At 44.3% G+C, this 144,179-nt stretch overlaps 1 protein-coding gene across 3 annotated transcripts; it reads right to left on the bottom strand.

Annotated features, from left to right (window-relative positions):
* Nucleotides 1–32,662: 32,662 nt before the first annotated feature.
* Nucleotides 32,663–109,149, bottom strand: TMEM67 (transmembrane protein 67). 3 transcript variants are annotated; one of them, XM_077493034.1, is made up of 28 exons: nucleotides 108,852–109,148; nucleotides 99,130–99,215; nucleotides 96,003–96,093; nucleotides 94,424–94,523; nucleotides 94,271–94,340; nucleotides 90,186–90,263; nucleotides 90,042–90,104; nucleotides 88,745–88,899; nucleotides 82,353–82,461; nucleotides 77,207–77,299; nucleotides 74,591–74,656; nucleotides 73,102–73,258; nucleotides 70,381–70,504; nucleotides 69,301–69,406; nucleotides 64,517–64,573; nucleotides 64,342–64,440; nucleotides 64,110–64,208; nucleotides 63,194–63,280; nucleotides 53,794–53,890; nucleotides 52,073–52,206; nucleotides 49,669–49,809; nucleotides 49,498–49,578; nucleotides 47,393–47,509; nucleotides 43,772–43,888; nucleotides 43,581–43,685; nucleotides 41,067–41,169; nucleotides 39,121–39,263; nucleotides 32,663–36,208 (listed from the first exon to the last, which is right to left on the bottom strand). In XM_077493034.1, exons 1-28 carry the CDS (start codon nucleotides 109,090–109,092, stop codon nucleotides 36,128–36,130), a joined length of 3,000 nt encoding a protein of 999 aa, XP_077349160.1. In that variant the 5' UTR covers nucleotides 109,093–109,148; the 3' UTR covers nucleotides 32,663–36,127. The 3 variants fall into 3 exon arrangements, with proteins under 3 accessions (XP_077349160.1, XP_077349161.1, XP_077349162.1); XM_077493035.1 differs by lacking the exon at nucleotides 47,393–47,509 and having other exon boundaries at nucleotides 108,852–109,149; XM_077493036.1 differs by lacking the exon at nucleotides 96,003–96,093 and having other exon boundaries at nucleotides 108,852–109,147.
* Nucleotides 109,150–144,179: the final 35,030 nt, after the last annotated feature.

The raw sequence follows: 144,179 nt of genomic DNA, 5'->3' as shown, positions 1-144,179 counted from the left end.
CTCTGAAAGTCTTGAAAAAAGGATATCAAAAGTATATAAAATTTTGATACGCGATACAGAGTATGAATACCCTCTATATTTAGGTAAGTGGGAAAGGGAGATAGGGCCTCTAAGTAATGATGAACATAGAAATAAGATTATAAGGCAAACTTCTTCGGTGGCCAAGGATACACAAACAAGAGAAATGTCTTACAAACTATTAGCAAGGTGGTATATAACTCCACAAAAAGGGAATAAGATAAATGGTGAGAACCCCTCAACATGCTGGAGAGACTGCCCGGTATTGGGAACTTTTTCACATTTGTGGTGGGATTGTCCTAAAATACAGACCTTCTGGGAAAAAATAATTGAAGCTAGCTTTAAAGTAACAGGAGTAAGGATCAGGAAGAGCCCATGGGTTTGCCTGTTTCACGACTCAGAGGAGGGGGAGAGGCAATATGGGAACTCCCTGGTCCCCTGTCTATTGAATTCAGCGAAGGCTTTAATACCACAAAGATGGAAAACTCAGGGCTCTCCATCAATGAAAGAGTGGGTAGAAAGAATAGAAAGAATAAGAAACATTGAGGAGATAATATATAAGACAGAGGAAATAGAGGAGAGATACTATAACAGGTGGCAGCAATGGCTGCAATTCAGAGAAACTGAAAATTATTTGAGGTTACTTGAATGTTAGAGGATATAAAGAAGGAAGGAGCGAGTGAGAAACGGGTAGAAGGACAACGGAAGCCCTCGCGGGCTGTAAGTTGTCCTGGGGGGAGGGGAGGGGGGAGGGAAATAGGTGTAAAGTAATCAATGAATATAAAGAATTGTTGTTGTATAGATTGTATTTTTTGTAATACTGGAAAAATTTTGTTTGAAAATAAAGAATAAAAAAAAAAAGAGAGTCCACAGAGTTCCCTTACACTGTAAGGGGGGGCTCTGCAGACTCTTATGTAAGGGCGAACTCCGGGGACTCTAACATAAGGGATGCTCTGAGAACCCTGATTTCAGGATGAACACTGAGAACTCCAATGTAAGGAGAGGACTTTGATGTAAGGGAAACACTGTGGCCTCTGGTGTAAAGGGGAACTCTGATGTAAGGGGTGCTCTGGTTTACCTTTGTGTACTCACTCAGAGACAGAAGAGAGAAGGGGGGAGACTTCAGTCACAGACAGGTATGGATGGTGAGCAGAGGCGTAACTAGAAACCTCAGGGCCCCGGTGCAAGAAATCAGGAAGGGCCCCCCCCCGAAAAGCATGATTTTGATACTATATTTTTTTTCCACTGTACAACAAAGTAAAACATTTCTGTGCAGCCTGTGTCCCGAGTGGAACTTGTGTCACCAGTGCAGTGGTGGCCGTGGAGAGGGGTGGTGGTACTGGAGGTGGGTGGCGGTGGTGGTACTGGAGGGGGATGGTGGTCCTGGAGAGGGGTGGTGGTGGTACTGGAGGTGGGTGGTAGTGGTACTGGAGGGAATAGTGGTCCCGGAGAGGGGTGGTGGTGGTACTGGAGGGGGATGGTGGTCCTGGAGAGGGGTGGCGGTGGTACTGGAGGTGGGTGGCGGTGGGACTGGAGGTGGGTGGCAGTGGTGGTACTGAAGGGGGGGTGGTGGTACTGGAGAGGGGTGGCGGTCCTGGAGAGGGGTGGCGGTACTGGAGAGGGGTGGCGGTGGTACTGGAGGTGGGTGGCGATGGTACTGGAGCGGCATGGTGGTTCTGGAGGTGGGTGGTGGTACTGGAGAGGCATGGTGGTCCTGGAGAGGGGTGGCGGTACTGGAGAGGGGTGGCGGTGGTACTGGAGGTGGGTGGCAATGGTACTGGAGCGGCATGGTGGTTCTGGAGGTGGGTGGTGGTACTAGAGAGGCATGGTGGTCCTGGAGAGGGGTGGCGGTGGTACTGGAGGTGGGTGGCGATGGTACTGGAGCGGCATGGTGGTTCTGGAGGTGGGTGGTGGTACTGGAGAGGCATGGTGGTCCTGGAGAGGGGTGGCGGTACTGGAGAGGGGTGGCGGTGGTACTGGAGGTGGGTGGCAATGGTACTGGAGCGGCATGGTGGTTCTGGAGGTGGGTGGTGGTACTAGAGAGGCATGGTGGTCCTGGAGAGGGGTGGCGGTGGTACTGGAGGTGGGTGGCATGGTGGTGGTACTGGAGAGGGGGTGGCGGTGGTACTGGAGGTGGGTGGCACGGGGGTGGTGGTCCTGGAGGTGGGTGGCACGGGGGTGGTGGTACTGGAGGAGGGGTGGCGGTGGTACTGGACATCAGGATCCCCAGATACCCCCCCTTACTTTAGGGTCCCTAGACAGTCACCCCCCTTAAAGAGGTTTCTCTGTACCTTGCTGGACTCTGCTGTGCACCTTGGCCCCCAGCAGATCTCTGTACCCCCCCCCCCCACCTGGGGGGAGGCAGCGATCAGCAGCTCTATGATGTTGATGGACGGCGGGATCTTCCTGAGTCTACACACACACACTGGAGAGGGGTCAGCATGGCTGTGAGTGGAGAGCATGTCTCATGTAAACAGCAGCACAGAGACACCGGGACTTGGGAGTGAAGTTTCGTCCGCTCTCGCAAAGCACACAGCTGATCCTGCTCCCCCTTCGGCCCCCCCCTCCCCTCCTCTCCTCTCTCCTGTGTTCTCTGCGGGAAATGTGAGCTTGTTCGCTTCACACCTGAATGCCCGCAGAGAGCAGAGAACACACGAGAGAGGAGGGGAGGGGGGCCGAAGGGGGAGCAGGATCAGCTGTGTGCTTTGCGAGAGCGGACGAAACTTCACTCCCAAGTCCCGGTGTCTCTGTGCTGCTGTTTACATGAGACACGCTCTCCACTCACAGCCCTGTGGATAGCAACCACGCCGGGGCCCCCCCACAGTGATGGAATTCCAGGGCCCAGTCGCAACTGCGACTGTTGCGACCCTGATAATTCCGCCACTGATGGTGAGCTCATTCAGCCCTTGACAGTCAGCACCCCTCATCCAGATGTATCTGAGGCTACTGGACTTCAAATTTCCCACCCCCACTTTCCTTTCCTTTTCTGAGCCACAGTGCCAGGGATTGGAGTGTGGGCAGACACAGAGGGGTAGGGGTGGGTGGAAGAGGTGCAGATCGAGCCCTCTCTCCTTTCCAGTCTGTGTGTGTGTGGGGGGGGGGGGGGAGGGAATGGTAGTGCTGGCTTTGGGCAGTGTAAAAGAGAGTGTAACACACACTCTCGGCTTACAAAACTGCAGCCGGTAACCCTGCTGGGAAGCCATAGTCCAGTCTGAATAATATGTTGGGGTTTCAGGTGGTCTGAAACCCGGAGGCATGATTCCAAACCGGAACTGTCCAGGTGAATCCCAGACAGGTGGTAACCCTATTACCATCCCTGGTACCGATTAAAAAACAAAACAAAAAAAAACACTTTAAACTTCAACTTTAAAGTGTTTCTAAATCCAAAACCAAAAATGTAATATCCACTTGCCGAGCAAGTACTGTAGTTTCACTGATACAGTGCGGGCCGGCTGCGCAGAATTATGTATATATAGCCGATTTAGCATTTCCGTGTATGGCGTACGCGCGCACCCGCCCACTTGGCTATGCTGTCACTGGCTTCAGCACATGCCGATCAGTGGTTCCTGGCCAATGATTTATGACCAGCACCTACCAATCATCAGAGCGAGTGACCATAGAGAGCTTTGTGTATGCAAACATCTAAGGACTGTAAACTGCAATATATGACATTTTTGTACTTGGTTTAGTAACCTTTTCCTCTATGCACCGTGAGGCACACATGTATGGTGTGATCTGAGCATACAGAAAATAATTGCTTTCTGTGTCCCCCTGCATTGAGCCTGGTCCTTATACTTGGTACACAATCCCAGGCCCTTTTTAGGTTAAATCTATAGTGACAGAAATATGAAGCTTCTGTTTCTGTTTCAACCTGCTGCTAAAAATACTAGTTTCCTGTCTGTCTCTGGCTTCAGTTTTGGTGTTATTGAGAATAAAGCCGGCCAGACATGGATTGAAATTTGGCCAGTTCAGCAGGGCGCAGCTGAATTTTGATGCATGTACAGGCGGGTCGCACAAAAGGTGATCTACTGATTGTCTTCTGTACAAACTGCCCTGTTGCAAAATTTCCACTTGATCAGAACTGCTGGCTATAGCCTGCAGCTTTCATTGGTGTATTCTAATGGTGGGGAGGCCTTCCAGCTGTCAGAATACAAAAGGTTTAGCGGGGAGGATTCATTCAATGTGGATGGCGGAATCAAGTCTTTTTTTTTTTCATGCAACCTGCTGGTTGAACGAAAATAAAAGGAATCATCTGTGGGTTGCCTAAGTCTGCAGATTAGAATATCCGGACTCCTGACATACCTGTTCCAGGTCAGTGCTTACTAAACTACTGATGCCACTGAGACCATATGATAACCAAGAGATGGTAATGATGCCAGGCTCTATATTCCTATAGTCATGTCTTTTAACCAGTTACTGACCACCCTATAGCACTTTTACTGCTTCAGGCTGGCCACACTGATATTTATATATTTATGTGATCCTGCACTTCCAGGTATCAATCGCAAGTGCGTGCCGCTGGTTGTTCTACACAGAGGGATCTGATGAGCAGGTCCAGTGGACCCGATGTCCACCAGCACCCCGCTGATCATTCTGTATACAGGCAGAATGGTCATATGCTTATGTAAACAAGGCAGATCACTGTCCTGTCAGTAAGGAAGGCATTGATCCTGCGTTCTTGCAAAGCAGGGACACACATTTTTGCCTTCCTCTAGTAAAAGCACCTCCCAACAGTAGTAAAACACCAGCTAGTCACAAGTTATCCCTTTAATCATCCCTGATGTTAAAGAGGAAGTAAACTCTGATGTGTTTACTTCCTCTTTGTCTCCCTGCAAAGGTAAAGCACAATGGACTACTATGCATCGCATAGTAGCCCATTATGTGTTCCCTTACCTAAAACAGGAGCCAGCTTTGGCACTGGTATCGCTGCTTTGGCACTGTGAGTGGCCGGAGCAGCGATGATGTCACTCCCACGCATGCTCACGGGAGCCGCTGCTAACGGCATATCACCGTTAGCAGTGGCATGCTCAGTACCTGTCTTTTTGAAAATATCTCCTAAACTGTGTAGGTTTAGGAGATATTTCATGGACCTACAGGTAAGCCTTAATCTAGGCTTACATGTAGGTCAAAATGGTCTGTAAGGGTTAAGACCACTTTAACCCCCTTTCCAGCCAGTGTCATTCGTATAGTGACAGTGCATATTATTAGCACTGATTCCTGTAATAATGTCATTGGTCCCCAAAAAAGTGTCAAAAGTGTCAGTTAGTGTCCAATTCATCTGCTGCAAAAAAAATTTGTATAAATATATCCCATAATTTGTAGAAGCTATAACTTTTGCGCAAACCAATCAATATACGCTTATTGGGATTTTTTTTACCCAAAAATATGTAGCAGAATGCATATTGGCCTAAATTTATGAAGACATTTGATTTTTTAAGTTTTTATTGGATATGTTTTATAGCAGAAAGAAAAAAAAAAAAATTATATATATTTTTATTATTATTTTTTTTTCAAAATTGTTGTCCTTTTTTGTTTATAGCCCAAAAAATAAAAACCGCAGAGGTGATCAAATACCACCAAAAGAAAGCTCTATTTGTGGGATAAGGGGACATACATTTTATTTGGGCACAGCGTGGCACGACTTGTGCAATTATCAGTTAAAGTAATGCAGTGCCGTATCGCAAAAAATGGTCTGGTCAGGAAGGGGGATAAATCATCTGGAGTTGAATTCGCCTATAGTGATCAGTGATGTGATGAGGTCTTTGTGTGCTCAAGTAATGTCAATCTCACAATCTGTCAGGCTGTTCTGTGTTTTTCATGGCAGCCCAGCAGACTCTACAGTCATGACTGATGAACCCTAACTAACAGGAGCGAGAGAGGATCATTACTGAATAAACACTCCATGATCAAAGTAAATTTCTCCTTCGCTGCATCTGTAAGTGCTTCTGTAAAATGAACTGACTTGTCCAGTTGGGAACATTAAATTATGTTTTATAATTCAAAGAGCAAGAGCAGAAACACCACTCTGTGCAGCGAGGGGAAAAATGGTGTTATTCCTAAAGTTCCCAGGCGATTTGTTTTGCATTCTGTTTCTAACAAGGTGGTCTATAGAAACCAGAGTTCTTGTATCTCTTTTACTGACAGGAGAACAAACAAAGGACTTACTACTGATCACGTCATGTTTTTACCGCCCCCAACCGCTCCCTGTGCAGTTACAAAAGCAATGGACACAGGCCATGGCCGCAATGCTTCACATCTCAGCACAGCTAAAGCCCCATACACACTATCAGATTTTCTGCTGATTTTTTCCTTCAGATTTACCAAAACCATGTAATATGAGGTCAAACCTTAGGAGTTTCAATTTGTATGCAATCAGACAAGCCCTTGCACTAAATGGTTTTGGTAAATCTGAAGACAGAAATCAGCAGAAAATCTGATAGTGTGTATGGGGCTTAAAATTATCTCACCAACATGACCCGTTTAACTGAATTAGGCCATGCAGCACAGTGAGAGAAATATTAGTAAGCCCTGGTGCCAACCAAAATTAACAATATGCTAAAAAAAATTTGAAGCTGCCCCTTTTAGGGAATAAACCACCTCTGAAAAGCAAACCAGTGAAAAGCAAGGCACTAGCACATATGTGATAAGTAAAAAAAGGATAAAAAACAATGCAAATATACTCCTCCTATAAGTGCTCCACCACAAAGTGTACAAAATACACACTTACCAACAGCATCTATGATATGAGCCTTTGGTGTCATAGGGTACCAACCTTTTGCGCAGTGTTTTCACAATGTTCCACCTTAACCACTTCCCGACCCGCGGACTTGATCGCTGCGGGGATACCCACGATCGTCTCACAGGGAGGCTGAACGGGGAGATGCCGATGTAAACAGCATCTTCCCGTTCTGCCTAGCAACAAGTGACACTGATCTCTGCTCCAATCACAGTGTTCACTAACACACAGCCCAGCCCCCTACAGTTAGTAACACGCCCGTAGGACACACTTAACCCCTTCAGTGCTACCCTCTGGTTAACCCCTTCACTGCTAGTGTCATATACTCAGGAATCAGTGCATTTGTATAGCACTGATTGCTGTATAAATGACAATGGTCCTAAAAATATGTCAAAAATGTCCGATGTGTCTGCCATAATGTCGCAGTCACAATATTAATCGCTGATCGCCGCCATTACTAGTAAAAAAAATTATTAATAAAAATGCCATAAAACTATCCCCTATTTTGTAAGCGCTATACATTTTGCGCAAACCAATCAATAATCGCTTATTGTTTTTTTTTTTCTTTTTTACCAAAAATATGTAGAAGAATATGTATCGGCCTAAACTGAGGAAAACAAAATTTAGTGTGTCACATACGCATATATAACTGGTGCTTACTTAATGTGAAGTTTCTCATGTATTTACTATTAAGTCCTTGTTGGAATGTATATTTTTATAAAATTGAAAATATTAATGTATGGTTATGTGCAATAATATGTAAATATATGACTATTCGAATTTATACAAACCCGTTTTTTACCAAAATGTATTTTTCTGCTTCCGTGTGCCTCATAGAAAAGTCCCGCCCGTTGCTCCCCCCTTTTTTTCTAAATATTTAACCCGGGATGGAGGAGGGGATTTGAACGGCCCCTACTACCTCATTTAAAGTCCCAAATATTGTTGCTCTTTTTCTTAATCATTTAATTAGGGATGGAGGCACACGGCCGCATTAACAATTTATTCCTCCTTTCTAATTTTAATTTACTCTATTGTTAATTTTGATTGTTTTTGTATACCAATAATCAATTGGATACTATAATCCCCCCCCCCTTTTTTTTTCTTGTTAGTTAGATCATTTCCGTTTTTTGCGTGCGATTGGTGGCATCGGACGTTGTCTGTCTCATGGCTGCGCTCTTCTTTGTTATGTCCCGGGGTTGCGACACGCACTGGGGTACCCCCCCCGTTCTAAATGAGGGCGGGCGGGTTCTCCTCCACTGCGCGTCGACATAATGTTTCCAGTGCCGGATATTTGGCGTCCTTGTGGCGCACTTATACTGGTCGCCGGGTTTTCCATCTCCGACAATTGGTGGGCTCGGTCTGACGCTCGTGGCTGTCTAGCCTGGTTGGCATGGCAGGCAGCTGTTGGCGCCTCCCTTGCCCCTTTTGGATGTCGAGTTCGTGAAGTTGGGGGTAAGTCTATGGCAGCGCCCCCTGCATGAGTTTTCCCCCCTCTGTAGGTTCCCATACCCAGGTCTTTTTTTAACCACTTGCTTACTGGGCACTTAAACCCCCCTCCTGCCCAGACCAATTTTCAGCTTTCAGCGCTGATGCATTTTGAATGACAATTGCGCGGACATACAACACTGTACCCAAATAAAATTTTTATCAATTTTTTCCCACAAATAGAGCTTTCTTTTGGTGGTATTTAATTACAGCTGGGAGTTTTATTTTTTGCTAAACAAACAAAAAAAGATACAAAATAAAAAAAAAATTAAAAATCATGTTTAATAGTTTGTTATAAAATTTTGCAAACAGGTCATTTTTCTCCTTCATTGAAATGCGCTGATGAGGCGGCACTGGTGGGCACTGATAGGCGGCACTGGTGGGCACTGATAGGCTGCACTGGTGGGCACTAATAGGCACAGATAAGGTGGCACCGATAGGCACAGATAAGGCAGTACTGATGGGCACAGATAAGGTGGCACTGATGGACAAAGATGGGCACTGATAGGTGGCACTGATAGGTGGCACTGATGGGTGGCACGGATGGGTGGCACTTAGGGGCACTGATAGGTACCACTGATAGATGGGACTGATGGGCACTGATAAGTGGCACTGATAGGTGGCACTGCTGGGCACTGATGGGCGGCACTGATGGGCACTGGTAGATGACACTGATGGGCACGGATATGTGGCACTGAGGTGCAGCATTGTTGTTGAGGCAGATTGTGGGCACTGATAGGTGGCACTGTGGGTACTGATGTATGGCACTGTGGGCACTGATGTATGGCACTGTGGGCACTGATGTATGGCACTGATGTATGGCACTAGGGGCACTAATGGGTGGCACTGCTGGGTGGCACTTTTAATAATAACTGGCTGGTACTGGCAGGGGGCAGGTGGGCACTGATAAGTTTGCCGTGATCAGGACTGATGTCCCGATCACAACCGCCAGTGATCGGCCTTTTTTTACTTTCCTCGCGCTGTCAGCGCGAGGAGGAAAAATAGCCGATTACCGGCTCTGTATTGTCACATGATCAGCTGTCATTGGCTGACAGCTGATCACATGGTAAGGGGTCGGGATCGACCCCTTGCTCGGATCCGTGATCAGGCGAGTCTCATAGACTCGCCGATCACAGAGCGCGCCTCAGGGGGCGCGCAGGCCGCTCGTCCGCGGGATGACGTCAATAGACGTAGTCCCAGCAAAGCAGGTCCGTGCTGTTGCCGTCATTCGGCTATAGCGCGAATCTCTAGTGGTTAATCACTCCTTTATGCAATCACATGTATTATGGTTTCCTTACCTCCATCCACGTATTCTTAGGTTCTCACACATTTGCATCTCCTTTTCCTATTTTTTTGTTCAAGATTTAATCCCCCCCCCCTTTTTTTTTTTACATTTTTTCCACCACTTGATTTTGTTTTATGATTCTTTACTTCTCAAGTCTTTCCATTTTTCACTTCTTTCACTATTTTTCCTGCTTTTCAACTTTTTCTTGCACTCTTCACCTTTTTTCCCTTTTTCCTTTTCTCAGTATTATACTTCACTCTCACATTCACTTGTTACACTCAGATTTTTTGACTGTTTTATTTTTTAGATATCCCTTCATTATGAGCCACTCCATCTTCAACACTGAATTTGTGTCACATTCTACACTTTGACCTGCTTGGGGTGTCATTTGTGCTTTTTGGGTGTCGCTTGGGTTTTGCCCCCTCAACCCTGGTCTATGACATTTTTGGCTGGCCTGTCTACCAATGTGCCGCACCACCTCTGCGCAGGTATATATGTAAGTTTATGGGTCAAGTGTACATATGTTTTTTTCATATTGTATATTTGTCCACTTTTTCCTAGACCATCCCAAATATGGTTGTTATCTCTATTCATAGGTTACCATCACGGTCTTGCTCCTGACGAGTGACAAAAAGGTCACGAAATGCGTAGAGCTGTCAACTTCCGTGTTGTGTACACAATTTTTAACAAAGAATGGACGTTCCTTTTTAATTTATCCCTTTTTTTGTTTTTATTTTTCCTAAGTGACACTTTAGTGTGTCACATACCCATATATAACTGGTGCTTACTGAATGTGAAGTTTCTCATGTATTTACTATTAAGTCCTTGTTGGAATGTATATTTTGATAAAATTGAAAATATTAATGTATGGTTATGTGCAATAATATGTAAATATATGCCTATTCAAATATATTAAAACCCGTTTTTTACCTAAATTTATTTTTCTGCTTCTGTGTGCCTCATACAAAGTCCTGAACGTTGCTCCCCCCTTTTTTTCTAAATGAGGAAAAAAAATGTTTTTTTTTATATGTTTTTGGCAAAAAGTAAAAAATAATGCGTTTTTTTTAAAATTGTCGCTCTATTTTTGTTTATAGCGCAAAAAATAAAAACCGCAGGGGTGATCAAATACCACCAAAAGAAAGCTCTATTTGTGGGAAAAAAAGGACGACAGTTTTGTTTGGGAGCCATAATGCATGACCGCGCAATAGTCAGTTAAAGCGACGCAGTGCCAAATCGCAAAAAGTGGTCTGGTCTTAAGCCAGCAAAATGGTCCAGTCTGAAAGTGGTTAAAGTGGTTGTAAACCCTTTACAACCATGTTTCACTACAGATAAGCCTATAATAAAAGTCTTACCGGTAGCTACCGTGGATGTCTCCTAAACCTGCACGGTTTAGGAGATATGCCCTGTATCAGCATGTGCCAACGTCAATGGCACATGTGCACTGACGTGCTGTTACCGGCAGCTCCCGCACACCCCGAAATAACTCCTGGAGCGATGTCGCCGGGCACAGCAGTGTGCGGGGACTTCTGTGGGGACTTCGATCTAAGGTGAGCATTTCATAATGAGCTAGTATGCTATGCATACTAGCTCATTATGCCTTTGTCTTGCAGGTTTTTTTTTTTGTGGGTTTACAGCCACTTTATGAATGGTATATGGGAAACTACCACCAGCTGATCTTCTCAAACATCAATGACTGAGACCCAGAAAGAGATAATAATCCAGGATAGTGTGATATTTTTTTATGAAAAGTCAAAACAAGGATTAAAAATATAAATTTACCACTCACATTTAAAGGTGCTATGGTCAGCACCAACACAACCAGCCTGTTCAATAATCCTGCACGTCACTCGATCCTAGCCGGCGTGCGTTCCAAGCGGCCTAATGTTCAAACCAGATCAAAAAACTTAAATGATGTCACATATGGTGGAAGCGCAACCTCAATGCATTTCGCTTGTCAGCTGGGATTGAGCGGTGTGCAGGATAATCAAAGAGGCTGGTTGTGTTTGGTTCTGACTATAGCACCTTTAAATGTGAGTGGCAAGTGTATCATTTTAATCCTTCTTTTGACTTTTAATAAAACTATATCACACTATCTTGGATTATTATCTCTTCCTGGGTCTTGGTTATTGAGAGCCTACGTTTCCACACCCTCCACAGCTCAGTGCTCCAGTGAGCACTGGAGGGGCAGAGCAAAGAGTTGGTGACTTATAGCCACCCCCATCTGCTCAGAGTGGATGGGAGAACTAAGTGATCAGCGATCTTTGATTGCTCAGTTTTCAGTGCAGAGCTGTTAGGGACAGATGCTGTATTCACCTACATGAGTATAAATGCTTTTTTTGAAACCCCAAACTTCATATCTTCATTAATGCATTCATAATATGCAGCAATACTATAATAAAAAAAGATGTGCCTTCTTATTAAAAAAACAGCCATTGGGATCCGGTCAAGTAGCTTTGGTTAGACTGAGATAATATCTTCAGTCTGCTGCAGGCAGAAGGCAGCATTTGCTTAGTCTCTATTCCCCCAGTGATGAGACTGCTGCACTGTAATTTTCTAGCAAGTCACAAAGTAAGAGGCTGCAGTAGAGGCTGATTAGTGTAACACGTTTGTGAACAATTGCTCTGCACTAGATAGGATGTACACAATTGTGTCATCTCTTAACCAGCATCACCGTCCAGGAAATAGATACTGACGCTGGATGATTCCTAAACAAAGATGGTGCCATCCCATTGCTATGCCTTATTATAGGCTTACCTGTAGTGAAACGTGGTTGTAAAGGGTTTACAACCACTTTAAGGTGGAACATTGTGAAAACACCACGCAAAAAGGATGGCACTCTATGACACCAAAGGTGCATATCATAGATGCTGTTGGTAAGCTGTTGGCTGGGACTCAGTGATGTCATTCATGCACATGTATACAAGAATCACATTGTCACAGCACAGAGTGGTGCCGTAATTGCACGCTGAGCTAGCTGTGCATGTGTAGCTTAGTGTTCACAATCACTGACAGGCAAGGAAAAGGTTTTATAATAGAAGGACACATATATGAGAGTCTGCAGGGCTGCACACCCCAAAGAACTACAAAAATTGAACAGTTTCCCCAGGGGGCTTTTTGGCAGCAAAACATATGCATTGTGAAAAATTCATTTAATTAAAATCTTTTATTGTATCAAAAAGTAGATTCAAATTCACAATGAGTTTAAAATATGAGCTCTGGTTATTGACATATTAACAACAACATGACCATCATTCCAGGTAAAAATTGCACTGTGGACGCAGTTTACATCACATTATAACATCGTTATCTACATGAATACCCAACTCAATTCAACCCCTGCAGTCAGTCTTCTTCAGGGGGATTGTTTTCTGGAAAAATTTATCAAGAACATTTCTTATTTAGAAAAACATTAAACATTTCATTTTATGCAAAACATGTCTCCATTTATGTGGTGATATATTTACCAATCGGAAGATGAAGAGGTAAAAATATATCCTAAAACCAGAGGTAATAAAGGAGAGATTGAATTCAGTGATCTTGAGATCTCCGTGAATTTTTTAAATTTTTTAGGAAAAGGTTTTATGACAGAGAAGTCCATAAAAAAAGAAAGAAAGAAAGAAAATGGGACTTTACGTGAGCCAAGTCAATGTGTATACTACTGCATAGAATATTAAATCTATCTGCTTTGGTTTAGTGTCTCAATTCCATATTATGCAGAGATTTAATATTCTATGCGGTAGTATACACATTGACATGGCTCATGTAAAGTCTTTCTTTCTTTTTTATGAAATACGTAGGGATTTAGGCATGTCACTGTGTCATGTCAATGTTTTAACATAGGTCTGACGAGTCACTTTTATCTTTATTTGACAGAGAAGTCCAATAGGGTCTATTCTCATAAAAATGCTACCTGTCAGCTTTTTTTTCTTTTTAGGTTTAGTTATACTTTAAGGCATTGTCAGGGGAAGCACCAAACGTGCGCCATTTAGGAGATATTTACTGTATACTGCGCCGATGATGTCATCAATGCATGCACTCGGAAGGAACAGCCGCCTGCGCCATTTCTTCAGAAGTCGTAACCGGGGGCCCCTGCGCATATGCAGAGCAAGTGATGTCACGTGGCTCTGGCCAGTCACACAGCCGGAGATCGCGGCCCCGGAAAGAAGACGGGCGGAGATGGATGCGGCTTCCAGCAGGGACGACGCAGGCTTCATTTGCAGGTAAGTGTCACATAATGTGCTACTTTGCAAGGAAGACATAAAATGGAAAAAAATAGGAAGAGTTTACTTCCTCTTTAAGAAAATAAATTATCATCAAAAATTAAAAAAACAAGTTTTTCAATCGATCCCTAAAATTCCACTTTACCAGAACTTGCTCTATTAAAGCTGGCCATTGATCTTTATCCTTGGTAACAAGAATTTTTTATGTTGTGTCCTTGTTATTCAAAACTTACAGTAATCAAGTGGAAACTCACACTACTTCCCACACTGTATGAAATTACTGATATTTGAAATGTCTATGTATTTTATGAGCACATGTTAGCTATTAAAGTGGTTGTAAACTCACCACTTTCACTGTAGCTCATTACAATCTACATAGTACCGGCAGCTGAACGCTGCCTGTGAAATTTTACTTACTCTTACTGTTTCTTCATAATCCGTCCTGCAATCTGTAGTGACGTCACCGGTGCATGCGCAGTCTGTAGCTTCTTTAACGGCACACTATGTATGCTATTTCACTGACTTCATCATACTGGGCTATTTTCTTACATTGAGAACGGTACAGAGGAAGCCTCGCGATACTGTGCCCTCCTCCTCTCCTTCTTGTTACTCCCCTTGTGACTGTATAAGTTGTAAATAATAATAATAATGTAAACGCACATTCAGTGTTTCTAAGCTAGCAATCTGCCAGTCTGTACGCATGTGCGTGCCTACGCAAGCACCAACATACAAGGTGTGTCTAAAAAGTTTGGTGAATGGTACCAGAAAACAAACAAAACAGAAGATACAAACAAATTACCTTTATTGACCTTCAAAATAATCGCCATCCTTCACACACTTTTGGCAACATTCAAAGGCCTCTTTAGGAATCGATCTCAGAACAGCTGTCACACATTCTTGGCGTCAGGTCACCTTGAGGCGAGGTGACAGATGCACACCGTAGGGATCAGGAGTGCAGCGCAAGGTTGTGGACCCTACGGCTGACTGCTGCGGACGGGAGACAGGTCCCACCGGGGTTAGAGCGTAAGATTCCCTGGGGCGTGGAGTCTAAGAGTCAGCAGGTGTTCATCAGAGCCTCGAGTGGTGAGGATGGACTTGGCTGCAACTGGCTCCAGGTCGCGACCCCCAGGGTCCCCCAGCTCACACCCACAGTAGGCAACAGGAGGATAGGGATGGTGAAGGACAAAGCCAAGGTCGGAGCCACAAGCAGACAAGAATAGTCGGGGACACGCCAAAAAGTCAGGATCACAGGCAAACAGGGATAGTCAACAGACACGCCAAAGTCGGTAACGGAAAACAGTAGAAGAGCACACGGCAGGTAACAGGAAGCTAACACACAAAGGAAAACACAATGGTTGATCAGCACTGATGGCCTGCAGTGCACAGGTTAATATAGGGCTCCCTGATAGGGCCTGGGGTGGAGCCATGCTTAGAGGAGAGGTTTTAAAAACCACCAGGTGGAAGTGGATGGCCTCTTAGTCTGAACACATGAGGGGAGGTAAGCAAACACAGGAAGATCACTGCATAACCATGACACTTGGATTTCTGCTGACATTGTCTTGACCTTGGACTTTTTCAGGCGGCTCTTTTTGTGTCGCGGGGAAGACAGTGAATGCCATTTCATCGATTGCTGCTTGGATTCCAAATCAAACTGGTAGCACCAGGTCTCATCTCTTGTGACGATGGTTTGCAGAAAGGATGGATCTTGGTCACACATGGTAATGAAATCTCCAGAAGATTTCCATCCATTTTGCTTTCTGTTCGTCCGTCAGCTTGTGCGGCACAAATTGGTAACAGATCTTCTGCTTACTCAAATCTTCTTGGACGATGGTGCTCACCGTGTCCTTGCTAAAGCCCAAGTTTTCTGCCATCAGTCATAGAGTCAGTCACCGATCTTGTGCCAGCATTTGTTGCACTCGCTCGATCGTGTCTTGGGTTCTGCTTGTTGACAGCCGACCCAAACGTGGCTCGTCCTCAGTCATTTCCTTCCCGTTGCGAAAGCATTTCAACCAGCTGTAAACACATTTTCTGCTACGACTTCCATCTCGTACACTTTCATCAATATTTCATGCGTCTCCGTTGTCCCCAATTTGTACGCTACGTGGCGCTTCTTGACATGTCTCCGGTTGGCCATGTGCATGCGTGCGCCCCTGGCCCATGTTGCCGTTGCAATATCGGACCATTCACCAAACTTTTTTGACTCGCCTCATATACTCGTGTGTAGCTGCACCCAGTATTTGATTCTATAGGTGGCCATAAACAGAAGCTGTGGCTTCCAAATGGAGAAAATGTAGACCCCCAGGCATCTGTGTACATGGGGCCTAAAAACTGACCTGACTTTAGAGTTTTTGTGATCTTTAAGGAGATGTGAGAATCAGGGTTTGCGTGTTTTAAACCTCTTTAAAGACAGAACATGGGGCACATCATACTAAATGTGAGTTATGTGCCTTATGCTGATTTTTATATATTTGTAATGGCTACTGCTTGTTACTGCAAGTGAATATTGTTGTTAAATTTTAAGTTTAGCCTAAATTACAAACATAAAAATCGGCATATGGGGCAGAGGAACTTACATTTAGTATGATGTGTCCCTTGTACTGATTTTTTTTGCTTTAGCAGAAATCTTCTTCTTTCCTAACCCCCTGTGTCTGCGGCTGTAATGTTCCAGTATGACAGAGAATCTCTGAGTGGGAGATGGGTGGGTGATTAATAACGATACCCCCTCCATTCAGATAGCCTACATCCAAGAACAGCCCTCTTCCCTATTCTGGAATGAGAAACAAAAGACTTGAAACCACGTATTAAAGAGGAAGTAAACCCTGATGAGTTTACTTCCTCTTTCATTCCCTGCAAAGGCAAAGCATAATGGACTACTATGCATCGCATAGTAGGCCATTATGTGTCACTTACCTGACACAGGAGCCAGCGAAGTCGCCGCTGTCCCCTGTAGTCCGCCGCATCCATCTTGTTGGTGGGGTCTCGCAGCTCCACCGCTGTCATTCGGCGAAGCCGCGATGACGTCACTCCCACGCATGCGCACGGGAGTCGACATGCGCGGCAGCTCCATTCTTGGAAATGCCGCGCTCAGTGCGCCTGCACGCCGCTGTCTATGGCGCATGCGCCGTAGACAGCGGTGCCCGTTTTCGGGCAAATATCTCCTAAACCATATAGGTTTAGGAGATATTGCTTGGACCTACAGGTAAGCCTTAATCTAGGCTTACCTGTAGGTCAAAGTGATTTGTAAGGGTTTCCAACCACTTTAAGGTGAATATTTGGGGCCTTCTGATTTAGGAATTGCTGCAGTAATCAGCTAGCTGGAGTGGGTGTTTTGTTTGTGGGGGTGGGGCACAGCTTTAATGGCAATATAATGGATCTCTCACTGTTATATACCCTACGTAATTTGGCAAATGTACCTTTAATAGTGCGCTATAAAATGTTTAGATGGAAAAGAAGCATGTATGTATTTGTTGATCTAGTGTATTTGAACACTTTACTTGTAAATTAATTGGTTTTGCATGTGTATTTCATGGTAAAATCCATGATGTGCTTTTTAGGTTCCTGTAAGATTGATTTTTTTTTCTTTCCAAAAAAGTTTGACAGTATCTGTGACTTGAGCTTTCAGAGCATTTTCATCAGCTATAGGACACTATGAATGAAAACAGCTAAAAAATGGAATTATGCTGCCACCTGCTGTTGTGAGAGGGCATAACACCACTGACTGAATGCACTAGAGGTAATGTGGGTAGCTAGTTACCTAAAACTATTTGCAGGCATTATCCACAAGTTTACATACTTTCCTTCAAATCTTTTTCTGTTAATTTTTTTATTCAGGATTTCGAATTTTTAAATAACATAGAAAGAGTGAATATACAATTCAAGGTATTGACTGTACACAGTAGGCTGAGACCGTACATACTGGGCCTAGATAACATACATAATGACAACAGATCAAAAGTCAATGATTACAGCATCAATATTGTACAGAATACAATGCATTCCTTGCATAACAGTAAGGAAGTAAGAGAGGAAGGGAAAAAAAAGGCAGGTAGACTAATGCCTTGTACACACAATGAGATTATTGGACGAATGATTATCTATTTTTTGTTGCATATTAGTCTCATATCGAAAATTAAGAGGTTACAAAAATTCTCGTAAAACAGAATACAACTTGGGAAGTGATGTAATGTGTTGTATTGTAATGTATTTTCGTTTCAGAGCATACGTGGTCTTGATCTTGCATTTTTTTTATTGTACTGATTAAACAAAAATTGTTCGATCTGGTATTGTATGAGAAATATTTTTGTGCTTGTCCCATCGGATATTGTTAGATGAACTGTCATGACCGGCTCTTGAAAGCTGTTTACCAACAATCAGATTATCATACAATCGCACCGAAAATGATTTTTCTCATCCGATTTTCTGATTGCGTGTACTAAGTATAAGTCAGAGAGAGCTGCTCCAGGAAATAAAAAGTAGGAGTACGGCATTATGGATCAAGAGGCGTGCTGTCAAAATCTGTGGGAAGGAATTTACAGTATCTATCTATGGCTGCCAGATCTTAGTACCTTTTAAGGGCTCTTGCTTCAAAACATGAATGCGGACCTCCATGCATTCACATATAGAGATGGCCTTGCGGTTCGCCCGGCGGTCGGTTCGCGGCGAATTTTGCGTGTTTACGATTTACCAAACCGGCGGACTTCTGCCGCTGCTCGCCCGGCGGACATATGCGTTTACATTGTGAAAGAACTTTGACCCATGATGACACATCCATCATGGGTTACAGGACAGCCAATTGAGACATTTCAGCACATGGACAATTGGACATTCCCCCTACCTTATAAATAGACCTGATCTGGCGGCCATTTTACATTCTGTCTTATGTCAGTGTAGGGACAGGACGCTGTGTGGAGCAGGGAGAGATTGTAGTGACACAAATCACTAGCTATTAGGTCCACAAAAGTCCTTTTAAGGACTGGTATAGGTGTAGTACAGTATAGGGTTCGGTGCACTGCTGCTGACTGCTGTGCTGGTGATTGCTGAGTGCACTGCTGAACGATTCTGCAGCTGTCTTTTGTCAGTGTAGGGACAGGACGCTGTTTGGAGCAGGGACAGTCAGTTTAATCACTAGCTATTACTATTAGGTCCACAAAGGTCCTTTTAAGGACTGGTATAGGTGTACAGTATATAGGGTTGTACACGTATAATATACTTTCTTTCAAATATAGAATGCCTATTATACTTGACTGCTGAGCTGAGTGCTGACTGATTCTGCAGCTGTCTTTTATCAGTGTAGGGACTGAGGGACAGTCTACAAATCACTAGCTACTAGGTCCACAAAGGTCCTTTTAAGGACTGGTATAGGTGTACAGTATATAGGGTTGTACACATATAATATACTTTCTTTCAAATATACAAAGTATATTATACTTGACTGCTGACCGATTCTGCAGCTGTCTTTTATCAGTGTAGGGACTGAGGGACAGTTTGGTGTTCTGAGCAGGGACAGTCTGCAAATCACTTGCTACTAGGTCCACAAAGGTCCTTTTATAGGTGTACAGTATATAGGGTTGTACACGTATAATATACTTTCTTTCAAATATAGAAAGTATATTATAGTGCACTGCATGCAGTGCTGCTGACCGATTCTGCAGCTGTCGTTTCTCAGTGTAGGGAGGGACAGTTTGGTTTTTGGAGCCGGGACAGTCTGCAATTCACTAGCTACAAGCTAGGTACTATTAGGTCCACAAAGGTCCTTTTAAGGACTGGTATAGGTGTACTATTTGGTGTGCAGTATATAGTGGTGTAATACACGTATAAAATACTTTCACATATAGAAAGCATAGTATAGTGCATTTCCACTGTACAGCATTGTGACTGCTGAGCGGCTCAGCAGCGATACTACAGAGTGACAAACGCAAATCAAAAAAAAGTATTATAACTGGTGTGATAGACCAGTGGCCCCCAAAAACGACAGATTGAAGCGGGGTGTTATATACCTTCTTCCACATACATATTGCACTTCTCTAGACACTTTTGTCACAGGGTCATTTAAAAAATGACAGGCAGAGGAAGAAGCATGTCCTTCCGCAGGGGTGGTAGGGGTAGGGCAGGAGCAACAGACTTGAGCCAATGTGGCAAATTGCAGAAGGCACGTGCGATTACGTCAAAGGACGCACCAGACTTGGTTGAGTGGCTCACTCAGCCTTACTCTTCTGCACCCTCCTCATCCTCTCGATCTGCACCCTCTTCTTCACTCTCTGCTGTGTGCACCCCGAAAGACACTACCACCAACACCACCATATACCTTCCGCTTGAGTCACAGGAATTATTTTCCAATCCATATCAAGACATTTCCGATGCGCAGCCACTCTTGGCATTGGATCAGGAAGAGGAGGTTGCAACAACCGCCACTGTCATGGTTATGCAGTGATCTTCCTTTGTTTGCTTACCTTCCCTCATGTCTTCAGACTAAGAAGCCAGCCACTTCCACCTGGTGGTTTTTATAACCTCTCCTCTAAGCATGGCTCCACCCCAGGCCCTATCAGGAAGCCCTATATTAACCTGTGCACTGCAGGCCTCAGTGCTGATCAACCATTGTGTATTCTTTGTGTGTTAGCTTCCGCTTTCCTGCCGTGTGCTCTGCTACTGTTGTCCGTTACCGACTTTGGCGTGTCTTGACTATCCTTGTTTGCCTGTGATCCTGACCTTTTGACGTGTACCCGACTATTCTTGTCTGCTTGTCGCCCCGACCTTGGCTTTGTCCCTCATCCCTATCCTCCTGTTGCCTACTGTGGGTGTGAGCTGGGGGACCCTGGGGGTCGCGACCTGGAGCCAGTTGCAGCCAAGTCCATCCTCACCACTGGAGGCTCTGGTGAACACCTGCTGGCTCTTAGACTCCGCGCCCCAGGTAATCTCACGCTCTATCCCCAGTGGGATCTGTCCCCCGTCTGCAGCAGTCAGCCGTAGGGTCCACAACCTTGCGGTGCACTCCGGATCCCTACGGTGTGCACCTGTCACCTCGCCTCAAGGTGACCTGACAGTTTGATCAGCCATGGACCCGGCTGACGTGCCGCTTCCTACAGATGATCCATTGCAGAGCTTAGTTCGGCGACTTGAGACCCAAGAATCGCATCAGACCCAGGTGATGCGATTCCTTCAGGATTTGGCATCCCGTTTTGAACAGGTTTAGGCCTCATTAGGACCCCCAGTTCAACAACCTCAACCGCTATCTGCTGCTGCACCTATCGCATCAGTCGCAGCCACACATTCATTACTACTACCAGCTCTGGTCCGTTTCTCTGGGGACTCCAAGGCTTGCAAGGGGTTCCTTAGCCAGTGCACTATTCATTTTGAACTTCAGCCCCAAAACTTCCTGTCCGATCGGGCAAAAGACGCATATATCATATCCCTCCTGTCCGGCGAGGCGTTAGCTTGGGCCGCCCCTCTGTGGGAAATGAATGATCCAGTGGTTTCTAGCCTGTCTGATTTCTTGAAACTTTTTCGGAATATCTTCGAGGAACCGAGCCGTGTCTCCTCAGCGGCTAGCGCTCTTTTACGTCTTCGTCAAGAGTCCGCGTCTGTGGGACAGTATGCTATTCAGTTCCGTATCCTCACAGCTGAATTGAGCTGGAATAATGAGGCCCTAGTTTCAACCTTTTTACATGGCCTCTCTGATAGAGTGAAGGATGAATTAGCAGGAAGATCCCTTCCTGCTGATCTGGACAGTGTCATCTCCTTGTGTAACCAGATCGATATTCGCTTTCAGGAGAGGGCTCTGGAAAAAAGACGCCAGCACTCCCCATTCTTTAGGCAACCTGAGCCCCCAGTCCCTTCTCTTCATTCCGAGGAGCACCCCCTGCCTACCGAGGAACCTATGCAATTGGGCTGGACTAAGTTATCTCCCGAAGAACGTGCTAGGCACAGAACTCTGGGCCTATGCCTCTATTGTGGGGCCAAAGGTCATTTCCGTGACACTTGTTCTCTTCGTCCGGAAAAACGCTCAGGGCTAATACATCTGGAAGGTGGAGTATTAGACCCTGAAATGTCACCTTCACCTTCTCGTCTTCTCCTTTCTGTGTTGCTTCATGTCGGTGCTTCCTCTCGTTCGGTCTCAGCACATCTGGATTCCGGAGCCGCTGCCAATTTCTTGGATTGGGAAACTGCATCCTCAATGAGACTTACCCTTTTGCCCCTTACAACACCATTGGTGGTCTTGGCAATTGATGGCACGGTTCTTCCAGGGGGCCCTATCCGCTTCCAGACTATTCCTGTTAAGATGTCAGTAGGGAAACTCCACCAGGAGTGGATATCCTTCCTTGTCTTACCTAAGGCTTCATCTCCTATCATATTAGGTCTTCCTTGGTTACGGCTCCATTCTCCACACGTTGACTGGTCTGCTGGACAGATCCTGGCTTGGGGTTCCTCCTGTTCCTCTTCCTGCCTACTCAAGGGTACCCCAAAGGAGAGACTTCCTGTTTCCACCATCCCAGTATCTTCTGCTTTTCCTGCTGTATATAGCGATCCCTGCGATACGTCCTGCAATAGTCGGACTGGTGCACTCTCTGGGTTATGTGGTACTCTGGATGAGGAGCCCACCTATGAACCTGAGTCGATCATTCACTCCAGTTCGCATAACCATTTACCTTTGCCTGTCCCTAATCTCCCTTGGACGCACAGCCAGGCTAACTTGTCTGCAAGTTCCAGAGTCGCTATGCCTTGTGATGCGATTGAGATGGTCGCTACATCTGACAATACTATTCATTCGGCCTCTGCACCACTTATGCCAGTCCAGCCTATGCCCAATGAGCTTCCTGCTTCTTGTTCAGGACCTTCTGTGACCCAGCCTCACCCTACTGCTACTATATCCGTTCAAACCCATTTAAGAGGCTCAATCCATCCTTTGAATAGAATACCTCATTCGGCCAGGAGGGGTTTTCAATCTTTTTCTCAGGGTACTCTGCATTCTGTTTCTGTTTCAGCTACCCAGCTTTACTCTTGTGACATGTCACTTTCTATCCAACCTGACCCCAGGGATCCACTGACCTCTGCCCAGTCTGGTGGTCTGGTTATGGATGCCCAACTCATCTTTAAGGGTCTGGGGGACCCTGCTCAGACTCCTAAACTTCTCATGCCCTTACCCATTCCTAAAAAGCCTTTAGTTCTCAAGTCCCCTCGTCCTCTCCCTACCTCTGTTTCGGTCTCTGAGGATAATCTAAAATACGAGGTTAGTCAAGTTTTGGATTCCCGGCTCCGTAAAGGCATTCTTCAATACCTCGTACTTTGGAAAGGGTTGGGTCCTGAGGAGAGGTCTTGGATCACTGCATCTGAGGTCTTTGCTCCCTGTCTGTTAAGGAGGTTCCATCTGGAGTTTCCCTTTAAGCCTGGACCCAGGCAGGGAAGGGGGAGGCCTCGTAAGAGGGAGGGTACTGTCATGGTTATGCAGTGATCTTCCTGTGTTTGCTTACCTTCCCTCATGTCTTCAGACTAAGAAGCCAGCCACTTCCACCTGGTGGTTTTTATAACCTCTCCTCTAAGCATGGCTCCACCCCAGGCCCTATCAGGGAGCCCTATATTAACCTGTGCACTGCAGGCCTCAGTGCTGATCAACCATTGTGTATTCTTTGTGTGTTAGCTTCCGCTTTCCTGCCGTGTGCTCTGCTACTGTTTTCCGTTACCGACTTTGGCGTGTCTTGACTATCCTTGTTTGCCTGTGATCCTGACCTTTTGACGTGTACCCGACTATTCTTGTCTGCTTGTGGCCCCGACCTTGGCTTTGTCCCTCATCCCTATCCTCCTGTTGCCTACTTTGGGTGTGAGCTGGGGGACCCTGGGGGTCGCGACCTGGAGCCAGTTGCAGCCAAGTCCATCCTCACCACTGGAGGCTCTGGTGAACACCTGCTGGCTCTTAGACTCCGCGCCCCAGGGAATCTCACGCTCTATCCCCAGTGGGATCTGTCCCCCGTCTGCAGCAGTCAGCCGTAGGGTCCACAACCTTGCGGTGCACTCCGGATCCCTACGGTGTGCACCTGTCACCTCGCCTCAAGGTGACCTGACAGCCACTCAGCAGTCTGACGACAGTACCCAGATCAGCCCAAGGAGGAGGTTGGTCCCCGCTGTTGCTGCCTACTCCGAGAACTCTAATTATAGCTGTGGGGAAGGTGACGTCAATGATGACGTGTGTAGTGATGTCACGTGGGTGCCCACAAGAGAGGAAGAGGAGGGGAGTTCAAAGGGAGATATGGACCAGCAGATAGGGAGGAGAAGCAGGCAGAACTTAGATTGCACAGGCGGGACAAAGCAGACTGCTAATGTATCAGGAGTGAGGCATCAACCATGTACAGTCACATCTGGTGCACCCAGGACGCAGACACGTGGCTCCGCAGTGTGGGCTTTTTTTAACGTCTGCTGCTGACAATAGTGTTGCCATCTGCAGCCTTTGCAGTCAACGCATAAGTCGCGGTAAGCCCAACACTCACCTAGGGACGACCGCCTTAAGAAGGCACATGAGCTGCCTCCACCGAGCCCAGTGGGAGCAACGGAACCCACAAAGCCACACTCCAGGCTCTCACCATCCAGCCTCGTCTTCTACTTCTCCTTCTCCTCACAATTGTCCTCCACTCCATCTTCCATCATGTCGTCCTCACGTTTTTCTGGAAAAAAGCAGGCTTCCATGGGCCAAATGTTTGAGCGTAAAAAAATGATGATGCCGGATAACCCTCTTGCCCAACGGTTGACGGCTGGCTTGTCAGAACTGATAGCCCGCCAACTACTGCCGTATAAACTGGTGGACTCGGAGGCCTTTCGAAAATTTGTGGCCATTGAAACACCACAATGGAAGGTCCCAGGAAGGAAGTATTTCTCACAGAAGGGCATCCCAGAGCTATATAGCCATGTTCAGCGGCAAGTGAATGTATCTCTGGCACACAGTGTCGGTGCCAAGATACATCTGACCACAGACAAGTGGTCTAGCAAACACGGGCAGGGAAGGTATATAACTTTTACTGCCCACTGGGTGAACCTTCTGACGGTCGTCAAGCATGTAACCCGTGGCACCCATGTAGATTTGGTTTTACCGCCACGGATTGCATGCAGGCCTGGCTCTTCTTCCCCTCCTCCTACCCCATCCTCCTCCCTCTCCTCCTCGGCTGACTCCTCCTTTTCCGCTGCTAGCGTCTCTTCCGCTGCGCCGCCCAAGATCCCCAGATCCTATTTGACATGCCAGGTGAGACGTTGCCATGCTGTGCTGCGTCTGTTGTGCCTGGAAGCCAAGAGCCACACTGGCCCTGCACTCCTTTCAGCTTTGCGCTCACAGGCAGATCGGTGGCTAACACCGCTCATTTTGACAGTTGGCAAAGTGGTGTGTGACAATGGTGCCAATCTGCTTAGCGCATTGAGACAGGGCAAAATTACACACGTGCCATGCACAGCACACATCATGCAGCGATTCGTTGTCCAATACCCTGGGGTCCAGGACATCTTGCGGCAGGCAAGGAAAATCTCGGCCCATTTCAGAAGATCTTACACCTTGCTGACATTCAGCGGCGGCACATTCTGCCGGTCAGACGTCTTATTTGCGATTGCCCGACGCGATGGAACTCAAGCTTCTATATGCTTGATAGGCTGCTCCAGCAGAAACGCGCAGTTAACGACTACCTGTACGAACTCTGCGGCAGAACAGGTTCTGGGAGCTTGTTTTTTTTTCACCACGCCAGTGGCTGCTCATGCGCGACGCATTCAGACTTCTGCGGCCATTTGATGAGATCACCAAACTGGTCAGTCGCATCGTACCTTATGCCTTCTTTATGGAGCGTGCATTGCGTCGCGTCAATAATTAAACCGTGGAGGAGCAGGAGAGCAGGAAGATGAGGAAGTCGCAATGCTGGATGAATTCCCAGGGGGGGGCTACTCTATCTGAGACAAGTCGACAACAGGAGTCTGAAGAGGAGTCAGAGGAGGATGGTGCTGGGGCGGATGAGGAGGAGCAGAAAGAGCATGCTTTAAACCTTTCTGGGATCCCTGTTGTTGTGTGTGGATGGGGAGAGGAGAACGAGGAGGACGACATTATCCTGGATGATGAGCAGGAGCCAGGCCACCACACCGCTTCCAGTTTAGTGCAAATTGGGGCCTTCATGCTCCAGTGGGACCCCCGTATAAAAAGCATAAGGGTCAAGGACCACTACTGGGTGGCAACGTACTTAGACCCCCTGTACAAACACAAAATGGCGGAAATGTTACCACCGTCACAGAGGGCTGTCAGAATGGAGCACTTCCAGGCCTTGCTTCGAGAAATGCTGCATTCTGTTTTTGCGTGCGCTGGCAGAGGAGGAATTCCCACTCCCAGAGAAAGAGTTGCAGGTACCAATCCAACAGCGCCTGCAAGAAGAGGGCGGTTTGAAGATGTGTTGGTGACTTCTGATATGAGGTCATTCTTTCAGCCGACCCATGGACAGGTCTCATCCTGATCCAGCATCAGGGAACGCCTAGCCCGACAGGTGTCCGACGACATCGGGTTAACGACCGATGTGGACGCTCTGAGGAGTGATGAACCCCTGGAATACTGGGTGGGCAGGCTTGACCTCTGGCCAGAGCCTGCCCAATTTGCAATGGAACTGTTGGCTTGCCCCTCGTCCAGTGTCCTGTCTGAAAGGACGTTCAGCGCAGCAGGGGGATTGTGACCGATAAGCGCACTCGCCTAGCTCACGAGAGTATGGACTACCTGACATTTATAAAAATGAATGAGGCATGGATCTCGGAGGAATTCAACCCATGTGACCAGTAGACCATGTATATGCATAACTCTATAAACAATTTATTCAGTAGAGCACACGGACCTTTTTTCTACTTTTGGCTCACTTCCTTGTACAAAAAAAGCACCCCGTACTATATACCTGTATCCTCCTGTTTGAAGAGGTTGAGCGGTGTCATATTTTTGGGTCCCGCAGCGAGTTGCTGCTGTCAGTGCGCTCCATCTCGGTGTTGGTGTCAGTGCTCTCTATCACGGTGCTGGTGTGGTCTCAGTGCTCTCTATCATGGTGCTGGTGTGGTGTCAGTGCCCTCTATCTCGGTACTGGTGTGGTCTCAGTGCTCTCTATCACGGTGCTGGTGTCAGTGCTCTCTATCACGGTGCTGGTGTGGTGTCAGTGTGCTCTCTATCTCAGTGCTGGTGTGGTGTCAGTGCTCTCTATCTTGGTGCTGGTGTGGTCTCAGTGTTCTCTATCTCGGTGCTGGTGTGGTCTCAGTGCTCTCTATCATGGTGCCGGTGTGGTGTCAGTGCCCTCTATCACGGTGCTGGTGTCAGCGCTCTCTATCACGGTGCTGGTGTGGTGTCAGTGCTCTTTATCTCAGTGCTGGTGTGGTGTCAGTGCTCTCTATCTTGGTGCTGGTGTGGTCTCAGTGCCCTCTATCTTGGTGCTGGTGTGGTCTCAGTGCTCTCTATCTCGGTGCTGGTGTGGTGTCAGTGCTCTCTATCTTGGTGCTGGTGTGGTCTCAGTGCCCTCTATCTTGGTGCTGGTGTGGTCTCAGTGCTCTCTATCTCGGTGCTGGTGTGGTGTCAGTGCTCTCTATCTTGGCGCTGGTGTGGTCTCAGTGCTCTCTATCATGGTGCTGGTGTGGTGTCAGTGCTCTCTATCACGGTGCTGGTGTCAGTGCTCTCTATCACGGTGCTGGTGTCAGTGCTCTCTATCTTGGTGCTGGTGTCCGTGCTCTCTATCACGGTGCTGGTGTGGTGTCAGGGCTCTCTATCTCGGTGCTGGTGTGGTGTCAGTGCCCTCTATCTCCGTGCTGGTGTGGTGTCAGTGCTCTCTATCTCAGTGCTGGTGTGGTCTCAGTGCTCTCTATCACGGTGCTGGTGTGGTGTCAGTGCCCTCTATCTCGGTGCTGGTGTGGTCTCAGTGCTCTCTATCACGGTGCTGGTGTCAGTGCTCTATCTCGGTGCTGGTGTCAGTGCTCTCTATCTCGGTGCTGGTGTCAGTGCTCTCTATCTCGGTGCTGGTGTCAGTGCTCTCTATCATGGTGCTGGTGTCAGTGCTCTCTATCACGGTGCTGGTGTCAGTGCTCTCTATCACGGTGCTGGTGTCAGTGCTCTCTATCACGGTGCTGGTGTCAGTGCTCTCCATCACGGTGCTGGTGTCAGTGCTCTCCATCTCGGTGCTGGTGTCAGTGCTCTCTATCTCGGTGCTGGTGTCAGTGCTCTCTATCTCGGTGCTGGTGTCAGTGCTCTCTATCGCGGTGCTGGTGTCAGTGCTCTCTATCGCGGTGCTGGTGTCAGTGCTCTCTATCGCGGTGCTGGTGTCAGTGCTCTCTATCGCGGTGCTGGTGTCAGTGCTCTCTATCGCGGTGCTGGTGTCAGTGCTCTCTATCTCGTGATGGTGTCAGTGCTCTCTATCTCGTGATGGTGTCAGTGCTCAGTCTCTATCGCGGTGCTGGTGTCAGTGTTCTATCTCAGTGCTGGTGTCCGTGAGGGAAATAGCAGCGGAGAAGCCAATCAGCAGGCAGTGCCAGCACCATGGCTGAGGATCAGCACTGGACTGGCACCTCCGGACCACCGCAGTGGAGCCCTGCATAGGTGGGGGTAAGGGCCAGGCAGAGGGAGGGGCTCAAGCACAGGTTGGCACACTGGGACACTGGCACAGGACTGCGCTGCCCTGACTGTGGCACTGATCATCTCCTGCACCCCCTTCATAGCCTGCCCTGACCTTGCCTCTCCTCCATGGCCTTCATGCACCCTTGAATTGTCAAAAATTCACAGATAAAAAAAGAATGCTTGTCGTTGTCGATCCTAAATTCACTTAATACTTTTGTTATGTCAGTGTCCATGTGGTGGGACTATGTGTGCACAGCTAGTAAGTATTTTGAGGCTGAAAATATGACCTGTAGGTTTTTAAGGTTCGCCTGCCATTAAAGTCAATGGGGCCCGCCGCGAACTTTGCGCTGCGCAAACTTTTGGCCACATTCGCGAAACGTCCCGACGGAAGTTCGTCCATCACTATTCACATACATTAAATTGGGCCTTTAAGTGGAGAAAGGTTGCAGACCCTTGCCTTAAAGCATTCTGAAGGATAGCTTGGTACACATTTAGAGATACTTACCATGACCCAGTACCAACAGTAAAGGACTTTCTATAAGGCCTCCAATGTGACAACAGTCATGGAGCAGGGATTAGTGGCCAGATATGGGACTAATCTTCAGGGTCTACAGTGACACCATGTTCAGAATCCCATTTACTGCCATAGGTGTGGAGGCCGAGGGAAAAGACTGGCATGTATGGTAAGATACAGGGTGGGAATTTGACTGTGAGCATGGGGGGGTCTTTCTCACAAATATGTTCAAACTTGGTCAGTTGATCCATGGACGAATGGGAGAATGAGGTGGGGAAAAAGAAGTATTTAAGTTAAAGACAGGCTGGTCTGAATAGATCAAAAACTGCTGATCTACTGTGATTTTCACATACAACCATCTCTAGGGTTTACAGAGAATGTCAGAAAAAAGAGAAAATATCCAGTAAGCGGCAGTGGACGAAAATGCCTTATTCCTGTCAGAGGAGAATGTGCAGAGATGATAGAAAGGCAAAAGTATCTCAAATAACCACTCATTACAACCAAGGTATGCAGATTACCATCTCTGAATGCACAACATATCAAACCTTGAAGCAAATGGGCTACAGCAGAAGAAGACCACACCGGGTGCCACTCCTGTCAGCTAAGAAAACTTTTGGAAACTGAGCCTACAATTCACACAGGCTCACCCAAATTAGACAACAGAAGATTGGAAAAACCTTGCCTGGTCTGATGAGTCTCTATTTCATCTGCAATATTCAGATAGTAGGGTCAGAATTTGGCATAAACTACATGAAAGTATGGATCCACCCTGCCTTGTATCAACGGTTCAGACTGGTGGTGGTGTAATGGTGTGGTGGATATTTTCTTGGTACAATTTGGGCCCCTTAGTACCAATTGAGCATTGTTTAAACGCCATGGCCTACCTGAGTATTGTTGCTGACCATGTCCATCCCTTTATGACTGCAGTGTACCCATCTTCTGATGGCTCCTTCCAGCAGGATAATGCACAATGTCACAAAGCTCCAATCATCTCAAATTGGTTTCTTGAACATGACAATGAGTTCACTGTACTCTAATGTCCTCCACAGTCACCAGATCTCAATCCAATACAGAACCTTTGAGATGTGGTGGAACAGGAGATTTTCATCATGGATGTGCAGCTAACAAATCTGCAGCAAGTGCATGATGGCATCATGTCAAAATGGATCAAAAACTATGAGGAATGTTTCCAACACCTTGTTGAATCTATGATCAGCGACTTAAAGTGGCTTGTGATAGGGTGGCGGGAAATACATGCATACCTCCCAACTGTTCCTGATTTGGAGGGACTGTCCCTGATTTTGAGCAATGTCCCTCTGTTCCTCATTCCTCCTCATTTTGGTCTGATCTAAATAGATGTATATAAAATGCACTTTTTATCTATCTTAAAGTGTTTCCCAGTGATAAACCTTTCATCTGATTTCTAAATTGCTGCATTTGTAAGTTCCAAAAGCCAATATAAAGGAATAGTAATGGTAAAAAAAAAGCACTCCTGGGTTTTACCAATATTGTTTTTTTGTACAATTCTCCTTTAAGGGGGCGTGGCAAAGGGTGTGTCCAATACCTGCATACTTTTGCTGACAGGTGTCCCTCATTCCCATCTCAAAAAGTTGGGAGGTATGAATATGGCACTAACAGACACTATCTGGGAGGGTCATTAACTGACAGGGATGTTGCTAGGGGGACTAATACAGCGATCAGTGATAATACAACTGTACACTGATAATGTACTAATGACACTGGCTGGGAAGGAGTTAACATCTAGGACAATCAAGGGGTTAACTATGTGCCTAACAATATGCAATGTGCGTAATGTGTGCATAATGTGTGCTGCTTCTGTGCTGTGTGTGGCTGTTTCTTTTCTCCTTGTTTTGCAGGGAGAAGAAACAGCCACATTACCGTTCCCTGTACACAGAGTTCTGTGTTTTCATAAACAGAGTGCTGCGTGTGATTGGACACAGCCAATAAGCTGACTTCAGCCAGAATCATTGGCTGAAATCAATTGGCAAACTAATGCTGTGTCCAATCACAGCACAGGTTGGCAGGGGAGCGAATGCGTGCACACGCATGCCGCCAAACCTGGAAAAATCAGCTGATGTACAGGTACATTATCATGCCTGCACCTGCTGCCTACTTGCGGTATATTTACTGTGAGTGGTTGGCAAGTGGTTAATCATACAAACCCCAATCAAAACTAAAAATTGTACCTAGAGATGCATACAGAGAGATTGGCTCACCTACAGAGTAGGGCAGCTTATCGCCTTGCTGTATTGCAGCAGACTACTCCACGCTCTTTTTTCTGTAGTTTCAACATGCAATTAAAAATTTTCAATTGAAATAATTTATTTTTTCCAGAATTACCTCTTCTGTGATCCAGTAATGTCATCACCGAGTGTTTCTTCTGGTCTTTGCTCTGAGGTTAGTGGGAAAGGCCTGGTAGGCTCCGGTAAATGTCACAGTATTCCATCTCAGATCCTTTTCAAAAGCATATAAGAGAACACATCCCCGATATCTCTTTAAACATGTATGCTCCTCCCTGCTGACCACTGGGTGCTGAAGAGCTTAGCTGTGCAACCTGCTGATAGGTTACTTGATCCTGAACATCTAAAGGGATGCCTGGTATGTGTTCTTTCATATAATGCTTGGGAACAAAGTGACTGATAGAAGAGAAAGCTAATAGCTGAGAAACAGGTTAGCAGCAGTATAGATTATGGGGAGAAGGGCTTGATGAATGACCAAATTAATTTAGGTAGGAAATGAAGGCAGGATCAAGATAGCTTCTGCAACGTCAATGAGTTATATTGTGGAGATGCAAGTTTGCAGGAATTGAGGGTAATCCGTTTCAACACGAGAGGACTTGCTGCAAGTGTGGGAATAATGTAAGGCTGGAGTTCACCTTTAGATCAAAAAAACTATTTTTTTTCCATCCTTTATTGTATCTAATGCCCCGTACACATGACCTGTTTTCCCATCTGAATAAACTCTGAAGGTTTTTCTGACGGAATTCCGCTGAAACGGTCTTGCGTACACACAATCACACCAAAGTCCGATCGTCAAGAACACGGTGACGTACAACACGTACGACGGGACTAGAAAAAGGAAGTTCAATAGCCAGTAGCCAATAGCTTCCATCTCGTACTTGCTTCAGAGCATTCGTCGTTTTAGGTTCATCGGAACAGCATACAGTCGAGCGTTTTTACCGATAGGAATTGGTTCTGTCGGAAATATTTAGAGCATGTTCTATTTCTAGGTCCGTCAGAATTTTAGAAAAAAAAAGTCAGATGGGGCATACACACGATCGGAACATACGATGAAAAGCTTCCGTCTGACTTTTTCTGTCGGACATTCCGCTCGTGTGTACGCGGCATCAGTGTTGTCAATTGCCTGCAGCCTCTTTACAGTCACTTCGCGCCCACAAGTTCCCCAGCGATAGTTGCATAGCATTTCTCAGAAAGGGGCTCCCTATTGTGACAACAATGGATCATGCCTGCATTATATACAAAACTGTCACATCTAGTCTCCATCAGAAGCCAGCATGACGAAGCAACAATGCAAGAAAACTACTGAAGCTGACACTCTAAGAAAGTGTGAAAGAAATAAGCCAAATTACTTAACTACTGGAATCCTGTTTAAAAAATTGTTTTTCGTCACTGGTTTGAGCAAGTACCTAGGTAAGAAAAACACAGGCTACTATTTGCAGAGGCCCTGAAGACAGCAGGTTGGACATCCGGGCTTTTGACAGAACACTTGGATAGATATACAATAAAGTTTATTCCGTTTTTCTGTCTCTGTAACTTGGTCTAAATGAAGAAAAAGACAGGTATACTATTTTGTTTTTTTATTGGAAAACTTTTCAATAAAAAAATAAGTTAAAAAAAAACACAAAAACACATATTTAAAATACAAATATTTACAGTACTAAAACAAAATGACAAAAGGCTAAAGTAGCCCCTGCTAACTGATATTTTCTTGGGGAACGGAAAATAGGGAACAAAAGTGGATCTGAATCAGATCATAATAAATTTCAGGTTAAAGTGGTTCTAAAGCCTCAAGGTTTTTAACCTTACTGTATTCTACTTACCTGAACTCCATCACAATCTAGCGCTGTGCATGACAGCTGTGGCTCTCATAGCTTTGCCCCTACTCCCTGGGCAGATTGATAGCAGCGAAAGTCATTGTCTCCCGCTCCTGTCAAACACCCATGAGAATCAGCTTCCTATTGGGGGCACCAGAGAAGGAGGAAGAGCCAGGAGCACCAGCAGGGGACCCAAGAAGAAGAGGCTTGGGGCCACACTGTGCAATTCTATTGCATAGAGCAGGTAAGTATAGACATGTTTGTATTTAAAAAAAAATCCTTTACAATCACTTTAAAGCGGAGTTCCACTCAAAAGTGGAACTTCCGCTCATCTGATTCCTCCCCCCCCCCTCCAGTGCCACAATTGTCACCTTTCAGGGGGGAGGGGGGTGCAGATACCTGTATAATACAGATATCTGCACCTACTTCTGGGAATAGACTCCCACGGGAGTCACGTCCCTTAACCCCCCACACTGTCTCCTGGAAAACACACAGGTCCCAGGAGATAGTGGGGGCCATTTAGGACATGCAGCGCAAATCACACATGCGCAGTAGGGAATCGGGAAGTGAAGCCGTAACGCTTCACTTCCTGAGTCCCATACCGAGAATGGCAGCGGCAGCAGCTGCTGGAATCCAGGAAAGGTAAGTGTCCATTTATTAAAAGTCAGCAGCTTCAGTATTTGTAGCTGCTGGCTTTTAATATTTTATATTTAGGTGCACTCCCGCTTTAAGTGTTCCCAGGTTTCAGTACCATCTTTCCTCTTAAATACACTAAAGCCTCACCCATACATCAGAGCATAGGAAAGAGACTAAAACCTGATACACACAGGCTGAATATTGGCTAGTTTAACTGACTGACTGACTTTAACAGACTGAATGACATTTGGCCGTGTGTACACCAGCCTGTCTGACAGAAGGCATCATTCTGTCGAATGGCATGCTGGAAAACCAGCATTCGATCAGCGCTGGCATATCATAAAGATATGAACCACTTTTCCAAAGTAATTCTTCAAAAATCAGTTTTGTTGCGATACTGAAGTTTTATAATACTGAAAGGTAAAGTTTTTCTTGTGAAAAACAAACTCCAGAATAAGCCAAACAAAAATAAATCTATATTCATGGCAGAGTTATTTAGATCTTTGACAGCGATTGTAGCAATTCTGTGTAGATTTCTGAAATTAGGAAGGCTGGTAATTAAAATCTGGTGTGATCTGCTACACCAGGTATCCAGAACAATTTGATGTCTTTGCTCACCTTGCATTATAGAAACACTGTTATGCCACGTACACACGACCGGACTTTCTGTCAGAATAAACTCTGACGATCTTTCCGACTGAGTTTCTGACGGAGTCCTGTCCGAACGGACTTGCTTACACACGATCACACCAAAGTCCATTCGTTTCAAACATGATGATGTACAACGGGATTAGAAAAGGAAGTTCAATAGTCAGTAGCCAATAGTTGCCCTTGCGTCGTATTTGGTCCGTCGAACTAGCATACAGACGAACGGTTTTCCCGATAGGAATTGATTCCATCGGAAAGATTTAAAACATGTTCTATTTCTAGGTCCGTCAGACTTTTTAAAAAAAAAAAAAAAAAGTCTGCTGAAGTCCACACACGATCAGAATATCAGATGAAATGATTCCGTCTGACCTTTTCTACCGGAAAGTCCGGTCGTGTGTACGTGGCATTACTTTACACATTCATGGCAAAGTGACATTGGGGGTTATTTACTAAAGGCAAATCCACTTTGCACTGCAAGTGCACTTGGAAGTAAAGTCGCTGTAGATCTGAGGGAGACATGCAAGGAAAATAAAAAAACAGCATTTTAGCTTGCACATGATTGGATGATAAAATCAGCAGAGCTTCCACTCATCTCATATCTACCCCTTAGATTTAGAGCGATTGCACTTCCATGTGCACTTTCAGGTGCATTTGCAGTGCACTTGAAGTGCAAAGTGGATTTGCCTTTCGTAAATAACCCCCATTGTCTCTGGATTGATCATCCACACAGCAAGGCATACCCAATGCTCCATACTCCTTTGTCGGATCCCAACTACATAATTCTGTCCTGGTTAAGGCTTTAGTGTCAGAACTTAGTTAAGTGGACGGTGCCAGTGCACCCCCACGTAACAAGTGTTGAGGCCTTGCGACTTACTTCTCAGACTCTAAAACTGTCACATTGGGGAGGCCATTTTATTTTCTCCGGAAGTCTACTTGGGATATAACAATGGAGTAGGTATGCAGCAATGATCAAATCATTAGGTGGGCTATCAGGAAACACTGTCACTGCCTTGAATGAGCAAAGCAGAAGGGTGTCTGTGTGGACATTGTGCTATGATGTGTCTGTGTCCCCCTCCAACACTAACACACTGAGGAAAGATAGATATACCAAAGTAAGACATCGCTCAAACCAACCCGGTGCTTTAAGCATGTTTTTAACAATGTGTTGCTCTGGCCATGCCACTGATGCATTTTGCCCTACCCACTGGGGCTTAGTCACAAAGGCGAAACAAAAGGCCGGTGGATGGGGTGAAACGGATAAGAGGGCATTGTTACATACATTCCTAGAACACCGGCTTGGTTTGAGTGACATCTTACTTGTATCTACACTTCAGGATCAGTGAACAGATGCCTGCTCCCATACTCTGAACACGGGCAGAGAAACATATCAACCAGCTTTGGGCAGCACTACAAGCTTTATGTGACCACACTAAGTAAAGGGTTACATATCTCTTTAGAGGCAAAGGCGGTCCTATAAAGGTAATTTTTTATATAGAAAAGATTGTTTCTCTGAAAAGAGCACTGTGGTTATTTTCTGTAGAAGGTTACATGTAAACACTATTTAGCCCTGGGTCACACTGATGCGATGCTAGAAACGCAACAAATTCTGTGTGTTTCCCGCACCGCATTGCAAGCGCATGGTGTCCATGCGATCTGCTGCAGGTGTCAATGTTGATTAACGACACCTCCAAACAGCTTGCAAAACGCAGTGTGATTGTCAGAAAACACTCATGCAATGTGCGTCAGTTGCAGAAAAAAGGGTCCTGCACCATTTTGGTGCGGAGGCAATGCGGTGTCTGCAACACAAGTGTGAAACCAGGCTGGACAAAACACTGAACAAACAAATTAAAATGATAGAAAAATATATCTCCTACAATACAAAACATAACATTTACAAAACACATCACCAGATGGTACACAACTGCATTCTCATATCAGAAATCTTTCATCTATTAGAGTTTTGGACGCCAGGTTCTTCTGCCCTGCAACTCCACGAATGTGCCGAAAACACTAAAAAACACAAAATTCTCATAGTCAAAAGGAAAGCAAAGTAATTTCAAATAATAGTTCTATAAATCTATAAATATAACCTGTGAGGATATGTGTTCCCGTTTTTTAATTTAGGAGGATGGCTAACTCTGCAATTAACACTCCTAAATCAGGCACTCCAGATAATGTGTTTCCTGTTCCCAGGCAGGGAGTCAGGAGTCATAATCCTGTATTTGTGGCCACGACATGCTTGAGTATGAGAGGCACAAAGACAGAAGACCTACACTATATGGTCAAACGTTTGTGGAAACCTGACTATCAAAGCTACCTAAGTGGTAGACATGGTTCCGGACAACCCCCTGTTCGATTCGCAGAAGAACTCCCGAATAGTGGAAATTTTCTAACCCAAATGGTGAACTCCATTGAAGTCTATGGGTGCCAAACAGGAAAATCAAAAGTGCCCATTTTGAAGGCTTATATGCAAATAATTGGCAATTAAAGGGGCATGGGAGTCTGGGTAATGCACTGGGGGACATGTATCAATGCCATTTTTTTTTAAAAACAATCGTTTTTTCAGGAGCACTGATTTTAAAAATGCTCAAAATGCACCAATAAAAATAAAAGATTTCTTTAAATATAGTGCCTGGGGGGCCCCCTTAGTCTGCCTGTAATGTAGCGCATATGTAGCATACATAGAACATGCTGCAGCAAAACTGACATTTCTAAAGAAAAACAAAACGAGTCAAATCCCATTTAAAATTACTCACGACTACAATTGCCATCACCTGGCTATTGAGAAAATGCAGAAAAAAACAGCGTGGGCTCCCCCCCCCCCCAGTCCATACAAGGCCCTTCGGTTCTGGTATAGATTTTAAATGGAACCCCGTAACAAAATAAAAAAATGTCAAAAACGCTGTGTGGGTCTGCCCCAAAATTCATACCTTATCTAGACATGCAGCCTGGCAGGTCATGAAAGGGGGAGGGGATGAGCGAACACTTCTCCTTCCTGAACCATACCATACCCTCAAAATGGGGGGGTAGGTGCCCCCCACCCCAAAGCACCTTGTTCCCATGTGGTTGTGGGTGTCTGTGGGCAGGGGCTTATCGGAATCTGGAAGTCCCCTTAACAGATCTCCAGATCCCACCCCCCCATGTGAATGGTTGGTGGTATGAGGCCCTTGTCCCAATCAACATAGGGACAAGGTGCTTTTGGGTGCAGGGGGCAGACCCCCCATCCCAAAGCACCCACCCCCCATGTTGAGGGCATTTGGCCTGGTATAGTTCAGGAACAGGGGGCGCTCGCTCATCTCCCCCCTTTCCTAACTTGCCAGGCTGCATGCTCAGGTAAGGGACTGGTATGGATTTTTGGGGGGCCCAAAGTCGTTTTTTTTAATACCTGACCCAAAGGGCCTGGTATGGACTGGGGGGGGGGGTACACGCTGTTTTCTTTTTTTTTAACCGGTGTCTTGTCAAATAGGGTCCTCCATCAGATGCTGTCCTCTGCGTACTGCGCATGCGCAGTACACAGGAGCACAGATTCCGAAAATTGCAGAGGACGAACGGCGCCTGCGCCGTGAGTCCAGGTTCTATCCCCACTATCCAAGTGGACATAGAGTTAGAATAAAAAAGAGCCAAGCGCAGCGAGGCCGAGCCCGAAGCGTGGCGAGCGAAGCTCGCCCGCGAGGGGCCCTCTAAAATTCTAAACCCTATGTCCGCTTGGATAGTGGGGCTACCTCCTCCACTCACGGCGCAGGCGCCGTTCAGCTTCGGAGATTTTCCGAAGCTTCGTCTGCTCCGTACTGCGCATGCGCAGTACGGAACGGACACATATCGATGGCAGGACTCTATTAGGCAGAACACCGGCACTTCTTATCAGCTGTCAGGGGGTAAACCCATTGAGAGCTGACGACTCATTGGTTATTAAGGACGCCGCGGCCAGCTTCCCGGCCCTGATTCTTAACAACCAACTTACACTGCACTCTGATTGGGCAAAGTTTTGCCCAATCAGCGAGCAGAATGCGCTGTGCAGCACTCAGTGCATTGCAGGGTGTTCGGCGGGGCGAACACACTGCAAATTTGTGCGTTCGGCAAACACCCAAACAGGCCCCGCTGGGGCCAAACCATTCGCCCAACACTAATAAGTAGTCAAAAATATTTTGACACTCCTACAAAATTACAAGGTTCAGGTGTTCCCAATGAGGGTACTGTTAAAGTTACAATGTGTAATGACATTTTAGACAATGTCAACCTTGTAGCAATGGTTTGAAGAAGGCCTTTTCTGTTCCTGCTCTTCTGTGCCCCTGTGCACAAAGCCAGCTCTATGAAGACATGGCAGTTGGTTTACTAAAACTAGAGAGTGCAAAATTTGGTACAGCTGTGCATGGTAGCCAAGCAGTTTCTAACTTCAGCTTGTTCAATTAGGCTTTCACAAAAAATTTGGAAGCTGAGGAAGGTTTATGTGCAGAGCTGCACCAGATTTTGTACTCTCCAGTTTTAGTAAATCAGTCCCATGGCTTGATGAGTTTGTTCTAAGGGAACTCAAGTGGCCTGCACACAGCCCTGACTCCAATTCTACCAAACACCTTTGGGATGAATTGGAAGGTTGGTTGTGAGCCAGGTCTTCTGGTCCATCATTTTGTGGCTGGATCCCACATATGCACTGCAAAAGGTAATGTCAGTCATCCACAAACTTTTGGCCATATGATGAATGGTTTGTAAATTCTTCAACATGACATGTTTTTTCTGAAATTTCATTTGGGTTATGTTCTGCGGTCAATTTAGAGACAAGACGTGCTTACAAGCCTATTTCTGTTCATGCAAATACACAGATATACAGAACATAGGTTGTACAGTCTGACAATAACAGGCTGTGCTTACTCTATCTGGGAAAATACAAAAAAATAAACTGAGTACCAACACACAGAATGACTTACCTCTTGCTGCAGGTAAGTGATGACTGCAGCCAGAACAAAGTTTTGTGACATTATATCAACAATGCAGAAAAACAAAGTATCAAAGATGAGCAGCGTTGATTCATGACCATAGAAGAGAACATCACTGAAGGAATGATTTTCATCTGTAGGGACAGGAGACAAATTCTTCTTCAATTACAGAAAGGAATATATATATATATATATATATATATATATATATATATATATATATATATATATACTTTTTGCTACAAAATATATCCCCCAAAAAAATTATACATATATATAAAAAAAATTCCTCAGTTTAGGCCGATACGTATTCTTCTACATATTTTTGGTAAAAAAATAAAAAATAAAATAAAATCGCAATAAGCGTTTATTGATAGGTTTGCGCAAAAGTTATAGCGTCTACAAAATAGGGGACAGATTTATGGCATTTTTATTAATAATTTTTTTTTTTACTAGTAATGGTGGCGATCAGCAATTTTTATCGTGACTGTGACATTATGGCGGACAGATAGGACACTTTTGGTGCTAGTTTGGGACCATTCACATTTATACAGCGATCAGTGCATTGATTACTGTGTAAATGTAACTGGCAGTGAAGGGGTTAACCACTAGGTGGCGCTGTAGGGGTTAAGTGATTCTAACTGTGTGGGGAAGGGGCTGTGTGTGACATGACACTGATCTCCGCTTCCGATTAGAGGGAGCCGTGATTAGTGTCAGTGTCACTAGGCAGAACAGGGAAATGCTGATGTAAACAAGCTTGTTCCTCCTCTCCATGAGATGATCTCTCGAGTCCGCGGGACCCGCGATCACACCCATAAAGCTCGCGGCGGGCACACCACACGCCCGCAATCCGCTTCGTAAAGGGCAATGTACAGGTACATTAATATGCTTGTACGTGCTCTTCTGCCGACGTATATCGGCATGAGCCGGTCAGCAAGTGGTTAAACCTCATTTGCCATGTAGTTGCCCACCCCATTAATTTGTTCAGATCTTCTTGCAAGGTTTCTACATCCTGCAGAGAAGTTATTGCCTGCTTAGCTTAGTATCATCAAATACAGAGATTGAACTGTTTACCCCATCCTCCAGGTCGTTTATGAACAAATGAATACAACACTGAGACAGGTTTATGCGGCGTAAGAGGAAATCCTCTAAATTCCATCTGTATTTAAAATGGCTCAATTACTTGTTTGACTGCAAAAAAGTAAAGGTAGGGAAAACAAAATTTGCAATATTAAAGTATAATATTTGTTTTATTTAAAAAATATGGCCTGTGTGTTCCATATACCCCCTCCTTATTAGAGCCCAGAGAGAACACTTAGCTTTCTGGGTCCATAGAAATTGAGTTTATATGTTTGGAATACAATGGCTGAAGACATCCTGATTCAAAGTCCAGTTAGGGAAGGGAGCAGACTGATGGCATCCACTGAGACCGGTGTTTTGTATTATAGTGGACTTTCCGGCTGAACCAAACCAGCAACATACTCAAAAGACCCAGGATTCAATCTTTCTTGGAACACATAGTTGGGAAAAGGGATCCCGACTAGTGTCCAGTGTCACAAGGGAAAGGATTGGCTGCAATTTCTGACAGCAGTGTTTGAGTATGACAGTAGGAAATGCAATCAAGCACAGCTCATACATCGCATGGACTCTCACCCAGTACAAATCAAGTCCTCTGGGGGGCGAGAGGTACAGATGTTAATACGTTTTATCGTTAAATGAAGAAAGTGATTCTCAATACTCTGTATCATTGCAGGTGAATAATACTTCTACATAGCTGTAACAGGAGGGAGGGTGAATACCCCTATGGGGTAAAGGAGAAAAGCATCACCCTTACTATTTTGCTGTGCTATTCTTGTGTTATGAATTGTAGAAAACTTGGACAAAACTGTTTCCTAAGGGATGTTGAATAAGATTTGTGTAAATGAAAGATACAATACCATTATAGAAGATACTTCTGTCCATTGGCTCCATGAACTCCATGCTAAGCACTCGCTCCAGAAGCAGTTTGTCTTTCACAAAGTAATCCATGTCTTTAAAGGCCTACAACAAGAGCAATAAAAATACTTCTACAGGTTCCATCATGACATGCACAGGAGGGTAACTACAATATGGATAAGGGTGAGACAGCGACTTCTAAACTGATTTGTTTAGAGGGCAAAATAATTACTATCCCCTCCTTTTTATTTATTAGCTTAACAGCAAAAGGTAAAGATTTGTTTTTTTATACCATTAACGGTTATTTGTGTCATGGAACCAAAATTCCAGGGTAAAGCTCCTTTGGGCTTTGGTGATCCTGTGTGATCACAAAGACTACCCCTGAGCAACTATATTATACAAAAGCAGTTCTGCCCCTGCAGGCTGGATGGTTTCAGCTGCCTTGCCAAGTGTGTTTTCCTATCATAGGTGGCCCTAGTTAGTACTGGGACAGGGTCGTCCAGTGCCCAGGGCAAGGATCCAGAAATGTGTCCCCCTCTCCCACTGTTAATACATGCTGTAGAATGGAATTTACCACCCTGAATCTATTCTTTGCCCCCTTGCTTCACCTCCTGCGCACCCCTAGTCCCAGCTCTGGCCCTAGTTTTAGCACTCTTTCTAGCTCCATAGAGCAGTGGTTCTCAATCTCAGTCCTCTAAAAGACATGCTGGTAAGTTAATCAGATCCTGTCTAAACTGGCCCTAGTATGTATGAATGTGAGTTAGGGACCTTAGGTTGTAAGCCCCTTGAGGGCAGGGACTAATGTGAATGTACACTTTATATGTAAAGCCCTTCGTAAATTGATGCAATATATGACTGAAATATATAAGTACCTGAAATAAATAAAAATAAAATAAAATAAGTACCCACAACAGGCCACGTTTTGGGAATTTCTCTTACAATTATACCAAGCCATTGACTCTGACTTAAAGCACCCATGTAAGATAAAGGAAAACCTGCAAACATGGCCTGTTCGGGGTACTTGAGGACTGAGGTTGAGAACCTCTGCCATAGAAGACTGACAGCAGAAAGACCAAGTGGCCAATTGAGTTTGCTTTTTTAGCCTTTTGTCTTAGGATAGACATGTTATAAGCATTTTAAAAACCACTTACTGTTTAATTACCTGGAATTCTGTTCTAAGAATTCACTACTCTTTCAGTGATAGAATACTTGAAAATGTTACCCTTGAACTAGTCTTCTACAAGTCTTAAGCCATGCCCCCTTGTACTTCAACTCAGATTCATTATGGAAACTTGAGTTTGATGAATGTTTTCTGTTTAATTTGCCCTTGGGTACCAAAACCCTGCTATTCTGCTTTTCCTGACTGTGGCCATTCTCTGTCTTGGTGTTTTGGTAGCTTGTGCTAGATACAGTATATCCAGTTGGGAGAACCCGGTGATCGTGACCTGAATAACCAAGGGCATACTTTTTTTCAGGGATCTTTGGTGTCCACTAGATACTGCAGTTTTTGCACTTCAAGACTTTCATGTGATAGGTGATGAATTCTGGGTGAAATATAAGGGAGTTCTGGGTTAAAGAAATAACTTGTTTTGTTACTAATCGATAAGCCATAGAACACAGAACTGCAATTTCTAAAATGATCGATAGCATTGTTTTTATTTGAGTTTCATTTAAAGTGTGCACCAGAACAATGTGACCTTTGGTTACACCTCTGTGTGCACACAGCATACATTTAAAGTGGAAGTAAACTAACTTCCAACATTAAATTTTACCTAAAGGTAAGCCTATAATAAGGCTTGCCTATAGGTGCTGTAAAATTCTCCTAAACGTGCACCATTTAGGCGATATTTAGTCTACATGCAGAGACCTCACTGGCGCATGCGCTCTGAAGGAACGTGTGCTGTTCCTTTAGAGCCCTGTGCGTGAACCGTATCAAGGACAGTCTCTAGGATCCTTAAGGCCAGTACACACTGTGACCTGGGTACTGTAATGCTTTGGTGTAGTACCAGCCAGTGTTTATACTGGATGCCTCTAAGTCAGATCCTCTGTAGACCTCGTGCACTGCTTCAGGGACTCTGAATGTGGGTCCCCGAGCTCTAGCTGGAGCTGAAACACAGATGAATTTCTTTTATTCTGCAGCTTACAACCTAGAGCGCCTGATCCCTCAGGCTGGGTCTTCTCCCATAGGAACAAGGACCCTGCTGTTCCAGGCCCCACACAATTTATGCACACCTCCCCTGCTGGCCACTCTTCCTGCCAGGGATTGGCTGAGGCTGCATGAATATGCAGGTCAGGGTCTGCCTTCTCCACCCACTAAATTCTGGAACCTACCAGAATCCAGGGGAAAGCAACTGAGCACTGCTCCTCTGCTGCAGGGGAGCCAAAAACTACATTTGCATCAACTATAGCAACCTAGCTAGGAGGGTGCTACACATATAACTGCACTGACATGCATAATGAGCACATGCACATAAAGCTGGAAAATTGGGTTAAACAATAATCAACAGGATACATACATGGTCAATGAAGGCACTGAGGAATTTATTCATGGTGTGATAAGCCTTTGTGCTCTGTTCAGATGCAGTTGGTGAGTTCTGTAGAAAGCGCGAAGGTCCATGATTCTAAAAAATAAAGCAAAGAATCTTTCAGGCTCCGTGTACACCGCAGTGAGACATTTGCAAAACCCGATTCCTTGGATCATTTCTACCTTCATTAAGTTGCTGTGTATCCGGTCAAACTGGGTTCGGACCTTGCCAGAAATAGAGATCTGAAAAGTCTGTATATCCGAGTTTGGTTGAAGCCCTCTCTGACTACACATGTTCTCCTGAAAATAAGGAAGCAAGACTGAAATGTATTGCGTTTATATCAATACATACAGGAAGCTTAGGAAACAAAGAAATCCTTATGATTACAAAGCTACCGTTCTTCAGATTGTCTACTAGAAAAGACAACTACTCTCAATGTTTTACTTTAATCTGTTCCTTAAGGAGAAGCTGTCAATATGTAGAACTGAATTCCTGAATCATTTTTATGTAATGTTGCTTACAACAAAAGGCAGATTTACATCTGAACACATCTGAAGCACTTTATTATTCATGGGTCACGTGAGTGCCCAGCGGCGCTGTAAATAAGGTATTTTCCACAATAAAGGTACACAAAGGGACACATTGCACATTATATAAGCTTTTTACAAACCGGATTACGTTTTTACAAAGACTGGACCTAGGGCTTATTTTCGCGGAAACAGGGTATGATCACCAGTACAAAAGAGTTGTTAATCTCCCCAGGGAGGTACACCAGAACTTAGAAGGGGGTATAACCCTTCCCCACTCCATCTAGAACTAAAAAAAAAAAAAAAAAAAAATAAAGTTTTTTATTTGTCCTTTGAGTACTGTGACCATATACTTATTTTCTTATGTTGGATGTCATGCTCTTGGAATGTTTCTGTGACTATGTACTTGGATCTCTGCTGGCACTGGATATGATTTGTATACTGCTTGTATTGCACCTTTTTACGCAATAAACAGTTTAATTGTTTAATAAAAAAAAAAGGTTTTACCTCTTCATACATTTTAAAGCTAAGTTTTTAAATTAGAACTATTGGAAAAACATTTTTCACATTCGATAGAGTAAGGTGGGAGGGGGGTTATAACCCCTTTAAGGTTTGTTTTTACCATCTTTTTCCCTTTGGGGAGATTTCTCTTCACTTCCTGTCTCATAGCCAAACAGGAAGTGAGAGGAAATTTCTGCAAATTAAGGGAATCTCTTGGGGACCCCCAGGTCACAAGAATTAGTGTTCCCTTTGGACTAATGTCCCCTTTATTACTTTTCTGGGGACAACCCAAAATTTAGGATTTAACTTTTAATGATAACGGTAAACAGGACAAATACGATGGTGAATCTCCTTAATGGGGGCACACACAGCAATAAAAATGGACAGATGACAAATTCATCTCCTCTCTCTCAAAATGGAGAAAAAGTTTTGCCTTTAGTTATACTTTAACCACTTGTTTACTGGGCACTTAACCCCCCCCCCCCCCCGCCCAGACCAATTTTCAGCTTTCAGCGTTGACGCACTTTCAATGACAATTGCGCGGTCATACAACACTGTACCCAAATGACATTTTTATCATTTTTTTCACACAAATATAGCTTTCTTTTGGTGGTATTTAATCACAGCTGGGTTTTTTTTATTTTTTGCTAACCAACAAAAAAAAAAAATTTAAATTTTGAAAAAAAGAAAAATCATGTTTCATAGTTTGTTAGTAAATTTTGCAAACAGGCCATTTTTCTCCTTCATTGATATGCACTGATGAGGCGGCACTGATAGGCGGCACTGATAGTCACATATAAGTCGGCACTGATGGGGACAGATAAGGCAGCACTGATGGGCACAGATAAGGCAGCACTGATGGGCACAGATAAGGCAGCACTGATGGGCACAGATAAGGCAGCACTGATGGGCACTGGTAGGTGACACTGATGGGCACTGATAGGTGGCACTGATGTGCAGCACTGTTGATGAGGTACTGTGGGCACTGATGGGTGGCGCTGGTGGGAACTTGTAGGCGGCACTGTTAGGTGGCCCAGGTGGGCACTGAGGAGCTGGCGGCAGCTCTCTATGATTGGGACTGATGTCCCTCTCACGGCCGTCAGTGATCGCCTTTTTTTTTTCTCCTCACGCTGTCAGCACGAGGAGAAAAAATAGCTGATTACTGACTCTGTTTACATCACATGATCAGCTGTCATTGGCTGACAGCTGATCACATGGTAAGAGGTCGGGATCGACCCCTTACTCCGATCTGTGATCCAGAAAATCTCAAATCCACGGGGGCGCGCGCAGGCCGCTTGGCACGGGAGGACGTCAATAGACGTACTCCGAGCAAAGCAGGTCTGCGCTGTAGCCGTCATTCGGCTATAGCGTGGATCTGAAGTAGTTAAGTTAACATTTTACTTTTACATGTATAATGTTCAATACACAGTACTCTATATACTGTATTATATATAAAAGTTTCCGTTGCTGGACAATCCAATCTTCTGGTCACAATAATATAAAGAAATATTATTGTGGATTAAAGGATAGTTTGATTGAATTACATATTTAAAAATCTATCAATTAAAAGAGAAGTATGGGAATCCTTTTTTTTAAATCATACTTACCTTGGATGCAGCATCTGTCCCCCGCCAGCTCTAACACAGAGCTTGAACAGAGAACTGGTGACTGTCAGTCACCAGCTCTCTGCTCTGCCCCCCCTGTGCTCACTGGAGCCCTGGACTGTGGAAGGGTCAGGGGCAGTCGGCTCAGGCTCTCAGCAGCTTGCCGAGAGGCTGAGCAGTGTGGCGGTCCAGGCATGTGGGTGGATCCCGATCATATGGTCGTGATCTAGCCTGGACCGACTCTGTGATGTCACGGGAGTGCAGAAAAAACTGCACTCCTGTGATCCATAGAAGAAGAACAGCCAAATGAGCTCCTTTAAATATTCATAATATATTTACAATCAAAGTTAAAAAAGGACTGTCACCTTGTTACAAATCAAGGCCAACTCCACCCAAAAATGGTACCTGTATGATGAATTGCACATTATTTTTCTCTTTTTCAGAGACTGCATTGGGGAGATTTTCCTGCAGTAGATTAAGGATCCATGCACACGAGGAGCAGAAAAAAAATGGCAGAGCCTCTAGCAGAAAAAGTGGCATAAAAGCTCGTATTGCACAAGAGTTTAGGAGAGTCTATCTGCATTTGCTTTTAAAAGCGTTTTTTCCAAAACATTTCCTTCTCATTTTTCACTATAATCAAAATACACCTGCAATGTGTGCTCTCCTGAGCGTTTAGTGTATTTTCTGCATGAAAATGCACTTGTGATGTTTTATTTTCTGCCTCTAAACTCTCCTCTTGAAAGATGCCTCTAAACATCCTAATGTGCATGGACACATAGGATAACATTGAGCTGCTTCTAAAAGCGAGAGAAAAAAAAAAAAACAACTGTAGAAGCAACATTTTTTCTAAGTCCAGTATGCATGGACCCTATAACTGTGGGAGGGGACTGAAATAGATACTAAAAAAGTCACTCTTGAGCATCTAGTATACCCAATTATCTATTTATTCTACATTAGGGAGAATCTGTTGCAGAAGGCGATACCATCATTTAGGTTTCTAATGGGTATGGAAGTTACCCATAAATGGGAAATCAGGTCAGTATACATAATTTCTGGAGGACTTGATATACAATTTATATCAAAAAAGGAGCTCAGTTTTGGCTAGATGTGTTGTTCAGCACTTTGAAATAACAATTGTATAGCTCAACAGAATGTGTCATCATTCACTCACTGCTTCCCTCTTTAAATTCAAGTTCATCTCCTCCATGTTGGTGTCAGAATGTCCATGGACTGAGCGGCCATGAATATAGTAACCATAGCGTTTGTGGGACAAAATAAACACTGAAATCTGCAATTAGAAACAAAAGTTAAGAAACAAAAGTTGATATGTAAGGCTCTGTTCACACAGGGGCGGCACGACTTGCAGCGCCGCGACCTGCACGCGATCAGCGGCGACTTGCAAAACGACTTCTGTATAGAAGTCAATGCAAGTCGCCTGAAGTCGCCCCAAAGTAGTACAGGAACCTTTTTTCTAAGTCGGAGCGACTTGAGTCGCTCCTATTAGAACGGTTCCATAGTACAGAATGGAGCACGACTTGTCAGGCGGCGAAGTCGCCTGGACAAGTCGCCCCTGTGTGAACCGAGCCTAATAGAAGTGAACTGTATTGGAGCATTTTCCAGACAATTTGTTGCAATTAGAACTCTAGCCAAAAACAATTAAATAAAAGGAATTGCTCATTGAAAGCTAAAACAAAAACAGCTTTTGCTCGAAAATTCACATTCAATCCAGAGATTTACCACACAGTACTTTTTTCTGCTACTACATTTCCTCAAGCCACTTGCTCTGAGCCTAGGTGATCCTGGACCTGTCCCAGTCTGTGACTGTCCAGTGAAAGAAGAAGTAGCACAAATGATGAGCTTATCTCTCTATCACTCTGTTTTCTCCTCAGTATGCTTCCTATCAGCACATGAACTGATTGAGGACCTTAGACTGTAAGCTTCTTTTAGGGCAGGGACAGAGGTGAATATAACATGTAAAGTGCTGCACATACTGTCTGTGCTATATAAATGCCTGTAATAGATAAAATGGCTTCTTAGCCCTTGTACACACGGTCCGACATTCCGACGGAAAATGACCGATCGGACCGCGTTGTCGGATAATCCGACCGTGTGTGGGCTTTATCTGACTTTTTCCGTCGGAGTGTCCGACCAACAAAGTTTGAGAGCTGGATATAAAATTTTTCCGACAACATGATCCGATCGGACTTCGTCCGATCGTTTGTAGAGAATTCCGATCGAACAAAGTGCCACACATGCTCAGATCAAACTCCTAGACCAAAGCTATTGGCTACTAGCTTGAACGTAGTCCTGTCGTAACTAAAAAAAACGTCATCACGTTACGAACGATCAGATTTTCCGACACCTTTGTCTGACCGTGTGTATGCAACACCAGTTTCAGACAAAATCTGTTGGAAAAAATCAGATGGATTTTGTTGTTGGAATGTCCGACCATGTGTACAAGGGCTTTTACAACCTTTTCCTCTCAGACTCCAGCCCTGTACAAGGACTGAAAGAGACTGATACCAGACCAAAGGTGGGTACTTACATTGCCTGCATTAAAAAAATCCATTTAATAATGTATTAATGATTACAGAGTTGCATTAATTGTAACTTTTACATATGTCTGGGGTTAATCCTCAATATGGTTTCTTCTACAATACTATTTTTTAAAACAAACGAAATAACGTTTATAAATTTTTTTCATCCAGATATACAAGCAAATATTTAAAACAATCTCTTTATATAGAAAATATTGCTCCACATCCATTGATCACTGGTGTCATGTTTTTAAATTTTCCCCCCACACACACCCTTTCCAATCAGCATTCACAAACCGCTGCTTGCTAACAGAGCAATTCTAAACAGGATCAGTAACACAAATTTACAAAATGTTAAATTGCAGCTTGATTCATAAATTCCTCCCTCTGCTGCCCTAAAGTAGCACTGTGACCATATAAAACCTACAGGCACAATGAAATATTTTGGAACTGAATATTTTTTTCAACCATGGTATGGCAAAAAAATTAATTCACATAGCCTGAATAGGCATATTTATTGCACGCAGACACCCCAGCCACGGTCTCATCCAAGTGATCTGCTGAAAGGATATAAACTTGCCCCTGATTATACCTGCAAGAAAGATCAACGAGGCGTCTGCTGGTGCTCACAGATCCAACAATTACTGTCCAATCCAATCAAATCTGGACAAATTGGGCAACAAGATTTATAGGTACCTTTTCAAACATTTTAAAACAAGGCATTATCAGGATTACGTACATTACTCATTGAACATAAATCAACAAACTGACGGATCTTGTCTTCCACAAATCTTTCATGAATTCCAGAAAAAAATAGAATCTGAAAACATGAAGCAAAAAAAAATTGTGTTTACATGTGAATTTTGAGGGAAAAAAATTGGTAGAAAGCCTTTCCCATCCTCACCATTACCTGTAAAGAACCAAAGCCAAGCCACAATGCAGAGGTCACGCCATAGCGCAGAATGCAACTCCACGGTGCTCTGTAATCATGTGGATCTCTGGAGAGACTGGAGGATGAATCCCGTAATGCCAGGTTTTCAAAGCCAACAATCTGAAAAGCACATAACCATTATAAAAATCATCAGAACTAATCTCTCATAATGAAATAGCATAATCACAATAAGACAGAATTCAGATAGAGCGGCTTCACTTGGACCCGCAACACAGTTTACCCCTCGTTTTTGTGTGGGTTAACTGAGCTTTCCCACGGACTGCTATTATGTCCGGTGATTTTGGTGAGTTTTCGCATCAAAGTCCCACAAAGTCCCACATGCAGGATTTTTTGGTGCACTTTTCAGAAAGTGTGCCAAAATGGCAAGACATAATAGAAGACAATGGAAAAGCACAGCTAACCCACACAAAAAATGTGGGTACACTGCGATGTTCCCACAATGTGGCCAAAGCACAGCAGGGGCGGTGTAAAAACACCCTAATTATTAACAATAAACTCTTCTGTTTAACCCCTTTAGGATGAAGGTATAAACATTTTCTAACCCCTGAACTTTTAATGCCTTGCAACTTTGACATGTGTTATTCAATCAATTTTTATTTTTTTATTATCAGAACAAATCGGGCCTTAATTTGGTGGTAAATCATAGTAGAAATCGTCTGATTAGACCCTATGATATTTGACACTGACCTTGACCATAATCTTGACACTGACTCAGATAAAACCAATATTTTTACTCTATTTTATGTTTTTTTTAACACAGTCTACAGGCACAGACTGTACAGTTACTGATCACTGTGATAGCCAATCACAGAGCCAACTGATGACAGCAGATGACAGGTCTGTCTCAATACTGGGAGCACATTGAGCAGTGTGCACCCAGCACAAACATAGATGTGCACATATGCAGCCCCCACAGAAGACGACCCGTTTCAATGAGGCTGCATATGTGCATACGCTCATTGGCAGGGGGTTAAAAGATGCAAAATACTACTAACTTATAGCTGAAAGCTTGGATGTGATATGTCACCATTTACTGGATACCTAAATAAATAGAAGATTCAAAACACTTTAAGCTAAACTTCAGGCAAATATAAAATAAATGTAAAAAATAAAAACAACATTCAATGCAGCTGTGTATTACTTTAATATTAAAGCCAAACAACCATTATAGTCATGTTTGCCTAGGGTGCCATGAAAAAAACACTTATATTTACCTTATTACTTGCTTCCCCAGGCTTCTGTTCACTGTGCGACCGCTCCCAAAAAGATCCATTAGTCAGTCACTGTCTGATGTCATCATGTACAAGTACATGTACAGGACCAGCAGTCTTGCTTTGTAAGTGAGGGCGCTGAATGCCTACCCCCAACCTGGAGCATCGGAGGAAAGAGAACCTGGGATGGCTGCTGGGGGAGTGAGGGGTTAAGCTAAGTATAAGTGTTTTTTAATGGTACCCTAGGCAAAAGTGAACATTTAACTCTTGCTTCGGCGGGGGGTCCCCGCTGCAAGGGCCGTTTTTTATTTTTATTTTACCAAGAGTTCAGCTTTAAATATATTTTACATACAATATGCCTAAGTACCCACATCTGCCTTGGTATCAGCCTTTTGCCTTCCACTAACAGTAACATTAACATTGGGAAAGGGAGGTACATCACTTGAAGCCAATCAGGTTCTGCTGCATGCCCATGTGCCTACAAGGAAAATACACACACTTATGGAGAGCAAAGCTGAAGTCTTATCAGTATGATATTGATACTGTATTGTCCATCAGCACGCAATACAGGGCTGTGGGTATTTCCTAACTCTAACAGAGAAAGCAATGTCACCCTGGCTGTGCTGCTTGACAGGCGTAAGAATAACAAAATTGGCTGGACAGAATTTGAAGTCCTTTGGGAAATCAGGCAGGTCACATATGTGTGTTGAATGTGTATTTAGCCCCTTAGGAGTTACGTTTTACATTTTTTTTTTTTTTTTTTTACAATACTTGATTAAATCTAATGGGTTCCAAAAACTTGCAACTTTAATCAGCAGTGAAATGCTAATGCTTTAACTTTAAAATGTTCTAGTTTAAAAGCTAAAATATTTAAGTCATCGTATCATATCCTATAACAGCTGATTATTAAAAGCTATGCAAAACAGCTCAATCTAGCTGAATGAGGCTGCCAGCAGCTTCTTCTGTTTCTCAGGGAACTCCAGTGGAGAATCTCGATGCTGCAGAGATATAACATTGCTGACCTTTGATAGAATTTGGCCTTACCCCCTGAGTGAGAACTTTTATTGTGTGCTGATTTTGGCTGAAATGCTGTAGTCAACAATTGTGCTTTCAGAAGTCAAAGGAAAAAAAATCTAACAAAACATATCAACCTTTAGAAAGAAGAGTACAATGAAAACTTGAAAGAGGGGGTTGATCTTGCGCACTGTCTGGATTTCATTCCACTCATTTGCAATGAAGTAAGATCTCCAAATACTGACAGGTTCAGGGCCACTCTTTACACCACCTTAAAAAAAAAAAAGTTAACTGACAATGAACACATTGTTGTTGTAGACTGTGCATAGGGCCAATAATTTACAGGTAATCGCTTTACAAGTCAATGATATGGGAGTGGCTGTGATTAGCTGTCGGAGCTGTCATACTCCTATTGCTCTCAATGGAGCTTCTGCCCACAGGTAATCTTCGGGAACCCCCACTGGGTCGCCGGCATCGAATTGCTAATGACGCTATTAGCAAGTGCGGAGCTTGCTTTACTAACTATGCAATGTTAGTACAGTGATCACCCAGCTGAGCTATTGTGTTCCAACAAAGAGACTGGTCAGCGCTCGCATCCAGCATGCCCATTCGACAGAAGCCAGATGTTAGGCCAGCTTCTGTTGGACAGGCTGCTGTATACACTGGCTGAATGCCACGTGGACCAGCCTTTAAAGTGTGATTTCATTCAAAACCTAACTAAGCTTAAACCTGCTCCCACCCCATTCTAAGCATATTCTATCTACCCTGTAAAATGAAAGATGCTTATACTTACCTATTCTGAAGTAGCACTGGTCCGGTCACATAATTGGGTCCCACTGCCAACTTAGGTGTAGAGGAGGGACAGCCAACAATGACTGCCCCATAATAAGCCTATGGGTGATGTCATCGCCCAGGCTCTGCAGCTGCTATCACTGCTCTCTCATCTACCTTTAAGCCGCTGCTGGAGAGATCATGTGATTAGACCGGAGTGACTTTAGAATAGGTAAGTATAGGCATCTTGGGGGGGTATATTTAAGCTTAATTAGGCTTTGACTGGAATTACACTTTAAGCAAAATTTCCCTCCCCGCAAAATGTAATGCCTGTTCTGTCTATGAGGGTCTAATAAAGAGGAAAACTTACTGAAGTCCTGTAGGCCTCTGGACTTTTCTTGATCCTGCCCCAGAATGCTGGCAGACCCTCTATATCATCACATACAATGCAGGAACAGCTGTGGCTGCTGGTCCTGCACTGTACATAAGCATGTTGGCAAGAGGGGAAACGACACACCTGGAGAAGTGGAGTAAGTATTCCTGTTCATTAGAAACCCTAGACACTGGTTGTCCAATCTGCAGCCTTCCATTACTCATTGTGAAGCCACTGGACTCTGGCAGTAGTGGGAGTGAGAGCACTGAATTGTAAAAGGTTAAAAGCAGTGATCTCTACTAGCCTCATGTAACATGTTTCTAGTCTCTCATTCTGCAGAATGTCACCAGTCTCCAATCAAACCTGTAGCATGTCCACAGTCTTTGACTATCATTCTCAAGCATTTTCTAGTATGCCTACAGTCTGACAGTCTTCTCTAGCATTACATATACTGAACATTATGTGCAGCCCTTCAATAATGCCAGTTATGATGCTGCAGTTGAAACTTGGCTATTAATCCAAACACTCTCTAGTCTAGAGTATGCTTACCACAATATCCTAATGGAACCCATATGGACTTTTCCTGCAACACCTGGGTCACAGGTTCAAACACTCAAGTCTGTTTGACCATTCTAAGCCTTATAATGATTATATTCTGTTCTTGAACTAGAAATGCAGTGATATGGAACCTTACACATAGAAGTATAATCTCACCTTCAGATTTTAAAGTTCTGTTTTTGGGTCTTTCCCAGTCAATGAAGAAAATATCAATGGTCAGCTGAGAAATAAGAGTGTGCAAAAACTGAAGGGCCTAAAACAAAATGTATACAAATACCTTTAGGCACAGAATACAAAAAATCTGTAGCATCACTATAAACAAATGTCATAGCTAATTACAACCCAGGAGCATACCAGGGACCTAGTAAATGCTAAAATGTCCCACAATCCTGCTTGGTGTGCAATTGCGGAGTCGCAGATGGCAGGACCAATTATAATGTGAAATATTGTTACATGTGAATTTTAAGGCTTGGAATTAGAATTGTGAGTGTGATATAAAGTTCAGCACTGAGCTGTGCAAACAAAATGAGAGTGCATGCAAAAAAAGAAAATTAATTAAAAAAATGACTAACATCAATAACGCGTGTAGATTATACAAACATAATACTGATAAAAAAATATAAATATCAATGTATCATAATGTCCATATAAAAATGCATGTGAGAAAACACAAAAATTCCAAGGGAGGAAGTAGGTGACTGGAGTGAAAAAACAGTTCAATATGTATTAAAACTTCTGCTCCTGATTCTTAAATGTAGATTTCTAGATATTTAGATATTTAGATTTAGCACATGATTTGGATACTGAAATTAATCAAATTTCTATCCTAGATAGGAATACATTACTGACCCATGAGGCGCATCAGAAGGATAATTCAAAGTCTAAATGGTCCTTTTTTACCATGTTTTTGGGGCGATGTTATTTATAGGGGCGCCAAATCTATACAGGCAAGTATTGCGCCTAATGTGGTCGACCTAATGTGGTCTACATGTGCTACACATCACATTGTATATTTGCTTACATGCCCCTGTAAGAAACAGTATGTGGGTTGCACTATACACCCCTTCAGTGTCAGAGTAAATGAGCATATTAACAACATTAATAATGGGAAGGCCAACCATAGTGTTCAGAAACATTATCTTCGGTATCACAATAGGGATCCTTCAAGTACCCAGTTTTTTATTATAGATAAATTCATATCTCACTGGAGAGGAGATTCCAGCACTAGGGGTGTTTTACATCTTGGATTGAACGTTTTGGATTTATGAACTTAAATCCTACTGGCCCCATGGCATGAACATTGACTTGGATATTAATGTGTTTGGTAATAGGTCCTAACGTGTTTTACATTCTTGTTATGCAGTGTTTTGTTAGCACACATTTTATTTATATTTTTATTATGACATTTTTAATATTATTCATATATTTTATTATATTATTTCATGCATCATTATGGGCGTTTTCCATTATATGATACGGCCGCAGAGTTGGTGTCATGCCACTCACTGTTAGATTCACATTCAATAGTCTTTAAATGTAAAATTTAAATCTTTAAATTTTAGTTTTGTTTACAAAGAGAGACTGAATATTCGATATTTTAAGAGGTATTGCCACCTTTAGGGAAATGCTATATGTATTGTCCCTGGCTGGGGGTTCTTCCGGTCTGGCTTATGCAAGTTCAGGCCCACATGATTTCATTGGTTCATCAATTTGGTTTATTGTTGTATATTGGTGTGGTACATTGGGAGCCAGCCTGTACCCCGGATGATGTCTTGGTGGACGAAATGTTGGGACGTATTGTGCTGGCTCCATGTTATTGTGCTTCTTACTACCCTCCTTTGTGAACACATATATACAGTGCCTGTATCCATCCCTATTGATGTAAGTGCATTACTTATTCAATAAATATATTTGGTAAGGATTTTATGCTATGTTGCCGTTTTTTACTCCTCAATTTATATATGCCTGGTTGAGCCTTGGATTTTTTGGACGCTGAGTTGGAGTGGCTGCATTCCCTCTGTGCTGGTTTCCATGTGTGCTGGTTCTGTGTATGCTGATTCCCGTGTATACTGGTCCCTGTGGAGTCCAATCTACCTTGGTTTCTCTGCGCATTTGTCTGCTTGCTAGTAGCCCATTGGATCTGGTAAGAGTACCCAATCATTGTGTCTAGTGGTGGCTGCACATTCAATGTCAATTTCCACTCCCAGTGGCCCTCTTCACAAAAGCACTTCTAACATCTTCATATTGAACAGTTATTTCACTCCAGTCACCTACTTCCTCCTTTGGAATCTTTGTGTTTTCTCACGTGCATTTTTATATGGACATTATGATACAATGATGTTTATATATTTTTTTATCAGTATTATGTTTGTATGATCTACACACTTTGTTGTTGTAAGTTATTTGTTTAATACATTTTTTTTTTGCATACTCATTTTGTTTGCACATCTCAGCGCTGCACTTTATATCACACTCACTTATGCAATCGGTTCTATTACAGTGTCAGCAGATTAATAGTCCTTGAGTGCTGGCCCAGTATAATCTTTTATTGTTATTGGTATTAGAATTCACTTCCTCTATTGGCAGCTCACATCTGCAGCCACTGTTTGCAGAAGGCCCTGTGAGTTAGAATGGTGCAGCCACCATTACATTTACAAATCCTCCTCAATTTTTCGTAGTTACATAGTGCACAGTTACATAGTAGCTGAGGTTGAAAAAAGATACAAGTCCAACCTATGTGTGTAATTATATGTCAGTATTACATTGTATATCCCTGTATGTTGTGGTAGTTTAGGTACTTATCTAATCATTTTTTTTTTAACTATCAATGCTTCCCGCTGAGACCACCACCCGTGGAAGGAAATTCCACATCCTTGCCGCTCTTACAGTAAAGAACCCCCTACGTAGTTTAAGGTTAAACCTCTTTTCAAAGAGTGGTCACGTGTCTTGTTAACCACATCAATACAGTGCAGTTACACCCCCTTCCTGACCAGACCAATTTTCAGCTTTCAGCGCTCTCACAGTTTGAATGACAATTACTCAGTCATCCAACACTGTATCTATATGAAACTTGCGTCCTTTTTTCCACACAAATAGAACTTTCTTTTAGTGATATTTAATCACTTGTGTGTTTTTTATTTTTTGTGCTATAAATAAAATAAAACGTAAATTTTGTGAAAAAAAATGCCTTTCTTTGTTTCTGTCATAAATTTTTGCCAATTAGTAATTTTTCTTCATACATTTTGGCCAAAATTTATACTGCTACCTATCTTTGGTAAAAATAACCCACATTAGTATATATTATTTGGTCTTTGTGAAAGTTATAGGGTCTACAAACTATGGTGCCAATCATTGAAAATTGATCACTTCTGATCAGGCCTTCAGTACATCAGGTGTACCTCATTTCTTGAGACACTAACAAGTCAGGAAAGTACAAATACCCCCCAAATGACCCCTTTTTACAAAGTAGACATCCCAAGGTATTAAGTAAGTAGCATGGTGAGTTTTTTTAAGTTGTCATTTTTTCCCACAATTCTTTGCAAAATGAAGATTTTTTTTTTTTTTTACTAAATTGTCATTATCAGGTTATTTCTCACACACAGCATATGCATACAACAAATTACACCCCAAAATACATTCTGCTACTCTTCCCGAGTACGGCGATACCACATGTGTGAGACTTTTACACAGCCTGGCCACATACAGAGCACCAACGTTGATGTAGTACCTTCAGACGTTCTACGAGCAAAAATGATGCTCTCATTTCTCAACCACCTATTACACTTTTGAAGGCCCTGGTGTACCAGGACAATGGAATTTCCCATAAAATGACCCCATTTTGGAAAGCAAACACCCCAACGTATTATCTGTGAGGCATAATGAGTCTTTTGAATGGTTAATTTTTTTTCCAGAAGTTTTTGGAATATGTGGAAAAAAATTAAAACGCATTTTTTTTTACACAAAATTGTCAATTTATAAGATATTTCTAACACATAGCATGTATATAGCAAAAATTACACCCCAAAATACATTCTGCTACTCTTCCCGAGTACGGCGATACCACATGTGTGAGACTTTTACACAGCCTGGCCACATACAGAGCACTAACATTGATGTAGTACCTTCAGACGTTCTACGAGCAAAAATGACGCATCTCATTTCTCAACCACCTATTACACTTTTGAAGGCCCTGGAGTACCAGGACAATGGAATTGCCCATAAAATGACCCCATTTTGGAAAGCAAACACCCCAACGTATAATCTGTGAGGCATAATGAGTCTTTTGAATGGTTAAATTTTTTCCAGAAGTTTTTGGAATATGTGGAAAAAAATTAAAATGCATTTTTTTTTACACAAAATTGTCAATTTATAAGATATTTCTAACACATAGCATGTATATAGCAAAAATGACACCCCAAAACACATTCTGCTACTCCTCCCGAGTATGGCGATATTACATGTGTAGGGCTTTTACACAGCCTGGCCACATAGAGAGGCCAAACATTGAAGTAGTACGTTCAGGCGTTCTAGGAGCATAAATGACACATCTCATTTCATTCCTACCCATCACACTTTTGAAGGTCCTGGACCACCAGGACAGTGAAATTACCCACAAAATGACCCCAATTGACTTGTGATGGCTGTTACCTACATTGCCCCATATTTCCACATCCGTGATCAGGTCTGTATTGTTGGTAATCAGTATATCTAGTAACGCTTTATTTCTAGTTGGTGCATCTACCATCTGAACCATAAAATTGTCCTGCAAGACATTTAGGAACTGGCAAGCCTTAGACAAATGCGTGATTCCCTTCCGCTCAGTCTATGTCTGGGTAATTAAAATCCCCCATTATGATAACACTTCCCATCCTTGCTGCTAATCCAAATTGTGATAGGAGATCTGCACCCCCCCCCCCTCCTCCCTCAGGTTAGGGGGCCTATAGCATACTCCCAGTATTATTTTAACCTTAACTTCATCCCTTTGGAGCTCTACCCATAAGGAATCCACCTCCTCCCTAGCTCCCTTAGTGATGTCATCTCTCACATTCACTTGTACATTATTCTGGATATATAGGCATACCCCTCCCTCTTTTTTACCCTCTCTATCCCTGCGATAAAAGGTATACGCTTAAATGGTTGGCAGCCAATCACGAGAGATGTTGAACCAGGTCTCTGAAATTCCCACAAAATCCAAATCCTCCTCATACAACAGTATCTCTAGTTCCCCCATCTTATCCGCCTGGCATTGATGAACATGCCACGTAGTTTAGACCGGTCGCATAGTGACCTTTAATTTTTACCAATGAAGGTAAAAATAATCATATGGATGATTGTTATGACAAATAAAACATGCACTGTAGCATGGTGATTATGTTCTATCACATCCCTTCCACAGACCAGTGCCAGTATTACTACTTTGTGGCCAGGCAGCTTGGCAGTTTCAAAGAGAAATTGAAGCCAGCCAAAGATATAGGTCTAATATGAGAACATTATTAGAAAATATGCTATTAAGCTGCTTCAGTGGCACATTTCACAGTTCATCCTTAATGTTTATAGAAAAATAAACACATTCTTAAATGATAATACCCCTAAAGAAATCCTTTTTGTACCCCTCCCTCCCCCAAAAAGCAATATATGCACCTTTTCACCATTGTAGGTAATGACATCATTATTGATGATTGAATAGGCACATGGATGGTATATAAATTGTTCTATTCCACTATGTATAACAGGTAAGATAGCTGAAATTTTCTAAGGATTTAAAAAAAAAGCCCATTCCACCTATAATGTTTGTTTGGAGACTTCAAGATCAACAGCAAACTGCATGTGCACAAGTACAGAGGGGTGGGACTTTCAATGTGTCTTTCAATGAACTCTAAAAAAAAGATTTCACAGTGAGTACAAAAATCCTATTTTTTTTCCTGTCCATTAAAGGACATGGGAACTTTTAAACCTTCAGGATATCCAAAAGCAAGTTGGGGGGGGGGGGGGGGGGGGGGGATGCGACAGCAAACAACCTCTAACAAACCCAATGTAAAACAACATTAATTGGGGACTGTCTACATCTCACACAGCTGCCTCAAGGGCCTTACACCCGAAGCTGGAATAAGATGAGGCCAAAACATCTTCCTAGTAGAATGTAAGAACAGACAAGGTGGCAGTTTTGCAAATAATGCCAGAGGCCTGATGCTGAAAAGCCCAATAGGCGCTTGCAGTCCTAGTGGAGCAGGCCTTAACAACCAAGGGGGGTCCTTATCCTTGAGACTATAGGTCTGAATGACTGTATGACTGTCTAAATAGTAACCAGTCTTTCTAAAGGGCCGTACGCACAGGCCAAATATCGGGCATCATTGGCCAGTTAAATAGAAACTGGCCTAGATTCCGCACGTGTGTACAGCAGCTGGTTCGACAGAAGCCAAAGGGGCATGACCAAAAAGATCTGTCTATCACCATCCAATCAGCTCTGACGTGTTCTGGCAGGGGGCCGTCCCCCTGTTGGAACACAATAACTCAGTGGGGGAAATTGCAGTACTAACATGTCATAGTTAGTACAGCGGCTCCTCCCGAGCTCTTCTTTCATTCAACATGTTGGGTTGAATGAAAAAAACAAAAACGAATAGTGTGTACTAGGCATAAAAGATAAATAAAGCAGTGGCTGAGAAATAGACTCTTATAGGCCACACCACATCCAAACAATGGAAGGAAATGTCCTTTTGATGAAACAGAGCTGGACAAAGGGACATGTGAACAGTATCCTAGTTAAGCTGAAGACTACCTTAGGCAAGAAGGAAGTCCCAGGCCACAACATCATCTTTTCCCTGTACAAAAACAAAATGAGTTTGAGGCCTCCAACTCCCACTCGCCTCGCAGAGGGAACAGCAGCAAGAAAAGCAACCTTGTGGGTAAGGGTAGAGAGAGGGATGTGTAACAGGTTCAGAAGTGCAGAGAGAACCAAATTCACATCTCAAGGGTCACGAGTGCACAGATTGGGGGAACCAGATAGGAGACCCTTGTGCAATGGTTTAAATCTGAGTGTACAAAGCCAATGATCACTGAAACAGATGAAAAGAATGAGAAGTACAGAGACATGACCCTTGATAGTGCTAAGAGCCAAGACCCAGTCAAGATCAAGACCCAGCTGCCGGAAAGTGAGAATCCGTACCATGAAGAAGCTCCTGGGGTGGAAGCCCCTTCTGTGCGATCCACGTCCATTGACAAACCTTGTGGGAAGTGAACATCCTAGCCCCGAGTATGGTAAGAATAAGACTCAGAGATGTCTGTCCCTTAGAATCTGGGCTTCAACAACCATGCCATTAAAGCCAAAGACCGAGAAGCAGGATGGCAAATTGGCTCTTAGGATAAAGGCCTGGCAGGGCACATGTAATCAGTGTTGGTCATCTTACTTTAAAAAAGGAATTAGTTAAGTTACAAATTACTTCTCCTAAAAAGTAATTGCGTTAGTAACTCGGTTACTACATTGGAAAAGTAATTAGTTACTCAGCAAAGTAACTGTGACAGGGGTGGCAGCGGTGGTACTTGAGGGGGTGGCAGCGGTGGTACTTGAGGGGGTGGCAGTGGTGGTACTTGAGGGGTGACAGCGGTGGTGGTGTACTTGGGGGGCTGGCAGCGGTGGTACTTGGGGGGTGGCAGCGGTGGTGTACTTGGGGGGGTGGCAGGCAGCGGTGGTACTTCGGGGGGTGGCAGCAGTGGTGGTGCCATCCTCTCCCACCACCACCTCTGCCTCTTACTGATCCCATCCCCCACCACCAATGATCTCATCCCTACCATATCCCCCCATCACCTCTGCTGTAGAAGTGATGGTGGGTGGGTAGGGATGGGATCAGTAAGAAGCAGAGGTGGTGGAGGACTTGGGATGGATTGATTGCACTGCAATTCGAATTGTCAGACAGTCACTTACTTGAATGCCTCCAGGGATGCCTTTCCTCATGGGGAGAGAGAGAGACCCTCCCCTTCACTCGATTGGTGTCAGCTGGTCAGCTGACTTCATTTTTCAGTGTCCGTCCCACCTCCCTGCATTCTCTCTCTCTGGATAGGCGGGGCAGTCCAGACAGTCTCTCTGAGTCTCAGCCTCTTCTCAGCTCAGCGGGCGAAAGCCCCCTTCCCCGTGGGGGAAACGAACGGCCAGGCAGCGCGGCCACGGTCCTAACCTAGGAACAGCACTAGTGGCAGTAATAGTATGATCCTCTAGCTTCAAAGTGATGCATACTGTGATGCATACTGTGTCAATAAGTGTTGAAAGGGTCTTGTTTAGTTTAGGGGCGATGGCAGAAGGCCTGCAACTCTTTGGAGGCAAGTTCATCTGGTAGGGACTGGAGAGACTCAGAATCAGAGTTTCAGCTTCCGATGGCTCAGAGGCCTCAGGCAGATTTAAAAGAGAATCTGAAGGGGAAGACACAGGAGTGCACTTGTGTTGCCTCTGTGTTCAGAGTCAGTAAACAAATGTGTGATAAAAGAAGGTGGTCATGTCTGACAGAGCTAGGGAAGACTCCAAAGACTGCACAGAGTCCAGGAAGAAAGAAAACAAGACAATTCCAGCCTGCAGATATTACTGGCATCAGTAGGCACACTGCAAGCAGCACTGCAGCCCTTAGTATAGTGTGAGAAGGGGCACTTGAAACAGTGGGACTGTCCCCCTTGTGTCCATGAATCAGACCTATTGCAGCCTTGTGGTGCTAAAGCAATGCTGCTTAAGGTAGAAGACAAGGGCTCAGGTATTCACAAAACCCAACCATTGGTAGCAGGTGAGGGTCGGATTGCTGGAAGTGACCAAGTCACTGTAGGTGAACAGCAGGAAAGGACCAATTATTGAAGTTCCACTTGGAAAAGCAGGGACAGTAGAAGGAAGATTCTTTGATAATGAATAAAAGGAAATGAGATGCTGTCAGGGCTCAATGCAACAGTATTAAGTCTTCCGCAGTAGGAACCGACTGGAAGCTGCGATATTTTAGGGGCCCAGCAATTCAAACAAATGAGGTAGCTCCTGATGCTGTGTCTGTCTACTCACTGAATTTTCAAACATAGAGCAAGCGCTGAGGCAAGGCAAGGCAAGCTCTGGACTTGTAAAGCGCTTTGCAGCTAAATTGTTCCTCGATGCAACCTAGAAAATGATTTAAATGGAACTCAGTGCCCGAAGGTCACCTCCAGGCTAGCCCCACAACTTCCAGTCCAGTGGAGTCCAGTCACAGCACTACAAAAGGCCAAGCTGAGGATAGGTAACCCTGGGTGACTCCTGTAGTGGGGACCATCTCTAGCGGCATTTCTCAATTGAAGAAAACTTTTTGAAAAAAAATTGTGCTAGTAAAATTAAGTTAGTCCATTCTCCTAGGAAACTAGCAAAACTGAGGCATGCTGGTAGTAGGAATGGTTATCTTGGGCAAGCTTATAAGTTTGCAAGTGTCCAATTCTCTTGTAGGTAGCAGTAAAACTCAAAGCTTAAAGTCCCTCAATGTACACATTTTTAAGAAAATAAACCATGACTTGTACTGGATTAATGTGGACTAGTGGGTCAAAGCACTGTATAAAAATAATACCATACCTTCAAAACAAATGCACAGGATACGTAAGTTATAAACTCTTTTTCATTACTGGGTAGAGGCAGTAGCACAGAGACATATTGCTGACCCTATAAAACAAACAGAACACTGAAATTAAATAATACATAAATATTAAAGAAAACCTGTTATATTTAACAATGTATAAGTAGACACTGAACTGGTTTTCCCTGGAATTTCAGCATCCATATGCAGAAGAGTAATCTGGGAGAAATGTAAACCCCTTCCAGTAGAGTTCCAGTGCTCCTCTCATAAAATGATTATAAGAGTTAGTGAATGCCTCAACACAATAAGCAGCCCTAGTACAATTAACCTTGGGCCATTGCACCAGTTTCTGTGAATGGTGGGGTCAAAATTCAGGACTGTCAACAAAAAACCCAACACCTAATGAGCAGCAATGAGATGGCATTATTTGCCTGAATGACATAAAGGCATCTAGGCCAATCCACGTATTTAAGGCAATTAGTTCTATTGTGAAGGCTGCCATATTGTTTGTGGATATATATATATATAAAAAAAAAGAAAATATATCGAACAGGAGACATTGACAGCTTAGGTTGCCCAGATGCCTGTGACTTCACCCAGGAAGGCAGGCTGTCTTGAAGCTGGTTGTCAGGGATCATTATTACAACCAGCCTGAATCAACCACTTAAAGTAACAGGCAGATCAGTCTCCCACCGTTAGGGTAAAGCATGTTGGTGAATATTATTTATGTTCACACATTCAGTGCCTTTTCCCTACAATATTTTAAATTAATTATTCTGATCAAATTATTCTAAAAAGTACCTTGCCTGATTAATTCTGGCTGGTAAAACAAAAATTACAGCAGTAGAACTGTCACTGCAGTGATAAATGTGAGGTCTAAATATCAACAGAAAGTTAACAAAAATTTGTACTTACTTTGAATAAAAGAAGCCAGTAAATCCCAGTCCCCACAGTCACAGCAAAAAACACATTGGCCAGAACTCCAGCATATATAACCAAGAACTGAATCACAGTCTAGAAATAAAGGAAGATGGTCTTTAAAACAGCTACAATCACATTTTTTCCCCACTGTGGTATTAAATAAAACCTGAGGTATAATGATATAACACTATGTTGTTCTCTGTATTTTAGGCAGCCTGCATCTCACCTGCAAGTCAATGACCTGACTACCAATCCGTCTTTTCCAAGCGGCAGTTTTGAGAAGGGACCACAGCACGGCCAGCCCACCGAGCACACCTAACGCCACCTGCAGTACCATGACAGGGGTCATAAATATGCTGAGCACAGAACACTAAAACACAGTGAAATCTATGGTAACTTACATCTGTCTGAGTGACAGAATCAGCCTGATTCATTTCATACAGAACAGAGAAAAAAACCTGAAACAGAAAACAAAATGTTCAAATAGTAATTTATGATAAAATAAGGATACACAAAATTAACATAATCAAAAAAATTTAAGAAACTTCAACTATGCCAATTCTATAAATCTAGAGATAATCCACGTGAAGACCAAGGCCGCGTACACACGGGCGGACTGTTCGCCCAACTTAGTCCGCTGAACAGTGTTTCAGCGGACAATCCACTCGTGTGTGGGCTTCAGCGGACTGTTTCAGCGGACAGTCTGATGAACAAAGTCTTACGGAATTTCCGTAAGACAGTCCGTCAAAACTTGGTTTCAGCGGACAGTCCGCTCGTGTGTAGGCTAGTTCGACAGACTAAGTTTGGCGCATGCTCAGAAAGGATTTACACGGCGAAGGTTGCATTGCAGTGTATTGGACGTCGAATTTCTCGTCCCGTCGTACGTGCCGTTCACGTCATCGCGCACGCTTTCAGCGGACTGTCTGCTCATCGTGTGTGGTCAAGTCCGTTCATGCAAATTTTGAACGGACTGTTTGTCGGATTGTCTGACGAACTTAGTTGGGCGAACAGTCCGCCCGTGTGTACGCGGCCCAAGCCTTTTCTTGTACTTTTTGTTTATAAGTTTAAATCAGTATTTTTTGCTAGAAAACTACTTAGAACCCACAAAAATTCTATTTTGTTTTAGCAGAGACCATAGAGAATAAAATGGCAATTGTTTCAATATTTTATGTCACACGGTAATTGTGCAGCAGTTTTTCAAATGCATTTATTTTGGAATAATTACACTTTAATGAATAAAAAAAATAAAAAAAAATAACATAATATATACCCTAATTTGTTTAGTAAAATATGAAAGATGATGTTACACCAAGTAAATAGATACCTAACATGTCAATGTCATGCTTTAACCACTTCAGCTGCGTAAGATTTTTCTTCATCAATTTAGGCCAATATGTATCCTGCTACATGTTTTTGGTAAAAAAAAAATCCCAATAAGCGTATATTGATTGGTTATAGTGTCTACAAACTATGGGATATTCTTGTGGAATTTTATTTTATTTTTTTAACTAGTAATGGCAGCAATCAGAGACTTAATCTGTCAACTGATTGACACCTCACTAGCCCCGTCACCTGGTATGGACTTAAAGGGGAAGCACTACGCTGAAAAAACGGCGTGGGGGTCCCCCCAAAGCCCATATCCGACCCTTATCCGAGCACGCAGCCCGGCCGGTCAGAAAAAGGGGTGGGGACGAGCGAGTGCCCCCCCTCCTGAGCCGTACCAGGCTGCGTGCCCTCAACATGGGGGGGTGCCCCCCACCCCAAAGCACCTTGTCCCCATGTTGATGAGGACAAGGGCCACAACCCTGGCCGTTGGTTGTCGGGGTATGCGGCGGGGGGCTTATCGGAATCTGGGAGCCCCCTTTAATAAGGGGGGCCCCCAGATACCGGCCCCCCACCCCATGTGAATGAATATGGGGTACAATGTTCCCCTACCCATTCACCTGGTGAAAAAAATTTAAATAAAACACAACACAAGGTTTTAAAATAATTTATTGCACAGTTCTGGGGACTTCTTCCGTCTTGGGGGGTCTTCTCGCCGGACTCCCCCGCTATCTTCTGCTAGCTCTTTTACTAGCGGAGGAGCCCGGCTTTCTTCTTCGTTGCCGTCACCATCCGGGGGTCTTCTTTCGACTTTGGGGGTCTTGTCCCCCTCTTCGGTTTTTCTTGCCGGGCCTCCGCTTTCTTCTCCCAGCTCTTTTACTAGCGGTGGTCCGGTCTTCTGTCGCCACCTCTTCTTCAGTCTTCGGGGGGTCTTGTCCCCCTCTTCAGTTCTTCTTGCCAGGCTAACGCTTTCTTCTCCCAGCTCTTTTACTAGCGGTGGCCCGGTCTTCTGTCGCCACCTCTTCTTCCGTCTTCGGGGGTCTTGTCCCCCTCTTCAGTTCTTCTTGCCAGGCCTCCGCTTTCTTCTCCCAGCTCTTTTACTAGCAGTGGCCCGGTCTTCTGTCGCCGCCGCCACCACCGCCTTCTCTTCTTTCTTGAGATGTTGACTCAACACTCTCTCTGGCTGCAATGACAGGGACGCGTTGTGCGGCGACTTATATAGGGACAGTGGGCGGGGTCACCGGGTGATGTCCCCACCCCTTATGATCTCACAGTCCCCGAGGAGAGAGTGTTGTATAATTAAATACTCTGTTGGGGTTTTTTTTGGTAATTATTAAGTGTGAGAAAATTTTTTGAAACAAAAGTATCCCTGTGAGTGCAGACTCAAAGTGTACTTTTGTTTGCGAGGGTGCTATTTGCACTGTATCTGCTTTTGACTGGTCATATGGGACATTAAATTGAACATTAGGGTGGATGTGGTGGGGTACCTTTTTTATTTATTTAAAGGCAAAACGTTTTTTTTACCTTAATGCATTAATGCTTTAACAGTCAATTCCTGACAAAGTGTCAAGGCGTAGCCCCTAAAACGCATTGGCTTTATCAGGTTTAACAAAGTAATAAACTTGTATCTTAACTGTGTGGCATTTCATCTCTAGAATCATTTATTTATTCCATTCACAGTCCAAGGTGACCATTGAAGTAATTTTGTGTGCAAAGCATCTCCATATTATTGGGTTATGACAAAAAAAAGTTACAAGGCTCCAGTGCCATTCATCTTCTCCCTCAAGCATCTAACTTAAAAAGGTTTTAACCCTAAAAAAAAAAAGAACAAAAAAGATACTGTTCCTTTAAAACATGTTAAAACACATAGTGCTTATGTGGTGTAATTTGTCCTTTTGTATGCTGTGAAAAAAAAAACCTGGTTGATCCTGCCCATTCCTGTGTCCCCCTAGGTGTGCTGTCCACGGTATTCATGGCTCCTGAGCCCTGATACCATGGTCAGTTTACTTGCCTCCATCATCCCGCAGTCTCTCCTTCTCCCCCTCCCTACCTGCCTGTTAGCTCCTGTGTGTGAGCCGCCCCTCCTGCTGTTATTCCATGTGGCAGTAAAGTTAGTGCTCACAATTACTGCCAGCCCCTCTGTTATAACAAGATATACTACACAGTGTATTTTTTTTAAATTGTGCAGCTAGATACCTTACTCCACACCGATGTGTGGTCACGTGACCGCATAGCTGACATCAGCAGGAAATCTCAGCACCTCCCACTGTAATCCTTAGATCGGGAAAGGAGAGCGGCGGGCAGTCACATGAGTGCAAATTAGCGATGTGAAAAAAGGTATTTAGCAGCAGAATAAAAAAAAACGCATACACTGGGGAGTATAGCTTGTTATAACATAGGGGTTGGTGGTAATTGTGAACACTGACTTTAAAACCACTTTCGTAACAGTATTATTCTTTTTACACGACACATCATACAAAAGTATGAGAATACCTCTCAAAATTGAGTTCAAGTGTGTCCATTGTAGGATACTTTTAACACTTTAGCATTCACAGACAATTGTGCACTTTCAACCTTTTGCCAACAGGTTGGGGAAGGCCCTTCTCTGTGTCAGCATGACTGTACCCCTGTGTACAAAATCAGGTCCATAAATACATTTTGACCAGTTTGGTGTTGAGGAATTTGAATGTCGTGCACAAAACCCTAACTTCAACACTACTGAACACTTTTGGGAGCAATTCCCCAAAATAGCCTCCAAACATTTTGTGAAAACCATAATTTCAAGGCACATGGCGTGGCCAAAATGAAACAGCATGTTGCATTTGTTGGGCATTACCGCTGCCAAACTCAACCAATTCACATCTATGGGGCCGTACTGCAACATGTGGTAGTGTGGCATTTACAGGATAAATCAGGCAGTGAGGAGGCAACATAAAGCCTTCTCACTGCGTGTCAAATGTCCTCTGAAGAGAAATTCAACACATATCACTTTCAGAGGGTACTGAATGTATGAATGAGCCCTTAGTAAACACACAGAATTGCCACAATAAAGAAGACATTATGGGATCTAATTAGTAGCTAATTTGTCCTTAAAAACCATAAAGATTTCTACAACTTTGTACAAAATATATGATAATTTTCTTTTTCCAGAGTGATGTATTAATAGAAGCAGATTTCATGTTCAGTTGCAACTGTGGAGCTTAAAGTCTAGGAGACTATGGTCAATAATCTGCAGTATTTGTTGCATTAACAGCCTTTGCAGACTGCAGTATGTAGAGATACTCTGACTTAGCGCTTAGTTAGAGAGTTGAGGCTCAGTTAAGCTGGCCATACATTATACAACTTTCTTATTTAATTTCCTTTAGGTTTACCTTCAACTGTGTAGTGCAAGGGCCTGCCTGATTGCATACAAATTGAAAGTGCTTTGGTTTGACCTCATATTATATGGTTTTTGTAACTGTAATGCGGACTTAGTCCGCCGGACAATTTGATCGTGTGTGGGCTCCAGCGGACTTTTTCATTGTAAAAGTCCAGCGGACTTAGAAAGTAGTTTTGACTCAGAATGACGCATGCTCTGAAGCAAGTGCGAGAAGGAAGCTATTGGCTACTGGCTATTGAACTTCCTGTTTCTAGTCCCGTCGTACGTGCTGTACGTCATTGCGTTAGAAATCGCCGGACTTTCGGAGTGTCCGTGTGTGGCCAAGTCCATTCGTTATAAAGTCCGGCGGATTGTTTGCCGGACCAAGTCCGCCGGACAATTCGATCGTGTGTACGCAGCATAAAGGACAAAAGTAAAAGAAAATTCTATAATGTATTGCCAGCCTTAAATATCTGCTTTTCAGTTTTATTTAATAAAAAATACCTTCACAGTCTGGCTCTCTGGATTTTGTACTTGTATATCTGTGTATTCCACAGTCATGAGTGGGGGGTAAACTGTTCCTTTGTGGGTGCCAGGAACCAGGCTGATGCTGTAAGAGATAACAAGAAATAAATAATGTGTGATGCCAAGTGGTGGTTCATTGGTAACATGCTGTTCTTCCACTGCTTTTCCTAACACCACCCCCCCCCCCCCTTTTTTTCTCTTCCTTTATCCTACTTTCTCTCAATTTATATTAGGTTACTTAGTATTATTATATTAATTGTTGTTCTACTCAATACTTTTAGCATTGGAAACTGATGCTTTATGTGAATACACTATGCTTTGTACCTCACTCATTTTACTCTTTATTGAGGTGTACTCTTTTTGTAAAGCAAAACATTTTTAATAAATACTATTCAGGAAAGCTTATTTTGCTTTTTTCTTAGTAGGCCCCTTTCACACAGGACGGATCCGTAATGATCCGCACCGTGAATATCCGCTTGCTCAGCGAGGATCGCTCCGTTTATAACCGCTTAGCCGGCGGATGACAGGACGGTTCATCCGATCCGCTCTGCAGATGGATAGAAAAATAGGATTTTCCTCCGTCTGCAGAATTGGACCATAGGGGAGACGGACGATATCGGGTGTCAGCAGATGTTCATCCGCTGACACCCGCTATCCCAAAGGGATGCATGTATGTCCGTATTTCATCCGCAAACGGATGGATGAAATATGGACATACTGTCCGCATGTGTGAAAGGGGCCTATACAATTTAATAGCAGATACTTTTCCCTTCCAGTTCCAGTGTTTAGTGATTCCTGTGCTCCTAGATGGGGGCTCCGGAAGAAGCAGATCACTTCAGTGTTTAATGCTGTTTAAATTCTATTTGTGACATTCTGGTCACAAAGCCATGAAAAGTCAATGCAGTGAACAGCACCATATCTACAAAGCCCTTTTTTTAACAACCTTTTTTTACAACCTTTCCAACCCAGCGATTTGGAGCACAGGTTGGGTGTCACACATGCGTGCAAAGTCTAAATCATTAGTTCTAAGGGCGATTATCTGTAAAAGTACCAATGTACCTGATAGTGATTTTAGAGGCAATTCGGATCACACGCGGTGAGCTGCTTAGAGTATTTTCTCTTCCACTTAGGGTGTCAACCAAGAATATTCGACGAGTCAGCAGCCAGTTGTTAACATTGTTTCCTTGTAAAAATGTTTAACAGCAAGACAAGATTTAGGAGCAAAGCAAGTCCAAAGAAATTCAATATTATGGGTATAGGACATCCTTCCATTTTACATTTCCAACTCCCCTTACCTAACTCCCAACTGAAAAATATTCTACTTTTGTTGAAAAAAAAAGGGGGGGGGGGGTTAATATGTTCAACCACATTTGCGCAGGGGTCACCCTGATGACCTTCAACAGGATAAAACGGCAGTTTGATCTTGCCAATTTCCTTTTCTTCAGATATCTGCAGATCCATCACACCTATCAGTCTCAATTTAGTTTACATCTAATCTTGAATAAGTTGGATTTTCTTCTACGGGATGACTCTTTGACTAAAACATTATCTTAAATCTACAAGGCTCTTATGCCCATGGTTTATGATGAGTTGGAGTGACTTCAGACTTGGTGGCATGCGGAGGTGCCGGGCCTGGACAGTGAGGATTGGGAGGACATTTGGGAATATCCCCTTTTTCAGCTGATTACAGTGAGAGACAGATTAATCTAATTTAAAATTCTTCACATGGTTAGGACGTTTATGATCTCTGGTCTCAGGTTACTAACGTTATACACTCTTTGACTACCATATCCGTTCCGATGACAGTTGATGTATGTATACTGGGGCTGGTAAACCCGTTGGCATTTACACATGCTACCTAAACATTTCTTGGTTTGATGTAATTTTTTTATGCCAGGAAGGTCATAGTGTTGAAGTGGAAGTCTGATCATGCTCCTACCCTTAATTTTTGAAAGGTTCTGATCATTCATGTAATCCCCCTTTATAAGGCAACATATCTTTCATAAGGCTGCCACAAAAAATTTATTAAAGTGTGGGATCTGTGGGTCAATTCGGATATTACAGTTGGGAATAGTGCTGATCCAGTTGCTCATTAATTATCAGTATTGCCGCTTGAGAATACCAGAAGGAAAGGTGCTGCCTCTTTTTCTTTCTAGTTTGATCCTCCCGTGCCGCTGCCAGAGGGGGTTACCCATCCCTCATGGTGGTAATGAGGGTCTCTTAATTACTGCTGAAAATTTTGTATGGAGCTGTAGCTAAGTATGTGTCTCCTGTTGACCGCCTCCTATTTCGTGGTACTGAGCAATTGTTAATTGCATTATACGTAGTTAAGTTGAATGATAAACCTGTGTTGAATGCATGCTGTATTATTTTTTCCAGCTAGGGAATGGCCAAAGGCTCTGTTTTAACTATTTCATAATTTTATATATTAATAAAAATAATTATAAAAAAAAAAAAAAAACAGATATATTACTACACAAGTCACTTTGTAATTATTCTTGCTAAAAATTACTTTTCCATTTCAATCTGCAGCATACAATTTTAATATTGCTCGACTCCGGGGCATTCTGTACACTATCTCTATAAAGAATGCCCACAGAAGCGACAGTTGCATACCACTTATGCAACTGACTCGCTTTTTTTTCTAGCAGTTGTTCTCTTAACACAAATATAGAACTAATAAAGAGTTAGTAATAGGTAGACCCTTCCACTGAGCACTCCAGATCTAGGAGGTGATTGGAATCCATGTGCCAGTTTCATCAGAAGCAGGTATAATTCTGAAGATTGCTTTAATCCTTGTAAGTTACGTAATTTACTCACAGGGGTTTTTCTCATCACAGGAGCGGACAACAGAGCCAAAAAACAGCCAACAGGCTTGTCAAGAACAAAAGACTGTCTGCAAATCAAGGAGCTACCTGAAGGACATTAAAGCCTAGTACACACCACTAGTTTGTTTTCGTTCAACCCGCTGACAGCTCAAGAGCGCTGTACTAACAATCTGATGTTAGTACAGCAATCTCCCCTGCTGAGCCATTATGTTATGACAGGGGGATGGGCCCCCCTCCGCCACAACACTCCAGTCAGCGGTCTCAGCCATTGGCAGACAGTGCTGATCAGGAGCTGCTCAGCAGACATTTTTTGGTCATTGAGCCTTCAACAGAAGCCAGCCGAACGGCAGGCTTCTATCGGACTGGCTACCATATATACACACAGGCCGAATGTCGGTAGCTTCTTTTAAACCAGCCAATGCCAGCCAGTCCGTGTGTACTAGGCTTAAGCCAACGTCAGATGAGGCAGAAATTTTCACCTGGTTAAAACATAAAGAATGCATGAACAGAACACCAGATGGAAGCCTTTGAAATCTGGAAAACAGAAGCTTGATGCTAACATTTTCCTGAAGCCCTCACAGCCCTGGTGGAGTGAGCCCTAACTGGAAGGAGGAACCCGATCCTTGAAACTATAAGCCTGAATGATGGTCTGTCGGAGCCACCAAAAATAGGTGGAATGAGAAACCAGGTGCCTTTCCTATCACAAAGCCACATTCTTCCAATGGATTTTCTATAAATGTAAAATGTGAAAAAATACTTCTCCAGGAAGGAGACACATGTTATGAGCTTGTGATACAGAAAGAGCCAATAAGCGTATCCAAACTTCTATAGAAACAACTTCAGAACAGAAGTTTGATGCTGATTGATGGCTGTCATGGAAATAGAACAAGTCTTATTCAAGATAAATAATAAGTGAGGCCAGTTATGAACAAACAGAATTTTACAGGCTTACCTAAATTGACAAATTGGTCATTGTACTGAAGGTTAAGGTTTAAGACGGGCACAGGCCATATGTTCTGCTGACTGTCACTTCCGCGGTAGGAGAGATATACATCATAAAACACAGGTTCTGGAAAGTCAAGGAGGATCTTGGACACAGACAGCTCACACTATGCAAGACAAACCATAGTAATGAACATCAGAAATTCACAGCAAAACTGTAACAAAAACACACACACACGAAACTATTCAGTATCAAGCTTTGTTTAATAACTTCAAAATGCCTCTGTTGTGTCCTAAGAAACCTCTAATTCTGGGTCTGCATGAGACACCACATACCACAATGCAATGGCAGTTGTCTCAGTGATCGATGGTGAGGCATATGAATTGCACTGCAATGTCTAATGGGGTAATGCCTATACTCACTTTCTTTAAATTTGAATCTTGCACGGGGCTCTTTACAGAGCAGAAGAAGCACCTTTACACAGCAGACCATAGAGCTTTCTGTTTACAATGTGGAAATTGCTGGTGCTATATAAATACCTGTAATAAATAATAATGGTCACCATAGGAAGTGCGCTCCTGCTAGGACTGCAAGTGACGTACAGATGCATGTCCAGCCAAGCTGCCTATAAGATTTATTCATTCATAGCTTTTTTTTAGTAACCAAATTTACTGCCAAAAACATTCCCTCTCTTCAGATGTGAGGCATTCATGAAGAAGAAGAAGAAAAAAGAAAAAAACTTCACTTAAAAAAAAGGGTCATGATTACCTAATGCACATTAAATTATTTTTTTTTTTGCTTGCAGTTTAGTGCTGCTAATTTTCCTTCTTTTTTTTTTTAAAAGTGGTTGTAAATATTGAAGGTTTTTTTTTACCTTCGTGCATTCTATGCATGAAGGTAAAAAACCTTCAGTATGCAGCTCCCCCCACAGCCCCTCTATTACTTACCCAAGCCACATCACGATCCAGTGATGTGCATGAGAGTGGTTGCTCTACTGGGTCTCTGCCTCCTCATTGGTTGAGAAACACCATCGGGACCTGCTGTCAATTACATTCAGTGAGGAGGGCGCAGGGGAGGGGATGAGCCCCGTTTTGTGTGTCTTATTGGCACACAGAGGGGGGCTCAGGAGCAAGCACACGCACAAGTGCACCCATAGCAAGCAGCTTGCCATAGGGGCATTTTGGCTAGAGGTGTGCTGACAGGGGACCTAAGAAGAGGAGGATCACAGCTGCTCTGTGCAAAACAATTACATAAAGCAGGTAAGTAGAAGATGTTTGTTATTAAAAAAAAAAAACCTTTAGAATCATGTTAAGATTGCAATGTTTTTTGTCTGAGGGCATGCCTCAAATTGGGTCATGTAAAACATCTGAAACTGTTATACAGCCACTAGTGTTCCTCCTTTAGGAAGGTTGAACTTAAAATTATTATTTAACACCTCCAAAACTGGGGTAAAGTTACATTTTTATAGCAGTAAAAGTTTGTGTCACTCAGTTCTTACATTTTGGTCGTATGTCGTTCCAAATTCATATGCAGCGTTTAACCGTTTGGAAGTGTCAGGACACAGCTGTAAAAAAAAATAAAAAACAGCCAATAAATAGAGAGTTTCACACTTTTTGCATTCATAATTTTCCCCCTGATCAGTAACACCAGGAGGTACAATGAGGTACAATATACTTGAAAATAATGATCTATTGGTTTTACTGAAAGGCAACCTGTCATATGGATGCTGATTTACCAAAGGAGTTTAGAATCTTTACACAATAAGTTGTGTGACTATTCATTTCTGTTATCCAATCATGTGAAAAGCTAATAACTGTTTATTTTATTTGCACATGACTAGATGAAGTGAATATTCACACTCCTTTAGTAAATCAACCCAGTGGTTTCTTACCAATACCAGCCAGATGCAAGCACCAAGCAGCCATCTGGACTGGTACCATGTAAAATGTCCTTTCAACTTGATGGCTATAGTATAGAAATAGTTCTGGTTGTCTGGATGTTGCTTGTTCAGTACTGCAACTCCTGCATTCAAAAGCCCCTACAGACATTAGATAGTATAGGGACATGCATGATACATTTCTGCTATGGACCTACTGAAGTACAAAAAATACATATATTTTTAGGGTGTTTTCTTTGGCGATACTGTCTTGCAAAAAATGCTTTCATTTTTCTATGCAGTCTATAGACAAAAGACATGACAAAACAAAAAAATATACTTGTTTTAAAACAACTGTTATGTCAGTGTACATAAAAGTGCACACTTTATTCTACAATGTGTCCCGTTTCAAATGATGAGCATAGTTTTCACAAATTAAAAGTAAAAGGCTGGGGGCGTGTCCAGGATGGCAATGGGAGCAGACATGTATGTCTGAGCTCCCCAGGACCGGCTTGTTAAATCCTGATTTATTGGGTGCAGACCCCTAATACAGACTCCCCCACACCTCTTCTACTGGGGGGGGATCATTCCACAGGGTCTGGGGGAGAAATCAGCAGCTGTAGCCCCGGGCAGAGTGGCCGGAGCGGCGCCGCGGACTAGGCCAAAGACGGGGACTCGCCTGGAGAACCTGCCCGTGACCTCATAGGGCCGGCGCGGACGCCTGGGAAAAAAAAGTGCAGCCCAAAAAAAGATCCTCGTGCATCTCTTCTAGCAGGATTCTTAGGCGAGGTCGTGGCTCTGTCTCTAGTGTCGGGCTTCACAACCTTTTTCCGGGATCTTGGCTGGTTCTTTCTCCTTTGCATACCCTGAAGAGGGTATCAGGAGCGGAGGAGGATGCCTCCCACTCCTCCTCTGACAGATCTGGGACAGATCTGGGATGTCCAATTTCCACTTATCTAGGGTTTTTTCAAGTTTCTTCAAGGGGGCTATGGACAAGTGGGTGGAATGCCAGCGCAATGCTCTGTGTTCCAAGTTCTCATTTTTTGAAGCCTATTAGAGCCCGTGGCTCTAATCAAGTGGTTAAAAAAAAAAACCCTGCTGCTGTAATTGCAAGCGCCCAGCATCCGAAAAGGGGCCGGACAACTGAATAGGGGGTGGCAGCGGCGGCCATGGATAAATTCATGCTATGCATGAATGTATCCATGATACATATAGGGGAGTGGCTGAAGAGAGGGGGCAGCACCCGTGCGCCCTTAATGGACGCACTGCCACTGGTGTTCACCCTTGAAATGGCAACAAACTATGGTACCTAAATATTTTTAACCATGACACTTTACAAGCCTTTACAGGTTATCGGTGTACAGTTTATTGTGAATAATGGCCCCGGAATTATTGTTCTCATTCTCACATTCATGGCATTACCTCACATATGTGGTGCAATTGCTGTTTACGTACATATGTGGGACCTGCAGGCAGTGGCCCTTCTCACTTCAGTAAAAGTGATCAGGTGGCTGTAGAGATTCCAGGACCACTTTAGCTGATCTCTGGCTGTAAAAAATGACACCAAGCTCATGACTGCACCTGTTTGTTGTTATAACCGCTTGTTGGCATGACATGTCAAGGATAGCAATAGGAATAGTTTCACATGACAGACTAACTGTGGGCCAGCTTGGTTAAAACCAGTTCTACATGTTGCATAACTGTAAGGCCGCTGGGGACACCACAATCCACTGTAGTAGCATTTTCTACATACCGTAAGTGAGGCATTCTTCTAGAGGAGTAAGAGCAACTTCCCTCTGCTGCTGGGGTGCTGCCCTCAGGTGCTCCTGTCCCTCCACCACTCAAGAGCTACGTGGTAATTTTGTCAATGAATACTAGGCAAGCTTAGAGGTCAAGATGAAGGGTGGATGATATCACAATCTTCACCTCAGCCAATCAGAGTCTGTCTAGTATTTATTGACCTGAATAAAAGGTGGTTCCTGCGGAACTGGAGTCAGGAGTGCTGCTTCTGGCAGCAGAGAGAGTCCCTCCTACCCCTCCAAAAGATGGATGTATGTTTCAAATGCTACTATAATGCAGTGTCTCCAGCAGCCATACAGTTATGGCATCTGTAGAATCAGGTTTAACCTAGTCCATGATGTGAAATTATTCCTGGAGTTCTAGTTAATTTTTTTCAGGGCATCTGTCATATGCTCTAGGTACTCAACTGGTTAAAGAAAATACAGTACTTCCAATTACCTGCAGTAAGCCTCCTTGAAGTGACCTCCATGCAATGAACTTCCCTCTAACATCATACAAAGCTGCTAAAAATGCCAGTTTTGTGTTCTGCGCCTGAAATACAATACAATAACACATTCCATTAACAAAATTATATTCATTCAAGAGTTTAAAATCAGGCACCTTTTGAAATCTCCTAATCAGTGTAATTTTGTTCAGCCACCTTATCTCATAGTACACATCTACACAGTGCACAGAACACTCTTCTACCTGCTTCACTTCTCCATTGTAGAAGTTCACCTCCTAGCTCATGATTGTACAGGGGTCTTGATGACAATTTACTGTCTAGGGAGCAGTCAGAGGGGTGACACTGGGCTGAGCAGCCAAAAAGGTGGAGCTGCATTGCTGAACCAGGAGATAAGTGTGTCACCTCACCTGAATGAAAATCTGCATTGGCAGATGGTGTAAACCAAACAAAATTACTAGTTTTTTGGCAGGCAAAACAAATAGGTGCATGTATCATACCATAGCAACATAACCTACAATTGGCTCAACTCACAAAACTGACACAACAGGATAAGATCGCTTACTTTCAAAAAACTGTTTTTCTAATAAAATTGGAAAATTACAGTCCAATGGTTAATATTCTTACTTATCCAGTTTTAGAGCTCTGTAAATGTAGCCTATTTTATGGGTGCTTTTACTTGATATTAACACGGAGGCAAATTGAGCTAAACTCCATTATACTTACCTCCTTTCAACAGTCCGACATCTGTCTCTGGCGCCAGCATCGTATACCTTGCATCTTCCAGGTGACGGCTGTAGCCGTCTTCATTGGCTGGTGTGGGATGACATACATCACTCCTACGAATGTGCAGGAGTAAAGCAAATACATGACTCTGTATTAATGAGCAGTGTGAACTGAAGCATTGATGGAATGGGGACACAGGTGATGCACATGTGCAGTGATTACACACCGCCCATTGAGAGCAGTTTGGGGAAAATAAAATTCAGTTTGTCTTGCCTAGTGACCAGTTCAATGATTAAAGCGGGAGTCCGCCGGGACTCCGCGTTTTTTTTTTTTTTTAAAAGCCAGCAGCTACAAATACTGCAGCTGCCGACTTTTAAAATAGTGACACTTACCTGTCCAGCGCGCCCGTGATGTCGGCACCCGAAGCCGATCTCTCGATCGTCTCTCAGGTGCTGCCGCCGCCATCTTGGGTATGGGAATCAGGAAGTGGAGCCTTTCGGCTTCATTTCCCGGTTCCCTACTGCTGCGCAATAAGGATGGACCTGCTGCCTCTGGGATCTGTGTGTTTCCCAGCAGGCAGCGGGGGGACTTTCGGAAAGTGGCGTAATCTACGCCCCTTTCCGCAGAGAGCTATCCCGGAAGTGGGTGCAGATACCTGTACTGTACAGGTACCTGCACCCCCCTCCCCCCTGAAAGGTGCCAATTGTGGCGCCGGAGGGGGGGAGGGTTCCGATGAGCAGAAGGTCCACTTTAGGGTGGACCTCCGCTTTAAGTCAAGTGTATGACGAAACATGTCGGATTTTGGCTACTAGGCGAATGAGTGAGGTACATATAGGATGCTGAACATCTTACATTGATCCTTGCAAAGTGGCGGTACAGTTAAGGAGCGGTGAGAGACTATCCAACATTTCCGCATATCCTGGGTCCGCCGTGACCACCTATGCTTCAGTATGAGCTATTCAAGAGTGCTGTGACTTTTTGTATTTGGCATGTTTACTCATCCTTTGATGTGAGTGCAATGTGAGAGTTTTTTTATGTGCGATTAAAAGGTTTTATACTGTATCACACTATGGAAGCAAATCTTTTCTTTGTTGCATGAGAGCATCTATGGGAATAGCCGTGGCATCTATGGGAACAGCCATGGCACCAGCCCTGTATTCTGAATTGGAAATTTGGATATCCAATTTAAACCCTGTAAAGGGGAAAAGCGTATCCAGCCAAACATAAAAGTGTGAGGCATATACAGCGGGTGAGAGTAACCACATAAGGGGAGAGGAGTCACATCTAGAGCGGTGTGGTGGAGGAGTGTAGATGTAACCTGCTTTTTATTGAAGAGACACTGGTTAACGTTTTTTCACTATTTCATTATTTGGATTATGATCTGAAGATTCAATGTATGGACTATGATTTCACTGGGTTACATTATATTATGTTCTCAGGAAGTTTCACAGTGGTGATTGTAACAATTTTTTCAGGAAGTGGACACTGTTTGATAAAACTTGAAACAATTCATTTGATTCTCGTTCTCTGTTTATTTATTTTCAGTGTTGAACAATATTCCGTCACAGGGTGATTTGTTTTAATAGATTGTATGTATTTGCTATCACTAATCATCTGGTGAGATGCACTATATAATAATTTATGTTAATTGATCTTGATGCAAGTTATATTTTATTTTATTTTATATTTTTTTCCTTTTCTGTATGCACAGGGCAGGATTTGCACAGTGAAGTAACATTTAGTAATTCATGTTCACTGGAGTGGATCGATAGTATTTAATATTTATTTTTAATTCACTGGTGTGAATGTGCAGGAGTGCAGTCAACCTGGCACACAGGTGCTATGGTGCAATAGAATGTACATTCCAAGGAAGACTATGAGCAGGGAGGTAGGTTTCTTGCATGGAAACATTGCATGACTCTCCTGCAATAAAGAACCTGCCTGCTCACTAAAAGTCAGGGGGACAATCCAAAAAGTATCCAATGAGTTTTGGAGATTCAAAAATATCCAAAGATAATCTCATCATTAGAGCTTGAAAACAATGTGAATAGATTAGAAGTGAACTGGAATGTTATTTCTTTCAATGTAATTAGAAGCACACACCAGTGGGCAGAAAAGTACATTTTCATATAGTTTTCTATTTCTTTGGTATAGTGGTAGTCTTATAGTCTGCACTTTGTTTCAGTTGCATTCTTGCTTTCTATGAAGGGAGTTAAATTATCTGTGTGTAATAATCTTAATCATATGTGTGTCACCAACTGATGCAAATGATTTGTAAGGTGCTATGGCAGGGGTAGGCAACCTTTTGAGCACAGTGTGCCGAAAAATGTTTTCAAAGAAATTGAGCGTGATGATTTTATAACAAAAAAAGGTCGAACTTCACATTCTCAATCACGAAAAGGATTTCTTTTTATAAAGTAAATGCTGTAAACTACTTGAGTAGCGAGAAATTAACATCCTGCACTCTCCTCTCAAGCCTCAGATGAGCCCCAATTCATCCACCTTCACAAATCAGATCACCGTCCCCCTGCAAATCTTTTTCACCACTGTAACCACCTGCTCATCTGCCCCACCACTGTAACCCCCCTGCACATCTCTTCCACCACTGTACCCCCCTGCTCATCTGCCCCACCACTGTAACCCCCCTGCTCATCTGCCCCACCACTGTACCCCCTGCTCATCTGCCCCACCACTGTACTAACCTACACATCTGCCCCACCACTGTAATACCCTGCACATCTGCCCCACCACTGTACCCGCCTGCTCATCTGCACCACCACTGTACTAACCTACACATCTGCCCCGCCACTGTAATACCCTGCACATCTGCCCCACCACTGTAATACCCTGCACATCTGCCCCACCACTGTACTACCCTGCACATCTGCCCCACCACTGTACTACCCTGCACATCTGCCCCACCACTGTAATACCCTGCACATCTGCCCCACCACTGTAATACCCTGCCCCACCACTGTACTACCCTGCACATCTGCCCCACCACTGTAATACCCTGCACATCTGCCCCACCACTGTACTACCCTGCACATCTGCCCCACCACTGTACTACCCTGCACATCTGCCCCACCACTGTAATACCCTGCACATCTGCCCCACCACTGTACTACCCTGCTCATCTGCCCCACCACTGTATTACCCTGCTCATCTGCCCCACCACTGTATTACCTTGCACATCTGCCCCACCACTGTAACCCCCTGCTCATCTGCCCCACCACTGTAACCCCCTGCTCATCTGCCCCACCACTGTAACCCCCTGCTCATCTGCCCCACCACTGTAACCCCCTGCTCAACTTCCCCACCACTGTAACCCCCTGCTCATCTGCTCCACCATTGTAACCCCCTGCTCATCTGCCCCACCACTGTAACCCCCTGCTCATTTGTCCCACCACTGTAACTCCCTGCTCATTTGTCCCACCACTGTAACTCCCTGCTCATCTGCCCCACCACTGTACTACCCTGCTCATCTGCCCCAGCAATGTACACCCTTTCTCATCTGCCCCACCAACTGTAACTCCCCTGTTCATCTGCCCCAGCAATGTACCCCCTTTCTCATCTGCCCCACCAACTGTAACACCCCTGTTCATCTGCCCCACCACTGTAACCCCCTGTACATCTTCCCCACCACTGTAACCCCCTGTACATCTTCCCCACCACTGTAACCCCCTGTACATCTGCTCCATCACTGTAACCCCCTTCTCATCTGCCCCACCACTGTACTACCCTGCTTATCTGCCCCATCAATGTACCCCCTTTTTCATCTGCCCCACTACTGCAACCCCCTGCTCATCTGCCCCACCACTGTAACCCCCTGCTCATCTGCCCGACCACTGTAACCCCCTGCTCATCTGCCCCACCACTGTACTACCCTGCTCATCTGCCCCACCACTGTACCCCCTTTCTCATCTGCCTCCCCAATGTAGCCTGTTTCTCATCTGCCCAACCACTGTACACCCCTGCTCTTCTGTCCCACCACAGTATCCCCCTGCTCATCTGCCCCACCAATGTTCCCACTTTCTAATCTGCTCCACTGCTGTACCCCCATCACAAAAGCTGGCAATTGCAGCTACAGCAAAGTTAGAGAACCAAACAATGTTTCTCATCTTTTAAACTCTGCAACTCGAATGCATTAGTGTCTCACTGACACTTCCCTGCACTGCTCTAATGATGGGGAGGGAGTCGAGTGCCGGCAAAAGAGCCTTTGTGTGCCGCTTGCAGCACTAGAGGTTGCCTACCCCTGTGCTATGGAATATAATGTCACACATAAATGAATAAAACAGAAAAAAGTAGGTAACTCGCCCTTATAGTAAATAGAATGTCAATTTAAAAAATCCCAGTATTGAATTACTGGTTTAGGTTAGAGCTAAATACCTCCAGTATACAGTAATTTTGGCTCACCTGTTCACCCCACTTAAAGCTGAAGTTTTCTGGGAATGGAGAAGCTGTAAGTACTCGGACAGCTAATCCCGGCTGGTCATCATAAAACAGCCATGGAACGTTGGTCCTCCTGTGAGAAAAACCATTCATTGGACAGTTGTAGTACATTGAAAAATGCATGATAAACGGGTTCAATATATTGGAGCCTCGTCCATAGCAGATTGTAGCTGTAATTTCTATACTGCAGTTGGAAATCAAATATTGATCTACTTTTTATGTTTCTACGTTTTCTACCTAACTATTGACCAAAAAGCACACCAGTTTAACTTCATGGCAATGCTTGAACAGACACTATGGGGTTGATTTACTAAAACTGGAGAGTGCAAAATCTGGTGCAGTTGTGCATGGTAGCCAATCAGCTTCTAACTTCAGGTTGTTCAATTAAGCTTTAATAAAGATACCTGGAAGCTGATTGGTTTCTAGGCAGAGCTGCATCAGATTTTGCGCTCTCCGGGTTTAGTAAATCAACACCTTTGAATAGTGATGTAAGGCCACTAAGGTTATACCAGATGCATGTCTTTCTGTACAAAGCAGGCAAAAGGTCAGCGTGATAGAATAATATTAAAAGGAATCTGTCACCAAAGTGCACATGGATATGTAGCAATTTCTGGATTAGAAAGTAAGATCCCCTTGTATCCAGTTAATGTTACACAAAGTCCACTCCAGAGGCAGATGTTTTTGAATACTTATCTGCAGTGTCTAGACCAGCTATTTTCAATCACTGGCACAGAGAAGTGTTGAAATGTAGCACCCCCAGCTATAGTCTAATGCCGTGTACACACGGTCGGACTTTCCGGCAGAAAAAGTCAGACGGAATCATTTCATCGGATATTCCTATCGTGTGTGGGCTTCAGCGGACTTTTGTTATTTTTTTTCGAAAATTCTGACGGACCTAGAAATAGAACATGTTTTAAATCTTTCCGATGGAATCAATTCCTATCGGGAAAACCATTTGTCTGTATGTTGTTCCGACAGACCAAAAATGACGCAGGGGCAGCTATTGGCTACTGAACTTCCTTTTTCTAGTCCGTCGTACGTGTTGTACGTCACCACGTTCTAAACAATCAGACTTTGGTGTGATCATGTGTAGGCAAGTTTCAGCGGAACTCTGTCGGAAAAACCATCAGAGTTTATTCTGATGGAAAAAACGGTTGAGTTTACAGGGCATTAGAGGTATGAACAGAAGGTGTGCACAATACAGTTTTTTTCCATATCTGGTTACTCAGCACTGGCAGAAAAAGTTATTGTTTTAATCTACTGTGCCATGCTTCAAGTTTGGACTTTTCAAAACACTGACATCCAATGAAAAAATATAAATACATGTTTAAACCGTGAGAATTAACTATAGACTACAACCATACGTATACATTATGCTTATTAAGTCTTCTGAAAAATATTTGGTTACTTATCAGCTGATGATCATTTATTATCTTTTACATGTTAATGCTTTCTGCTTGGCTTAAGATGTAATTAAAGGCCAAACTTTTTTTTTTGTTTTGTATAGAGGAATTAAAACACTTGTCAGCTTTTTATTTCCATCTGTGCCCCCATTATGGAGGTTCACCCTCTCTAATTGTTTACCATTATCATTCAGCAAGAAAGTAAAAGTAAATCTCCCAGAACAGCATTACAGGAAAAATATTGCAATGGGAACACTAGTTCTTTAAAGTGCTTGTAAACCCTAAGGCCTCATGCACACGAGACGCAGTTAAACGCGCGTTCAGATGCAGTTGGACAGTTTTTTCAACTGCACCTGAACTCATTCAATGTTATCCTATGTGTCCATGCACACAGTCTCGTTTTTTTCCGTTTATATGCAGTTGCGTTTAATCTCGTTTTTCCAGAAGCAAAAAAATGCGTTCAGAAACAAAAATTTCTGCGTTTCAGACGCAAAACGCGGCAAAACGCGGTAAAACGCGGCAAAACGCCGCTACCGCGTTTAGCCGCGTTTAGCCGCGTTTGCGTTTATATGCGTTTTTAAAGGTGACCTTTTTTTTTACATAAAAAATCTCAAAAATGATTGCAAATGATGAAAAACCATTAGAAAAATATTTTAAACAATTGCAATTGCAAGTGGACAATCCACAACTTGTGGCAAGTGGCGTGGCAAGTGGACAATCCACAACTTGTGGCAAGTGACATGGCAGGTGGCAAGTGATGTGGCAAGTGGACAATCCACAACTTGTGGCAAGTGACGTGGCAGGAGAAGTGGCAAGTGACGTGGAAAGTGGACAATAGACAACTTGTGGCAGGTGACGTGGCAAGTGACCTGGCAGGTGACGCGGCAAGTGACTTGGCAGGTGACGTGGCAAGTGGAAAATCAACAACTTGTGGCAGGTGACTGGCATGTGATGTGGCAAGTGGACAATCCATAACTTGTGGCAGGTGACGTGGCAAGTGACGTGGCAAGTGGACAATCCACTTGTGGCAGGGGATGTGGCAAGTGACGTGGCAAGTGGACAATCCACTTGTGGCAGGTGATGTGGCAAGTGACGTGGCGAGTGGACAATCCACAACTTGTGTCAGGTGACGTGGCAAGTGGACAATCCACAACTTGTGGCAGGTGATGGGGCAAGTGATGTGGCAAGTGGACAATCCACTTGTGGCAGGGGATGTGGCAAGTGACGTGGCGAGTGGACAATCCACAACTTGTGTCAGGTGACGTGGCAAGTGGACAATCCACAACTTGTGGCAGGTGATGTGGCAAGTGATGTGGCAAGTGGACAATCCACTTGTGGCAGGTGACGTGGCAGGGGACGTGGCAAGGGACGTGGCAAGTGGACAATCCACAACTTGTGGCAGGTGATGTGGCTGGTGACGTGGCAAGTGGACAATCCACATCTTGTGGCAGGTGACGTGGAAAGTGGTGTGGCAAGTGGACAATCCACAACTTGTGGCAGATGGCATGGCAGGTGACGTGGAAAGTGGACAATCCACATCTTGTGGCAAGTGACGTGGCAGGTGATGTGGCAAGTGACGTGGCAAGTGGACAATCCACAACTTGTGGCAGGTGACGTGGCAGGTGATGTGGCAAGTGATGTGGCAGGTGATGTGACAAGTGGACAATCCACATCTTGTAGCAAGTGACGTGGCAGCTGACGTGGCAAGTGACGTGGCAGGTGACGTGGCAAGTGACATGGCAAGTGGACAATCCACATCTTGTGGCAAGTGACGTGGCAGCTGACGTGGCAAGTGACGTGGCAGGTGACGTGGCAAGTGACATGGCAAGTGGACAATCCACATCTCGTGGCAAGTGACGTGGCAGGTGATGTGGCAAGTGATGTGGCAAGTGACGTGGCAAGTGGACAATCCACAACTTGTGGCAGGTGACGTGGCAGGTGATGTGACAAGTGACGTGGCAGCTGACGTGGCAAGTGACGTGGCAAGTGGACAATCCAAAACTTGTGGCAGGTGACGTGGCAAGTGACGTGGCAGGTGACGTGGCAAGTGATGTGGCAAGTGGACAATCCACAGCTTGTGGCAAGTGACGTGGCAAGTGGACAATCCACAACTTGTGGCAGGTGACGTGGCAGGTGACGTGGCAAGTGAACAATCCACAACTTGTGGCAGGTGACGTGGCAAGTGACGTGGCAGGTGAAGTGGCAAGTGACGCGGCAAGTAGACAATCCACAACTTGTGGCAGGTGATGTGGCAAGTGACGTGGCAGGTGATGTGGCAAGTCACGTGGCAAGTGGACAATCCACAACTTGTGGCAGGTGATGTGGCTGGTGACGTGGCAAGTGGACAATCCACAGCTTGTGGCAGGTGGCATGGCAGATGACGTGGAAAGTGGACAATCCACATCTCGTGGCAAGTGACGTGGCAGCTGACGTGGCAAGTGACGTGGCAAGTGGACAATCCAAAACTTGTGGCAGGTGACGTGGCAAGTGACGTGGCAGGTGACGTGGCAAGTGATGTGGCAAGTGGACAATCCACAGCTTGTGGCAAGTGACGTGGCAAGTGGACAATCCACAACTTGTGGCAGGTGACGTGGCAGGTGACGTGGCAAGTGAACAATCCACAACTTGTGGCAGGTGACGTGGCAAGTGGACAATCCACAACTTGTGGCAGGTGATGTGGCAAGTGATGTGGCAAATGGACAATCCACTTGTGGCAGGTGACGTGGCAGGGGACGTGGCAAGGGACGTGGCAAGTGGACAATCCACAACTTGTGGCAGGTGATGTGACTGGTGACGTGGCAAGTGGACAATCCACAGCTTGTGGCAGGTGGCATGGCAGATGACGTGGAAAGTGGACAATTCACATCTCGTGGCAAGTGACGTGGCAGGTGATGTGGCAAGTGACGTGGCAAGTGGACAATCCACAATTTGTGGCAGGTGACGTGGCAGGTGATGTGGCAAGTGGACAATCCCCAACTTGTGGCAAGTGACGTGGCAAGTGGACAATCCACAACTTGTGGCAGGTGCCGTGGCAAGTGACACGGCAAATGCAAGTGTACAACTGCTCTCTATGCTGCTGCTGCTCACTCTGATCAAAATAGCAGAAATAGTTAAAAAAAATGCTTTGAGAGCTTGGGGAGGGTCTACATGATGTTATCTTTATAAACGCGTTTAAACGCAAACGCGTCTAAACGCGTCTAAACGCGTCTAAACGCGGCATGCAAACGCGGCAAAACGCGCGTTTCTAAACGCGCGTTTCAGCTTTTTTTTAACAGAGGTTTCATCTGCGTCTCGTGTGCATGAGGCCTTACACCACATGTTTTGCTACAGGTAAAAGCCTATAATAAGGCTTACCTGTAGCTACCCTGGATATCTCCTCAACCTGAATGGTTTAGGACAGGGGTGCCAAACCTTTTAAAGATCGAGGGCCACTTAAGCGACTTAGTAACCAGTTGCGGCCACAATGAGTGGAGCGGGTGGATGACAGGTCCATGTCCACCCTGCATTTGCAGAGCGGACACAGACATGGCTCGCTGTACTCTATGGGCCCTCCGATCTGATCTGCCATGATGGAACGGGACGGATCCCCCTTCTGTTTTTTTTTTTTTGTGGATTGGATTGGAGGTAGGTGGGTGTATACAGACACAAGTGCATTTTGTTTACATCTGTGGCTCAACAGAGGTGAAAAGAGGGTCCGATTGGGTCAGACCATGCATGCCAAAGGGGCCTAATGCTGCTTTCACACTGACTCGCTGTGGTTTACCTGCACTGCATGTGCAGTGCAGTACACCTGTGGCTTTCCTGTGGGTTAGCTGCACTTTGCCTTAGACTTTTATTATATCCTGCAGGTGTGGTACACTTTCTGAAAGCTCACCACACCTGCAGGTAATAACAGAAGTTTATGGCTCAGTGTAGGTAACCCGCAGGTGTTCTGCGCTGCACCTGTGGATCAGTTTGAAAGCAGCCCAGGTACCACTGCAGAAGAGATATTCCCATATATATACACTGTGATTTTAGTATGGTAATAAACTTACCTTTAATAACAGTCTTCCATTCAGGTATCGCTGGCTGTTGCTGTCCCAGGCAAAGTGCATTTGGTATCACTCCGTCTGTGACAGGAGACAGCTCTATACAGGAAGCATTGGTTTATGCAGCTTTGTAGCCACTTGCTTTCTCTACCGCCAGCTTCATTAACAACACTGATGCTCTGGGATGGCAGCTCGGCAACCCACAATCTGGGCTTGCCAACCCGCCATTCCAGAGCAGGAAGTCGCGGGCCACATCAGAGGGCTCCGCAGGCCACTGGATGGGCACCACTGGTTTAGGAGATATCCCCTGTATCTGCATGTGCCATCGTAATCGGCACATACGCACTGAAGCAATGGCACGTACCTCCCACCACCACCCCACACACACACAGTTTGGGGGGATTTCCTCTAATTTCCTGTTTTGGCATGGGACAGGAAGTGAGGGACGTTATAATCCTCACCCATTGTATCCAAAATAAATAAAGCATTTTTAGTTCCAATTTAAAGGGAACATGAAGTGAGAGAATTACAGAGATTGCCATTACTGATCTTTTTCTAGAAAGCCTGTCTTTGGCTTTGGTGCGTTCTCAGCCAGGGATCTGGAACAATGAGAGATAAAGTCAGAGTGAGGTCAAAATGTCTGATTTACATATTTGTTTCAAGTAAGGGACTCAGAAAGCACAGAAGCCCCAGGACCTCCATTACAACCAAGTGTATAGCATTCTCAGAAGGTGAAGTCAGCAATGGCAGCCTGAATTCTCTCATTACAGTTTTCCTCCCAAGAATGATTTTGCGTAAGACTGGAACAGATAGTATTTCAATGAAGACATGTAGAACAATGCTGAAACGTTTAACTTTTTTCAAGACATTATAAAAACTTCAACATATTTTAAAGAGGTTACATATTGTGCATTACATAGTTTACCAGTAAGAGATGGAATGGACAACTCCACGTGCGGCTGTGTTAGCGAATATGTACCGGAACAGACCACAGGCGTCAGCGCTCTGCAGACTCAGAGAGTTCATGTTCATTACACACATGTTCCCCAGAGCCTGGCATGCTGTATGGTTGGAGTACAGCTGTAGAAGAAGAAGAAATCACAGGGCTAGGAAGTACAACAAACATGTGAGTAAGAGTATTATTTTCATTCTGCCTAGAAGTAGAAGTCATAGAGTAGATAGATACGGCACATGCGACAAACTGAAGAGATGGAAATCAAATATAACATAGATATTACATTTGTTATCTACCCAGCTAGCATGCTATCAGTGCTGTGAGTGTGAGCTGGCACTTCGTTCCTAACCTAGGTTTACAGTGAACTTTGGCTGTTGGGGCGAACTTCTGAACTTCAGCTATTTGGTCCCCTGTTCAGCAGTCATCCGATTTTACATAGGATCTTGCTGGCAGAAAGATTCTATGTAAAATCTTTTTTGTACACTGTATGCATGTAACATTTGTGCTAACGTTTACACGCATACAGCACAAATGAGGACATAGGTAGTTCTTCATTGTCCCTGGTTGCTACAATGCAGACAGACAGTCTCTTGCTACCTGTTATCTTTCAATGCTACTACTCAGACAGCCCCTGCCTCATAGAGTCCTTAGTTATTAGGCCACAGGCTGTCCCTGCCTAGGATCCTGGGTCACGAGGATGCTGGTAACTCCTGATATCTAGCGTCCTTGGTTGCGAGGACACAGTTGCCTCCTGCTGCCTATTATCCTTGGTTGCTAGGAAGCAGGCAGCTCATGCAGCTTCTAACACATAGCATCCTTGATATTTAAGGCCAAATGCATGTAAATGTTAGCACAGGAGTTTCCATGCATACAGCGTTAAATTCGGTCCATATGCAGGACAAGGAGTGCAAATTTTTCTTGTGTTCTATGTAGCTCCAGATTACAGAGCTGTAGGCATGAGGTCATAGCATAATATACAGCTTAATTCAGATCTGAAAAAAAAATTACGTATTACAGATCTTATGCAGCATATTTTGTCCCAATGTGCATGAGCCCAAATAGTGCTCTTGTTGTACTGACAGCTGTTTATTATGAGCTAAAATGGTGAGCAGACTGTAAAGTGTAAATGCCATCTACCCATTGCTAAACTATGAATTTTAGGTAATTTTATTGGTGCCTTATTCTTTCTCTAACATTAGCCTTAAATGTTTATTTAAACATACGATACAATCTATCTAATTAATATAAAAGCAGTAGAGAAACATACCAAACAAGCTGCAGCTGCTGCCTGCAAGTGAATGGAAAGCCATTCAGATCTTAGCAAAACTCCCTGGAACAAAAAAAACAGGAAACAATGAGAAATCCTTTTTATGTGTTTTATTATTTGTTCTGCAGAGTACAACAGGCTTACCAGTTGTGCATAGCGGATAGTCGAAATAACTCTGGACAGGATATGGCCACCTGCTGCATTAAAACAAATACCTCCAGCCTAGGAACACAGAAAAAATTGTGATTTCTTTAAATACAGTCACCAACTGGATATGAAAACCTACCAATTATATTACACATGACTTAATTCAATAAACATTACTCTAAATGTATTTTAAATACTAGCAACATTCACCTTTTTTGACATACATAAATACATATGCTAGAAAAAGGAGGAAATTAAAGAAAATTTCTCCAAAGCAATTCTTTAATGAGGAATAGGTACATTTTCCAAAAATATATAAAGTATTTATTGCACAAATTCACTTAACAGTAATCAAAAATAGAAAATACCTCCACCAATTTCATTAAAATTATACAATGTTGCCTACAGACTCAGATGGCCACCACACATTGATATCATTAAACATTTTATAGAGTCACTAATGATTATTGTGTGAGTATAAGTGATAATGTTGTCAAAGACAATGTACTGATATTAAATGAAAGTCAAGCAGAGAGTTGGAATCCCGTCCATGAATCTGTGTAGCCACAATAATAAATTATGGTAGGGGCAGTGGGCTCCAAAAGCAGTAATGAAAAAAATCATGGACAGTTCATGGATAGTGGACACAGGGAAAGAGCAAGTCACTGAGAATGCAGTTATTAAATGGTAGACAGGAAGTAATTGTTGGAAATTCCTTCACTGAACTTTTAAATATCTGTCAGCTTGTTCAGGCTAAAAACAACCAATGTTGGCGGGTAGGTAAATATCTAGGGGGCAGGTGAATGTGTATGTATATACCTTCCTCCCAGCTGGAAGGTGTAAAACAGTAAATCTCACTGCTCTCCCGACAACCACAGAACTGATGTCAAGCCAATATTCTGCTTGCCAATAGCTTAGGGTACGGCTTCCATCTGTTCCTCCGGTTCGCTGCGGTCTGGCCAGTGACAGTGGAAATCCTGAGTAGTAGGAGCCTGCAAGAGGCCCGGGGATTCCAGTGGCTCTTATGAATGTCCCGGGAATAACCAAAGGGGGTTCATCAGCTCAGCTGGTGGACGTGTCTGAGCCCTCGCTACAGGGAGCATGATGGCGTCATGCTGACGCATTTCACTCGTGAACCGAGTTTCTTCAGAGCATGCGCAGACACCGGGTGGACATCCTTAAGTAGCCCATGCACAGTGCAACACACTGACGTCTGCGGTTGGACAAGCCGGTGTCCCCTTCGAGAATTAACAGCCATTCATACAAAATAGCAAACACAACAGTGCTATGGCTGGTCGGTCACAGAGTGCAGAGGTCCCAGTAATCACACATAAGGAGACACTGGACTTTAAGCAAAACATGGACATGGATCCAAAAACAAACTTAAAAACAAAAAACAGAAACAAAGTTATAACCAAAAACTAAACTAAAATCAAAAATGATTAGATACTAGATATCTGATAATGAAAACTAGAGTAGTCAATAATAAAGCCAAAATAGTGTGATGGAAATCAGTTTGGGTGGGCACAAGTTAGCAAATGACATGTAGCAGTATGCCAGTATGGGACCTCCCAGCTAAAGGGCCCAAGAGTCTCGTAGAGAGGAAATACCATGCAGGGTAGCCATGAATATCTCAAGTATCTGTAAAGTAGGCCCCTAGATAAATTCAAAGGAAAAAGCTATTGAGTACAGAAGATTTCAATGGGGTTCAGATGTGAGAAACACAGTCAAGTTACACTCATTATTGAGCCCAGGGGATGTATGCTGTTCAAGTCATAAACCAACACTTTTTTTCTTTCTGAGAAAAAATCCTGTGAAAGTCACCCCTGTGCCTGTGGTTGAATCTGGGATTTTGAACTTTGAATTTTGTCCAGGCGGGTTCGTCTATCAGCCAGCATGGCTCTCTTTTTTGCCCTCTTGATACAGTGTTGCGAATACCCCCTTTCCTCAACCTACCATAAAGTTCCTTTGCCTCAATGCCAAAATCATTCTCCTGTGAGCAGTTCCGTTTAATTCTAAGGAACTGACCAACAGGGATTCCTTGTATGAGTGATCTGGGATGATGGCTAGTAGCCTGTAGCAGCGCATTAGCTGCTGTTTACTTACGGTAAGTCTTAGTTGTGATTCTGACACTTTCCACTCCTATAGTTAGAGCCAAACAGGGTAAAGTTTGTGCATGGAAGGAAAAGGTGAGTTTGATGTTCTTATTATTGGTGTTGAGCTCATCAATAAACTGAATAAGTTCCTGGGGAGTACCACCCCAGATCATCAACATGTCATCAATGTACCTCAGCCACATGTGGCTGTGGCTGAGGTACAGTGGCGACGAGTAGACAATCTCCTCCTCCCACAAACCAAGGTGGAGGCAGGCATACAAGGTGGCCCAGGGTACACCCATCAAAGTGCCCCTAGTTCATTGGTAATAGATACCCAAGAACTGAAAGCAGTTGTGTTCCAATAAAAAATCTAGAACTTCAACAATAATTTCATTCTGCGATCCAAGAAGATGGTATTTCCTATCAAGAAAGAATTGCACAGCCTTTAGTCCCCAGTCGTGGGGAATCAACGTGTTTAGGGATTCCATGTCAATTCCCACAAGTAGGGCTTCTGCTGGGAGAGTCATGGTGTCCGCACGATGAAGGACATCACGGGTGTCCTGCACAAAGGAGGGGAGGTCATGCCTGCCCCACCCCAAAGCACCTTGTCCCCATGTTAATGGGGACAAGGGCCTCTTCCTGACAACCCTGGCTGGTGGTTTTCGGGCTCTTTGGGGTGGGGGCTTATTGGAATCTGGAAGCCCCCTTTAACAAGGAGGCCCCCTTTAACAAGGAGGCCCCCAGATCCCAACCCCCTACCCAATGTGAATGAGTATGGGGTATATTATACACTTTTTCACTGACTTTTTTGGAATAAGTGCTTTAATAATTACTTTTGTACTATTATAGGAAAAACAAGTTTTCTTGTTAATTACTGATGCTAATGTTCAAATCTGAATATTTAGGGAGAAGGATACTACATATGTGTATGTGTGCATATGTATAAATATATATATTGACTGTGTCGGTAGTGCAGAGATTGGTGTCAGCAGGGCAGTGGATGGTGTCACTTTTTCACTGACTTTTTTGGAATAAGTGCTTTAATAATTACTTTTGTACTATTATAGGAAAAACAAGTTTTCTTGTTAATTACTGATGCTAATGTTCAAATCTGAATATTTAGGGAGAAGGATACTACATATGTGTATGTGTGCATATGTATAAATATATATATTGACTGTGTCGGTAGTGCAGAGATTGGTGTCAGCAGGGCAGTGGATGGTGTCAGTAGTTTTTATTTTATATTATTTTATCTTTTATTATTTTCCTACAATTTAATTTCTTCTATTATTATCCAGATTTTTTTTAGGAGTCCTGTTAGGGGGTTTTGGTGAAATATCAGGGATTTAAACAGGGGAAATATGTGCCCGGCAGGGTGATTAGGGTGTGCCCAGGCACACCTGGAACACCCTGTGCGCACGCATATGCATTTCAGCTTTAGTTATGGAACTTGGTTAACATCAGCCTACACTTTTATCATCACGCAAAGTCAAAATGGAAATGCGAACAAGAGAATGGAGCGCAACCTCGGTAATCCTTCTACTAAGGCCTTGTTCACATGGGCGTACTACAGCGTACACCTGCACGAGGGGCGTATTTACCCACAAGGGGATGTATAGATGCTCCATGCATTCCCATGCAGGCAGTCCCATTCATGTTAATTGAGATGCAGCGGTTGCACAGACACAGCTGTTGCTCCCAATTTGAAAGCCCTGTAAGTGCATGGCCCCGAATGTAGACAGTGTGCGTTCTGTACTTTGCTCCCATATAGCTGTCAAGTTGAGAGCAGCAGTGGCATCCGTGCAACCGTTGTGTCCCAATTGACATGAATGGGACTGCCTACATGGGGATGCAGGAAACACCTGTGCATCTCCTTGCAAGCTAGCATGGCCCTCATGCGGGTGTATCCTGTAGTGCGCTCATGTGTATGACGCCTTAAGGAAAAAGCATAAACGTGTAAATTTGAGATATGTTCTGTGTCCTTACCATGGTATTTGGCTGGTAGCAGCTGCATGAGTTAGTCCAACTGATAATTGTTTGAGGACATCGTTCACACCTAAAAGATAAGGAACAGTCTATGATAAATATATTTGCACTGGCTTTGAAAGATTAAAATAAAAATCTGCAGAGTTAGGGTACCGTAGTCCTAGCTTGTCAGGAGTTGTCAATGATGATTCGGACCAATCACACTCAATGCATTCAGCTTCATGAAGTGGTGTGCCATTCACATACCTTTCAACTAAATGGAACAAGATTAAAAATCAAAACTCAAATTAAAGCAAATAGCTACTAATGCTTTCCCACTGCACTAAAAGTAAAAGGTTCACTCAATTTATATTATTCTAGGTTTTCTGATATACACTATATTACCCATTCCAGTCATAGCCTGTAGGGTTCATTATTGTGTTGGCCCACCCTTTGCAGCTATAACAGATTTGACTCTTCTGAGAAGGCTGTCCACAAGGTTTAGGAGTGTGTCTATGGGAATGTTTGATCATTCTTTGAGAAGCGCATTTGTGAGGTCAGGCGCTGATGTTGTACGAGAAGGAGACACTGGTCCAAATCATTTGGTGGATGGAGGATTACGGTGTGGGGTTGTTTTTCAGAGTTTGGGTTTGGCTCCTTAATTCCAGTGAAGGGAACTCTTAGGGCGTCAGCATACCAAAACATTTTGGACAATTTCATGCTCCCAGCTTTGTGGGAACAGTTTGGTGATGGCCCTTTCCTGTTCCAACATGACTGTGCACCAGTGCACAAAGCAAGGTCCATAAAGACATGAATGAGCGAGTTTGGGGTGGAGGAACTTGACTGGCCTGTGCAGAGTCCTGACCTCAACCCGATAGAACACCTTTGGGATGAATTAGAGTGAAGACTGTGAGCCAGGCCTTCTCGTCCAACATCCGTGCCTGACCTCACAAATGTGCTTCTGGAAGAATGGCCAAACATTCCCATAGACACACTCCTATACCTAGTGGACAGCCTTTCCAGAAGAATTGAAGCTGTTATAGCTGCAAAGGATGGGCCAACTCAATATTGAACCCTACGGGCTAAGCCCTTGTACACACGGTCGGATATTCCGATGGACTTGTTGTCGGACTAATCCGACCGTGTGTGGGCTCCATCGGACTGTTTTCCAGCTGGGCTATAAAATTTTCCGACAACATGATCCGATCGGACTTTGTCCAATCATGTGTAGAGAATTCCGATCGGACAAAGTGCCACGCATGCTCAGATCAAATTCCTAGACCAAAGCTATCGGCTACTAGCCTGACCGTACTCCCATCATAACGAAATTACGTCATCACGCTCTGAACAATCGGATTTTCCGACAACTTTGTCCGACCGTGTGTATGCAACAGTTTCGGACAAAATCCAACGGATTTGGTTGTCAGAATGTCCGACCGTGTGTACAAGGGCTAAGACTGGGATGCCATTAAAGTTCATGTGCATGTAAAGGCAGGTGTCCCAATACTCTTGGTAATATACGGTAGTGTATTTTCATTACATAATGTAAACATTCCCGGGTCTGCTCCTTCATTTGTTGTTCTGTGATCCAGCTGAAAAGGTAAAAAAAATGTACCAAAATATATGCGTGAAACCCCTGGATACAGCACTGCTGCAACATATGTATTGGCTATGCTGTTGTTGCAGGAAAATGAAGCAAGTGTTTACAAGTGTTTACGTTAGCTCATTATGAAATATTACAGATTACGCTCACCCAGTATATTTCCTGGAGAACACTGGCACGTGCCGCTTGCAGTTAATGCACCAGGGCATTTAATGCAATCCCAGCCATCTGTGGTTACACCCTAAAATAATATGTAGATATATTACACATGTGGGTTATAGGAAATACATTCTTCATTATCTTATTTTTTGTTAAAGCATTTGTTTTTTTTATATATTTTTTACTTTTTGGGGAAGGATGGTGGAGTATCCTTGACTCCCTTTAGCGTCAACAATATTCCCATTTAGGATCTGAAGCGCACTGACCAGCAGACTGGCTCCTTGCCCTGCTTCTTCACCACACATTCCAGCCCTGCTATACAGGGACTGCAAGAGACTGATACCAGGTCAAATAAATAGTAGAATCCAGCTTTGTGTGTAATGTTGTAGGTACATTTTAAGGATTAGGTTTTGTCAGAAGGGTGCTTTATGTAAGGGTCCATTCACATGTGCAGCAGAGACTCTCTAAAAAGCTATCCATGCTCGGATCGCTTTTCATAGGTGTTTGACCCTCTAAATACCACGAAATGCAGTGCACAGGTGCAGGGTGGTTGCATGGTGGCCCCATAGAACTGCATCAGTTGTGTTCTCCTGCAGCACTGCCCTCCAAAAGTGACATGCTGTCTAAGTTTTGCAGTAACTCTATGTTAGTGTTCAGGTGGGCAGTAAAACCACATCTCAACTGCCTAGGCTTTACTACCACCCAGCCACACGTGTGAACAAGTCCAAGTCATACTTTTGCGAATTGGATGCGGCTTTTTCCACATCCAATTCACATGAAATTGGATGTTGCTTTTCACGCATCCAATACGCATGTCAGGAGAGTGTTATCGGCTCTCAATGGAGCCAGTTTACACATCTCCGGGGCGGCCGTAGGGCAGAAGGGTCTTGTTCGTCTTCGGCTCCGTTTCAGGTCCGAATTCAGGCAAAAATTTGAACCCGAAATGGTGAACGGGGATGCACCGGACCCCTGCTGTGCCCCGCGCTGCACATAGTGTGAAGCCCCATAGCCTAGCCCCATACACACTATCAGTTTTTCTGCTGAGTTTTTCATGCAGATTTACCAAAACCATATAATATGAGGTAAAACCTTAGGAGTTTCAATGTGTATGCAATCGGGCAGGCCCTTGCACTACATGGTTTTGGTAAATCTGAAGGAAAAACTGATAGTGTGTATGGGGCTTAAGGCTTCTTTCACACAGACCTTAAAATCGATCTGCGGTGGATAGCTTTTCAGATTACGGTTTAGAAATAGATTACAGGTATTCAGAAGGTGATTGGCACCTATAGAATTTTTCAATCCCAAGGGAGATTTTACATTGAATAATCATGCTGAAACCACTAAAGTCAATGAAACTGTGTGGCAATTGGTTTTATTCTCTTTAACCACTTTCAGACTGGACCATTTGGCAGCTAGAGGACCAGGCCCCTTTTTGTGATTCGGCACTGCGTCGCTTTAACTGACAACTGTGCGGTCGTGCGATGTGGCTCCCAAACAAAATGTGCATCCTTTTTTTCCCACAAATAGAGCTTTCTTTTGGTGGTATTTGATCACCTCTGCGGTTTTTATTTTTTGCACTATAAACAAAAATAGAGGGACAATTTTGAAAAAAATTCAATATTTTTTATTTTGCTATAATAAATATCCCCCAAAAATATGTAAAAAAAAACTTTTTTAGGCTGATATGTATTCTTCTACATATTTTTGGTAAAATAAAAAATCGCAATAAGCGTTTATTGAGTGATTTGCACAAAAGTTATAGCCTCTACAAAATAGGGGATAGTGTTATGGCATTTTTATTAATAGTTTTTTTTTATACTAGTAACAGCGGCGATCAGCGATTTTTATTGTGACTGCAAAATTATTGCGGACACGTCAGACAATTTTGACACATTTTTGGGACCATTGGCATTAATACAGCGATCGGTGCGATTAAAAATACACTGATTACTGTAAAAATGTCACTGGCAGTGAAGGGGTTAACCACTAGGAGGCAGTGTATGGGTTAAGGGTGTGTGTGTTTTTTTTTACTGTAGGGGGCGTGGCTTGACGTGTGACATCACTGATTGTCTTTCCCTATGACAGGGAACAGACGATTAGTGGCAGGCTCACTAGGAAGCACGAGGAGAGGTTTGTTTACACTTAACTCTCCCCGTTCTTCAGCTCTGTGACCCGATCATGGGGCACTGGCAGCTATCGGGTCCGCGGGTCCCGCGGCCACAGAGCTCAGGACCAGGTCAAGAGTGCGCCGCCAGCGGCACGCGCGCGATCCACGGCTGGGCACTTAAAGGGCAACGTACCTGTACGTGCTTGTGCCCAGCCGTGCCATTCTGCCAACGTATATCAGCGTGAGACTGTCCTTAAGTGGTTAATGGGTGTGTCTGGCAGATGTGATGCCTGCCAAATGAGACACTCCAAGTTAAAACCAGTGTATTGTGTAGCAACATGAAGGCACCAGTCTGAGGGCTTGATTTTCTTCCATTTATGTGCATATTTGTGTGCGCTGACGCGCATTAAAACGCTCTGCATTTTGCAGGTGACCTGTGACATCACATCTTGTTCCTGTTTGAGTGGGGGGGGGGGCTTCCTGTTTGTGATGGCCAAACCTATGAAAAAGCATTTTTGTCCTTCACCAGCGTTGCGTTAAAATGCATACATGTTGCAGTGTTATGGTGTGAGCAAGACACACAAAAAAAGAATTGTTTTCTATGTGTAGATGTGTTGACATGAATTTTAGCAGTGCGTTAAAAAGCAGGTCAACTCAATAGTGTGAATTGATCCTGAACTGCTGTATTCAGCAATAAGGTAAACAACAGAAGTGGACATCATTATCATGACCTAAATGCCTGCTTTTTTTTTTTTTTTCAGCCCTTTGCCCATGTAAACTAGAACTTACTCTATGGCGTAAGCCTCACAACAAAAACTATAAGCATTGGAATTCCAGTGCTGAGAATAAATGTTTTTTCATTTTACATTTTACAATACCTATTATTTCTTACTGCCAAAGTCTCCACACAGGATGTGCAAGGGGACTAAATCACTAACAGTCTAAAATCTGCCAACATATACGTAATAGAATGGGGCAGGCCAGAATTTGCTTGCAAAAATAAATACTTACCATTCTGTCGAGGCATTTGTGGCAGGTGATAACAGGATCATTTTTGGAACCAAGTTTGTATCCAGGAAGACATTCACAAGATAGACCTGATGGACAGAAAATGTTTAGTTACATGTGCATTGATTTCCTTATCTGACTGTAGATCTCAAGTATTCCCTGTGTGACAACTTTTATATTCATTTATTATGAAAAACTACTAGTTATTAGTGTTAGTTTTTTCTAGACATGTGTGCCGTCAATAAATTTGTTTCGTTCTGTTCCATATTAGCCGGTAATTTGTTTAACTATTTTTTTGTAACAATTACAAACAATTGCTATGATGAATTTAAAAAGCAAAAAATACAGCAGTCGTCGACTCATTATGAGGGGCTCCCACCATCCCTGTGCTATGATGACTTCCTCCTGGGGCTGCACCCCTGCTGTGCTCATTATGAGGGGCTCCCACCATCCCTGTGCTATGATGACTTCCTCCTGGGGCTGCACCCCTGCTGTGCTCATTATGAGGGGCTCCCACCATCCCTGTGCTATGCAGTGCTGACTTCCTGGGTTTTTAACTTCATCATAACAAATAATCGTAATTATGACAATAATAAAATGATATTAACGAACATTCTTATTTTGTCCGATTCTGAATCTTTCATCGACTACCAGTACCTGTCTCAAACTCCCATATTAAAAAAGGTAATTTTCCCAACCATCAGTCAGCAGCAGAAGAAAACCTCTGATTGGTCAACAAAACACCAGTCACGTTTCCATTGTAACGGAATTTGGATCCGGAATTCGTATCCGAAATTTGTCAACGAAATTTCATATTTCGTAAACAATTCGGAAGCATAGAAATTCATATTTCAGATGCCTCCGAATGTACAAATTTTCGGAAATTCATACGACACAAACCGCACGTCTAGTTTTTTCCCAGGACAAACATGAAAAAAAGTAAGACATAAAACATACATTTTGGGCTTCAGTCGATTGCAAATCTTTATGTTGCATGCAGGTCTGGACTGGGACAAAAATGTGGCCCTGGACTTCATCCAGACCGGCCCACTTTAATTTTGCAAACACGCAAAAAACAGTATATAAACTGTACGCAATTGCGCAAAAAAGCCCCTAGAGAGCCCCCCTTACATCAGGGTCCCCAGAGAGCCCCTCCTTACATCTGGGTCCCAAGAGAGCCCCTCCTTACATCTGGGTTCCCAGAGAGCACCCCACTTACACCAGGGTCCTCAGATAGCCTTCCCCTTACATCAGGGTCCCCAGAGAGCCCCTCTTACATCAGAGTCCCCAGAGATCATCTGCCTTACATCAGGGTCCCTAGAGAGCCAACCCCTTACATCTGGGTCCCCACAGAGCCCCCCCTTACATCCGGGTCCACAGAGAGCCCCTCCTAATATCAGGGTCACCAGAAAGAGGGCAGGTAGTGGGCCGGGACCTTGTGGTTGGGGACTCCTGCACTGACTCGGGGCTATGGGCCCCAGATTCAGGGCTATAGCCCCAAAAGTCCCCCCCCAGCGATGCCACTGGCTGTCACTGAAACCGGCCCACTGAGCCATCTGCCCACCGGGAAACTCCCTATAGTCCCTATGGCCAGTACATGCCTGGTTGCATGAAATTTGTGGCTATTTCAATTAACCCATGACTTTATGGGCATAACGCGAAGGAAGTACCAGCGCGGCTGTAGACAGTGGGGGTGGGGGATTGCATTGCAGGGGGGGGTGGCAGGTGGACGGTGGGGGGGTTGTGTGGTTGAGTCACCAAAATGCACCTGTGTAGACAAAGGTCCTTGCATCAGCCGTGTTTCACTGCCGATGCCGTTGTTGGATTTTTTTCACATGTTTAACCACTTCTTGACAGCATTATAATCCGAAATATGGCTACAGCGTGGCCGCCCAGTTCTGGGAGGACATCCATAGATTTCTTGCCAAAACCACATCCCCTGTGCTCCCGCTCGGGCGCACACCCGCTGTTTTTTTTGGACACTGATCACAGATTGGTGTAAAGGGCCAATCACAGCGTAAACAATCTTGCCGGCACGGCATTCCTTTCCTCGCGTGCTGTCACAGCGTGAGGAGAGGAGAGCCGGTAACTGGGACATTTACAATGATAATCAGGGCACTGATCAGAAGTGTCCTGATGATCAGTGCAGCCCCAACAGTGTCAATCAGTGCCTCCTATCAGTCCCACCTCATCAGTGCCCATTAGTGCTGCCTCATTAGTGCCGTCCTGATCACTGCCATCTTATCAGTGGCCATCAGTGCAACCTCATCAGCGCAGAAGAAAAATTACTTATTTTCTAAAATTATAAAAAGAAAAAAACATTTTCAAACTTTTCTGTCTTTTTTTGTTTTTTTAACAAAAAAAAAAAAAATGGTGATTAAATATCACTAAAAGAAAGCTTTTTCTATTTAAAAAAAAAACTGTAAAAAATGTCATATGCATACATACAGTGTTGCATGACCACACAATTGTCATTCAAAGTGCGACAGCTCTGAAAGGTGAAAATTGGCATGGGTAGGAAGGAGGTGAAAGTGCCCAGTATTGAAGTGGCTAACAAAATACTTTTAGGCCTGAAGAGTAAATAAAACCCCCAAAACACCATATACTTTCTAAAAGCAGACACCAGAGAATAAAATAGTGGTAGTTCCAATTTTTTATTTCACATGATATTACCACAGAGGTCTAGGAAATGCAAAATTTCAGTAAAAAATACAATAAAGTTAATTTTAGGGCATACAGATGCAATAAATTACCCAATTTTTTGGGAAAATATTAAAGCCGAGGTTGCATTGAGTAAATAGGTTCCCAACATGTCAAACCTTAAATTTGGGTGTGCCCGTGAAATGCCAACAAACTTAAGTACCCTATATTTTTCAACAATGTAGGGCATCAGTTTAGCGTTACGGAAGAGACCTAGAAAAATTGCTCTCACTCAGGCATGCACAGTGATATGTAACATGTGTATTGCATTTAAAGTTTTCATGCTTAGGCACCCCCCCCCCGGGACACTGACAGGGGGACCGGTAAGTGACATCATAACACGTCGCTTCTGGGTCAGCAACAAGAAGGGGAGGAGAGCGGACATGAATACACTCAGCTCCCTTCCCCCCTACCTGGTGGCATCCGCCATGCCAGTCCTGGGCCTGCAGATGAGCAAGAGGAGCCCGGGATACATGGCGGAGGCATGGGGGACAAATTGGCAGTGGTGTGTGGAAGTACTCGGGCGCAGCCACCAGACCGCTTCCATCTGACAGGCAGGAGTCTGTAGTACTCAGTGTTACTACAGTGATAACCACCATCTTTTGGGTCCCATTCAGACTATGTAAGCAGCTTCCCCACTGCACACTGACTACAAGGGGCGTTCACTCCACACAGCTACTTTGTATTGTTTTCAATAAATGACCTGTGGTCAGTCTGCAGAGGGGAAGTGCCTGTACTGAACTCCAGCAGAACCCAGAAGATGGCAGCTATTGCTGTAGTAGCACCACCTACAGTCATAGCTGCAATTTTCTGGTTCCTGAGAGGGACCCAGGAGATGGAAGCTATTATGGTAGTAGCACTGACTACTACAGCGATTGTCAGTTTCCCCAGGAACCAACGGCTATGAGATATGATACTTACATTTTGCCAAACTGGACCAATGTATCTATGCAATACAAATAATTCCTGCAGTTTAGCCTAAACAAGACTGCCAAACTGTATGCAATAGGTAGTTACTCCAAAAAAGAGAACCTCAGTGTGGCTGCTATAAGACACTGCATCCTGTACATACATTGTAATACTTCTATCAGTCTATGCTCTTCACAGTAGGGCTGAAGCAAGTAATTGACAAATTTCTTCTTAGTAAAGTATGTTGTCAGGGCATACAAGAGAAGCAGGTCTAACGGAAGATAGAATGGGGTCTATCTCAAATAACTAGTTATTGTTTTTTTCTGAGGATGTATTTAAGATTAATGCTGTTAATTGGATTTTTATATGGATTCGTTGGAGCTTATATGATTGATGGATTAATGAAATTGTTTATTTCTCTGTATGTATGACAACTAAAATAAAGAAATTTAAAAGAAGCAACTAATTGACATAATCGATTATGAAAATAGTTGTCAATCATTTTCATAATCAATTAGTTGGTCAGCCGATTAGTTAGCCTGCATACAGAATGCATTATTTGTTTACATATCAAACTACAGTGCAACACACATAGCTCCCAACTGTCCCTGATTCCGAGGGACTGTCCCGGATTTGGAACAAAGTCCCTCTGTCCCTCTTCCATCCTCATTTGTCCCTCATTTTGGTCAGATCTATATATTTGTATATACATTGTACTTTTTATCTTTCAAAAAGTGTTTCCCGGTGCTAAACCTTTCATCCAATTTCTAAATTGCTGCATTTGTAAATTTTACAAACCAGTGTAAAGGAATAGTAATGGTAAAAAAAAAAAAGGTACTTTAATCATTTTTTGCATAATTCTCCTTTAAGGGGGTGTTTCCTAGTCCTAAATGCTAACAGGTGTCCCTCATTCCCATCTCAAAGAGTTGGGAGGTATGCATACTCAGTACACCCTTCATAAATGTTAGCATACTAGGGTGCACACGTGTCCCGGATTGCCTGGGACATTCCTGCAATTAGCAGGTCTGTCCTGGGCATCTTCATTCCGGGACAATACAGTGTCAGAGCGAGCAAACCCCGCTATAGCGCTGGCACAAGCTCTGCCTCCAGCTCCATCTGCCTCCAGCCAAGGGGAGCTGAGACTGCCCCTCTGCCCAAGCACAGCCAAGCCCACCCGAGCAGAGGGGAGCTGAGACCGCCCCCCCCGAGCACAGCTGTGCCTGCCCGAGCCGAAGGGAGCTGAGACCGCCCCCCCGCCCGAGCACAGCCAAACCTGCCTGAGCCGAGGGGAGCTGAGACTGCCCCCCCCCCCCCCGCACAGCCGAGCCTGCCCGAGACAGAGGGGAGCTGAGACCGCCCCCCCTGCCTGAGAGTAAGGGGGTCTGTACTTAGCGGGGGGGGTCTGTACTGAGGGGGGTTTGTACTGGGGGGTCTGCACTGAGGGAGGGTCTGTCTATACTGAGGGGGGCCTGTACTGAGGGGGGGTCTATACTGAGGGGGGCCTGTACTTTATGGGGGATCTATACATATTAAGGCGAGTCCGTACTGATTGAGGGGGATCTATACTGAGGGAGGGGGGTCTGTACTGAGGGGGTCTATACTGAAGGGGGTCTGTACTTACTGGGGGGTCTATACATATTGGGGAGTCTGTACTGAGGGAAGGAGATCTATACTGAGGGAGAGGGGGTCTGTACTTAGTGGGGGGGTCTGTACTTATTGGGGAGAGAAAGAAAGAGAGTTAGTTGGGACTTTAAATGAGGTATACAGGGGCCGTTCGAGTCCCCTCCTCCATCCCGGTTCAATATATAAAAAATAGAAGGATTGGGGAGAGGGTTCTGTACTGAGGGAGGGGGATCTATACTGAGGGAGGGGGATCTATACTGGGGGGGGTCTATACTTAATGAAGGGGGGTCTGTACTGAGGGGGGGACTTTACTTGGCAGGGGGTGCCACCGTGTTTTACCACACCAGTGGGGTGACACCAACGCTAGAGACACCACTGCCACCCACCTCCTCTATCTTCTCTGGGCCCACTCCAGCATGCTCTAAAACAGGTCCCCGGGCCGCACTGCCACGGTGGCAAGTGACACACTGCATTTAGTGGCAGGTGACGGTGGCAAGTGACCCTGAATGGCAGTTGTGGTCACCCTATAGCATACACAGTGCAGCACATACACCTCTGTACAGCGTTCATACATGTCAGCATACACAGTGCATTACACCGTGTATATATGTAAGTAAGTGTCTGAGAACTTGTGAATGTGTGAGAAGCGATGCCTCATGGGACATATAGTCCTAGGCAGAAAGTGAGTGATTCTAAAGGCAGAAGGTTTTTTTTTTTTTTACCTTGCTATAGGGGCACACTATACTATAATTTGCAGCTTGCTATTGGTGCACTCAAAAGGCAGAAGGGGCCAGAAGAGCTGGTGGGGGACCCCAAAAGAGGATAATCAGGGCTGCTCTGTGCAAAACCATTACAGAGCTGGTATAATGACAAGTTTGTTGTTTAACCACTTTAGCCTGGAAGGTTTCCCCCCCTTCATGACCAGGTAATTTTTTTGCGATACAGCACTGCGTTGCTTTAACTGACAATTGCACATTCATGCAATGCTGTACCCAAACAAAATGTATGTCTTTTTTCACACAAATGGAGCTTTCTTTTGGTGGTATTTGATCACCTCTTTGGTTTTTAATTTTTGCGCTATAAACAAAAAAAGACAGAGAATTTTGAAAAAATAAGAAAAAAAATATTGTTTACTTTCAGCTATAAAACACATCCAATAAAAAAAAAATGTAAAACCTAATTTCTTCATCAGTTTCGGCCAATATGTATTCTGCTACATATTTTTGGCAAAAACAATCCCAATAACCGTATATTGATTGGTTTGCGCAAAAGTTACTGCGCCTACAAACTATGGGATTTGTGATGGCATTTTTATTTTATTTTTACTAGTAATGGTGGCGATCAGCAATTTGTAGTGGGACATTGAGGCAGACAAATCGGACACTAAGTGACACTTTTTGGGAACCACTGACACTAATATAGTGATCAGTGCTAAAAAAAAATGCACTCTCCCTGTACTAATGACACCGACAGGGAAGGGGTTAACATCAGGGGCAATCAAAGGGTTAAGTGTGCTTCTAGGGAGTGCTTTCTAACTATGTGGGGGGATGGCTTAACTGGAGGAAGAAAGATCTGTGTTCCTGCTTAGCAGAAACGCAAGATCTCCATCTTCCTCTCTGACAGAATGACAGTCTTGTTTACATAGGCAGACCGCCATTCTGCCTCTCCTGTCGACGATTGGCGGGACCCTGCGGACATCACGTGCACTGGACCCACTGATTGGCTCCTGCTGTGTCCAATTACAGTGATAGTGGGTTGTCGGCAGCGCACACACGTGCCCCAGACCCAGGAGAAACAACAACGTACAGGTACAGCCATGCCGCCCTGCAGTGTGGTGTGGTGGGGGGTGTGGAAGTGGTTAAAAAAAAAACATTTACAATCACTTTAAGGGCTCTGTGCAGGGAAGAGAAGATCAGAATCTGAACCCAGAGAAACTGGAGGCTGATAGACGTATTCCCTGTACACAGGGCCGTCTGTAGCGCAGGGCAAACGGGGCACCTGCCCTGGGCCAAATGTTTGTAGGGGGGCCCGCGCTGCTACCCGTGAATTGGGGCCCCAATGAAGGTTTTGCAGAGTGCGCAGAGGACACGGGACGGGAGGCTGTATTCCCGTGCTAGCCAGCTGAGGGGGCGGGGCCGGGAGCTCCACTGATGCTCTGACCCCATGCAGCCTGTATGCTCAGAACAGAGCGGCTGTAGTGAGAGCCAGTGATCCGAGTGGGAGTGACAGTGGAGCTCCCGGCCCCGCCTCCCCGGACCTCTGTATTCCCCAGCCAGTATAGAGGGGACGGGGCTGGAAGCTCCACTGACGCTCCCACTCTGATCACTGGCCCTCACTACAGCCGCTCTGTTCTGAGCATACAGGCTGCACGTGGACGGGGTCAGAGCGTCAGTGGAGCTCCCGGCCCCGCCCCCTCTCAGCTGGCTAGCGCGGGAATACAGCCTCCCGTGTCCTCTGTGCACTCTGCAAAACCTTCATTGGGGCCCCAATTCACGGGTAACGGGGCCCCCCTACAAAGCATCAGTGGAGCTCCCGGCTGTTGTAGTGAGATCAGAGAATGGAAGCCCTGCCCGCATACCTCTAAATGTATGTAGTGTGTTTGGCTGCCCAGGTATGTCCTTGCACCCATAAAATGCCTGACTGCTTAAACCCTGAGCTGTGTTATTCAACTGTCAAGCTGTGCGTTGCTGAAAGTTCTCTGACCATCACCTGTAGCATGTCCGCAGTCTCTGATTGTCTCCTGCAGTATGTCCGCAGTCTCTGATTGTCTCCTGCAGTATGTCCGCAGTCTCTGATTGTCTCCTGCAGTATGTCCGCAGTCTTTGATTGTCTCCTGCAGTATGTCCGCAGTCTCTGATTGTCTCCTGCAGTATGTCCGCAGTCTCTTATTGTCTCCTGCAGTATGTCCGCAGTCTCTTATTGTCTCCTGCAGTATGTCCGCAGTCTCTTATTGTCTCCTGCAGTATGTCCGCAGTCTCTTATTGTCTCCTGCAGTATGTCGCCAGTCTCTGACACTCTCCTGCAGTATGTCGCCAGTCTCTGACACTCTCCTGCAGTATGTCGCCAGTCTCTGACACTCTCCTGTAGTATGTCGTCAGTCTCTGACACTCTCCTGTAGTATGTGTATTAATGTGCCCCTTTACTTGCTCAATTATTTAGGATTGCTCCACTGCCCAGTGAGAGGTAATGATGTGTATTAGCCTGTAGCAACCAATCAGCGAACAGTAGTGATCTGCTTTAATCTCTAGCAGCCAATCAGTAAGTGGTAATGATGTGCATTAACCTTTAGCAACCAATCGGCAAGCATAAATTATGTGTTGTAACCTCTAGCAACCAGCCAGCGAGCAGTAAGGATAGGCTGTAACCTCTGGCAAACAATTGCAATCACTGCGTGATCTGCTGCAGTAAACTTATATTGAGTCTACCTGCTATTTTTTGTATGTCTCAGAATGGAGGGGGGGCCCCAAGAAAATGTTTGCCCAGGGCCCAATCAAAATTAAAGACGGCCCTGCCTGTATACACGACCGGGTTTCCCGTCAGAATAATCTCTGCAGGTTTTTCCAACGGAATTCCGCTGAAGCTGTCTTGCGTATACGCGATCACACCAAATTCCGACCGTCAAGAACGTGGTGACGTACAACACGTATGATGGGACTAGAAAAAGAAAGTTCAATATCCAGTAGCCAATAGCCGTCTCATACTTGCTTTAAAGCCTTAAAGTAAAAGTTTACCAGTATTATGCATTCGATTTAAAAGGATTCCATCCATGCAAAAAGTCTCAGCCTTTGTATCTACCCCCCGTTCCATCCTTCATGTAGTTTCATGTCTGACCTCCAGGTAAAATGCCCTGTATATCCTACTTCTGGAGGGAAATATTTATGGTTATATGTATGATATAATTTATTTATATAAATATTATTATTTTCACTTTTTCACAGTATAAATGAACCCCTTATAGTATTGATTATCTGCTGTTTTAATACTATAATATTAATTTACAAGTGTTTTCGGTCTTTTTACTTTTTTTATATCGTGTGTGTGTGTGTGTGTGTGTGTGTGTGTGATTATGTATGTTATGTTATTCTCAGAGTGGATTAGATATTTTGTTCCCTAACCATATAGCTGGTTATTTATATTTACCAATGAATAGAGATATTCAAGAATAAAGTGTCTTTTTTTTTTTAATTTTACATATTAACTAGATCATACACCAAACTTTTTTGAGGTCTTTATCCTATTAATCGATTAATCAAAACAATAATCAGCCAACAACAAATCGATTATGCAAATAATCTTTAGTTGCAGCACTACTTCACAGCCTCCCTTCCTCCAATGATCTCACACAGCGATGGCTGCTTCTACCACCCCCTGTGGCTTGTAATGGGGACTTGTGTATATATATCAGTATGCATTAAAAACGGGTTTAGTTTGCAAATACATGCACAAGCTACATGACCCCCCTGCACCCCATTCCCCCCTGTTTATATATCTACCATCCTGGCTGGGCCGCTGGGTGTCTGGGCACTGCACACAGGACAGCTTCCCCGGGTCGTAGTATTGTAGCAGTGAGCAGTCCTCTGGACGCTGCAAGGGGATGGAATAGAGGAGGCCGCTGCATGGCAGGCAGAGAATGGCCAGACACAGGCACAGGCCTCTGGAGCCCACACTGATCCTCTTCCCGGGCTCCATGGCTGAATGGGGGAGGGGAGGAGGAGAGGGGATAAGCGGGGACATGCAGGAGGAGGAGGAGGAGGGATGGATGGAGGAGTGATCCACGTGTGATTGTCTACAGTCCTTGTCTGTGTGTATAGTCAGGGCTGGTAAGAAAGGGGCACTTTGCCCGGGAGCATTGCTAACAATAGTTTTCTGTGTGTCATGTTCACACCACAATGCAGTGTTCCCTGAGTTCTGCCAAACATCAGTCTCTCTCCTTGTTTATCATGCCCTCTTCACTCCCATCAACTCACCCTCCTCCCCTCCTTACTCCACCCTCCTTCCAGATAAATGGCTTTTATTTAGTCTGGCTAATTTTACACAATCCACCCCCCCCCCCCCTTCTTCTATCACTTTACTCCTTCTCCTGTCACTTTACTCATTCTATCACTTCACCCATTATTCTCCTATGACTTTACTCCTCCTCCTATCACTTTACCCCTTCTATCACTTTACCCCTTATCCTATCACTTTACCCCTTCTTGTATCACTTTAGTCCTTCTCCTGTCACTTTACCCCTTCTCCTATCACTTTACTCCTTCTCCTTATCACTTTACCCATTATTCTCCTATCACTTTACCCATTATTCTCCTATCACTTTACCCATTATTCTCCTATCACTTTACCCATTATTCTCCTATCACTTTACTCCTTCTCCTTATCACTTTAATCCTTCTCCTGCTCTCTCTGCTCATATAAACCTGCACTGCACATATCTACTGGTATCTCAGCTCTAGGCACTCCATACACCCCTCTGTCTGACACCCTTTCCACCCCAGCCTACTTTTCTCCTACAAATGTCCTATCACCATAAATTGTAGCCAGAGATGCTATAAGAAATCACAGGGCCTCGTACAGCCTACCTGACAGGGCCCCCAGCCCCCACAAATATAAACATTTTATTTCTGCTTAAAATACCCTAAAATTATTATAGGCGGACACAAACACAATATAAGTTAAAAAATTCCTGTTAAATCTTAAAGGTAAAACTGTATTGAGGTAAACACTTCAGTTTGGTAAGATTTACCCCCCTCCCCCCTTCATGACCAGGACATTTATTTATTTATTTTTTGTGATACAGCACCGTTACTTTAACTGACAAGTGCGCAGTCGTGCGATGCTGTACACAAATAAAATGTTAAACAATTTTAACCACTTGCTTACTGGGCACTTAAACCCCCCTCAGTCCCAGACCAATTTTCAGCTTTCAGCGCTGATGCACTTTGAATGACAATTGCGCGGGCATACAACACTGTACCCAAATGAAATTTTTATCAAATAGAGCTTTCTTTTGGTGGTATTTAATTACAGCTCGGAGTTTTATTTTTTGCTAAACAAACAAAAAAAGATGCAAAAAAAAATAAAAAAAATCATGTTTTAATAGTTTGTTATAAAATGTTGCAATCGGGTAATTTTTCTCCTTCATTGAAGTGCGCTGATTAGGCGGCACTGATAGGCTGCATTGGTGGGCACTGATGGGCTGCATTAGTGGGCACTGATAGGCTGCATTGGTGGGCACTGATAGGCTGCACTGGTGGGCACTGATAGGCTGCACTGGTGGGCACTGATAGGCATAGTTAAGGCGGCACTAATAGGCACAGATAAGGCGGCACTGATGGGCAAAGATGGGCACAGATAAGATGGCACGGATGGGTGGCACGGATGGGCACTGATAGGTACCACTGATAGATGGGACTGATGGGCACTGATAGGTGGCACTGATAGGTGGCTCTGATAGGTGGCACTGCTGGGCACTGATGGGCGGCACTGCTGGGCACTGATGGGTGGCACTGGGGTGCAGCACCTTTGAGGCAGATTGTGGGCACTGTGGGTGGCACTGCTGGGTGGCACTTTGGGCACTGCTGGGTGGCACTGACGGGGGGCACTTACTTTTAATTAGGGTGGCACTGCAGGGGGCAGGTGGGCACTGGCAGGAGGCAGGTGGGCGCTTGCATTGCTGGCACTGATAGGCACTGACTAATGTCCCGATCACGGCCGCCGGTGATCGGCTTTTTTTTTTCTCCTCGCGCTGTCAGCGCGAGGAGGAATACTAGCCGATTACCGGCTCCGTTATATCACATGATCAGCTGTCATTGGCTGACAGCTGATCACGTGATAAGGGGTCGGGATCGACCCCTTGCACGGATCGGTGATCAGGCGAGTCTCATGGACTCGCCGATCTATTGACGTCGTCCCGGAAAAGGAGATCCGCGCTGTAGCCGTCATTTGGCTATAGCGCGGATCTCAAGTGGTTAAAGAAAAAACAATATTTTTTACTCTCTGCTATAAAACATAGCCAATCAATTTAGGCCAATATGTATTCTACTACATATTTTTGGTAAAAAAAATCCAAATAAGTATATAATGATTCGTTTGCACACAAGTTACAGCATCTACAAACTATGGGATATATTTATGGAATTTTTATTTATTTATTTACTAGTAATGGCGGCGATCAGCAACATCAGAGATATTGCAGCAGACAAATCGGACACCTAACTGACACTGAGTCCGTGTGTCTAAATGGACACAAACGGAGCTGCAGCTGGGCTCAGGTGCCCCCATAGGAAGCTGCTTGCAGTAGGGGCACTCGGGAGAAGGAAGGGGCCAGGAGCACAAAAGGAGGACCCAAGAAGAGGAGGATCTGCGCTGCTCTGTGCAAATCCACTACACAGAGCAGGTAAGTATAATATGTTTATTTATATATATATATATATATATATATATATATATATATATATATATATAAAAACTAGACTACAATCACTTACTGTTTGCCTAGCTGGTGTTTCAGTGTAGCGGGGAGTTGCTTTTACTAGTGTAAGGCATGGATCAATTTCTGTTTTTACTGGAACAATCTATACTGACAATCTGCCTTGTTTACATGGGCAGATATCCATTCTGCCTGTGTACAAAATGATCAGCGTGTGCCAGCGGACATCGGGTTCACGGAACCCACTGATAAGCTACACAGCAGGAGCGAGCCGTCGGTGGCGCGCAATCACGCCCGATATCCGTAAGTGTAGGATTGCGTATATATACATGATCCTGCGCAGAATTTCTGACTGTAACAGTAAATGTGCTATAGGGCAGTCGGCAAGTGGGTAATAAAGCTTTGTGTGTGAATGAGGTCTTTCATTCATTCATATGGGCACTGTGGTCTGTACAATGTGAAACAGTGTTTCATTGTATGTGGCTAGAGCTGTGTGTAGGCAGGATATGCTATGGGGATGCAGGTCCTAATTTGACAGGCGTGTGGGTGCAGGCGTACAGCCTTGAACACAGACAGCATGTACTTGGGGCCACTCACCTGGAACACTACATGTGATTGGTACAGGAATCACACCACATTCCTGTGCACATCACATGAGATGTCTGTGCAAATTGAGAAATATGTTTCGTATGGCTCAAATCGCATTGCATCCACACCAAAATGGTGTAAGACCCTTTTTTCTCTGTACCTATATCGCATTGCATGGGTGGAGTGGAGAGGGATTAGAACACTTGTCAGTTTTTATTGCTGCCTGTACCCCTGTTGGGGAGATTCACCCTCTCTATTTGTCCTGTTTACCATTATCAATGAAAGTGAAAGAAAAAGAAAATTCTAAATTTTGGGCTGCCCCCAGAAAAGTAATAGAGGGGAATCTTCCAACGAGGACACTAGTTCTGGAGACCAGGGGATCCCCAAGAAATTCCCTTAATTTGCAGGGATTTCTTCTCATTTCTTGTTTGGCTATGGGACAGGAAGTGAAGGGAAATCTTCGCAATTAACACAGAGGGCAAAAAAAACAGGTGTTTTTGACAGATGTTATAACCCTCACTGGCTCTATTCAACATGAAAAAAAAAGTTTTGCCTATAGTTCTACTCTAACCATTTCCCCCAGCCGCTAACTCACTAGTAAAACTGATGGTCTACAAATATACCGCCTTCCCCTATGTGACCCCACTGCGCTTTTGGATAAGTGAACCTAAAATTAAAATAAAAGTTGCCACTTAATAAATCAAAATATGTAAACAGTATTCCTAATTCAAAAATAGTGGGAAATAGAAATAATGGCGCTCAGCGGTGTAAAAAAAAAAAAAACAACTATAATGGGGAAATAATTTAAAACCACCTAAAATAGTGACAGTATTAGCCTTATATAAACATACACATGGGTGCTGGGTGTGAGTCCAAACAAACGGGAATATCAGTGTCTGCAAACAATCATTAAGGGCCGGTTCACACTGCGAGCCGCGGCGAGGCGTCTCCGACTTCCTCGCCGCGACTTGCAGGGGGGGTCAGCGGCGACTTGCAGAGGACTTCTCCATAGAAGTCAATGCAAGTCGCCCCCGAAGTCGCCCCGAAGTAGTACAGGAACCTTTTTTCTGAGTCGGAGCGACTCGAGTCGCTCCTCTCAGAACGGTTCCATAGCACTGTATGGGGGCGACTTGCGGGAGCGAGGCGAGGCGAGCCGTGTCGCCTCGCCTCGCGTTGCAGTGTGAACCGGCCCTAAAGCTAAAAAGAAACAATGTGTAGACAAATAAATGAATCTGTATAAAATGTATCAACAAATGAATGTGTTTAACAACAAAAGTAAAACACCCTGTGGATAAAACGTGAAATGAATCCAGTATCTAGTTGAAAAAAATATATGGTGAACTGTCCATAAACAACTGTGATAGCAGTCCGATGAATGGTATAAAGCAAATAGTAGACATGTGCGATTAGTTTCATACGAATCAAAAATTCATACGAATTTCCCTAAATTCGTACGTTCGGGAGGATCCAAAATACGAATTGCTATGCACCCGAATTTTGTACGAAATACGAACTCCTGTAAGGGCAGGCCACTCCTCGCTCTTCTCCTGACAAAAAAACATTGGATTTGTGGTGGGGCTGACAAATAGGACATGACAACCTCCTTTGCTGATATGGGTTTCTTGGGGCACACTATGCTGGAGGTTCCCATTAGGATGTCAAGTGCCTCAGCCAAGACAGAAGATGCTCCGCTGGCAGGAGTTCTGCTCACTTCACTAGATGATGCATGGGAGAGGGGGTGTTAAATATCTTCTTCCTCCTCTTCCTCATATCCCAGCCTTACCATCTGCCTTTCCCTCTGACGCACCGTCGATTAGTCTGTCCCGCCATGTGGTCAGAGCATTACACTGCACAGCCATTTTGCCCTTGATGCAAGGGTCACACATGGCAGCCAGCATCAGTTCTGGGCAAGAGGCGGTCAACTCCTGCGTGCGCCTGCCCAACTCCATCAGAAATGTGTTTAGCAGAGCCAACACATCAGGTTGAGGGCCACCACCAGGCAAGGGTTCCTCAGCCGACTTGAACAGCTTCAATTTGCTCTGAAGGTGGTTGAAGAGTGGGAGCACATGACCAATGCTGGCATCCTCTCGGCTTAGGTGTTCTGTGACAGAGAGGAAAGGTTTGAGGACTGCCACAATCTGCCCAATTATGGCCCAGTCCTCCCTGCTTAAAGGTCTCTCTATGCCAATGTTATGATCATGCTTCTGCTGCTCAAGGATGCGTTCCAGCATTGCTAGGGTTGAATTCCACCTAGTCCCCACACCCCATTTTAGGCAGTGTTCTGGAAGGCCTGCCTTCCTCTGTTCCAACCTGAGGAGGTGGCTGTCCCTCACACTCCGATGGAAGTGGCCAGCCATCTTCTGACAAGAGTCCACCACTTTGGACAGCCTTCCATCGCCACCAGAAATGGCCTCCACCAACCGCAAACTGGCAGTTACCACCTGGTGGAGAAGGTGGGCTGAGCAGCGCACACCCACAAAGCTGCTATCCCTTACAGCCTTGACCATGCTGCTGCCTCCATCAGTAACATAGCCAATCCAGTAGTTGCTGTCTGCCTGTCCAAATCACTGCAACAACATTTTCTGTAGGCCTTGCAGGATTGTTTTGCACTGTGTGCTTTTCATCAAGCACCTCAGCATGCAGGAGGAAGAAACGGTGTCCATTTGTCAATTACTGATGAGGATCCAGATGTTTGAACTACATCATCGGACACCTTGGCCTGCCAACAATGTGCCGTCAGGGACAAGAAGGCATGCTGGGCACTACACAGGTCAATGGTCAGGTGCACTGCCTGTCCACATGTCCTTCCAATCTCCTCCTTGAGCACCCCAACACAAGACCTGTATAAGGCTGGCACCACAGTTTGGCTGAAGGTCTTACGTGATGGCACGCCGCAACAGCCTGCATCAGTTGCTTGAAGGGCTCACCTTACACCATGTTGAAAGGTGCTCCTCCAACTGCAATGAGCTGGCCAATCAGGCGTGTTATTTTGCGTAACTGCGCCCGAGACATACCCTTACTCTGAAAGCCACCAAAATCTTCCAGGGTGGCCTGGCTGGTATGCATTGGATGCGGGATGGTGACGACATTCTTTTCTGCCTTATACTGGCTGGTGGTGCTGGCACTCATGGTGGCTGTGCCACTATTGGTTCCCCTTTTGGTGTTAGGGGAGAAAAGTATTATGGCCATTCCTCCAAACAGCACTGCGTAGTGGTGCACACGCATGTGCTGGTTCAGGCCACTATTACTGAGATGCCCTATGTCTCGGGCCCCAGCTGACCTCCTTGCCACAGTGATTGCATCTGGCCTTCTGACCAATACCAATTCTTTTAAAATGCTGCCAAATGCTGGAACGGCAGCCACCACCAATGGCACTGCCTGATGGAATCCCTTCCACTGCAGTGGTCACACTCTTCCTGAGGTTCGGCAGGAGCAGGAGGAAGAGACCTGAACATCCCAGGTATTTTGGGTGCTGTGATGGATTGAGGCCTAATGTTTGCATTGGCCCATTCTAATGCTGGAGGCTTGAGCAGGAGTCTTTTCAGGAGAGAAAAGTAGTGGGGACCGAGGGGAGATACGTTCTGGGCTGTCGGTGTTGCCAAAATGGGTAGAGGGTTGGAAATTAAATTTGTCTACAACAATGTCAGGAAAGCCTGCTTCCACCTCTTGTTGCCAAGGGAACGGTGATCATTAGAAGCAGTAAACTCTGTCTCCTTGCTGATCACTGCCAAGCTCCCTGTAGTGCTGATGGTGATGGCACTGGCAGCAATGGTGGTGATGACCTCATCATGAGCCTCGGCCTCCTGACATGTTTCCTGCTGCATGGTCAGGATCTCCAGCTTTGGCTGCAAAAATGTATGTGCACTGGGAACCAGTTTTTTATGCATTAGAAGTGGCCATCATCTGGCCTGGATCAAAAACATCCCTAAAGGGCAGTTGCTCAGGGTTCGCCGGGAAATGTACAGAACAAAATAATTACATTTTACAATCAAATATACTGAAAAGAGATTTTTACAGAAAGGGTATAAGGAAAATGGTTTAAATAAAACCATCCAGGATGTAGCGGAGATACCGAGAAACCAATGTTTAAAGGAAAAAGATGTCTCACTGGTAAATAATCAGCACCAATGGGGCTTCATATCGAACTTCCACCATCAGTATAGGGACATAGAATTGATTTTTTAAAAACACTGGCACATCCTCTGTAGGGACAGACATTTGGGATAAGTTTTACTGACTCAACCCAGATTCATCTACAGACGGGCCCGAATATAGGCAATGGGGTGGTGAGGAAAATCTTAAATCCTCCAAGAAAACGGACCATTTCCACTGATTTTAAGGGATTCTATTCATACAGGAAGTGTATTTGCTGTAAAACTATGAGGGTTAATAACAGGGGCATTACTAGAATCACGAATAGAGATAAGGAATCTTTTGAAATAATTTATCATGTGCAATTCTACACAAGTAGTGTATCTTTTTATGGTGCCCTTGCGGGCTATTTTATGTGGGTCACACTAAGCGACTTTTAAGAGTACGTATTGCTGAACATCTAGCAAATATTAAGAATGGATTCCAATACCACAGTGTGTCTTTACATTTCAAGGGCAAGCACAACCATGACCCATGCCTACTGCAGTTTTGTGGTATAGGTTGTGTTCTTCCAGCTTGGAGGGGGTCCAATCGAGTCAGAGATCTCTCTGAGAGAGAAACTCAATGGATTTTTTTTTACTTAAATGTTTATCTCCAAGAGGAATGAACATTGAAGTGGACTTGAATTGCTTTATGAATAATTTTTAAACGTTTGGGAAAATTTTCATAAAGACTAATATTACATGCTATAATTAATGCACATTGAATATTATCTAAAATCAAATTTTTGGTATAAATCTACATCTAGTAATTAAATAGGGGTATGAAGATGTATAAACTCATTTTTTTGCACATTAATTTAATTAGCAGCCAATATATAGATAATGAGCGATCCACTGTTTAGGGTATTGTAGGGCATCGGAAAATAGCTTGTAAATATATTTTAAAGTATTTTCAAGTTGATTCTCATGTGGCATGAATGATGTGAAAAATATTATTTCCCTGAAGCGCTTGAAATTATATCTCCAAAACGCAACAGGCCATTCATTGAAAGGTGACAGCACTAAATATAAATATATATATATATATATATTTCTGTATATTTTTTTTTAGTTACATTTTTTATATTTGATATTTAATTTGCATGTGTGTGTATGTGTATATATATATATATATATATATGTGTGTATGTGTGTGTGTGTATATATATATATATATGTGTATGTGTGTGTATATATATATATATATATATATATATATATATATATATATATATATATATATATATATATATATATATATATATATATATATATATATACACACACACAGTTTTTCGGTTTTATAGGCAGAATCTCTATTATTATAATTTTGGTGTGATCTACACACTATATCTATCTAGATTAGGTGTGCGCCTTTGTGTGGGGTTGACCCCACACAGTGTATTGGATAGCACTTGTGCATGAATATTAGGATAAGATAACCAGTGCACGGGTGTATCATTTGGTACTCCCGCTGGGTGTCTTGCTAAGAATGATACTCAGTTAGAGTGTTCTTTCTATATTGAATATGTCATGCTGCATGTCAATCCATAACAATACAGGCATATGATTGTATATTAATGCATTTTAGTTGAATAATCTGGCTAATGACTGTCACAGGGACACAGGGAGTGCACAAGAGCAAGGAACATGTGTGCTCCGCCCATTGGACTAGCTCAGGAAATAAAGAGAGAATCATAATGCCATACAGCCAATCCTACTGAAAAAGTCTTCCATGACGAAACATGTCTAGGATATGCTATATGGTAAGCAATTGAGCAGGGCATAGCTCGGTGTCACGAGATTCGCTGCATTGGCAGGTCTTTAACAGGGATGAGGAGTGGGTGAGATCATTGTATAATAATCGCACACCCTGGGTCCGCCGTGACCGCTTTAACCCCAGTTACCAATGCATGGATTGCCTGTGATGTGATTACACTTTGGAGTGTTTTATTTTGGGCACATGTGCGTGCAGTGATTTGTGAGTGGTTTGGTTTTAATAAAGTGTTTGAAACTATAATACACTATTGGAGCATCTCTTTATTTGCACGTGGAGGAAACTTGTGCTTGGAAGTGTGTCACATCTGACGGAAGTCTGAGATTTTCATCTATACCTGCCTGGATGTCACCTGGAAAGCCTGCCCCTTGTGACATCACAAGGAGCCAAAGGCGGATCCAGAGTCAAGTCTCGGGAGGGGCACTGCCAGAAAATAAGGTGTTGCTTATTGGTGGTGGTGATGTTAACCCCTTCCCTGCCAGTGTCATTAGTACAGTGACAGTGCATATTTTTTTAGCACTGATCACTTTATTAGTGTCACTGGTCCCCAAAAAGTGTCAAAAGTGTCAGTTGTCCGATCTCTCCGCTGCAAGGTGGCATTACCGCTACAAATCACTGATCGCCACCATTACTAGTAAAAAATAATTAAATATAAATGCCATAAATCTAGTATGTAGGCGCTATGAATTTTGCGCAAAACCAATCAATAATCGCTTATTGCGATTTTTTTTTTTACCAAAAATATGGAGCAGAATACATATTGGCCTAAACTGAGGAAGAAATTTTTTTATAGCAAAAAAATTTTTTTTTTCAAAATTGTCACTCTTTTTCTGTTTATATCACAAAAAATAAAAACCGTAGAGGTGATCAAATACCACCAAAAGAAAGCTCTATTTGTGGGAAAAAAAAAAGAACATCAATTTTATTTCGGTACAGCATTGCATAACTAATTATCAGCCAGCTGCAGGGGTGAAGATTAAACAAGTCAAGACTAAAAGGGCATTTTTTTCATACATAATGGCACACATGTATTTTGCGATTTGTCACATGACATGCATTCATACTTTTACTCAGGTTTAGTAAATTATTTTGGTGCTCTGATTAGGGGAGGGGTTCCCATGCAGGAGCAATGGATTGGAGATTGATGGGATGGATGGATCCAGAAATCTTCTCAATAAGTCTTCTTCCTGTAATACTGTATTCAAGTCATGAACTTGCAGACTGCGAAAGGTGGAGAATATGGAGGAGGTGGGTGGAGCCAACACTAACTCAGGGGCAGCAGAGGCCTGTAGCGTGGACAAGTTGGAGGAAGGTGGGTGCATGCCGGTGGGTGGGGCCAACACAGTCAGGGACAGACTCGGCGGAGAAAGAAGAATGCTGGCTCTGCAGTCAGTCACAGAATGACTGTGGATGCCAGCAGCTGGATAATATTATGATGATTAGTGTGACTGCACTGGTCTGCAACTACTACCTTCTCTCCTCTCCCTGGCCGGTTCTCCAGCAGCTCTGCATTATACAGTGACTGTGAGTCACATCGGCTCTGAAAGTGAGACTGGATTCCGACGTGACTCACTGACGTCACTCGTTGCTAGACGCCAGGCGGCCCAGGCGTTAGCAACGAGTGCAGGGAAGAGACTCCACCCACCTGTTCCTCCTGCTGTTATCAAGTCTCTCTCTCTGCGCCGCTGATCGGCTGACGTGAGAGAGACTTAGCAGCGGCAGCCGCAGAGTCCTGAAGCGAGTAAGACATGTCATGCCATTCATTGTCACGTCAGTCAGTGCTATTTTGGGGGGGGGGGGCCTGTTGCCCCCCCTGGATCCGCCCCTGCAAGGAGCGGACTCTCCCGTGATGTCATCAGATGGTGACAACACAGTGGAGGAAGACAGCCAAAGAAGAAGAGCAGGGTTTTGTTTGTTTTTTGCAAGTAACCTGTGGCGACCAAGAAGACAGCAGTAGAAGACAGCATCGGGGGGAAGACGGCAGCGGGAGAAGACTTTTTAATTATTTTTTTTATTTTTTAATAAACAACTTGTCAAAAAAATACTTTTTTTTTTCATTTCACAGATTTTTTGGGTGAATGGGTGTAAGAAGTTATTTTAATGAATTATCTATTTTAATAATACTACATTATTGGAGGCTTTTTGTCTACTTCATCCCCATATGTGAGTCGGGATCTCTATCTGAGGGGGTCTCTGGAGGGATGGACCACTGTCCTAACCCATATTGGCTGTTGACCCAAGGCTCATGTTATGTATCTATAGGGTGAGAGCTCTGTGAGCACTGTGGGATTATTCTATCAAAATTACTATTTATCAACTCTATGTGAAAACGACCTTCAAGTTTATATTGGACAGTTTATTTGCACGTTTATGAATCACTAACAGTATTGTTGTTGGGTAATAGTCACATTATTTCTATTTGTTCATTTTATGTTATATACACCTACGCATTAGGGAATAGCGCAAGACCATTTTAATATATTTTTATGCTTGTGAATTCATTAGGTAGTGTAGCAATTCTCTACAAGTTTATTTGGATTACACATTTCTGGTAGTAGTGCAAGTGCAATTTTTACCAATTTTCAAGTCTTGCCACAGATTCTCAATTGGATTTAAATCTGGACTTTGACTGTGCCATTCTAACACATGAATATGCTTTGATCTAAACCAGGGGTGTCAAATTAAAAAACCTTGCAGGCCGCATCTGCATTATTGTTGCCCACAAAGGGCCAGTTGTATCCCTGTGACTAGATGTCCAGAACAACCCACTCCCCCTCCCTTACATCAGGTGTCATGAGCCCCCCCCCCCCCACCAACCATCAGAATTCAAGAGTGCACCACACTCCCTTACATCACAGTGCACCCCCTTACCTTGTGCTGCTGCTGGGAAGAAGCTGCAGGCCGAGGCTGGGAAGCAGAAAGTGCATGGTCTAGTGGAGGACCAGAGGAGGGCTGGAGTTTGCTAAATACGGAAACCATGGGAGGCAGAGACTAGGGGGTGCTACGGCTGCACAGAGTCTGTATGGGGAGTTTTTTCCTCCTCTCAGCTGTAGACTGCTGAGAAAGGGAAAGGGGGGGCAGAGATGAGCCTCTCCGCTGCTGCACGCTGCTGAGATAAAGTGGGGGCGGAGAAAAGGGGGTTGCCGCAGCTGCAGGAGAGGTGCGAGGGCCACATGGAAGAGCCTGGGGGCCGGATTTGGACTATGGGCCTTGTGTTTGACACATGTGATCTAAACCATTTCATTGTAGCTCTGGCTGTATGTTTAGGGTTATTGTCCTGCTGGAAAGTGAACATCTGCCCCCGTCTCAAGTCGTCAGACTCAAAACTGGTTTTCTTCATAGATTACCCTGTATTTGGCTCCACCCATCTTCCCTTCAACTCTGACCAGATTCCCTGTCCCTGCTGAAGAAAAGCATCTCAACATGATGCTGCCACTACCATGTATGTTTCACGGTGGGGATGGTGTGTTCAGGGTGATGTGCAGTGTTGGCTTTCCGCCACACATCACATTTGGGCAAAAAGTTTATTTCGCTCTCAGCTGACCAGAGCGCCTTCTTCCATGTTTGATTTTTATCCACCCTGGCGCAAAGCCATGTGGGGGACACAACAATGTTTTTTTGTTTTTTTTTAATCTAAAAAAAAAATCTGATTTTTATCAAATTTATTTTAATAAAATGCTTTTGGAGTGAAAATCTATCTACAGAGAGTTTTCTACTTAAGATACATTAATAATTTACGTTATACAGCATAAAATTAAGTTATGTAGTATGAGGCTGTATATTCTGCATATTTACTTTACATAGTAAACTCATTCAATGAATCCAAGCTCTGCAAGCTGAGATAACATGCACTGCATTCACACAATTTCACAGTAACCATGAGATAAAACAAAGTTCAGGAATATTCCTTTATCCCATTGTTTTTCAAATCTATGTACACTACAAACTGTATAAAGGCCAGATTTGTAGAGTGCACAACTAATAGTTGTCCTGTTGGCAGATTCTCCCACCTGAGCTGTAGATCTTTGTGGCTCCTTCAGCGTTAACAAGGGCCTAGGGCCTTTTAGCTGATTCTTTGATCAATGCTCTCCTTGCCCGTTCTGTAAGTTTAGGTGGATGGCCATATTCTTTCCATTTTCGGATGATGGATTGAAAAGTCCTCTGTGCTATGTTGAAACCTTGGTATTTTTTTTTTTTATAACCTAACCCTGCTTTAAACTTCTCCACAACTTTATCCCCGACCTGTCTGGTGTGTTCCTTGGCCTTCATGATGCCATTTGTTCACTAAGGTTTTCTAACAAACCTCTGAGAGCTTCACAGAACAGCTGTATTTATACTGAGATTAAATTACACACGGATGGACTCTATTTACTACTTAGGTGACTTCTGAAGGCAATTGGTGACACTAGATTTTAGTTAGGGGTATTAGAGTAAAAGGGCTTTACTAATATCCCAATAAAATACATTACGTTTTTGGTTATAACATGACAAAATGTGGAAGAGGTGTGAATATTTTCTCAAGGCACTGTATTTATATAATTCAAAGGGGGGGGGGGGGAATAAAAAAAAAACACCCCATTTATTTCAGGCTTAGTCCTCCTCTATGGGTACAGTCCTCTTCAATGTGTAACGTCCTCTTCTATGGGTACCGGCCGCTCTCCAGCCCTTCGCAAACAAACTCTCTTATTACATTCAAATTTGGCTTACCATCCAGAGTATCTACTGCCAGAAAAATGGCAGTAGGTGCTCAAGATGACGTGTCAATATTTGGTTATTAGAAGGCAGTTTGTTCAGGAATGGCTGGAGAGCAGTACATGAATGTCTGCAGGCAACACTGAAGCATGGTGGAGGTTCCTTGCTGCATTTCTGGATAATGGAGTTGGAGATTTGGTCAGGATCAATGGTGTCCTCAATGCTGAGAAATATAGGCAGATACCTATCCATCATGCCATACTATCAGGAACCAATGTGGTTGGCCCCCGAATTTATTCTGTAGCAGGATGACCCTAAACATGCAAACCCATGATATGTATGTGAGCCGCTCAGGCTGCTAGGAAATGTAGTCCTGTACCTGCTGCTGTAAGTGTTGGCTGGGAAGGAACCAGCCCACGCTCCAGACAATGACAGATAAGAGAAGATCCCAGGAGCCGCACATCAGAAGACCTGCTGTGTGTAAACAAGAGAGTCTCAGCCTGGATCCTCACAAGGCCACGCCCCCAATGCGTCTTACTCTGCCCACTAGAGTTTACTCATGGGGAACCCCAGGAGTAAGCCCCAGTGAGCGGAGTGAAACACGGGGGCATGACCTGGCGAGGATCCAGGTTGAGACAGCCACTTGTCTACACACAACAGGTCTTGTTGTTGAATTTCTTTAAAATCTTTGTGCAAGTGTACCTAGAACTGATGTTGTTTTAAAGCTGTTGTTTTTAACCTCCCCTTGTCCCTATATAAGTGGCCACGCAGCGCGTCCCTGGCATTGTGGCCGGAGAGAGCATCGAGTCAACATCTCCAGGAGAAGAAGAACGGAAGGCGGCAGAAGACCGGGCCACCGCCTGTAAAAGAGCTATAAGAAGGCGCGGTGGCCCGGCAGAAGAACCGAAGAGGGGGACAAGACCCCCGAAGTCGTGAGAAGAGGCCGGCGGCGAGGAAGAAAGCCGGACTCCTCCGCTAGCAAAAGAGCTACAAGAAGATAGCGGAGGAGTCCGGCGAGAAGACCCCCGGAGCTGTGCAATAAAGTATTTTATCTCGTGTGTTGTGTTTTTTTTTGTACTTTTATTTTACAGGTGAATGGGTAGGGGTACATTGTACCCCATACTCATTCACATAGGGTGGGGGCCGGTATGCGGGGGCCCCCTTATTAAAGGGGGCTCCCGGATTCCGATAAGCCCCCCGCCCGCAGACCCCGACAACCAACGGCCAGGGTAGAGGCCCTTGTCCTCATCAACATGGGGACAAGGTGCTTTGGGGTGGGGGGGCCGCGCGGCCCCCCCTTCCCCAAGGCACCCCCCATGTTGAGGGCACGCGGCCTGGTACGGCTCAGGAGGGGGGGGGGCGCTCGCTCGCCCCCCTTTCCTGGCCGGCCGGGTAGCGTGCTCGGACAAGGGTCTGTTGTGGACTTGGGGGGACTTTAAGTCCATACCAGGCGGTGGGGCCAGCGACGTATCCTTCGCGGGCCCCGCCTACCTGGAGACGCGCTCGAAATGAGCGGACTTTCCTCCGCGTGTGTGGGCGAGTCCGTTCATTTCGAAAGTACGGCAGACTTAGTACGGCGGCCTTAGTACGCCGTATTAGTCCGCTGAAAAAGTGCCGCGTGTGGGCAAGTAGCCCGTTCGAAAATTCCGACGGACAGTTTACGCAGCTCTATACTCACCTTGTTGGATGCAGCATCGATCCGATGCTGAATCTATTCCCCGCTGGCTCTCCACTGCTAATCGTTCAGTTCTCCCCTTCGTGCTGAGCAGATAGCCTGTCTGTCCATCATGGACACTCTGCTCTGCGACCTCACAGCCTGTCAACCTCTCAGCAAGCCAGTGAGAGCCTGAGCCAACCGCTCACAGCCCAGCTACCGGTCCAGAATTTGGGGCGGAACCTGTGTGGTAGCGATTTTGAAATATAATATTTATATCAAAGAGCTTAAAAGAAAGCCATTGTGAGGACCAATTAATGCCCTGTTTTGGATATATATATATATATGTGTAACATGTATATTAGAATATTTACTGTTCTTGGTATCTCAAACACACAAACCTGTTGGTCTGCTGTTTGTATACCCTATTGTTCTCAGAGATGGCCATTTCAGATATAATGCCTCTTCCTGTGCCACAAGTCCTTGAAGTGCTAATTTATGTTGTATCAAAGAGGGCTGACGGTTGTAAATCAGCATGTAGACTTGAGAATCGGCCAGTCATAGGTTGATGCCAACTCAGAGCCAATGGGTGCGTTCCATCTTCTGATTGGCCGAGAATGCATATAAAATAGGGAAAGAATTAGCTGATCTCCCCTTTTTTGATTTCTAGACCATGGAAGGAGACCGGAAGTCTCCCCTCTCTCTCTCTCTCTCTCTCTCTCTCTCTCCTTTTTTATTATGTCTCTTCTATTTCTAATTATTTCTTTCTTAGGACTTATCTTGAAATATTGATAAATATATAGAAAGTGTATGTCTGTTGTAAGCATATGACCTAAATTATCTTGGCAGTCTGAGCAACTCTGTACTTGTAGCATCACTTGAGTTATATGATAAGTTCTAATTATTCTGAAGTTTCTTTTCTGTATAAATAAAGGTAATTGTTTATCTTTTCGCACTGTTATCGTTCTTTTTTATTCTTATGTAGACAAAGGTTTAATCACTTACTTCTTGTATCGTTAATCAATTAAGTGAGATATAAAAACAGCCATAACAGATGGTGCCCCTGTGTGAGGAAGCTTAACGTTTGTATGGGGAGGACAATACAAACTCCAGAAAAGGTAAGAATTTGATGTCATTGTATGTCTGTCTTCTCTGTAGGACCATCAAACTAACAAGCTTCTTTTGAACATTGTTTATATTTATATAACCTTTTGTCTGTACTAATACTTTAATGAGACTGATTTGGAATAATGTGGATATATAAAATGAAATTGTACGTGCGAATAATGGTGAAATTTGGAATCTTTGAGAAAAGGATATGTGTCTCTGACAAAAAGCAATTTCAGTTGACCCTTTGAATGAGATTAGGCCAACCGTTGTAATGGAGACACACACCGGTGGGCATAGAGCTGTGTTTCCACTTGTGCAACTCCAAAGTCTCATGATTTAGAGTGTGACTGTGCATAGTTACATAGTTACATAGTTAGTCAGGTTGAAAAAAGACACAAGTCCATCCAGTTCAACCAAAAAAAATAAAATAAAAATAAATAAAAAAAAATATACTATACACATATATATATATATATATATATACACACACACATACATATACCAGCCCATATACCCAATTCTATACCCACAGTTGATCCAGAGGAAGGCAAAAAACCCCAGCAGAGCATGATCCAATTTGCTAAAGCAGGGGAAAAAATTCCTTCCTGATCCCCCGAGAGGCAATCGGATTTTCCCCGGATCAACTTTACCTATAAATTTTAGTACCCAGTTATATTACGTACACTTAGGAAATAATCCAGGCCTTTCTTAAAGCAATCCACTGAGCTGGCCATAACCACCTCTGCAGGGAGTCTATTCCACATTTTCACAGCTCTTACTGTGAAGAAACCTTTCCGTATTTGGAGATGAAATCTCCTCTCCTCTAGACGTAAAGAGTGCCCCCTTGTCCTCTTTGTTGACTTTAAAGTGAATAACTCGACACCAAGTTCCCTATATGGACCCCTTATATATTTGTACATGTTGATCAAATCCCCCCTTAATCTCCTCTTATCAAGAGTGAATAAATTCAGTTCCTCTAATCTTTCCTCATAGCTGAGTTGCTCCATGCCTCTTATCAGTTTGGTTGCCCTTCTCTGCACTTTCTCCAGTTCCCCGATATCCTTTTTGAGAACTGGTGCCCAAAACTGAACGGCATATTCCAGATAAGGTCTTACTAATGATTTGAACAGGGGCAAAATGATATCTCTCTCTCTGGAGTACATACCTCTCTTAATACAAGAAAGGACTTTGCTCGCTTTGGAAACCGCAGCTTGGCATTGCATGCTATTATTGAGCTTATGATCTACCAAAACCCCCAGATCCTTCTCCACTATGGATTCCCCCAGTTGTACTCCCCCTAGCGTGTATGATGCATGCATATTCTTAGCCCCCAAGTGCATAACCTTACATTTCTCAACATTAAACCTCATCTGCCACATAGTCGCCCAATTAGACAGAGCATTGAGGTCTGCTTGTAAATTGGTGACATCCTGTAAGGACGTTATTGCACCACATAGCTTGGTGTCATCTGCAAAGACGGAAATGTTACTCTTGATCCCAGACCCAATATCATTTATAAAGATATTAAAAAGTAAGGGTCCCAGCACTGAACCTTGGGGTACACCACTCATAACCTTAGACCATTCAGAGTAAGAATCATTAACCACTACTCTCTGAATTCTGTCTTTTAGCCAGTTTTCTATCCATCTACAAACTGATGTTTCCAAACCTGTAGACTTTACCTTACACATGAGCCGTGTGTGCGGAACAGTATCGAATGCTTTTGCAAAATCCAAATATATCACGTCCACCGCCACCCCTCTGTCCAAGGTTTTACTTACCACCTCATAAAAAGAAATCAGGTTTGTCTGACAACTCCTGTCTTTCATGAATCCATGCTGTCTGTTGCTCAAAATATTTTTTTCCTGCAAGAACTCATCTATGTGGTCTTTTATTAATCCCTCCAGTATCTTCCCAACTATAGAAGTTAAACTAACGGGTCTATAATTACTTGGTAAAGACTTTGTTCCCTTTTTAAATATAGGCACCACATTGGCCCTGCGCCAATCCAGTGGTACTATTCCTGTCATTAATGGGTCCCTAAAAATTAGATACAATGGCTTTGAAATTACAGAGCTCAATTCTTTTAGGATCCGTGGGTGGATGCCATCAGGTCCAGGTGCTTTCTCCACCTTTATTCTGTCCAAATATTTCTGGACCATATCACTTATGAGCCATTGTGGATTAGGGGCTGCGTCAGTACCACCCCCATTGTGGACATGAGCTCCCCCATGCTCCTTTGTATACACAGAGCTGAAGAAAGTATTTAATAAGTTAGCCTTCTCTTTGTCCCCAGTCACCCACTCCAGATTATTTTGCAAAGGGCCTACATGCTCAGACTTAACCTTTTTACTATTAATATATTTGAAGAATTTTTTGGGGTTTGTCCTACTGTCTTTTGCAATTTGTCTTTCAATTTGAATTTTTGCATCCTTGATTTCCTTTTTACATATTCTGTTAAATTCCTTGTAACATTTAAATGACACTAGTGTTCCTTCATTTTTATATTTTTTGAAAGCTCTTTTTTTATAGTTTACAGGGCGACTTTGGTGTGGCTTTGGATGCGACTTTGATCCAAATTTACACTCTGAGTCGGAGTCGCGTCCGGAGTCGCATAGGAGTGGTGCAGGTACCGTTTCATAGTCATTGCAGCTTTGGGTCGCATTGATTGGGACTAGTGCTATTGAAATCAATGGGCTGCCGCTTGTAATGCGACTTTGTGTCCAAAGTCGCATGGCAAGTTGCATTGGTGGAAACAGAGCCTAAGTCGCACGGAATGATCTGGTGTGTATAAATTGGGGCTGCAACTGACGATTGATTTCATAATCGATTGGTTGGGCGATTATTTTTTGGTTAATTGGTTGATAGCCTTGGGGAAAGCGTGGTGTATGATTTGGTTAATATGTGGGGTCTGAAGAAAGAGGCGGTTTGTTCTTAAATATCTCTATGCAGTGGTGAATGTAAATAACCATCTATATGGTTAGGGAACAGAGTGGCACACAGAGGATGTATGCTGTGTTTACTGTTTAATTCTTCCGTCAAGAAGGATGTCATTTTTGGGAGCGTTCATTTAATTTGTTTTGACCGGTGATGGGGTCGGATCAATGTTTGGTTTTCAACTACAGTGATGAGAAGATTTGGAGATAATAGGGAACTTCTTGGTCAAAGGAATTTTTTTGGCGGTGTGTGTGGTTTTCGTTCAGAAATTACGTCGATTTTAAAAACAGGATTTTAAAAACAAGTTAAATTTCAAACATTCAGCGAATGTACATGGATTTTTTTCGTCAATGTTTTCTCGCCTGAGAGTTGATATGTGTGGCCAGCATGGAGCTTGGTGCAGGCCTATGCAGTTTGCTTTTGATCTGTTTCTGCAGTGCTTTTTGCTGTGCGTTTTTGATTTTCATGCATGTGATTTTGCTGCGATTTGAATTTTATTTTAGCCAGTTTGTTGTAGGTCAGATTGGAGGACACGGGTTGCTGCAGGGGCGTATTGCATGTTTTTCTGCAGCCTCTCCATTAAAGTGTGTTGAACCAAAAAGGCACCTTTTTGCGTTGAGGCAGGATTCCCTGACCCTTTCCAGGTATTAGGTGAACGGTGGTGCTTTTCTGCAGGAAGCACCAGAGGGACAGGGGACATGGATGTGAGCGGTGTGGTGTTGAGAAGGCTAGGGACGGCCCTTTGTGGTGCAGGAGGAGCAGATAGTCACTAATATAAGGGGTTAATTTGTACTGTAGATCTGTGAAAGTGTTGTTTTTTTGTACAATAGAGGGCTCGATTTTGTTTCTTTAACCCCAATATGTTACTGGCCGATGGATCGATCTGTGAAGGTATTAGTCAATTGATTTCATGGCCGATTGGTTGTCGATGGTAAGCTTTGTAATTAGACCTGTAAACATTGTAAATGCTACAATTCATATTGAAATTAGGTGTGCCTCAGTGAATGGCCTCCTGTACTACAAGCATCAGGGTTCTGATTAATCATTGAGAATATCCCTTCATTAAGAATTTCTTTTAGAATACTTCAGAAAAGTCCACGGGGGAGATTGAACTATTATAGTTTGGGTAATCTCCAGGCTAATTTTTTTGAAGGACTATAGTCAGAACAGGGAACATTCGGAGTAGTACGCTAGCAGCCCGCACAGGCCGTGTACAATAATCGGAGATGCGGGGCCGGTTATAGTGATAAAGGCGCAAACCTTTAAAGGTTCTCTGTACGCAGAGCCCGAGGAAAAAAAAACTGTTCTGACAAGTAGTGAAAAAAAAAAGCAGCAGCGGTTACAGGGGCGGGGCCTGTCAACCCAATTCTTGGCCAGAGATTAGCTACCTCTGGGGTAAAGACAACCTGTAAAAAGGTTGGGGGAATCAAGGTCCATCGTCCATAAAGGATGGGTAATCGAATCACTTCAAAGAGGGTGTCTAACCGTGGGTACATTCGGAGTAGTACGCTAGCAGCCCGCACAGGCCGTGTACAATAATCGGAGATGCGGGGCCGGTTATAGTGATGAAGGCGCCGACATAACCGCTCTGAATTTAAAGCGCCGGGTTCTCTGTTAGCAGAGCCCGAAAAACCCTACCACGTGACCCCAAAGGAAGAGAGGATAGATAAATATGGGCCTTGGGTTATATATGCAAGATTGGGATCGTTGGACTGTAAAGAGGTATTGTAAGAAACTTAATGTACGGGAAGATCTGTACTGTGCTCATCGCACTAAGATGACACGGCCATAGGACTTCAGCTGCCCAGGAGATAACAGAGCAAGGGATTTGGGTATGTCTGAATTCAGGAGGACATCCTCCACACTTAAGGTATGTACCAACAATGTTCCATCCCTGGTGTTTCTGCAAGAATAAATCCCGGGAAGGTAAGAGTTTTTTATTGCCCCCATACAGGCGGAGAAGGGGCAAATGAAATGGGATGGATCTCGGAAAGAATTTCAAACTTACAAAACAGATGTTATGGGTTTAACAAGAAGTACAGGTTCTGATAGAAAACATGTTAATAGGTGTGATATCTAGAGGTCATCTTCGACCTAATTGTGTGAGTGTGGGTGTGGAGTATGCAATACTGATGTGTCCTGTGAAGTTTGTTCACAGCTGCTGACAGCCCATTCTAATGACCCCCCTTCTTTCTGACCAGGTCAGTGAGAATGTAAAGCAAACTGTATTGACATGCAAATGACCTGAGCCAAGACGTGCACTAATGAATTGAAAAGGTGTATTTACTAAATTGTGTTTGTGTTCCAGAAAAGACAGTTCTGCGAGAGAAGATGTTACCCCTAAAAGGTTTATTACAAGTTGCTAATTTTTTTCTCTCTCACCAGGGTGAATACATTTTTTGGGGGAATTATTGGTATACCATAAAACAAAAATCCACGTGGTATTAATATGTACTAAGTAATACATATTAATGAGTTGAGCTCAACAATTTTTTGGGTATTTTAAAAAAAAGTGCACTATTTATGTAATGTAATGTGATGTATATTGGTTTAACATGCTAATCTCTTATCACAGGTATATAAAAAGTTTCTTCAGGCGAAAAATTGATTATTGTTTTATTTTATTGGTGTTTTTATCCCTCAGATTCAATAATTGGGTTTCCTGGCTTACAGAACAAAGAATATCACCATCACCATAGACGATTTTTTTCTTTTTCCTGGTTTCAGCACCGATATCTAGTGGGTGCTTCTATTTGTTAGCCCAATCAGCAATTAGATGTTATCTCACAAGACTTGTGTTAAAGACTGCTTCACCCCCCTGCTGTCATTGTAATTAGGTACACACCCAGCCAGTGCTTTCTTTGCAAGCTTAGCTCTTTGCCTTAGGCTACAGTATGTTAATGTGCCTAGCTATCTGGGTGTCCCCAAGTGTAGTTCACAACTGGTTCCTTCCGTGTCACCATGCAATCCTATTTTTTTCCCTAGAGTTTCCTGTTTGTCTGCTTTTATGTGGCTATTTGTTATCAATTACCTAATGAATATTGGTGTGTTTCAAGGCACACCGGTCGGCTTGTGTACCTACTACTGTTCAATGATCTCAGCGCCTTAGTCCTGCAAAGGATTTTTCTTTGCCTGTTGGCAAGTTGTGTCGGGTAGCAACAGTTCCTCAAGCTGGATATACATTATGCAATTTTTATTCTCCAATTTCCTTGCATGCGATTTACCTGCAGATGTGTAGTTTGCATACTATATGCCAGATTGTATACAAGTTGAAAGTGTATAGGTCTGGCCCCGTATTGTATAGTTTGGGTTCAGTCTGGAGAAAAGTTGTGCTGGAAGTTTGTATGGGGTGCTCTTGGCTGTTCCAAGGACCCTCACTTTGGATATATGTGTGGGCATGCTGTATTCTCATCAGTTAATACCTATCAGTGTCCTCCCTGTCCTAGTGTACCTTAACTAGTGGTCTATGGCCTGCGTGCCAAGAAGACCCAGTGCCCCAATGTTGCACTGTGCCACTGTCATTCATGGGAGTCCGGTCTAAAGAGTGTAGACAGTTTGTTTTGTATCGGTGAAGGATAACATGGTCTGATTACCAAATTGATAAAAGAGGGGGAAGGTGTACCTGTTGGCAGGTGGTTTCAATTCGGGTACTCAGACCATTTCCCATACTTAGGATAAAAGAGAGGGTTAAGGGAGACTGCCTTCGGAGTTGGAGGTGGGGCACTGGGTACCTTATAACACTACGGAGCTGGACATACTCTGGACCACATTGGGAGGTCTTGTACTACATATCAGGGAAGGGGTTAGTAAAACCAACTTGCTCTGTCCAGCATCACTTTGCAAGGATAGGCAGGCAGGGGGTAGTATCCAGGTTGCCTATGAGTCGTAATAGATTGGTTTATGACTCCGTTCCAGGATCATGAAAAAAAAATCTAACTTGCACTGTTCGCATCCCTAATGGCAGGGATGGAACGTTGTGCAGATATTGTGGTCAATCTGGGTGCTATCCTATCAGACTCTACTGTGTTACACCCTGGAGTCCATCTTGTTCTGATGGTTTGAGTCTGGACAGCCTCAGATGACTGGTACTGATGAGTGCTGGAGAAAGGAAGGTGTTGTGCTATGGGAAAAGATAACAATACTGGCACAGGAGGGGGATCAGGTCCAATGGAGGCCGGGGTAGTGTCCCAACTGGTCTTAAAGTAAAAAATAATCGAGACCTGAGACAAGGGTATTGGTGCTGGTATTGAATGTCCACTGATGCCCTATATGCTGCTATATGGGTTGAACTGTTCTCAGCATGGTACACTACCTCAGGGAGTCTATTGCACATCTTCCCCTGTTCTGGTAATAGATATAGCAGGGACACAAGGGTGGACCCCTATTACCCCAGAGAAAAGGTTTTATAAAAAAATCCTGACATCCCCTATTGAAACTTCCATTGGGATTCGGGAGGAGTTAAAAGTTGGGTAGTTGGGTGGTTTGGGGCAACAGAATTTAGATTTAAATTTAGTGCCAACAGTCTGTGCAGGGCGTAAATAGAAGGGCCCTGATCAAGGGGTTTATGATCTAAGGAGAAGAGGGTGGTAGAAAAATAATAGCGGCTGGGAATAGGGAGCTGTCTGAGGTAACATTTTAGGTGGAGGCGGGGTAGGCTTCCCGTAATAAAAGTTTTTTTAGGGATCACCTAGTGGTGGTCAGGGTAGGTGCTGGCTGGACATACGGGGATGGTGGAGTTCCAGAGGTTCTGGAACAATCTTGATGTTGAGCATGGGAGGAGGTAACAAGAGAGCTGGAAATCAGATGTCTTAGGAGTGAAGTGGATGATTTGGGTGAGCTCACAATCAAAAGAGGTGAATCTAAATATATCCAACTAAGGTTTCTCAATGGGAAAAGTTTATTAGGGCCACAGCTTTTAGAAAACTCCACCCTGTTGCTGTCCTGTTGTGGGTAGAGAGAGAGACTGATGTAGAGTATTGTCGCATTTAAAAGAGGACCCTTGAACTATATTTTTTTTCTCTTTTTGTTATTGTGGGGAAAAGCCTCTAAGAAAATTTGAGCAACAAACTGCAGTCGGGTTTGACTAAATTCTAAAAGTTTTTTGGCAACCATTGTTTTATTCTCTCCTTTTTTTAATATTCTTTTTGCACCGGACTTGTACATTTTTTGTGACAGTGATCCGGTTCACCTGTTGATCACTAATATGGGAGAGGAGTCACCTATTTTTATTCTTTTGTTCCTCTTTTTAATTTTTTGCTAAGTTGCTGCGGTAACAGCGGCAATGTATCATTTTTCAGGGCACTTTGTAATAATTTTTCAGGACAGTTATATATTGTTCGGTTGGGTTTTTATGAATGCAGATTCAATGTTCTTTGACTTCTGGGTTGAAGTAGCATTAAACCTGTATGTGTTTTTTATTCTTTTTGCTTATTTTATTTTCTTGTTCCTACTTTCTATATTTCATCTTCTTATCTTTAATTACTTTAAGTGATGATACCAGTCAATTAGCTGATAATGTTCTTCTATTAGTCTTCTGGAACTCTTGTTTGAATAGCAGAGATGAGCTGTAAATTGGAAGGCTTTACCATTTCTGCCTTACTTAATGTAATTCTACTTCCTGCTTTAACCTGAGCACCGCAAGCAGGTGTGGTAAACCCAGGGACCCGGCAATAACAGGCAGTGTTGACTATCCCTACCATCAAGGGCCATGGATGATACTGGCTGTTGCTTGGACTCTGTTCCCTGTGGGGAGCCCACTATACTCGTCCACATTGCACCCCTTATAAGTATTGGGTCTCAATGGCCAAACCGCTGCTCCTGTCTGACATTCTACCTTTTTTTGTTGTTTTTTTGCATTCATGCACGACTGTCCGGAGGCTCACCCAACCACCACCAGAAGACATCCTTGAGACAAGTCATCTCTTGAGACAAATATGCAACAAATAGGACTCTCCTGAACTGCCCTTCACCATGCTGAAAAGTGCTGTCTCGTGGTCCGATCCAATTGGAGCAACCGTTACAGGACCAGATATGTCAGGATCCCGCTCTCAATGTTGGAGTTCCGCTCTTCCAAGGCAGAGGGGCGATGAAACATTGCAGTACAGACACTCATGGTTTGGATGGGAAGTCTCAAGGGCACCAGGATTTCTTTTGGCTGTTTCAAGCCTACATGGAGGAGTTGCGGCGTGTTCAAGAAAGACAGAGGAGGCCGTGGTGGTGGTGGGGAAGGATTGGGGCTTCTGGGCTGTTGTGGGTGGATACAAAATCACTGAACCAGGGTGTCAGTTCAAGAATGAACTTCAGGGGGAACTGTGGTAGCGATTTTGAAATATAATATTTATATCAAAGAGCTTAAAAGAAAGCCATTGTGAGGACCAATTAATGCCCTGTTTTGGATATATATATATGTGTAACATGTATATTAGAATATTTACTGTTCTTGGTATCTCAAACACACAAACCTGTTGGTCTGCTGTTTGTATACCCTATTGTTCTCAGAGATGGCCATTTCAGATATAATGCCTCTTCCTGTGCCACAAGTCCTTGAAGTGCTAATTTATGTTGTATCAAAGAGGGCTGACGGTTGTAAATCAGCATGTAGACTTGAGAATCGGCCAGTCAGAGGTTGATGCCAACTCAGAGCCAATGGGTGCGTTCCATCTTCTGATTGGCCGAGAATGCATATAAAATAGGGAAAGAATTAGCTGATCTCCCCTTTTTTGATTTCTAGACCATGGAAGGAGACCGGAAGTCTGTGTAACGTATCTCTCTCTCTCTCTCTCTCCCCCTCTCTCTCTCCCCCCTCTCTCTCTCTCTCCTTTTTTATTATGTCTCTTCTATTTCTAATTATTTCTTTCTTAGGACTTATCTTGAAATATTGATAAATATATAGAAAGTGTATGTCTGTTGTAAGCATATGACCTAAATTATCTTGGCAGTCTAAGCAACTCTGTACTTGTAGCATCACTTGAGTTATATGATAAGTTCTAATTATTCTGAAGTTTCTTTTCTGTATAAATAAAGGTAATTGTTTATCTTTTCGCACTATCGTTCTTTTTTATTCTTATGTAGACAAAGGTTTAATCACTTACTTCTTGTATCGTTAATCATTTAAGTGAGATATAAAAACAGCCATAACACCTGACTATATGGTTGGGATCTTTTCAGAGCCTGGACCAGCTCTGTGACGTCAGCCGACAGTGGGCTATCGCCTGCTGTTGGCTGAAAATGGGTCTCAGGAGTGCAGTACAAATTGCACTACTATGATCTATGAAGAAGTACAGCCAAAAAATCTGTATCGATCACTCAGGTTTTTTCAAGAAAGGAGGGGGCTGGTAAATGTGAAATCTCTATCAGGATTACTCTCCATTCCTGAAATGACCCCCTGCATGCCCTCAGAAGTTGCCGGCAGGATGAAACCAACAGAGCTGTGAGGCAAAGAGCATACAGGGGGCTCTGACAGCAGGGGGTGATCAGATCAGTGCAAGGGGGAGCAGATAATAGAACAGACCCCCTGCACCGCAGCTGTACGGAGGAGCCAGCAGCGCAACAGGGGGAGCCACAAGATCGGTGTCAGCAATAGGGCAGTACAGCTGACCCTCCTGGGCCCAGTACAGAAGAGCCAGTTATACTACCTTATTAGTGGCCAGCCCTGCCAGTAACTCACCTGATCCAGCGATTAGCTTCCCTGTAGTTCCACACAGGAAAGCACTATTTTGACTACATTTGAGGTTTGTTTTTTTAAACTAAAGCCCTGAGGAAGGGGGAATTTTTTTCTGACCCCCAAAATGTGCTGTTTTTTTTTTTTTACAGACTAATAACATTTATTTGAACTCTTATCTTTTGATCAGTCGCTCCTTCCAATTTGTGCATATTTTTTCCAGTAACCTGCTGGTTTACCCACTGCAGGGGTGGCATTGTCTGTTCTGAGCAACCTAGCATGAGCCAGTGAGCTCTTTAGATGTTTTTGTCCTCTCCTTGTTTTGTGTGAACTTGCATGGGAGTCCCAGTGCCTCTTGGGGAGTTTCCTAACCAAACTATCAGTAGGGCAGGAATGGACATGTGAATAAGCCCACTGAAGATTCAGGGTGCTTGCTATATATCCATATGTTTAGATATTTTACACTGTAAATGCAACCTTATTCTATTAATAAGGATCACTGACACTGGTCATGGACCATGTGATTGCTGTGTACAAAAAGGACATAGTGACAATCCAAACAGAAGCTGCATGGTGGGGCTTCCAGTTCTCTCCTCTCACCCAGCAATCAACCTGTGAAAATAGAAGAAATAGCCACCAGTGTTAGAGTGAGCTTTACAGTAGATTTGAGCTTCAATCACACTGCAAGCCAGCGCCCTGATCACTATCCAATGCTGTGCATACCGGCATCCCGATGACTGCCATACCAGTGCCACCACAACTTGTGGCAAAAAAAAAAAGGGATTTTTGTATTCACCGTAAATCCTTTTCTCTGAAGTTCATTGATGGAAACAGCTCCTTTAAATCTTGATCGTAGGGTTATCACACCACCTTCAGGAGAGGACTAGGCAGAACATGTAAAATCAGCAAGACAGCATAGCTACACCCAGGGGGCGGTCCCTCTGGCTATAACCCCTCAGCCTGCTTCCTTCAGCTTAGTATGTCAACAAGCATTACAACATAAAATAGGAGGGGTGGCTGCTGTGTCAGTCAATGAACTTCAGAGAAAAGAATTTTACGGTGAGTACAAAAATCCTATTTTCTCTTTGGTTCACTGATGGGCACAGCTCCTTTAAATCTTTACCATAGGGACGTCCCCAAGCAGTGCCAAAATGAGGGGTGGTAACAGCAAAAAATAACTTCACCCACAACCAGAGGAACGCCTCAACGGAGGAGTTGCCATCTGAAACAGCCGCACCAGAACTTGCGACCACGTATGCATCAAAAATGCATTTACAACAAAATCATAACTTTCTTTAAAAAAGAACAAAGTGTAAATTGCAACTTTACACAGCCGCCTGCAAAACTTTGCGGCCAAAGCAAGCATCTGAAGATGCCCTTACATCAACTTTATAGAATTTTGTGAAAGTGTGAACAGACGACCAAGTTACTGACTTACACACTTGGGAGATAAACGCTTGATATCAGAAAACCCAGGATGTCCCAATTGCCCTGGTGGAATGGGCCATGACAGGAAAGGGGGGCACTTGCCCCTTCTAGGCATAAGCCTGGACCACGATCTGTCTGATCCATCAGGAAATGGTGGTCGACGAGACCGCCAGACCTTTTTCGGTCAAGCCACCGAAACAGAGTCTGACTTCCAAAAGGGAGCCGTAGCAGACAGATATTCCCTCAAAGCCCGGACCACGTTCCAGGGAATTTAGGGCAACTTATTTTGGCTGTGTCGGCTTAGGACAAAGGGATGGTAATACAATGTCCTCATTGAGATGGAATGCAAAACCAATTTAGGAAGAAAAGAGGGTTGCGGACGTAGCACCGCCTTATCCTTGTGGATAACCAGATAGGGCCACTTGCTAGACAAGGCCGCCAACTCAGAAACCCTCCTGGCAGATGTAATAGCCACTAAAAAGACAACTTTCTGGGAAAGAGTCAATAAAGGAATCTCCCTGATGTTCTCAAACGGCGGTTTCAGAAACGCCAATAGCACCAGGTTCAGATCCCATGGAGGTAGGGGTGGTCGAACCGGAGGGACTACATGCCAAACCCCTTGTACAAAGGTGCTTACCAATGAGTGAGACACCAAGGGGCGTTGGAAAAAGACAGCCAAGGCTGATATCTGTCCATTGATGGTGCTTAAGGCAAGTTTCTGATCTACTCCTTGCTGTAAAAACAGCAGGATCCTGCAAACCGAATAAGTGCACGGATGCCACCCCATCTCGTCGCACATTGAGATGTAGGCCTTCTACGTACGATGGTAAATCTTCCGAGAAGAAGATTTCCGTGCCCTCAGCATAGTGGAAATTATTGAGTCTAAGGCCGCGTACACACGGGCGGACTGTTCGCCCAACTTTGTCCGTCCAACAGTTTCGGCAAACAGTCCGCTCAAAATTAGCATGGACGGACATGGCCACACACGACGAACGAACAGTTTGCTGAAACCGTGCGCGATGACGTGAACGGCACGTACGACGGGATGAAAAATACGACGTCCTATACACTGCATTATAACTTTCGGCGTGAAAATCCTTTCTGAGCATGCGTGCAACTTTGTTTGACGAACAAGCCTACACACGAGCGGACTGTTCGCTGAAACAAGGTTTCAGCGGACAGTTTTACGGAATTTCCGAAAAACCTTGTTCGTCCAACTGTCCGCTGAAACTGTCCGCTGAAAGCCCACACACGAGCGGACTGTCCGCCCAAACACTGTTCAGCGGACAAAGTTGGGCGAACAGTCCGCCCGTGTGTACGCGGCCTGACAGACCTCGGTCCTAGTACCTGGATTTCAACAGCCATGCCGTTAAAACCAGCGATGGTAAAGCAGGATGGAGTATCAGACCTTGCGATAGGTCTTCTCGCATTGGCAACCGCCAAGGAGCATCCACCACCAGGCATACTAGGTTGGCGTACCAGGGATGCCGAGGCCAATCTATGGCAATCAGTAGTACTGGAATCCCCTCGGCCTCCACTTTGCGTAGCAGTTTGAGTGGCCGGAAAGGCAGAAATCAGCCGATACTGAAAAAGAAAAGAATTTGGGACTTTAGATGAGGCCACTGAAGTAGGAATCAGAGGTACCTCTATCCCGGCTTTTGCACAGCAAAAAGAGAGAAAGGGTTTAGGACTTTGAGTGAAGCATGCAGCTGGAGAGCAAGGAGGCACTGGAGGTGATCAAAATACATTTTATTCCATAAATACAACATACAATACAGTACATTACTGGCACAGAGATACATTGAGACCCGCAAGCCATCTAAAGTTGAGTTGCATAATTTATAATATGCAATATAAATACGTAAACATAAGATACAATTGTATATGACATCCCATACATTAGTGATAAAATAGTCACTGACTGTAAACATAAGGTAGCAGCATTGTTAAATTAGCCGATACTGCCCCCATGGAGCCACCAACGTGTCTGACTCGTCCGCCCAGGGGTCTTTTGTCCTGGACACAAACCTCTGCACCTTTTGATTGAGCCGAGAGGCCAAGAGATCCACATCTGGTATGCCCCACTGCAGGCAAAGAAGCCTGAATACCTCTGGATGCAATGACCATTCTCCTGGGTCCAGCATCTGGTGACTTAGGTAGTCCGCCTGCCAGTTTTCTACGCCCGGGATGTATATGGCTGACAGGTGTCACTATGCCCACAGGAGGATGTGAGCGACCTCCTGTGCTGCAGCTGAGCTCCTTGTTCCTCCTTGATGGTTGACATATGCCACCGCTGTGGCGTTTTCCGATTGGATCCTGATTGGATGTCCCTGTAGCTTCAACCATGTGGCGAGGCATAGCCTGATTGCCCGAATTTCGAGCACATTCATCGGCAGCTGGGATTCTTCCTGCAACCAAAGGCCCTGGGCCGACTGTACCCCCAGCACTCCATCCCAAACAGTCAGACTGGCGTCTGTTGTGATCACCGTCCAATGGAGAGGAAGGAATGATCTCCCGGACCGAAGCACCGGAGACCTCAACCACCAATGAATAGAATCCCTGACTAACTGGCTCACCCGAATATGACGATCCAGGGATAACGGAGATTTGTCCCATTTGGACAGGATCTCCTTCTGCAAGACTCAAGTGTGAAATTGGGCATACGGTACCACCTCAAAGGAGGCTTCCATGAGGCCGAGAACTCGCATGCAGAAAGAAGCGCAGCGATGACCATCTACGGTTCATCAACAACTTCACCGCAGCTCAGAGAGTCTGCAGCTTGTCTGAAGGGAGAAAAACTCTCGCTTCCATGGAGTGTTCCCTTAATTCTGAGGCAGATGCTCCTCTCAGAAGGAGGTCATTTAGGTAACCCTCGATTGCGATCCCACATTGCATTAACTTCGCCAGATTTGGAGCTCACACTTTGGTAAACACTCGCGGTGTTGACACCAGGCCAAAAAGGGAGAGCTACATATTGGTAGTGCTCTTCCCCAAATCTCAGAAATCACAGATGCCTGAGGCATATGGGTATATGCAAGTACGAGTCCTGGATATCCAGAGACACCAGGAAGTCCCCCCGATGGAGCGCAGCGACCACGGAGCGAACTGATTCCATTTTGAACTTTTCTACTTTCACAAAGGAGTTGAGGGCTTTCAGGTCCAGGATTGGACATACCCCTTCCTTTTTGGGACCTACAAACAGATTGGAGTAGAATCCCTGAAGCCTTTCCAGCTTCGGAACAGGCATTATCACCCTGCGTACAAACAGGTCCTTTACTGCCTCTAACAGGGCTTCCCGGCGAGCCAGGAGTAAATTTATGCTGGAGGGAAAAAATAGGATTTTTTGTACTCACCGTAAAATCCCTTTCTCTGTAATTCATCGACTGACACAGCTTCTCTCTTTAGACCATTGGGTTGTTATGCCACCTTCAGGAGGACTAGGCATTACATGTTAACATGTGATAATAAAACTAGAACTTTATAGTTCCGCCCAAGGGGCGGTCCCTTAGGTAACAACCCCTCAGCATGCTACTGCAGCCTCAGTACGTAAGGTGTGAACAGACAACCAAGTCACCGCTTTACACACTTGAGCAACAGATGCTTGATGTCGGAAGGCCCAAGATGTTCTGATTGTCCTTGTAGCGTGGGCCGTGACTGGAAAGGGGGCACCTGTCCCTTCAAGGTGTAGTCATGTACAACAATCTGTCTAATCCACCTGGAAAAGGTGGACGACTAGACCGCCATGCCTTTTTTCGGACTAGCTACCGAAACAAACAAGGAGTCTGACTTCCGGAAGGGAGCCGTGACAGACAAATACCCCTCAGAGCCCGGACCACCTCCAGGGAATGGAGGGCCACTTCAGCTTAGGACACAGAGATGGTAACACATGCTTCATTGATGTGGAACGCCGAAAACACCTTTGGCAGAAAAGATAGTTACGGACGCAAAACCACCCTATCCTGTGGATAACCAGATAGGGCGATTTGCAAGACAAGCTCCGGGCGGACAAAAGCCGCTTGTGAGGGCTCTTGCCTACGGTGTGGCTCCTTAGCCTTCTTGGCCTGTGAGAGTAGTGGACTCTTACCACCTGTGGCATTTTTAATAATGTCATCCAAAGAGGCTCCAAAGAACCGGTCGCCAAGGAAGGGTAGATCAGTCAGGGCTTTCTTGGATGCCTGGTCAGCCGACCAGCATTTTAACCAAATCGGGTGGCTCAGCACCACTGCTGACACTGAAGCCCTGGATAACAGAGGGAGGGCATCCAGGGCCACGTCACAAACGTACTTAAGGCCTGCACTAGTTGGTCTGCTAGTTCCACGCCAACAGAAGCCTGTTGTCCTCCCAATTCACGGTGCAAGTTTTGCCCACTCAGTTAGTGTCTGCGACACAAGTGTGGATGCCAGTATTGGTCGCATGGTTGACCCCACAACTGTAAACAAGGAGCGAGCCACTGCCTCGGCCTTCCTGTCCGTGGGATCCTTAAAAGCAGGAGTCCCCTCTACCGGGATCTTGGTTACTTTGTTTAACCTAGATACTGGGGGGTCCACGACCGGAGGAGCCAACCACTTCTTGAGAAGGCTTTCCTCAAAGGAGTAACGTACTGCCATATAATTGGGGACAGAAAAGGTCAGTTGCGGTCGACCCCATTCCTTGTAAATTAAACCGGTTGCAATTGCCTGGATTTTGGGGGAAGAAACACCAGTTTATAAAGCCATGCTGACCCTACCCTGTCTGCCACCTGAAGGGGACTTAGGACAGTGACAGTCCCACCCTCCTTACTGCTACTGGCTGAGAGGCTCTTTCCCACAGGACTCACCACCCTGAGGGGTTCTGCGCTATCCAGCAGGTCGTGAATGAATGAAACATTTGTCGCTTCAAGGCGCTGTGAGGAGCTTGGTTGTCCATCCTCTATAAGAGGAAGGTCTTAAGTTTTTTCCTAAAGGCCAGGTGGTTTCCTTCCAGGTGGATGTTTGTTGGTAGAGCGTTCCATAGCCGAGGTCCTTGGACAGCAAATCTCCGATCCCCTTAGATTTGTAGCGGGATTTGGGCACGAGGAGGAGGAGGTTTTTGTTGGCCGATCGAAGACTGCGGTTTGTGTAATGATTTATTTTCTCAATTAGGTATTGAGGAGCATTTCTATGCACGCATTTGTGGGTGAGGCAGAGGGTTTTGAATGTGATCTGGTTCTTTACGGTTAACCAATGTAGGTCCCTCAGGGAGGGGGAGATGGATTCCCAGGGTTTAGCCTACCACTGCTTTGTCATTCTTTGGGATAAAAGGGATGAGTCTGCGTGGTAGGCGTAGCAGATGGTGAGAACCACTGACTACTGCTCCTATTTGCATCCATTGACATATGTGAGTCCAAAAAAACCCAGAGACTCTTGGCCTTGGTCTTTGGGGGGATGATCTGTCCAAAGATGGCAGGTGGTGTCCAGGGGGTTTTAGTTCTGGAATTATGGTTGGGGTGTAGGATAAGAAGCTCTGTCTTTGATTCGTTGAGTTTGAGGGAGTTGGTGGTCATCCAGTCTTCTATTGAATTGAGGCAATTTTCTAGTTGTTGGTGGTGATCTCTTTGTCCAGTGATACGGAAATAAAGTTGCGTGTTGTCAGCGTACGAGTGGGAGCAGAGGTCTGAACATCAGATAATTTGGAGGAGTGGGCGGATGTAAATGTTGAAGAAGGGTGATCCTTGAGGGACTCCGCAAACGACTGCCCGGGATTCAGAGTAGAATTCTCCTAGTTTCACTGTCTGCGAACGATTTCCTAGGAACGACGTGAACAATTGGAGATCTGAGCCTTTGACTCCTGCTACTTCTGTGAGGAGGACAAGTAGAGTGTTGTAATCTACTGTATCAAACGCTGCGCTTAGGTCTAACAGTACCAGGAGACATGACTCTCCGTCATCCGCTGCTTCGAGGGCGTCGTCCCATATCTTGAGGAGAGCCGTTTCTGTTCCATGGCCCAGGCAGAAGCCTGATTGCAGCGGGTCCAGGAATTTGTGTGTATCCAGGTGGAGCTGTAACTGTTGGGCCGCGTACACACGGGCGGACTGTTCGCCCAACTTTGTCCGCTGAACAGTGTTTGGGCGGACAGTCCGCTCGTGTGTGGGCTTTCAGCGGACAGTTTCAGCGGACAGTTGGACGGACAAGGTTTTTCGGAATTTCCGAAAAACTGTCCGCTGAAACCTTGTTTCAGCGAACAGTCCGCCCGTGTGTAGGCTTGTTCGTCAAACAAAGTTGCGCGCATGCTCAGAAAGGATTTTCACGCCGAAAGCTATAATGCAGTGTATAGGACGTCGTATTTTTCGTCCCGTCGTACGTGCCGTTCACGTCATCGCGCACGGTTTCAGCAAACTGTTCGTCCGTCGTGTGTGGCCATGTCCGTCCATGCTAAGTTTGAGCGGACTGTTTGCCGAA

This window comes from Lithobates pipiens, unplaced genomic scaffold (genome assembly GCF_037356315.1).
Source record: "Lithobates pipiens isolate NorthernLeopardFrog02 unplaced genomic scaffold, aLitPip1_a1.2 Scaffold_19, whole genome shotgun sequence".
Classification (NCBI taxonomy): Eukaryota; Metazoa; Chordata; class Amphibia; order Anura; family Ranidae; genus Lithobates; species Lithobates pipiens.
Note: the sequence above shows the minus strand (reverse complement) of the source record. Positions and strands in the feature narration are given on the sequence as shown.

Excerpts from the sequence above, each read along its gene's own strand:
- TMEM67 (XM_077493034.1), bottom strand. The coding sequence starts at position 109,092 with ATGTCCCCGCTTATCCCCTCTCCTCCTCCCCTCCCCCATTCAGCCATG. Across the intron at positions 94,341-94,423 it reads CCTGACAAGCTAGGACTACG|GTGTGAACGATGTCCTCAAA; the intron begins GTACCCTAACTC and ends CTTATCTTTTAG. Across the intron at positions 70,505-73,101 it reads TGACCAATTTGTCAATTTAG|GAAACAATGTTAACAACTGG; the intron begins GTAAGCCTGTAA and ends CATTTTTACAAG.